Source organism: Gobius niger, assembly GCF_951799975.1.
Source record: "Gobius niger genome assembly, chromosome: 9".
In the NCBI taxonomy this organism is placed as follows: domain Eukaryota; kingdom Metazoa; phylum Chordata; class Actinopteri; order Gobiiformes; family Gobiidae; genus Gobius; species Gobius niger.
This window is the reverse complement of record NC_136860.1, coordinates 128,243-255,000: the sequence shown is the minus strand read 5'-3', so window position 1 is coordinate 255,000 and position 126,758 is coordinate 128,243. Positions and strand designations below refer to the sequence as shown.

General features: G+C 47.3%; 4 protein-coding genes across 5 annotated transcripts in view; 1 reads left to right on the top strand and 3 right to left on the bottom strand.

Annotated features, from left to right (window-relative positions):
• Positions 1 to 2,759, bottom strand: part of nmi (N-myc (and STAT) interactor) — a 19,504-nt gene extending 16,745 nt beyond the window's left edge. For both annotated transcript variants that reach the window (XM_079563314.1, XM_079563315.1), the window contains exons 1-3: positions 2,677 to 2,759; positions 2,165 to 2,218; positions 954 to 1,112 (exon numbers count right to left, since the gene is read on the bottom strand). In XM_079563314.1, coding sequence (XP_079419440.1) covers positions 954 to 1,112; positions 2,165 to 2,218; positions 2,677 to 2,715 — 252 coding nt within the window. In that variant the 5' untranslated portion in view covers positions 2,716 to 2,759. The remainder of the gene's footprint in view (positions 1 to 953; positions 1,113 to 2,164; positions 2,219 to 2,676) is intronic.
• Positions 2,760 to 5,137: 2,378 nt separating this feature from the next.
• Positions 5,138 to 22,511, bottom strand: ubxn4 (UBX domain protein 4). The gene is made up of 13 exons (XM_079562444.1): positions 22,358 to 22,511; positions 21,177 to 21,276; positions 14,573 to 14,601; positions 13,737 to 13,855; positions 13,421 to 13,505; positions 13,116 to 13,149; positions 12,291 to 12,339; positions 12,028 to 12,192; positions 9,823 to 9,950; positions 9,326 to 9,428; positions 7,976 to 8,107; positions 6,810 to 7,000; positions 5,138 to 5,365 (listed from the first exon to the last, which is right to left on the bottom strand). Exons 1-13 carry the CDS (start codon positions 22,437 to 22,439, stop codon positions 5,227 to 5,229), a joined length of 1,356 nt encoding a protein of 451 aa, XP_079418570.1. The 5' UTR covers positions 22,440 to 22,511; the 3' UTR covers positions 5,138 to 5,226.
• A 2,818-nt stretch (positions 22,512 to 25,329) lies between these two features.
• On the top strand, positions 25,330 to 45,223 carry LOC306968248 (lactase/phlorizin hydrolase-like; the record flags this gene model as incomplete). The annotated part of the gene is made up of 11 exons (XM_079563592.1): positions 25,330 to 25,478; positions 27,160 to 28,520; positions 28,632 to 28,900; positions 30,500 to 30,790; positions 34,571 to 34,769; positions 35,922 to 36,124; positions 36,723 to 36,829; positions 37,093 to 37,224; positions 43,389 to 43,612; positions 44,545 to 44,865; positions 45,041 to 45,223. The coding sequence occupies 11 exons, from the start codon at positions 25,330 to 25,332 to the stop codon at positions 45,217 to 45,219; spliced, it is 3,435 nt and encodes a 1,144-aa protein (XP_079419718.1). The 3' UTR covers positions 45,220 to 45,223.
• A 3,245-nt stretch (positions 45,224 to 48,468) lies between these two features.
• LOC306967689 (lactase/phlorizin hydrolase-like) lies at positions 48,469 to 80,799 on the bottom strand (the record flags this gene model as incomplete). Its single annotated transcript, XM_079562795.1, has 12 exons — positions 48,469 to 48,650; positions 48,898 to 49,236; positions 51,541 to 51,764; positions 52,987 to 53,118; positions 54,082 to 54,188; positions 54,482 to 54,684; positions 69,635 to 69,833; positions 69,896 to 70,186; positions 71,065 to 71,333; positions 73,377 to 74,737; positions 75,408 to 75,477; positions 80,784 to 80,799. 12 exons carry the CDS (start codon positions 80,797 to 80,799, stop codon positions 48,469 to 48,471), a joined length of 3,393 nt encoding a protein of 1,130 aa, XP_079418921.1.
• Positions 80,800 to 126,758: the final 45,959 nt, after the last annotated feature.

The following is a 126,758-nucleotide window of genomic DNA, read 5'->3' as shown; positions in this document are numbered from 1 at the left end:
TCATGTAGAAACAAACTCAGAGCTTTAGAAGATCTCATGTAGCAACAAACTCAGAGCTTTAGAAGATCTCATGTAGCAACAAACTCAGCTTTAGAAGATCTCATGTAGCATCAAACTCAGCTGTAGAAGATCTCATGTAGTAACAAACTCAGCTTTAGAAGATCTCATGTAGCAACAAACTCAGCTTTAGAAGATCTCATGTAGCAACAAACTCAGCTTTAGAAGATCTCATGTAGCAACAAACTCAGAGCTTTAGAAGATCTCATGTAGCAACAAACTCAGAGCTTTAGAAGATCTCATGTAGCAACAAACTCAGAGCTTTAGAAGATCTCATGTAGCAACAAACTCAGCTTTAGAAGATCTCATGTAGCAACAAACTCAGCCTTAGAAGATCTCATGTAGCAACAAACTCAGCTTTAGAAGATCTCATGTAGCAACAAACTCAGCTTTAGAAGATCTCATGTAGCAACAAACTCAGCTTTAGAAGATCTCATGTAGCAACAAACTCAGCTTTAGAAGATCTCATGTAGCAACAAACTCAGAGCTGTGGAAGATCTCATGTAGAAACAAACTCAGAGCTTTAGAAGATCTCATGTAGCAACAAACTCAGAGCTTTAGAAGATCTCATGTAGCAACAAACTCAGAGCTTTAGAAGATCTCATGTAGCAACAAACTCAGAGCTTTAGAAGATCTCATGTAGCAACAAACTCAGCTTTAGAAGATCTCATGTAGCAACAAACTCAGCTTTAGAAGATCTCATGTAGCAACAAACTCAGCTTTAGAAGATCTCATGTAGCAACAAACTCAGCTTTAGAAGATCTCATGTAGCAACAAACTCAGAGCTTTATGTGTTTGAGTGATCAACCAGATACTTTCAAAGTAACGCTGCCCAACACTGGTGGTAGTAGCAGTAGTAGTAGTAGTATTTGTAGTTTTAGTATTCGTAGTAGTACCTGTATTGTCCTGCTGCTCTGGAGAAGTTCTCTCTGAAGACCTTCTTGTTTCCTGATCAGCTCCATCATCAGATTGTTGCTTTTCTTCTTCTCTTGTTCCATATCCAGCTTCTCCAGGATCAGTCGAGATTTGGCGTCGTCTTTCGCCTCCACTTTACGCTGAAACGTTTCAGAAACAACTCGTGAACCCAGAGGCTCCTCCCACAGGCTCCTCCCAGAGGCTCCTCCTCCCAGAGGCTCCTCCCAGAGGCTCCTCCCAGAGGCTCCTCCAGAGGCTCCTCCCAGAGGCTCCTCCCAGAGGCTCCTCCCAGAGGCTCCTCCCAGGTCAGGGTTAGATGAAGTTTGTTCCTCCACATGTTCACTGAACACGTGTGAACTGCAGAGTGTAAGAACCTCTTCTGCTCAGACTTTAGTGTTTGTGAGCACGTTTACAGACAAACATGTCTGAGGCTGAACTTTGGTCTGTGTCACGTCTGTTAAACACACTTACAGGAACATCATCAAACATCTGCTCACTTACAGGAACATCATCAAACATCTGCTCACTCACAGGAACATCATCAAACATCTGCTCACTCACAGGAACATCATCAAACATCTGCTCACTCACAGGAACATCATCAAACATCTGCTCACTCACAGGAACATCATCAAACATCTGCTCACTCAGAAACCTTTGGATTTAGAGGCTGCTCTTTCCCCCAGATGTCAGAGGTTCTACAAGTGTATTGAGTGATCGTCTTCATATTGTAGAGTTTAGTTTATTAGGATATAACTTTACTGCAGGAGAAGCAGGAGGTCCACCTGATGAAGGTCTTTGAGCTTCACACAGATGGTCCTCCTCAGTAAAGGGTTAACATTAGTCCGGCAAATTTTGACAAAAGACAAGAAAAAACTATACTCTCTAATGCTGGATTCTCTGTCTTTACACTGAGTTCACCCCCGATTCGGCTTTACCCAAATCTAAAAGCTTCAAAACAGCGACAAAAACGTGACAGAAAAGTCCAAAAGTGACGTCACCGTGAGGAGAAAGGTCTGTTTGGATCGACTGTGTCGCCTCAGACGAGGCGTTACTCTGGGCTCGAGGCTGTGAGCTTTAGATTTGGGTAAAGCTGAACTGGAGGGAATGCGCTCGGTCAAGGCGGGGGTTAAGAGGTTAAACAAAGCCTTATTTTACGGCTGTGGAGTCAGAGTCATGATCATAAACTCACCTTCCACTGCTCCAGCTCCCTTTGGGCTTCAGCCACAGCAGCTGCAGCTCCGTCCTGCGCATGCGCCACAAAAACAACAACACAGAGAGAGAGAGAGAGAGAGAGAGAGAGAGAGAGAGAGGAGGAAGTGAGGGATTCACCTGCCACTCAACACTCAGAAAAACATGTTTAATACTGAATAAACATGTTTAATACTGAATAAACATGTTTAATACTGAATAAACATGTTTAATACTGAATAAACATGTTTAATACTGAATAAACATGTTTAATACTGAATAAACATGTGTAAATACAGTGCGATTTCCAGAAACAAAAACAGAATCACTGACGCGTAAATAAACACGTTTCCAAACGCGGGGTAAAAGTGACATAAACATAAGGACATTAAACGGTGGATTAATAATCGCAGCTCCGTCAGTTAAACATGAGAGTGAGACAGTTTTATTAAGGCCGGATAATCGCAGCTCCGTCAGTAATATAATATAAAACATGAGCTTAGATAGTTTTACCTCCTGGTGAACGTCCGCGTCGTGTCTCAGCTCAGACATGTCCAAACTCAGGGAGGTTTTAAAGAAGATCTGGATCTAAATAAACCGTGTTTGTGCTCGTGTTTGTGGAGGAGCCGCTGCTGTCGGAGCTTTTCCTGCTTTACCACAAACGGAAAGTGAAACTTATCTTTACGCGTGACGTCAGAGGAGAGAGAGGAGGGTTTACTTGAGGATTAAAACATGTTAAACACATGCTACATACATGTTAAACACATGCTACATACATGTTAAACACACGTGTGTCATGGTTAAACTGTTGTAAACATGTGAAATACTGGAGTCTGTCTCTGGTGCTGTTTGTGCTGCTCATGTTTGGACACAGGAGGCGCTGTGGGCTCGTGCGTAAAGGACACGCGCCTCATTATCCCTTTTTTAATTTATATACATTAAATCATATATACATATATATACATTATGTACATCTTATATTCTTAAACATTCATGTCCGATTCCTTCATCCTTGCTTTACTTAAAGAGCATTTTACAGGTGCCGTTCTGTAACTCTAAGACAGAGACATGAGAGAACAAAACACAAAATAATGATATAAAGCTAAACAAAAACAAACAAAACAACACCAGTTAAACAGGAATGAAAATTCTTCATATATGTTGATTAGGTTTATTGATTTGTGTTTGTTATACGTTTGGTAACATGTGGTTTTTAATCTCGATCAGGAGAACTTTGGGTTTGGATTGTGAGGCTTTGTGTATGTGATATTTCCCTAGTAGAATAAATAGGTCGACTATTGTTTCAGTGTTTTTCTTTTGGTGCATGAAACAGGTTATTATGTTTTCCAACTTGAAGGAGTTCGTAGTTGACCATTTTTGGGATAAATAGATTTCGGCATCGTTCCAGAATTTGGAGCTTGATGAACAGGAATAGGAGAGGTGGGCGTCTGACAGAAGCAACATTTTGAGTCTTTATCTGTGAATTTGGAGACAAGTTCATTGGTAGGATAAATACCTTTGCAGTATTTTGTAATGTACTTCTCTTATTTAGTTAATCATACAGAACTGAAAGGGCCCACACCTTATTTAATTAAAGTTGCTGTTTTCCTTAATGTCCCATTTGCAACAACAACAACGTCAATTATTGCTAAAATAAATAAAACTTGTTTTAATAACTGGGCCTAAACCTCTGTTGTACAGATTAAAGAGAGAAAACATCTGTGCCAGTCCATAAGTGCAAACTGAAGCATATTTCAGTTTGTTAAAGTACTTTTGATTCCACACTTAGATCATTGCCGTTCAGATAACGCCCCCTAGAGGTAGGAGACAGAAAAAGGAACTGAATTCTGTGATTTTATCATTTGCCCATTAAAGTTAAAGGAACATGAAACTTCCACTGAGATGTTCTTACCTGAACTTAGACGAGCTGATCCGTACCTGTCTTTGAGCTCAGTCTAACTTCACCATGTTTGGAGCCATAGAAATACACTGGGAGAGGCCAAATGCTAACAACATCTTTGGTCTTTGTGCGTGACCGAGCGCACACACAAAGACCAGACAGGTACACATCAACTCGTCTAAGCTCAGGTAAGAACAGATCTCAGTCTGGAAAAGCGGTGCCTGTTCCTTTAAACAGAAAGTTATGGCCATCGTTAGCTTTTTCTTTTATCGTGACGTTTCGTTCGTAACCCTAACCCTCGTGGCTCCTGCTGCGTCTGAAACGTCCTGTGATTATGAGAGTTTCCCTGATCGTTATTCACAAACCGGCCACACTCATCTGCTGCTCAAACTCCTTTCGTCTCCACCTTCAGACGCCTGAATGAGACGGTCATAGGAGAGAAGACGCTGGACTCTGAGACAGTTTTTGTTTCATGTGGATCAGTTACAGAGACAGAACCAGAGTCCGGAACAAAAACATCAGGAAAAAAGAGCTTTAGTTTAAAATAATGACTTTATTTAAGTTACAACAGAGGTTTAGGCTAGAAATCCTTCACAGACTCGTCTCATGCTGCACAGGACAGTGAACCGTCACACCAGGCTTTAGGCGACGTCTGTGCGGAGGAGAGCGGCAGAGGGAGGGGCCACAGGCGCAGAGGGAGGGGCCACAGGGGCAGAGGGAGGGGCCACAGGCTCAGAGGGAGGGGCCACAGGCTCAGACAAAGCTTTATTTACATTAAGAAACAAGAGAAGGACAAATATCAATGATACGTTTGACACTTCTGCTGTTTATGTTTAAGACAAATGTTCAGAGCCAGTTTGTTTTGAGACGTTTTAGTAACAGGGATTCTGGATCTGGGTTAGTTATTTCAGTTAAACGACACCGGCATCGAAACATCGAAGCATCGAAGCAGGAACCGTAAAGAGATATAAAGTTGTGAGTGAAAACATCGGTCCTTTGTGGCGTTGGGGTAAAGCGGCGTCTGACCCGGCCCGTTCCTCACGCCTGCATGAGCCTCTCCTCCTCCGCGTTTAAGCGTGTTCCTGACGGCGTGTTCTCGCAGCTCGTCCTGCATGAGCGTTACCGTGTTATTGCAGAGCTGACAGCAGGGGGCGCTCTCTCCTTCACATCTGCTGCGTGCTGTTTCCGTTCCACGTGTTGTTCTCGTCCTCGCTGTCCTCCTGAGTGCGCAGGCGGCAGATCTTCCCGTCTTTCTTGAAGTTACGCGGCTTCTTCTCCAGACTCTGCTTCGTCGTGTTTTCTCTGCGGAAACGACACAAACTCAGTGATTATTAGAACGGAAACACGGAAACAAAGCTTGTGTCACCGCCTAAAACTAGCACAGTATGAAGTGGTTACACAAGTGTTACTGCATGTGGCCAGTAGAGGGCGCTGTGAGTGTAGCTGTAAGCACATGTGAGGCACTCAGTGAAGAATGTGATCATATCACTACTTAAAGGGGGAGTTATTCTCTCTTTTCCAGCTTTCCATCCTGTTATTCTGTCACTCCCTCATTAAAAACATGGCTGAAGTGTTGCCTTGGCACATTCTCGTATTTCTGAGTAATCTGTAAAAACTCTGATGGCGGCCATTTTAGGGATAGGTTTGCCTGAGTCCTCCTAGGAACGCCCCCACCTCCTGGAGACGCCTCCGAGCTTTGGTCACCAGCCGAGTAACCAACCACTGCTCCTCAGCAGAACCCCCTCCCCACAGATGCCACAGACAGCGTGTGGAGGGGGCGTGTCTAAAGGCTCAGAGGTTCTTAAAGAGACAGAGGCCTATTTCAAGACATTCACTACAGCCATTTTGAGAGAGACATTTTATACAAGGCAGTTATTCTAATTTACTGCATTTACAGACCAACAGAAGGTTTGTCATCATTGTAGTGAGATATAGACTGGTGCTATGGGACTGACAAAAGCAGAACACCCCCTCTTTAAAGCAGAACACCCCCTCTTTAAAGCAGAACACCCCCTCTTTAAAGCAGAACACCCCCTCTTTAAAGCAGAACACGCCCTCTTTAAAGCAGAACAACCCCTCTTTAAAGCAGAACAACCCCTCTTTAAAGCAGAACACCCCCTCTTTAAAGCAGAACACCCCCTCTTTAAAGCAGAACACCCCCTCTTTAAAGCAGAACAACCCCTCTTTAAAGCAGAACACCCCCTCTTTAAAGCAGAACACGCCCTCTTTAAAGCAGAACACCCCCTCTTTAAAGCAGAACACCCCCTCTTTAAAGCAGAACACCCCCTCTTTAAAGCAGAACACCCCCTCTTTAAAGCAGAACACCCCCTCTTTAAAGCAGAACACCCCCTCTTTAATGTACGCAGTAGATCGTAGATGTACTGTGAAAATATCAGCGCTTACAAAGCAGCCACCGCTAAGGACTATTGCTATTTCCTGTTAGCATTGTGTTAGCTGCATCTCTAAGGACTATTGCTGTTTCCTCCGTTAGCATTGTGTTAGCTGCAGCGCTAAGGACTATTGCTGTTTCCTCCGTTAGCATTGTGTTAGCTGCAGCGCTAAGGACTATAGCTATTTCCTCCGTTAGCATTGTGTTAGCTGCAGCGCTACACGCTCTGATGCTCTGATCACAGAAACCTTCCCCGAACAGACGACAAAAGGGCAGAAAAAAAACACTTTCCACATTTTTTACCCCCATTTTATCCACAGTTTTCCCAGATCTCCCTCTGAATTTCTGAATTGTTACCTCGGAGCTGTTTCTCCGCTCGATGAGGACGACCCGCCTCCTCCTGAGCGGCTCGGAGCGGCGTCTGGACTCGAACCGAAGACCAACGAGCTGATCATCCTCCACACGGCCAGCAGGGGGTAGAAGAGAGTCCCCAGAAACGACCAGAGCGACGAGGACGAGGGCGCCAGAGCAGACGACGCTTTACAGGACTGTAGAAGAAGAGCACACTTTAATACTGCTATAATACTACTATAATACTACTATAATACTAATACTACAGAGCGACGAGGACGAGGGCGCCAGAGCAGACGACGCTTTACAGGACTGTAGAAGAAGAGTACACTTTAATACTACTATAGTACTGCTATAGTACTGCAATAATACTGCTATAATACTACAATAATACTAATACTACAGAGCGACGAGGACGAGGGCGCCAGAGCGGACGACGCTTTACAGGACTGTAGAAGAAGAGTACACTTTAATACTGCTACTATAGTACTGCTATAGTACTGCTATAATACTACTATAATACTACGATAATACTACGATAATACTACGATAATACTACGACAATACTATGATAATACTACGATAAAACTAATACTACACTAGTTTACACGACTGTAGAGGACGAGAACAAGTAAATACTACAATACTAATACTGCAGCCCAGAGGAGGCTCACACAACTGAAGTAACAGAGACACTTCAAATACTGCAGTACAACTACTACAGAGGTGTTTCAGACCAGATTTGTGTATTTTTCACAAATGTATGCAGAGAAAAGTTGTAAAGAAATGATTTATTCAGGACATTCATGTTTAGGAGGGAAATCTGCCACATAAATATATCAAATATGATGAGGTTTTTCAGCTAAAGCTCTGTCTGAGCTCTTTTCAAAGAACATGGGAGTCTCTCTCAGACTAACAGCTGATATAGTAAAATACCAAATATCGGCCCGATATATCGGCCGACCTCTAGTTCAGAGTCTTGTTTTGACACAGTTTGCTGAAAAACAAATGACTGTAGATTTGGTTTTAAATGTGATAAAACACAAGGGTTTAATTTAATACTGTGCTCCAAGGCCGCAGTAGCAGGAGTCACAGTAGTAGTAATATAGTAATAGTACTCATACTCAGCAGTAGCAGTATGTAGTATTAGTAGTATTAGTGCTTATACTCACAGGCAGGATAACGATGGAGGCGCTCGGAGCCAGCTCCAGCTCTGACAGAGTCCGGTCCAGGTCTTCGTTGGTGAACTCTCTGCGAGGAAACATGGTCGCCATGGTGAAGCTCCCGTAAACTCCGCCCACCTCCTGTAACCACGACATCAGTGACACCATCAGCATACCCCAGACTGAGACTTAACTTAAAACTAACCCCCAAAACCCCCCTTTCTCTGGGCTGAATCTGCACACATGTTTAATAGTGCTGTGTCTCAAGTCTTCAACCTAACCTGCTGAGGGGAGGGGCTACCTGCTCAGGGGAGGGGTTACCTCTGAGGGGAGGGGTTACCTCTGAGGGGAGGGGTTACCTCTGAGGGGAGGGGTTACCTCTGAGGGGTGGGGCTACCTGCTGAGGGGAGGGTTACCTCTGAGGGGAGGGGTTACCTGCTGAGGGGAGGGGTTACCTCTGAGGGGAGGGGCTACCTCTGAGGGGAGGGGTTACCTCTGAGGGGAGGGGTTACCTCTGAGGGGAGGGGCTACCTCTGAGGGGAGGGGTTACCTCTGAGGGGAGGGGTTACCTGCTGAGGGGAGGGGTTACCTCTGAGGGGAGGGGCTACCTCTGAGGGGAGGGGTTACCTCTGAGGGGAGGGGTTACCTCTGAGGGGAGGGGCTACCTCTGAGGGGTGGGGCTACCTCTGAGGGGAGGGGTTACCTCTGAGGGGAGGGGTTACCTCTGAGGGGTGGGGCTACCTGCTGAGGGGAGGGGTTACCTCTGAGGGGAGGGGTTACCTGCTGAGGGGAGGGGTTACCTCTGAGGGGAGGGGCTACCTCTGAGGGGAGGGGTTACCTCTGAGGGGAGGGGCTACCTCTGAGGGGAGGGGTTACCTCTGAGGGGAGGGGCTACCTGCTGAGGGGAGGGGCTACCTGCTGAGGGGAGGGGCCACCTGCTGAGGGGAGGGGTTACCTCTGAGGGGAGGGGTTACCTCTGAGGGGAGGGGCTACCTCTGAGGGGAGGGGTTACCTCTGAGGGGAGGGGTTACCTCTGAGGGGAGGGGCTACCTGCTGAGGGGAGGGGCTACCTGCTGAGGGGAGGGGCCACCTGCTGAGGGGAGGGGCTACCTGCTGAGGGGTGGGGTTACCTCTGAGGGGAGGGGTTACCTCTGAGGGGAGGGGTTACCTCTGAGGGGAGGGGTTACCTCTGAGGGGAGGGGTTACCTGCTGAAGGGAGGGGTTACCTCTGAGGGGAGGGGTTACCTCTGAGGGGAGGGGTTACCTCTGAGGGGAGGGGTTACCTCTGAGGGGAGGGGTTACCTCTGAGGGGAGGGGTTACCTCTGAGGGGAGGGGTTACCTCTGAGGGGAGGGGTTACCTGCTGAGCGAAGTGCCGCGCCTCCCTCAGTGGGCTCTGAGCGGGAAACTGTGAGGAGAAGGAGGAGCCGTCTGGAAGTCTGAACTGAAGCCGAGCCACAGTGCTGTGAGAGACACGAGGAAACTGAAAACAGATCTGACAATGATCAAAGACAATAATCACAGACAATCATCACCGCCAAAACAAAGTGTAAAGAGGAAGAGAATGAAGACGGAGTGTTTTCATGAACACAAAGAACTAGTCAGATGTTCCTCCTCTGTCTGAGCGATGCAGGTGTAGTTATGTGTAGAAACAGCAGAGTCAGGTGTAGTCAGGTGTAGTCAGGTGTAGTTACCTCCTCTGTCTGAGCGGTGCAGGTGTAGTTATGTGTAGAAACAGTAGAGTCAGGTGTAGTCAGGTGTAGTCAGGTGTAGTTACCTCCTCTGTCTGAGCGGTGCAGGTGTAGTTATGTGTAGAAACAGAGTCAGGTGTAGTCAGGTGTAGTCAGGTGTAGTTACCTCCTCTGTCTGAGCGCCGCCTCCCTCTTGGCCTCCTGCTCCTGCTGAACGGCCTGAAGTCGAGCCTCTTTAGCCGCGTTCTCCTCCTGAACTGTCCGAGCGTAACGCGCTGCTCGATCCGCTCGGTCCTACAACATTACACCAGAGTCAGTGTCTGCAGAGGTCAGACCATCAGCAGGAGAACCCCGTCCAGAACCCCCGTCCACAACCCCCGTCCACAACCCCCGTCCAGAACCCCCGTCCACAACCCCCGTCCACAACCCCCGTCCACAACCCCCGTCCAGAACCCCCGTCCAGAACCCCCGTCCACAACCCCCGTCCAGAACCCCCGTCCACAACCCCCGTCCAGAACCCCCGTCCACAACCCCCGTCCAGAACCCCCGTCCACAACCACTGTCCAGAACCCCCGTCCACAACCCCCGTCCACAACCCCGTCCAGAACCCCCGTCCAGAACCCCTGTCCACAACCCCCGTCCAGAACCCCCGTCCAGAACCCCTGTCCAGAACCCCTGTCCAGAACCCCTGTCCAGAACCACTGTCCAGAACCCCCGTCCAGAACCCCTGTCCAGAACCCCCGTCCAGAACCCCTGTCCAGAACCACCGTCCACAACCACTGTCCAGAACCCCCGTCCACAACCCCCGTCCACAACCCCGTCCAGAACCCCCGTCCAGAACCCCTGTCCACAACCCCCGTCCAGAACCCCCGTCCAGAACCCCTGTCCAGAACCCCTGTCCAGAACCCCTGTCCAGAACCACTGTCCAGAACCCCCGTCCAGAACCCCTGTCCAGAACCCCCGTCCAGAACCCCTGTCCAGAACCACCGTCCAGAACCACTGTCCAGAACCACTGTCCACAACCCCCGTCCACAACCCCCGTCCAGAACCACTGTCCACAACCCCCGTCCAGAACCCCCGTCCACAACCCCCGTCCACAACCCCCGTCCAGAACCACTGTCCACAACCCCCGTCCAGAACCCCCGTCCACAACCCCCGTCCAGAACCACTGTCCAGAACCCCCGTCCAGAACCCCTGTCCAGAACCCCCGTCCAGAACCACTGTCCACAACCCCCATCCAGAACCACTGTCCACAACCCCCGTCCACAACCCCCGTCCACAACCCCCGTCCAGAACCACTGTCCAGAACCCCCGTCCAGAACCCCTGTCCAGAACCCCTGTCCAGAACCACTGTCCAGAACCACTGTCCACAACCCCCGTCCAGAACCCCCGTCCAGAACCACTGTCCACAACCCCCGTCCACAACCCCTGTCCAGAACCCCCGTCCAGAACCACTGTCCAGAACCACTGTCCAGAACCCCCGTCCAGAACCACTGTCCAGAACCACTGTCCAGAACCCCCGTCCAGAACCACTGTCCACAACCCCCGTCCACAACCCCTGTCCAGAACCCCCGTCCAGAACCCCCGTCCAGAACCCCCGTCCAGAACCACTGTCCACAACCCCCGTCCACAACCCCTGTCCAGAACCCCCGTCCAGAACCACTGTCCAGAACCCCCGTCCAGAACCACTGTCCAGAACCACTGTCCACAACCCCCGTCCACAACCCCCGTCCAGAACCCCCGTCCAGAACCACCGTCCAGAACCACTGTCCACAACCCCCGTCCACAACCCCCGTCCAGAACCCCCGTCCAGAACCCCCGTCCAGAACCCCTGTCCAGAACCACTGTCCAGAACCCCTGTCCAGAACCCCTGTCCAGAACCACTGTCCAGAACCCCTGTCCAGAACCCCTGTCCAGAACCCCTGTCCAGAACCACTGTCCACAACCCCCGTCCACAACCCCCGTCCAGAACCACTGTCCAGAACCACTGTCCAGAACCACTGTCCAGAACCACTGTCCAGAACCACCGTCCAGAACCACCGTCCAGAACCACTGTCCAGAACCACTGTCCAGAACCACTGTCCAGAACCACCGTCCAGAACCACCGTCCAGAACCACTGTCCAGAACCCCCGTCCACAACGACTGTCCAGAACCACCGTCCAGAACCACTGTCCAGAACCCCTGTCCAGAACCACTGTCCAGAACCACTGTCCACAACCACTGTCCACAACCACTGTCCACAACCACCGTCCAGAACCACCGTCCACAACCCCCGTCCAGAACCACCGTCCAGAACCACTGTCCAGAACCACCGTCCAGAACCACTGTCCAGAACCCCTGTCCAGACTCTCTATTACATTAGCTTCTCACCAGGGCGATCTGCTGCCGGACTCGCTCTCGCGCCGCTCTCTCCTCCTCTTTCTCCTTCTGTCGTTCCTCCATTATCCTCTTGGTCTGGTCTTCCTCGTGTTTCCGTTTATAATCCTGCATCTCTTTGCCCAGTTTCCTCCGCTCCACTTCGCCCTTGGACTCGCTCTGAAACACGGAACAGTTCAGCTCTGGTCATGAGGACACGTGTGACACATGTGACAGATGTGTGACAGATGTGTGACAGATGTGACAGATGTTCCTACCTCTGGGCCTTTCTTCTTCTGTGCTGGTTTCTCCTCTGCAGGCGTCACACTGGAAGACACAAGAGAACTCTGAACTTCTACAGGATCTCCAGACTGTAGGGTTTTGAAGAACTAACTTCATGTCAGAGTTAAGACCAAATGGAAACGGCTGTTTGGAAGATCATTCACAGTATATGGAGTTTGTCTCCAGAAGCCGGGGCGCAGCTCTCCACTGAGGAGAGAACTTTAGATGAGCTGGATTTAACCACAGCTAAATGTTGTTAGAGCTGCAGCGTCTGCAGTGTTTACAACATACAGGCTAATGTTGCTAACTAGCCGCTAACTCGTGGCTAACAGTTCTGGCGATTCTTACGCCGTTTTATGCCCAGGGGTTTATTCATCTGAAAAACTAACCCAGCGACTAAAAAGTCCTCAGAAAATCCAAAATAAAGAGATACAGCATGTTTGTATTGAGTCAAAATGCAGCAGAACAATGAAAATGCTGAAGCTACTGAAGCTAAGTTACTATAAACACACGAGAAAATCCACACAGAGAAAAAAAGTAAAAACTAAAATGGCATCTGTACCATTAAAAGTGTTGCCTACTTTACTTCTACTTGTATGTAAATGAGTAAATTAACAGATTACAAACCAATCTGCTGTGAAAAAGTAAGTCTGTTGAAGAAAATGCCTTGTACTCGTATCGATATTCGGTATCGGCGAGTACTTAAATCAAAGTATTGGTTTTAGAAAAAGTGGTATCGGTTGATTACAGTGATGCAGTAAAGTCCAGTATAACGCTTTATAAACAGTCCGGTCTGGAGCTCAGACTGAAGAGGGGAGTACCTGGTTCCCTGTGAGGGGTCGCTCTGAGCTGGAGCTGAGGCCATAGAAGAAGAAGAAGAACTCGGCTCTGTGACAGAAACAGGACAGTCATTAAAGACGCCCCAAACACAAAGTTCATTTCTTAAGATTTGAAAACATTCCATCGAACAGAGGAAACTTTCAGCTTCCAGAAGTAAATCAAACTTGTGTCTCAGTAAAAGCGCAGCTGAATCAGTTTAAGATCAGTTTTACTGCAGTTTAGGGTGAGAGTTAACCCTAACCCAGTCTGAATCCATCTCAAACCACATCAGATACATGAAACAGACCTGTGGCGCCCCCTGTCTGCGGCGGTGAGGCTGCGGGCTGTGTCTGAGCGGGAACAGCGCCCCCTGCAGCCTGCTCCTGGTGCATCTGCAAACACAGAGAAACTCCGTCAGAATCATTCATGTTTGAAAAGGAAAAAACTCCAACACCAATACTAAAACATCTGCCATATTGAAGCATAAAACAGATACAGACTTTTACACTTTTACATTTGTATCATTTGTTGGAGGTGAAACAGCCAAGAAACTTCTTTTAACGACATTTTTAACCAATTTCTCAAACCCTGTATTTTTCATGGTGAAGTGAAATCAGAGTGACCTGTTTGACGGAGTTGATCTTCAGCACGAGCTCGTCGGCGGAGACGCTGGAGGCGATGACCTCCAGAGGAACGCCACTGTCCCCGATGAAGAAGCTGGACGGGACACACACCACGGGGTCTGAGGCGGGTCAAGGACTGAAGCCGGTTTAAAACAGAGCTAAAGGCCAGTCAACTGTGTCTGAACCTGGAAAATACACAACTGAAACACACCCTAACGCATCAGATACAACTGCAGAAACACTGTATGTGTAAGCTCTCAGTCGTCCAGGAGAGAGATGGGTCAGCTGCAAACGAGTCGGTCCAAAGAACCGGCTCTTTTAAGTGAACGTGAGAGCCGAGTCTCCCCCGAGAGAGAGAGAGAGAGAGAGAGAGAGAGGAGGTAAAGAACCTGCAGGTCTCTACAAACACTAATCCATAAATGTAATCAGGGCATATTAAAGAGGGTCACTGGGAAACACAACTAACTGTAAATAGAACATACATGAAACTAATACCAGCTGTAAAAGGTGTGTGTTGCTATAAAACAACTGAAGACAACAAAGACCACTGTAAACCATAGACATGAAGAACAGAAAATGTTCTATTCTCTCACTTCTTGCTTGATAATAGTTGTTGTTTTGAGCAGCAGCGGCTCATTTAACGAGCCGGTCTAAAATATAAACTGTACAAGTAACAAAATGAAGAGCCAAAAGAGCCTCTCTCTTTGGTACAAGAAGAAGACTCCTCTACAAGAAGAAGACTCCTCTACAAGTAGAAGACTCCTCTACAAGAAGAAGACTCCTGAAATATTCTTATTTCCATCTGACCCGACGTGGACACAGAAGGTAAAGGATACAGATCTGAGAGAACTGTCCACACGCCTCACTGTGAAGAGAGAGACACAGGTTTAACACATGAAGAGTTTGACCTCTGACCTCACCTGAACCCAGCACGTTTTCACAGTTTGGCATATTTGGATTTGCCTCGTTAACAAAGGAGGTAGTGTAGTGTGTTAGTGTCACCTCTGGGAGCTGAGTTTAATGAGGGTTTAGGAGGTAGTGTAGTGTGTGTAGTGTGTGTAGTGTCACCTCTGAGAGCTGAGTTTAATGAGGGTTTAGGAGGTAGTGTAGTGTGTGTAGTGTGTGTAGTGTCACCTCTGAGAGCTGAGTTTAATGAGGGTTTAGGAGGTAGTGTAGTGTGTGTAGTGTGTTAGTGTCACCTCTGAGAGCTGAGTTTAATGAGGGTTTAGGAGGTAGTGTAGTGTGTGTAGTGTGTGTAGTGTCACCTCTGAGAGCTGAGTTTAATGAGGGTTTAGGAGGTAGTGTAGTGTGTGTAGTGTGTGTAGTGTCACCTCTGAGAGCTGAGTTTAATGAGGGTTTAGGAGGTAGTGTAGTGTGTGTAGTGTGTGTAGTGTCACCTCTGAGAGCTGAGTTTAATGAGGGTTTAGGAGGTAGTGTAGTGTGTGTAGTGTGTGTAGTGTCACCTCTGAGAGCTGAGTTTAATGAGGGTTTAGGAGGTAGTGTAGTGTGTGTAGTGTGTGTAGTGTCACCTCTGAGAGCTGAGTTTAATGAGGGTTTAGGAGGTAGTGTAGTGTGTGTAGTGTGTGTAGTGTCACCTCTGAGAGCTGGGTTTAATGAGGGTTTAGGAGGTAGTGTAGTGTGTGTAGTGTGTGTAGTGTCACCTCTGAGAGCTGAGTTTAATGAGGGTTTAGGAGGTAGTGTAGTGTGTGTAGTGTGTGTAGTGTCACCTCTGAGAGCTGGGTTTAATGAGGGTTTAGGAGGTAGTGTAGTGTGTGTAGTGTGTTAGTGTCACCTCTGGGAGCTGAGTTTAATGAGGGTTTAGGAGGTAGTGTAGTGTGTGTAGTGTGTTAGTGTCACCTCTGGGAGCTGAGTTTAATGAGGGTTTAGGAGGTAGTGTAGTGTGTGTAGTGTGTTAGTGTCACCTCTGAGAGCTGAGTTTAATGAGGGTTTAGGAGGTAGTGTAGTGTGTGTAGTGTGTTAGTGTCACCTCTGGGAGCTGAGTTTAATGTGGTGGTTAGGAGGTAACGTGGGGGTTAGGAGGTAGTGTAGTGTGTGTAGTGTGTTAGTGTCACCTCTGGGAGCTGGGTTTACTGTGGTGGTTAGGAGGTAGTGTAGTGTGTGTAGTGTCACCTCTGAGAGCTGAGTTTAATGAGGGTTTAGGAGGTAGTGTAGTGTGTGTAGTGTGTGTAGTGTCACCTCTGAGAGCTGAGTTTAATGAGGGTTTAGGAGGTAGTGTAGTGTGTGTAGTGTGTGTAGTGTCACCTCTGGGAGCTGAGTTTAATGAGGGTTTAGGAGGTAGTGTAGTGTGTGTAGTGTGTGTAGTGTCACCTCTGAGAGCTGAGTTTAATGAGGGTTTAGGAGGTAGTGTAGTGTGTGTAGTGTGTTAGTGTCACCTCTGAGAGCTGAGTTTAATGAGGGTTTAGGAGGTAGTGTAGTGTGTGTAGTGTGTGTAGTGTCACCTCTGAGAGCTGAGTTTAATGAGGGTTTAGGAGGTAGTGTAGTGTGTGTAGTGTGTGTAGTGTCACCTCTGAGAGCTGAGTTTAATGAGGGTTTAGGAGGTAGTGTAGTGTGTGTAGTGTGTTAGTGTCACCTCTGAGAGCTGAGTTTAATGAGGGTTTAGGAGGTAGTGTAGTGTGTGTAGTGTGTTAGTGTCACCTCTGGGAGCTGAGTTTAATGAGGGTTTAGGAGGTAGTGTAGTGTGTGTAGTGTGTGTAGTGTCACCTCTGGGAGCTGAGTTTAATGAGGGTTTAGGAGGTAGTGTAGCGTGTGTAGTGTGTGTAGTGTCACCTCTGAGAGCTGAGTTTAATGAGGGTTTAGGAGGTAGTGTAGTGTGTGTAGTGTGTTAGTGTCACCTCTGAGAGCTGAGTTTAATGAGGGTTTAGGAGGTAGTGTAGTGTGTGTAGTGTGTGTAGTGTCACCTCTGAGAGCTGGGTTTAATGAGGGTTTAGGAGGTAGTGTAGTGTGTGTAGTGTGTGTAGTGTCACCTCTGAGAGCTGAGTTTAATGAGGGTTTAGGAGGTAGTGTAGTGTGTGTAGTGTGTTAGTGTCACCTCTGAGAGCTGAGTTTAATGAGGGTTTAGGAGGTAGTGTAGTGTGTGTAGTGTGTGTAGTGTCACCTCTGAGAGCTGAGTTTAATGAGGGTTTAGGAGGTAGTGTAGTGTGTGTAGTGTGTGTAGTGTCACCTCTGGGAGCTGAGTTTAATGAGGGTTTAGGAGGTAGTGTAGTGTGTGTAGTGTGTGTAGTGTCACCTCTGAGAGCTGAGTTTAATGAGGGTTTAGGAGGTAGTGTAGTGTGTGTAGTGTGTTAGTGTCACCTCTGGGAGCTGAGTTTAATGAGGGTTTAGGAGGTAGTGTAGCGTGTGTAGTGTGTTAGTGTCACCTCTGAGAGCTGAGTTTAATGAGGGTTTAGGAGGTAGTGTAGTGTGTGTAGTGTGTGTAGTGTCACCTCTGAGAGCTGAGTTTAATGAGGGTTTAGGAGGTAGTGTAGTGTGTGTAGTGTGTGTAGTGTCACCTCTGAGAGCTGAGTTTAATGAGGGTTTAGGAGGTAGTGTAGTGTGTGTAGTGTCACCTCTGAGAGCTGAGTTTAATGAGGGTTTAGGAGGTAGTGTAGTGTGTGTAGTGTGTTAGTGTCACCTCTGAGAGCTGAGTTTAATGAGGGTTTAGGAGGTAGTGTAGTGTGTGTAGTGTGTTAGTGTCACCTCTGGGAGCTGAGTTTAATGAGGGTTTAGGAGGTAGTGTAGTGTGTGTAGTGTGTTAGTGTCACCTCTGAGAGCTGAGTTTAATGAGGGTTTAGGAGGTAGTGTAGTGTGTGTAGTGTGTTAGTGTCACCTCTGAGAGCTGGGTTTAATGAGGGTTTAGGAGGTAGTGTAGTGTGTGTAGTGTGTGTAGTGTCACCTCTGAGAGCTGAGTTTAATGAGGGTTTAGGAGGTAGTGTAGTGTGTGTAGTGTGTTAGTGTCACCTCTGAGAGCTGAGTTTAATGAGGGTTTAGGAGGTAGTGTAGTGTGTGTAGTGTGTTAGTGTCACCTCTGAGAGCTGAGTTTAATGAGGGTTTAGGAGGTAGTGTAGCGTGTGTAGTGTGTGTAGTGTCACCTCTGAGAGCTGAGTTTAATGAGGGTTTAGGAGGTAGTGTAGTGTGTGTAGTGTGTGTAGTGTCACCTCTGAGAGCTGAGTTTAATGAGGGTTTAGGAGGTAGTGTAGTGTGTGTAGTGTGTGTAGTGTCACCTCTGAGAGCTGAGTTTAATGAGGGTTTAGGAGGTAGTGTAGTGTGTGTAGTGTGTGTAGTGTCACCTCTGAGAGCTGAGTTTAATGAGGGTTTAGGAGGTAGTGTAGTGTGTGTAGTGTGTTAGTGTCACCTCTGAGAGCTGGGTTTAATGAGGGTTTAGGAGGTAGTGTAGTGTGTGTAGTGTGTGTAGTGTCACCTCTGAGAGCTGAGTTTAATGAGGGTTTAGGAGGTAGTGTAGTGTGTGTAGTGTGTGTAGTGTCACCTCTGAGAGCTGGGTTTAATGAGGGTTTAGGAGGTAGTGTAGTGTGTGTAGTGTGTTAGTGTCACCTCTGAGAGCTGAGTTTAATGAGGGTTTAGGAGGTAGTGTAGTGTGTGTAGTGTGTGTAGTGTCACCTCTGGGAGCTGAGTTTAATGAGGGTTTAGGAGGTAGTGTAGCGTGTGTAGTGTGTGTAGTGTCACCTCTGAGAGCTGAGTTTAATGAGGGTTTAGGAGGTAGTGTAGCGTGTGTAGTGTGTGTAGTGTCACCTCTGAGAGCTGAGTTTAATGAGGGTTTAGGAGGTAGTGTAGCGTGTGTAGTGTGTGTAGTGTCACCTCTGAGAGCTGAGTTTAATGAGGGTTTAGGAGGTAGTGTAGTGTGTGTAGTGTGTGTAGTGTCACCTCTGAGAGCTGAGTTTAATGAGGGTTTAGGAGGTAGTGTAGTGTGTGTAGTGTGTTAGTGTCACCTCTGAGAGCTGAGTTTAATGAGGGTTTAGGAGGTAGTGTAGTGTGTGTAGTGTGTGTAGTGTCACCTCTGGGAGCTGAGTTTAATGAGGGTTTAGGAGGTAGTGTAGTGTGTGTAGTGTGTGTAGTGTCACCTCTGAGAGCTGAGTTTAATGAGGGTTTAGGAGGTAGTGTAGTGTGTGTAGTGTGTGTAGTGTCACCTCTGGGAGCTGAGTTTAATGAGGGTTTAGGAGGTAGTGTAGTGTGTGTAGTGTGTTAGTGTCACCTCTGAGAGCTGAGTTTAATGAGGGTTTAGGAGGTAGTGTAGTGTGTGTAGTGTGTTAGTGTCACCTCTGAGAGCTGAGTTTAATGAGGGTTTAGGAGGTAGTGTAGTGTGTGTAGTGTGTGTAGTGTCACCTCTGGGAGCTGAGTTTAATGAGGGTTTAGGAGGTAGTGTAGTGTGTGTAGTGTGTTAGTGTCACCTCTGAGAGCTGAGTTTAATGAGGGTTTAGGAGGTAGTGTAGTGTGTGTAGTGTGTGTAGTGTCACCTCTGAGAGCTGAGTTTAATGAGGGTTTAGGAGGTAGTGTAGTGTGTGTAGTGTGTGTAGTGTCACCTCTGGGAGCTGAGTTTAATGAGGGTTTAGGAGGTAGTGTAGTGTGTGTAGTGTGTTAGTGTCACCTCTGAGAGCTGAGTTTAATGAGGGTTTAGGAGGTAGTGTAGTGTGTGTAGTGTGTTAGTGTCACCTCTGAGAGCTGAGTTTAATGAGGGTTTAGGAGGTAGTGTAGTGTGTGTAGTGTGTGTAGTGTCACCTCTGAGAGCTGAGTTTAATGAGGGTTTAGGAGGTAGTGTAGTGTGTGTAGTGTGTGTAGTGTCACCTCTGAGAGCTGAGTTTAATGAGGGTTTAGGAGGTAGTGTAGTGTGTGTAGTGTGTTAGTGTCACCTCTGAGAGCTGAGTTTAATGAGGGTTTAGGAGGTAGTGTAGTGTGTGTAGTGTGTGTAGTGTCACCTCTGAGAGCTGAGTTTAATGAGGGTTTAGGAGGTAGTGTAGTGTGTGTAGTGTGTTAGTGTCACCTCTGAGAGCTGAGTTTAATGAGGGTTTAGGAGGTAGTGTAGTGTGTGTAGTGTGTTAGTGTCACCTCTGAGAGCTGAGTTTAATGAGGGTTTAGGAGGTAGTGTAGTGTGTGTAGTGTGTGTAGTGTCACCTCTGGGAGCTGAGTTTAATGAGGGTTTAGGAGGTAGTGTAGTGTGTGTAGTGTGTGTAGTGTCACCTCTGAGAGCTGAGTTTAATGAGGGTTTAGGAGGTAGTGTAGTGTGTGTAGTGTGTGTAGTGTCACCTCTGAGAGCTGAGTTTAATGAGGGTTTAGGAGGTAGTGTAGTGTGTGTAGTGTGTGTAGTGTCACCTCTGAGAGCTGAGTTTAATGAGGGTTTAGGAGGTAGTGTAGCGTGTGTAGTGTGTGTAGTGTCACCTCTGAGAGCTGAGTTTAATGAGGGTTTAGGAGGTAGTGTAGTGTGTGTAGTGTGTGTAGTGTCACCTCTGGGAGCTGAGTTTAATGAGGGTTTAGGAGGTAGTGTAGTGTGTGTAGTGTGTGTAGTGTCACCTCTGAGAGCTGAGTTTAATGAGGGTTTAGGAGGTAGTGTAGTGTGTGTAGTGTGTGTAGTGTCACCTCTGAGAGCTGAGTTTAATGAGGGTTTAGGAGGTAGTGTAGTGTGTGTAGTGTGTGTAGTGTCACCTCTGAGAGCTGAGTTTAATGAGGGTTTAGGAGGTAGTGTAGTGTGTGTAGTGTGTGTAGTGTCACCTCTGAGAGCTGAGTTTAATGAGGGTTTAGGAGGTAGTGTAGTGTGTGTAGTGTGTGTAGTGTCACCTCTGAGAGCTGAGTTTAATGAGGGTTTAGGAGGTAGTGTAGTGTGTGTAGTGTGTTAGTGTCACCTCTGAGAGCTGAGTTTAATGAGGGTTTAGGAGGTAGTGTAGTGTGTGTAGTGTGTTAGTGTCACCTCTGAGAGCTGAGTTTAATGAGGGTTTAGGAGGTAGTGTAGCGTGTGTAGTGTGTGTAGTGTCACCTCTGAGAGCTGAGTTTAATGAGGGTTTAGGAGGTAGTGTAGTGTGTGTAGTGTGTGTAGTGTCACCTCTGAGAGCTGAGTTTAATGAGGGTTTAGGAGGTAGTGTAGTGTGTGTAGTGTGTGTAGTGTCACCTCTGAGAGCTGAGTTTAATGAGGGTTTAGGAGGTAGTGTAGTGTGTGTAGTGTGTGTAGTGTCACCTCTGAGAGCTGAGTTTAATGAGGGTTTAGGAGGTAGTGTAGTGTGTGTAGTGTGTTAGTGTCACCTCTGAGAGCTGGGTTTAATGAGGGTTTAGGAGGTAGTGTAGTGTGTGTAGTGTGTGTAGTGTCACCTCTGAGAGCTGAGTTTAATGTGGTGGTTAGGAGGTAGTGTAGTGTGTGTAGTGTGTTAGTGTCACCTCTGGGAGCTGAGTTTAATGTGGGGGGTTAGGAGGTAGTGTAGTGTGTTAGTGTGTTAGTGTCACCTCTGAGAGCTGAGTTTAATGGCCACACAGCCCTGAGCCGCCTCAGACACTTGCGGGTCGTCCCAGGTCGACAGCAGCTCTGTGGACTGAGCATCGTCTCCTGAAACACAGCAGGACCAGAGTCTAAACCTGACCTTCTGACAGGACAACGCTCGGGGTCCCCCTGCACGAGGGTCGGGGTCCCCCTGCACGAGGGTCGGGGTCCCCCTGCACTCTCAGACGGGTCACGAGGGTCGGGGTCCCCCTGCACTCTCAGACGGGTCACGAGGGTCGGGGTCCCCCTGCACTCTCAGACGGGTCACGAGGGTCGGGGTCCCCCTGCACGAGGGTCGGGGTCCCCCTGCACTCTCAGACGGGTCACGAGGGTCGGGGTCCCCCTGCACTCTCAGACGGGTCACGAGGGTCGGGGTCCCCCTGCGCTCTCAGACGGGTCATGAGGGTCGGGGTCCCCAGATGATTTCAAGATGAGACAAAAGCGTTTCTGTTTTTAATACACGAGTGTAAAACAGCTCATCATTGTCCAATACGTTTGGATTTAATGCCAGTTTCAGTGTTATTTAACGACACTTCAGGCCTTCCCCAGTTGACACTTTATAGAATCTAAATCCCCGCAGAGACAGAGTCACATCCACAGGTGGATAAAGTGTGAGTGATGTAACGTTACGATGACGAGGCACAATCTCAGGTTTCATTTGCAGCAGCTCAAAGTGTAAATAAAGACAGTCACACTCCTTCAAACACGACATTGTAACTAAACACTGTGGTTTAAAGGTTTCCCAGATGTTCATCCGCCTCCACAGCTGCCTCAGGGTGAAAACACACGCGCTGTCAGCGAAGACACGAGAGAAATGAGAGAAAAGAGGCGGATTTACCGTTTGTTTTGGTGATGAAGCTAAAGCGCAGCTCGTTAGCCGCTGGAGCTAAAGCTAAACCTACCATTTAATCAGGATTTTAAACATTATTACTTTGATGACAGCTGCTGGGGACAGACAGAGGCACAGCTCAGAGTCTCGTTTCGTAAACTGCTGATCTGCGCGGCGTTTTCAAACAGAACAGTTTATAAAATCAGGGAAACAAATCAGTTTTCCGGCTGAGGCTAATGCTAATGCTAGCCCGTCCGCGCAGTTTCTCTGTCATAAAGATGATTTGTTGACCCTCTGCGGGCGGACAGTGACACTGACCTGTGATGACCACCACGAACACCAGGCTGCGCCGCTTCGCCTCGTTTATGGCGTCGGGAATCGAACCGTCGAACCAGTTCATGATGAGGAGCTAATGCTAATGCTAACGCCAGTCACGGTTTATCCTCCGTCAGTGATGAAGGCGTGTGGGAAGCACGGCGCCCCCTGCTGCTCTGGAGGCGGCACTGAAGACACGCGTTTATGTATTTAACCTCTTAACCTCCGCCTTAACCGAGGGCATTTTCTGCAGCTTTACCTAAATCTAAAAGCTTCTTTAAAAAGCGTCAAAATAGCGACAAAAACACGACTAAAAACAATTAAAATAAAATGAAACCTGACAAAAAACTTCACAAGACAAAAACGCTTCTAAAATGTGACATTAACGCAACAACTAAACGTAAGACTTAGTTATGTAGGTCTTAGCTTTCAAATGAGGCGTTTCTCTGGGCTGCGAGCTCCAGTCGAAGAGCTTTTAGATTTGGGTAAAGCCGAACTAGAGAAATGTGCAGGGTTAAGGCGGGGCTTAAAGAGGTTGAAGAAGACGATCTTCAGGACACTGGGGGCCACAGTCCTGCTTTATTCATAACGGTTCAAATAATACAAACTATACAAAGATCTTTTGACACAAAGTAAGTTTTCGTCGTAGTCGAGTTACACAGAGGCGGAAGATGAGCCGAACATTAAAAAACAGTAAAACAGTATAATGCACATGTTTACTCTTTACACACATTTGGGGAAGTTTCTAGTTGTTTTGCATCTTTAGAAAACATGGCTTTAAATATGTTGGTCGAGAGAAAAGTGATTTGTTTATTATGATGACGTTGTTATATGCACTGACCACCAGGGGGCACTGTTCAGGAAATAAGCAGGATGGCAGAAACGCCTGTGCTGTGATCGCCTCTTCCAAAAACATAACACAACGAATCAGAAGCTCCAGGTTCAAAGGTGAAACTGGCTCTAAACATCATAAAGTCTTATTCTTTACACTTAAGTGTTTCCTGTTAGCAAAATAATTATTATAATGATTTGTTTGAATACATTTAAAAGAATAAATGAAAAACTATAGAATAGACCAGTTTGTTTTACTTTGTTCTTATAGATCAGAGGCTCAATTTGCCACATTTTCTCTTTGGAAACAAGAATAAATCTGCCTAAACTTTAATCTGCTTTAATACTGAACAAAAAACCCAACATTTACAGCCAATTGTTCTAATTCTTTTTGTCTGGCAAAATCAAATCATGTAAAGATCAAACCTGTCGTAAACACAAATGATTACTTTCAACTCACCCACTCTCCCAGTTACAGTTACTCATGTACTCGAGTCACTTTTGGAAGTACTTGTACTCCTCGTTTTATCGTCTGGTACTTTCTGACATTTTCTTTACAAACGTCATGATTTAAACAGGATTTTAGGTTTAGTTTCATTCACTTTTTCACAGTTACTCATGTACTCGAGTAACATTTTCTCCAAGTACTTTTTTACCTGAGTCAATATTTTTGCGACTCTCACCTCTGTTACATGAGACTCGTGGATTCAGATCAAATGGAGAATAAATAATGATTACATAACTTTATTGTTTCACTGGGTCAAAGCTCTGGGTCTTTCGGCTCCAGGTTTGTCTGAGATTAAATCTAAAGATAAACTGAATTATGAAACGATAAAGTCCGTTATAAAAGTGAATAATAAAATGATGGTCCAGAGTGCGTGGCCTTATCCACCATCAGATATTCATTTATAACTTTCATGTTTCATAAAGGTTTACACGTGACATTCACCTGGACCGAGCCGGATCAGGGCAGATGATCTTTATCACAGAAACATCTGAACCCTGAGCTCCGGCAAACCAGCACCAAACTGTCTCACAGTTTAAAAACACTGTATGAACCATTCAATAATGACTGTGGAGCTGTGACGAAAAACATCTCCCTCTGAGCAGAGACTTCCCTCTCCCCAGACACCTCCTCCAGCTGTTCAGACCGACCTGAGGCCACACAACAGAGACATGTCCCTCCAGTGTGTCCTGGGTCTCCTCCAGTGTGTCCTGGGCCTCCTCCTCCAGTGTGTCCTGGGCCTCCTCCTCCAGCGTGTCCTGGGCCTCCTCCTCCAGTGTGTCCTGGGCCTCCTCCTCCAGCGTGTCCTGGGCCTCCTCCTCCAGCGTGTCCTGGGCCTCCTCCTCCAGCGTGTCCTGGGCCTCCTCCTCCAGCGTGTCCTGGGCCTCCTCCTCCAACAACAACAACGAATGAATAAGACCGACTTGCCCATATGTAACAATAACACTGGTAGTGCCACACGTATCTCGTCCTTTGGATCATTCCCCAGATCTCATGACCGTGTGGGGGGAGGAACCAGGATGGATGATGTTTGTGGGTGGATGTGGTGTCAGAGGGACCAGTCTCCCCCAGGGGAAACTGAAGCTACAAATGTAGTTTCCACCACCGAGTGTGGAGTGAATGTACAACTGTCTAAAGCGCTTTGTGACCATGTCTGTGAAAGGCACTATGTAAATAAAGATCTTCTTCTTCTGCCCATCACTGATGCAGGAACGAGTTACTTTACTCTTAATATTACGTTACTTATTGCTGCGTCTGGTGGAGCATCACACGTTCAGCCTGAAGACGAGTCAGGACAGAAACAGAGGAGACGTTTGTTTAAATGCACGTCCAGTAACACGAGTGTTGGTAAAACTGTTGAGGCGGAGCAGCTGATGAACGTGGGAGTAATCAGGAATCTGTAATCAGATTACTCTTTCACCTGTGGCAACACTGCTGACTGAGATACTCCTCTGTCCATCGACAGAAGGGAGAGAAGGTTCCAGACCTTTCAGTGTCAGAGCTCCCCTAAGGTTCTCCTCAGGTCGAGCAGAAGGAGCAGGTTCCTCTTTATGTGTTTGAATAAAACTGATGTTCCCCTTGATCCACAATAATAACTGCTCTTTTCATGCTTCATGCTTTAAGGACATAACCTGGCCTGATGGTTGTAGTGGAGATCCTCACGAGGACAGTGGAGATCCTCACGAGGACAATGGAGATCCTCACGAGGACAATGGAGATCCTCACGAGGACAGTGGAGATCCTCACCAGGACAGTGGAGATCCTCACGAGGACACGTTTTACGACGTCGTAAACGCTGGTGAAGATGAATCACCTGTGGTTTGTTTTGGAGTTTCGTAACTTCAAGATTAAATAAGAGTTTGTGTAACACGTCCAAAGTCTGTCTTTTCATCTCTGTCTATAAAACGCTGCACCTCACGCCTCACGAGGTCCAGACTCAGCCGGAGGATCTGAGGATGAAGGGTCTGCTCTCACTGTGGGCTCTGCTGCTCTGCTGTGGCGCCCCCTGCAGGAGTCAGGAGGAGCTGCAGGAGGAGCTGAGGACGTACAGAGCAGGAGTCAGGTCAGGAACTACAACTACTATTATACTACTATTACTATAACTACAAATACTACAACAACAACTGCTCCTACTACTACATCTACATCTACATCTGCTCCATCCGCCCAGAGACGCTCTCCACAGCTCAGGAACTATTACTATTACTATTACTGCTACTACTACAAATACTACAACAACTGCTCTGGGCGGCACGGTGGCGCAGCGCTTAGTGCTCTCGCTTCACAGCTAGAAGGTCCGGGTTCGATTCCCACCTGGGACGGGGCCTTTCTGTGTGGAGTTTGCATGTCTGTGCAGGTTTCCTCCGGTTTCCCCTACCACTAAAAACATGTACAATAGGCCAGGATGAATGATGTGTGTGAGTGAATGGTGGTGTCAGAGGGTCCGTTGGCGCAGACGTGTGTAGTCGCGAAAGCGCTTCTGTCAGTCTCCCCCAGGGGGCGCTGAAGCTACAAAGGTAGTTTACACCGAGTGTGGAGTGAATGTACAACTGTCTCATGTGAAGCGCTTTGTGACCATGTCTGTGAAAGGCCCTATATAAATAAAGATCTTCTTCTTCTTCTCTTACTACCACATCCACCCTGTGCACAGCTCAGGAACGCTCTCTTTGTCAGTTCAGTGATAATGGGGATGGTTCAGGACAGACCGTTGAGTTATACAGGTTTCCGGGCAGGACTGGGCGTCGCCAAACCAAACCAGTCCGGCATCGAAAAAATATCAAACATATCAAAAGCAGAAACTGAAATGATCCAGGGACAGGATTAAAGGGACTCAAATAAATGAAACGCATTTAAAGGAAATGGTCCTTAATGGAATAAATGAACATTGTTTTATGGTTCTGTCAAATATCTCAGTAAAGGTATCGGAAAAGGATCGTTCATGGCACAGTTCATGGCGACGCCCACATGAACGTCCGGGTGAACAGGCCAGAGTAACGCCTCATTTGAAAGACCTATAAAACTCATGTAAGATTTTTCCCTACATAACCCTAACCCTTATCGTTTATTTATATATATTATTATAGCTATGATTCATACACAAGGAAACTCGGTGCTGCGCTTCATCCTCCTTTATGTCTCGTTCTTGTCGGTTTTGGATTTGGGTAAAGCCAAAGTGGAGGAAATGTGCCCGGTTCAGGCGGGGTTCAGAGTTTAAAGGAACAGTGTTTTCCATCCTGAGATCTGTTCTTACCTGAGCTTAGACGAGTTGATGCGTACCTGTCTTTGTCGTGCCCTCACTAGTACATGTAGTTTACTCCTATGGCTCCAAACGGGGTGAAGTTAGAAGCTCCTCTGGTTAGTTTGTAGTATTCAAGTGTTGGACGCGTTATCTTTCCTTGACTTCAGTCGTTGTTGCCGCTGACGCTGAAACAGATGATTAAAGCCTCTGAATCATGTCTCTCTTTGTCAGGCTGGACGACTCGCCTCTGTCTCCTGGACTGAGCTTCAGCCCCGCCCTGAAGAACCTAAACGCCTCTGAGGTTCCGTCCAAATCCAAAGTGGTTTGGGAGAAGTTTTCCCCCTGGTCTGAGTTCCAGAGCAGAATGTATCACTACGGCACTTTCCCCAAAGACTTCCTGTGGGGCGTGTCGTCTTCGGCCTATCAGATCGAAGGAGGCTGGGAGGCCGACGGGAAAGGAGCCAGCATCTGGGACACTTTCACACACCAGACACCGAGCCCCATCCCGGAAAACGCCAGCGGGGACGTGGCGTGTGCCAGCTACAGCGGCGTGCAGCAGGACCTGGATCTGATCAAGGCTCTGGGAGTCAAGTCTTATCGCTTTTCCATCTCGTGGCCGAGGCTGTTTCCGAACGGCACCACCGCAGAGCCGGTCAACCCCAAAGGCCTGGACTATTACAACGCGCTGATCGACGGACTCGTGAGTCTGGGCGTGGCTCCGGTGGTCACTTTGTACCACTGGGATTTACCGCAGGCTCTGCAGGACGAGGGCGGCTGGGAAAACCACGACATCATCCAACTCTTTAACCAATACGCAGAGTTCTGCTTCAAGACGTTCGGCGACAGAGTCAAATTCTGGATCACCTTCAACGACCCCTTTACCGTGGCGTGGAAAGGCTACGGCAGCGGAGAGATGCCGCCCAATCGAAAGGCCGACCCGGGAACGGCTCCGTACCATGTGGGACGCATTCTGCTGAAGGCGCACGCCACGGTTTACCACACGTACCAGACGTACCGGCCCACGCAGAACGGCCTGGTCAGCATCGCTCTGAACGGGGACTGGTACGAGCCGCTGGACGTCAACGTGCCGCGAGAGCTGGAGGCGGCCGATCGGGCCATGCAGTTCAGGCTGGGATGGTTCGCGCACCCCATCTTTAAAAACGGAGACTATCCCGAGGCCATGAAGTTCCAGGTGGGAGCCAAGAGCGACCTGCAGCGCCTGAAAGAGTCCAGACTGCCCGCGCTCACGGACGACGAGAAGGCCTTGATCAGAGGAACCGCCGACGTCTTCTGCCTCAACCACCACACCACCAAGACGGCCTCGTTCTCCACGCAGCAGCTCACGCCGCACTCGTACCGATACGACTGGGACGTGGCGGAGCAGGAGCTCACGCACTTCCCCCAGACCGGCCTGAAGGGTCAGAGGGCCGTGTCCTGGGGCCTGAGGCGGGCGCTGAACTGGGTAAAGCTGGAGTACGGAGACCCGGAGGTTTACGTGACCGACAACGCCGTGAGCCTCACCAGAGCGTTCAGTACGGACGACTTCGACCGCGTGTTCTTCATGAAGGGCTACATCGACGAGGCGCTCAAAGGTCAGTCACCGCGTAGCACCAGAGATAGTTACCAAAACACTTACCAAAACACTTACCATGCTTTAGGTCTTTGGTGAGTTTGTCTGAACATAGACCCTTGTTCCTCCTCAGCTCAGAGCCTGGACGGGGTGCGGCTCCGGGGGTACCTGGGGGCCCCTCTCATGGACAGCTTCGAGTGGCTCCAGGGCTACACTGTGGGCTCGGGCCTGATCCACGTGGACTTCACAAACGCAGCGCTGCCTCGGAGCCTCAGATACTCGTCCCGGCTCTACCAGGACATCGTGAAGCAGAACGGTTTCCCTGCAGGAGAAGACGAGACGCTGCTGCACGGGCACTTCAGAGACGACATGATCTGGGGGACGTCCACCGCTGCTTTCCAGGTAAAACCCACCGGCTCCGTGACTGAAAGGCTTTGTGAGTGTTTGATTAACGTGGGACTCCCATAGAACAGCCCTACTGACCTTTACAGCCTGAGTTCTGCCCTGAAGGAGTGGATTCAACCCTAGAACACCGGGTGTGTTTCACATGTCTGTCATGTTCATGATGCTGAACTGAGTGTCCTGGGTCTCGGTCTTGGACATCTCTGATGGCCTGGGTGTTTCTCCTACAGCCTCATGTTTCCATATTGATGAAGGTTGGGGAGGGTTAGTGTATTTATTGATTTCTTTTCTCCCGTGTCTCTGGCCTCACAGTAAGTGAGTAATTTATATTTAGTTTCTCTCTCCTGAAGGACACTGAGCTTCACCACAGACGTCTCACACATCCAGGAAACTACTTTACGTCTTCATTATGTTATTTTTTAGGAATATTTTTGTTCCAAAATTGACATGACACAGTTTAATATAAAAGACTCACATGTGTCATGTTGTCATGTTTTGAGAGATTTTAATGAAGTTCTTAATATGGGGTGGATTATCTCGGGTAAGAATCACCCGGCGTTAGTGACGGGGTTATGGATTTGAGCGATCGTGTTCCAGTGTGGACAGAAAAGTCCAGGGAATTGAGCTTATTTTGGAGAATGTGATCATGAACCGTGTCAAAGCTTTACAGAGAGAGGTTTGTCTGACCGGGACGATAAACCCAGTACCTCCCGTCCCCAGTGGGATCAGTGAGCAGCCCTTTGGTGGAACTGTTGAATAAAGTCATGAGGTATAAACCCAGTACCTCCTGTCCCTCAGTGGGATCAGTGAGCAGCCCTTTGGTGGAACTGTTGAATAAAGTTCTGAGGTATAAACCCAGTACCTCCTGTCCCTCAGTGGGATCAGTGAGCAGCCCTTTGGTGGAACTGTTGAATAAAGTTCTGAGGTATAAACCCAGTACCTCCTGTCCCTCAGTGAGCGGCTCTTTGGTGGAACTGTTGAATAAAGTTCTGAGGTATAAACCCAGTACCTCCTGTCCCTCAGTGAGCGGCTCTTTGGTGGAACTGTTGAATAAAGTCATGAGGTATAAACCCAGTACCTCCTGTCCCTCAGTGAGCGGCCCTTTGGTGGAACTGTTGAATAAAGTCATGAGGTATAAACCCAGTGCCTCCTGTCCCTCAGTGAGCGGCTCTTTGGTGGAACTGTTGAATAAAGTTCTGAGGTATAAACCCGTACCTCCTGTCCCCAGTGGGATCAGTGAGCGGCCCTTTGGTGGAACTGTTGAATAAAGTCATGAGGTATAAACCCAGTACCTCCTGTCCCCAGTGGGATCAGTGAGCGGCTCTTTGGTGGAACTGTTGAATAAAGTCATGAGGTATAAACCCAGTACCTCCTGTCCCCAGTGGGATCAGTGAGCAGCTCTTTGGTGGAACTGTTGAATAAAGTCATGAGGTATAAACCCAGTACCTCCTGTCCCCAGTGGGATCAGTGAGCGGCTCTTTGGTGGAACTGTTGAATAAAGTCATGAGGTATAAACCCAGTACCTCCTGTCCCCAGTGAGCAGCTCTTTGGTGGAACTGTTGAGTAAAGTCATGAGGCATTAATCCGGTGTCTCTGCAGATCGAAGGCGGCTGGCGCTCGGACGGGAAAGGCCTGAGCATCTGGGACACGTTCTCTCACACTCCGGGGAAAGTGAAGAACGGGGACAGCGGAGACGTGGCGTGTGACAGTTATAACCGGGTGGACGAGGACGTGCGGCAGCTGCTGATGATCGGGGTCAAACACTATCGTTTCTCCGTCTCCTGGCCCCGCGTCCTGCCCGACGGCACCACGGCACACGTCAACGAGGCGGGCGTGGCCTATTACCAGCGGCTGGTGGACGCGCTGCTGCGGGCCGACATTCAGCCGCTCGTGAGTACGCCCTGAAGCTGGCTCTCAGTCGTCCAGGAAGTATGAGCTGAATGAGTTCAGGACGTTTAGACGAAGCCATAGTGATAGAAGCGAAACAGCAGAGGAGTCGGTGACAGAGCAAATCTACACCAGAACTGCAGGACAAAAACTTATCTATACATACTTATATATACATCATATATACAAATAAACCTAAACCTGCTGGTCATTTATTTTTCAATCCTTTCATTTTAGCTTCAGAAAACGAGTTACAAATCCTTTGCTTGAATCTTCTCTTTCTCTCTATGAACTCCATAGTAGCGTTCTGTCATTCACAAGCTGAAAAACGCAGCTTGTTTTATGAAAACCTCATATTTACGTCCTGAAAACGGTCTGCAAAGATGTTACAGACACGGTTCAAAGGGATCGTCTGTCAGTTTGCAAAGTGAGGCGAGAGAGAGATACATTTGAAAGAAAACATTTACATTCCTTCCCTCTTGGACCAGAACGCTCCTCCCCTTCTTCCTGATTGGACCTGACAGGCAGCGTCAAGGGAAAAGCTCATCTCATTGGTCGACAGGACGATACTAGACTCTGATTCTGGACTGGCAGAAAACATCGACTTTTGGGTCAAGACTGGCCCTCTAATAAATCAGTCATGTTCAATAGTCGAGGCTATTGGCAAAACAACAAGCCCTTGATCTAAAACAGCATAAACTACAAAACCTTACAGCACTCAAGCCTTTAATCCAGCCCTTTACAACTTTTACGTTTACAACATTTGTAAAAAAAATGACACATAATCTTAAACTGGGCGTTCCGTTATGATGAGGTTCCTCTTGTGACTGTGACACAAATAAACTTCATAAAACCGGCCAATAATCCGGCTGTAGCTTTAGGTGATGACACGGTGAACTCACCAGAGTGATGAAGGTGTGGAGTCCCCACAGACAGAAACACTGTAGATCCTTTCAGTGGAAACCAGAAGCTTTTACCAAACTGCAGCACTGACGACAAGAGGCGGGACCTGACAGTTCCCATCATGCACTTCTTTGCATACATTTGTCTAAAATGTATAAAAATTAGAGCTGTCAAACAATTAATTTTTTTAATCGCGATTAATCGCAGCTTTTGTATGCGATTAATCGCGATTAATCACAGTTTTTTATTTGCATGTGTCTAAAGAAAAGAGGGGCCAGTTTTAAGAAAAAGTTCTGTTTTTATTTTATATATTCTGAAAGTGCCAGGCAGACATTTTGAACAATTCTGCAATATTGCACAAGAAAGTGCTAATATAAACATAGGATAACTGTAAACATTTCCGTTCTGTACTGCTATTTAAGTACTTGCAATCACATCACACATAATACTATCTTGCTTCAACCAGTTACTCAAGCAAACAAGCTTATTAACATTTTCAGATGACAATGCTGATCTTTTCTTTTGCACAATGTGCCCAGCCAAAGAAAAAAGTCTTTCGCAAGGTACTGTGGAAGCAGGTGCACCCAAGTACTTCTGTGCAACTTGGGCCAGCTTACTGTAGGCACCACTATGTGCTGACCACCACTCCAAAGGACATGCATCCATGCTCACACAGGGCTCTGCTTTGCACCTCTCTAGTGTGTTGTCTGTGGCTGATCCCTCATCCTCACATTCTGACTCTGACCCCATGAGTAGAAGAGACATCTTTTTCTGTGGAGGTTCTTGCACAAAGTCATCTCTGGACCTTTGGGCAGCAGGTTCTCCTTCTTTCAGCATTTCACTCAGATTTTGCCAAACCTCTCCCCTGAGGTTCTTGAACCTGGGATCTAAAGCTGTTGCTAACTTTAACCAGGCCAGGTTCATGTTGTCTTTTCTTTTGTTGAGATCCTTTGTGAAAGCATTTTTGAAGCGGACTATGTAGGCTGGATCAACATCTGACACTTCCATGGTGCGCAGAAGATGGCAGAGCGCAGGCAGATGTGATGTACCTGTGGAGTAAAGCACAAGAACACACCATTAATTCAATTAGTGAATACCAGAAGAGGGAGAGAGAAAAAAAGGGGGAAAAAAACACCTCACCTGCATGGCTCAAGTAGTGTCTCCAGTTTGGCCAACTTGTCATATTCTGCGCTTGTTAACAGGGCCGAGCTGTGCTTCTGCTGTGCCAGGGTCGTTGTTAGTGGCTCTTTGTTGCGTTGGATTCGTTTGATCATTTCCAGAGCTGAATTCCACCGTGTCGGTACATCCTGGACAAGTGACTCTACGTTAAGCTCTTGGGCAGCTTGTTGTGCTCTCAGCTCTGATGTATTTGCAGGGCTGTGCTTAAAGTGTCCCACAATTTTGCGACACTTGGCTAAGGGCACGTCAAAGCCACCCTCTCGAAAAGCTACGGTGATCACTCGTTGTATAGCATGGGCTACGCAGGGGAGATGTTGATAAGGTAAAACTCTAGCAGCAGCTACCATGTTGGGAGCGCTGTCTGTGCCTAATGTGCAGACTTTGTCAGCAATATTCCAATCATTTGCAACTTGAAGGAATTGATCAGCGCAAGCAGTGGCAAAATGTCTTTCTTCTGTTTTTAACACGCCCAAAGCAAAGGACTGTAGCTTCCAATGTTCATCTATTAGATGAACAGTAACCCCAAGGTAATTGTGATTACTCACTGAGGTCCAGTGGTCTCCGGTAAGCGAAAGACAAGTGCTATCAGCCAGCAGTTGAACTTTAGCAGCTTTATTGACGTCGTACAGTTCGTGTATTCTCGTAGTAATAGTTGCCCTTGAAGGCAGTTTGTACGACGGGTCACCTGTTGCGATGTGCAAGACGCTTCGGAGCCCCTGGTCTTCAACAATACTTATTGGTCTACATTCTGTCGCGATCCATTTTGCAATTGATTTGGTTAACCTCTCTGCTGTAGATTTGTTGATATTGCCGCGGGTGCACTCCTCCAGCGTTGCTTGGCGAGCGCGGCTTGTTGTTGTTGTCGTCGTAGCATCTTTTCTTCTTTCCTTGCTAGCCTCAGCCTCATCAAACACATGTTTGGCTCGAAGGTGGTATCTCAAACGGTGATAAGAGAACTCATCTTTGCAATATGTACCCTGTTCTTGTCGAGAGTCCCATCAGGGCGTTTTTTGAAGCGAAATTTGCCATCGTCCATGCTTGTTGTACTCACTCACGTAGTGATTGACCTGATCACAGTCACAGTGACCTTATCACAACCTGCTCCGCCTTTCAGGTACACCTCCGCGCTAAATATACGGGATGGCATTAGACCGTCATACTTGGCAATGCGATTAATCCGCGTTAAAAAATAGCGAATTCGTCAATTAGAACGATTAATCGCATGCGTTAACGCGTTAAATTTGACAGCCCTAATAAAAATAGAGGCCTGAGGTTCTGTTGGTCCTGGAGCGAGTTACAATAAACTCTTTTCACTTAAATTGGGAAACATGATGGGCCCAGAGACTCATTGCTTGTCATTTTGCAAAATTATCTGGAACCATAACTCAAGAAAGTGCCCACGGAAAAAAAGTGTCAGATAAATGTAATTCATCCGAACAATGATCTGAGTCAGTAGAACTTGCAGTTCCTTTGTGGGCCGACGGGGCGCAGTACAGGACTGTTTACTCATCTGCTCCGACCGGCCCAAAAGTATGTCAGGAAAACTCCCGGTGCTCCCGATGGCCCGTCCAGCCTGATCTCAATACTGTGAGCAGATAAAGCAGGTGCTCAGAACGCAGCCCTGTGGGACGCCATGATGCTGAGCAGGTCATATTCTCAGATGTAGTATAGGTACTTGTAGTAAAAGTACCTGTGTCCTAGGTGACCCTGTACCACTGGGACCTGCCCCAGGCCCTGCAGGACGTCGGGGGCTGGGAGAACGTCACCATCGTGGACAGGTTTAAGGATTACTCCGACCTGATGTTCCGCCGCCTCGGGCCCAAAGTCAAGCGCTGGATCACCTTCAACGAGCCCTGGATCGTGGCCGTCCTGGGACACGGCTACGGGAACTTCGCCCCCGGTAAGATCCACCGGCAGGACGGGCTCAGCCTTCTGAGAAAGATCCTAAACAAAGACAGATCAGGAGAGGAGCAAAGTGTTAAACAGCCCTCATACAGAGATGCTAATCATAATGCTAACGGTAGCTTCATGTTACATGCTAACGACTTTATGTGAGTGAGTTCATATGTTTAGAGTTTGACAGAAACATTAATAAAAGTGTCGTCTGACCCGGGGACTAAGCCGTTCTGAATCTTCTGTCTGTGTGAACCCTTTTCACAGGAGTGTCGTCTGACCCGGGGACTAAGCCGTTCTGAATCTTCTGTCTGTGTGAACCCTTTTCACAGGAGTGTCGTCTGACCCGGGGACTAAGCCGTTCTGAATCTTCTGTCTGTGTGAACCCTTTTCACAGGAGTGTCGTCTGACCCGGGGACTAAGCCGTTCTGAATCTTCTGTCTGTGTGAACCCTTTTCACAGGAGTGTCGTCTGACCCGGGGACTAAGCCGTTCTGAATCTTCTGTCTGTGTGAACCCTTTTCACAGGAGTGTCGTCTGACCCGGGGACTAAGCCGTTCTGAATCTTCTGTCTGTGTGAACCCTTTTCACAGGAGTGTCGTCTGACCCGGGGACTAAGCCGTTCTGAATCTTCTCTGTGTGAACCCTTTTCACAGGAGTGTCGTCTGACCCGGGGACTAAGCCGTTCTGAATCTTCTCTGTGTGAACCCTTTTCACAGGAGTGTCGTCTAACCCGGGGACTAAGCCGTTCTGAATCTTCTCTGTGTGAACCCTTTTCACAGGAGTGTCGTCTGACCCGGGGACTAAGCCGTTCTGAATCTTCTCTGTGTGAACCCTTTTCACAGGAGTGTCGTCTGACCCGGGGACTAAGCCGTTCTGAATCTTCTCTGTGTGAACCCTTTTCACAGGAGTGTCGTCTGACCCGGGGACTAAGCCGTTCTGAATCTTCTCTGTGTGAACCCTTTTCACAGGAGTGTCGTCTGACCCGGGGACTAAGCCGTTCTGAATCTTCTCTGTGTGAACCCTTTTCACAGGAGTGTCGTCTGACCCGGGGACTAAGCCGTTCTGAATCTTCTCTGTGTGAACCCTTTTCACAGGAGTGTCGTCTGACCCGGGGACTAAGCCGTTCTGAATCTTCTCTGTGTGAACCCTTTTCACAGGAGTGTCGTCTGACCCGGGGACTAAGCCGTACATGGTGACTCATCACATCCTGAAGTCTCACGCTGAGGCCTGGCACCTTTACAATGACACGTACCGCCACGCTCAGCAAGGAGTCATCTCCATCACCATCAACTACGACTGGGCGGAGCCACGCAACCCCCACAAGGAGGAGGACGTGGAGGCCGCCAACCAGCACCGTCAGGTAACTCCTAACCCTCCTTACCTCTGAGGGAGTAACCAGCACCGTCAGGTGAGTCCTCCCCCTCCTTACCTCTGAGGGAGTAACCAGCACCGACAGGTCAGTGAGGGAGTAACCAGCACCGTCAGGTCAGTGAGGGAGTAACCAGCACCGACAGGTCAGTCTGAGGGAGTAACCAGCACCGACAGGTCAGTGAGGGAGTGACCAGCACCGACAGGTGAGTCTGAGTGAGGGAGTAACCAGCACCGACAGGTGAGTCTGAGTGAGGGAGTAACCAGCACCGACAGGTGAGTCTGAGTGAGGGAGTAACCGGCACCGACAGGTCAGTCTGAGGGAGTAACCGGCACCGACAGGTGAGTGAGGGAGTAACCAGCACCGACAGGTGAGTGAGGGAGTAACCAGCACCGACAGGTGAGTGAGGGAGTAACCAGCACCGACAGGTCAGTCTGAGGGAGTAACCGGCACCGACAGATCAGTGAGGGAGTAACCGGCACCGACAGGTGAGTGAGGGAGTAACCAGCACCGACAGGTCAGTCTGAGGGAGTAACCAGCACCGACAGGTGAGTCTGAGGGAGTAACCCTGTCTGTCCTCCACCTGCAGTTCTTCCTGGGCTGGTACGCTCACCCCATCTTCGTGGGAGATTACCCTGAGCTCATGAAGACCGTGGTGAGGGAGAGGAGTCTGGCTGCGGGACTGGAGACGTCCAGGTGAGAGTTGTTCTTCCTGTAGGGGGCGCTCTCTGTCTCAGTACCTGACAGAGCAACAGTGCTTTGTGCTCAGATATTAATGAAAAAATAAGTTTGTATGAAGTTGTAAAACTCAAGAGCAAACTGGAGAGTATTTCAGTAAAATGTGTACATTTATTTATTTACTATAAATGTTGCAATAACAAGTCTTACTGAGCTTCATATTGTATATATTGTATATATTGTATACATTGTATATATTGTATTTGTGGTCATATTGACAGGTTACCAGAGTTCACGGAGGCTGAAGTGCAGAGGATCAAAGGGACTCACGATTACTTTGGTCTGAACCACTACATGACGGTGCTGACCTTCCCCATCGACTACGGAGACGAGCAGAGCTACGACGCTGACAGGTACCACACAGAACTACTAACTACTACTAACTACTACTAACTACTACTAACTACTACTAACTACTACTAACTACTACTAACTACTACTAACTACTACTAACTACTAATAACTACTACTAACTACTACTACTACTACTCCTACAGGTGAGAGGGGGCGGGGTCAGAGAGGGGCGGTGCCAGTCCTTGATCTCTCGTGTTTTAGGGCTCGGTCAGAGGTGTAGCCTGCCATTAGGCAAGGCAGGCGGCTCTCTGGGGCCCCCAAGCCAGCAGGGGCCCCCAGAGAGCCGACAGATTTGACAGAAACGACCAAGAGAATACAGTCACGGCAGCAGCAGTGACAAGGTGCAACGACAATAGGCCGTCACATACCCCCTTAGAGGACCCCATGAGCGCAGCCCCTCCTTTACCTGCTTCTCAGGAGAAGGGGGAGGGAGGGAGAGGGAGGGCAGCGAGTTCAATAAGTTCCTGTAGTTGCATGCCCGACGAAGACCCGACGAAGACCCGACGAAGACCCGACGAAGAACTGACGAAGACCCGACGAAGACCCGACGAAGAACTGACGAAGACCCAACCAAGACCCGACGAAGACCCGACGAAGAACTGACGAAGACCCGATGAAGAACTGACGAAGACCCGACGAAAACCCGACGAAGACCCAACTAAGACCCGACGAAGAACTGACGAAGACCCGACGAAGAACTGACGAAGACCCAACCAAGACCCGACGAAGAACTGACGAAGACCCAACCAAGACCCGACGAAGACCCGACGAAGAACTGACGAAGACCCGACGAAGACCCAACTAAGACCCGACGAAGACCCGACGAAGACCCAACTAAGACCCGACGAAGACCCGACGAAGACCCGACGAAGACCCGACGAAGACCCAACTAAGACCCGACGAAGAACTGACGAAGACCCGACGAAGACCCGACGAAGACCCAACTAAGACCCGACGAAGACCCGACGAAGACCCAACTAAGACCCGACGAAGACCCGACGAAGACCCGACGAAGACCCAACTAAGACCCGACGAAGACCCGACGAAGACCCGACGAAGACCCAACTAAGACCCGACGAAGAACTGACGAAGACCCGACGAAGACCCGACGAAGACCCGACGAAGACCCGACGAAGAACTGAAGAAAACCTGACGAAGACCCGACGAAGACCCGACGAAGACCCGACGAAGACCCGACGAAGAACTGAAGAAAACCTGACGAAGACCCGACGAAGAACTGAAGAAAACCTGACGAAGACCCGACGAAGACCCGACGAAGAACTGACGAAGACCCAACGAAGACCCAACCAAGACCCGACGAAGAACTGACGAAGACCCAACGAAGACCCAACGAAGACCCGATGAAGACCCGACGAAGACCCGACGAAGAACTGAAGAAAACCTGACGAAGACCCAACGAAGACCCAACGAAAACCCGACGAAGAACTGACGAAGACCCAACGAAGACCCAACCAAGACCCGACGAAGAACTGACGAAGACCCAACGAAGACCCAACGAAGACCCGATGAAGACCCGACGAAGACCCGACGAAGAACTAAAGAAAACCTGACGAAGACCCAACGAAGACCCAACGAAAACCCGACGAAGAACTGACGAAGACCCGATGAAGAACTGACGAAGACCTGACGAAGACCCAACGAAGACCCGACAAAGACCCGACAAAGACCCGACAAAGACCCGACAAAGACCCGACAAAGACCCGACAAAGACCCGACGAAGAACTGACAAAGACCTGACTAAGAACTGACATAAACCTGATGAAGACCTGACGAAGACCACACTGGTCCAAATGTGTGGCATTAAAGAATGAAGGACTTTTATTCATACTATATACTGATGGTACACTGATGGTACACTGATGGTATACTGATGGTATACTGATGGTACACTGATGGTACACTGATGGTACACTGATGGTATACTGATGGTATACTGATGGTACACTGATGGTACACTGATGGTACACTGATGGTACACTGATGGTACACTGATGGTACACTGATGGTATACTGATGGTACACCGATGGTACACCGATGGTACACCGATGGTACACCGATGGTATACTGATGGTATACCGATGGTATACCGATGGTACACCGATGGTATACTGATGGTACACTGATGGTACACTGATGGTATACTGATGGTATACTGATGGTATACTGATGGTACACTGATGGTACACTGATGGTATACTGATGGTACACTGATGGTATACTGATGGTACACTGATGGTATACTGATGGTACACTGATGGTACACTGATGGTACACTGATGGTACACTGATGGTACACTGATGGTATACTGATGGTACACTGATGGTACACTGATGGTATACTGATGGTATACTGATGGTATACTGATGGTACACTGATGGTACACTGATGGTATACTGATGGTACACTGATGGTACACTGATGGTACACTGATGGTACACCGATGGTATACCGATGGTATACCGATGGTACACCGATGGTATACTGATGGTATACTGATGGTACACTGATGGTACACTGATGGTATGGTGATGGTACACTGATGGTATACCGATGGTATACCGATGGTACACCGATGGTATACTGATGGTATACTGATGGTACACTGATGGTACACTGATGGTATACTGATGGTATACTGATGGTACACTGATGGTATACTGATGGTATGGTGATGGTACACTGATGGTATACTGATGGTATACTGATGGTATACTGATGGTACACTGATGGTACACTGATGGTATGGTGATGGTACACTGATGGTATACTGATGGTATACTGATGGTATACTGATGGTACACTGATGGTACACTGATGGTATACTGATGGTATGGTGATGGTACACTGATGGTATACTGATGGTATACTGATGGTATACTGATGGTACACTGATGGTACACTGATGGTATGGTGATGGTACACTGATGGTATACTGATGGTATACTGATGGTATACTGATGGTACACTGATGGTACACTGATGGTATACTGATGGTATGGTGATGGTACACTGATGGTATACTGATGGTATACTGATGGTATACTGATGGTACACTGATGGTACACTGATGGTATGGTGATGGTACACTGATGGTATACTGATGGTATACTGATGGTACACTGATGGTACACTGATGGTATACTGATGGTACACTGATGGTACACTGATGGTACAGTGATGGTACACTGATGGTATACTGATGGTACACTGATGGTATACTGATGGTATACTGATGGTACACTGATGGTATACTGATGGTACACTGATGGTACACTGATGGTACACTGATGGTACACTGATGGTTTACTGATGGTACACTGATGGTACACTGATGGTACACTGATGGTACACTGATGGTACACTGATGGTATACTGATGGTACACTGATGGTATACTGATGGTATACTGATGGTATGGTGATGGTACACTGATGGTATACTGATGGTATACTGATGGTATGGTGATGGTATACTGATGGTATACTGATGGTATACTGATGGTATACTGATGGTACACTGATGGTACACTGATGGTATACTGATGGTATACTGATGGTACACTGATGGTACACTGATGGTACACTGATGGTATACTGATGGTATACTGATGGTACACTGATGGTACACTGATGGTTTACTGATGGTACACTGATGGTACACTGATGGTACACTGATGGTACACTGATGGTATACTGATGGTATACTGATGGTATGGTGATGGTACACTGATGGTACACTGATGGTATACTGATGGTACACTGATGGTACACTAATGGTATACTGATGGTATACTGATGGTACACTGATGGTATACTGATGGTATACTGATGGTATACTGATGGTACACTGATGGTACACTGATGGTATACTGATGGTACACTGATGGTATACTGATGGTACACTGATGGTACACTGATGGTACACTGATGGTACACTGATGGTACACTGATGGTATACTGATGGTACACTGATGGTATACTGATGGTATACTGATGGTATACTGATGGTATACTGATGGTACACTGATGGTATACTGATGGTATACTGATGGTATACTGATGGTACACTGATGGTATACTGATGGTATACTGATGGTATACTGATGGTACACTGATGGTGTACTGATGGTATACTGATGGTATACTGATGGTACACTGATGGTATACTGATGGTATACTGATGATATGGTGATGGTATACTGATGGTATGGTGATGGTACACTGATGGTACACTGATGGTATACTGATGGTATGGTGATGGTACACTGATGGTACACTGATGGTATACTGATGGTATGGTGATGGTACACTGATGGTATACTGATGGTACACTGATGGTACACTAATGGTATACTGATGGTATACTGATGGTATACTGATGGTACACTGATGGTATACTGATGGTACACTGATGGTACACTAATGGTATACTGATGGTATACTGATGGTATACTGATGGTATACTGATGGTACACTGATGGTACACTAATGGTATACTGTTGGTACACTAATGGTATACTGATGGTATACTGATGGTATACTGATGGTACACTGATGGTACACTGATGGTATACTGATGGTACACTGATGGTACACTGATGGTATACTGATGGTACACTAATGGTACACTGATGGTATACTGATGGTATACTGATGGTATACTGATGGTACACTGATGGTACACTGATGGTACACTGATGGTACACTGATGGTATACTGATGGTATACTGATGGTATACTGATGGTATACTGATGGTACACTGATGGTACACTAATGGTATACTGATGGTACACTAATGGTATACTGATGGTATACTGATGGTATACTGATGGTATACTGATGGTACACTGATGGTACACTGATGGTATACTGATGGTATACTGATGGTATACTGATGGTACACTGATGGTATACTGATGGTACACTGATGGTACACTGATGGTAAACTAATGGTATACTGATGGTATACTGATGGTACACTGATGGTATACTGATGGTATACTGATGGTATACTGATGGTACACTGATGGTATACTGATGGTATACTGATGGTATACTGATGGTATGGTGATGGTACACTGATGGTACACTGATGGTATACTGATGGTATGGTGATGGTACACTGATGGTACACTGATGGTATACTGATGGTACACTGATGGTATACTGATGGTATACTGATGGTATACTGATGGTACACTGATGGTACACTAATGGTATACTGATGGTATACTGATGGTACACTGATGGTATACTGATGGTACACTGATGGTATACTGATGGTACACTGATGGTATACTGATGGTACACTGATGGTACACTGATGGTATACTGATGGTATACTGATGGTACACTGATGGTATACTGATGGTATACTGATGGTACACTGATGGTATACTGATGGTACACTGATGGTACACTGATGGTATACTGATGGTACACTGATGGTACACTGATGATATGGTGATGGTACACTGATGGTACACTGATGGTATACTGATGGTACACTGATGGTATACTGATGGTATGGTGATGGTACACTGATGGTACACTGATGGTACACTGATGGTACACTAATGGTACACTGATGGTACACTGATGGTACACTAATGGTATACTGATGGTACACTGATGGTACACTGATGGTATACTGATGGTACACTGATGGTACACTGATGGTATACTGATGGTACACTGATGGTATACTGATGGTACACTGATGGTACACTAATGGTATACTGATGGTATACTGATGGTACACTAATGGTATACTGATGGTATACTGATGGTACACTGATGGTATACTGATGGTACACTGATGGTACACTGATGGTACACTGATGGTACACTAATGGTATACTGATGGTATACTGATGGTACACTAATGGTATACTGATGGTATACTGATGGTACACTGATGGTATACTGATGGTATACTGATGGTACACTGATGGTATACTGATGGTACACTGATGGTACACTGATGGTACACTGATGGTATACTGATGGTACACTGATGGTATACTGATGGTACACTGATGGTATACTGATGGTACACTGATGGTACACTGATGGTACACTGATGGTACACTGATGGTACACTGATGGTACACTGATGGTATGGTGACCTGTGTGTCGTAGGGGCACTGGGACACTGTACGACTGGACGTGGCTGGAGACGGGCTCTGATTGGCTCCGCATCACTCCAGTCGGGATGAGGAAACTCCTGAAGTTCATCAAAGACAATTATGGAAATCCTCCGATCATCATCACGGAGAACGGAGTCAGCGAGAGCGGCCCCGTGGACCTCAACGACACCGTCAGGCAGTACTACTACACCCAGTACATCAACCAAGTACTCAAAGGTACTACTACACCCAGTACATCAACCAAGTACTCAAAGGTACTACTTCTACACCCAGTTCATCAACCAAGTACTCAAAGGTAATACTTCTACACCCAGTTCATCAACCAAGTACTCAAAGGTACTACATCCACACCCAGTACATCAACCAAGTACTCAAAGGTACTACATCCACACCCAGTACATCAACCAAGTACTCAAAGTTACTACATCCACACCCAGTACATCAACCAAGTACTCAAAGGTACTACATCCACACCCAGTACATCAACCAAGTACTCAAAGGTACTACATCCACACCCAGTACATCAACTAAGTACTCAAAGGTAATACTTCTACACCCAGTTCATCAACCAAGTACTCAAAGGTACTACTACTACACCCAGTTCATCAACCAAGTACTCAAAGGTACTACTACTACACCCAGTTCATCAACCAAGTACTCAAAGGTAATACTACTACACCCAGTTCATCAACCAAGTACTCAAAGGTAATACTTCTACACCCAGTTCATCAGGTAATCCTCCCCCCCTCGGCCGGTGTTGTGCCTCACGATGGCGCCTCTATCCTCACGATGGCGCCTCTGTCCTCACGATGGCGCCTCTGTCCTCACGATGGAGCCTCTGTCCTCACGATGGCGCCTCTGTCCTCACGATGGAGCCTCTGTCCTCACGATGGCGCCTCTGTCCTCACGATGGCGCCTCTGTCCTCACGATGGAGCCTCTGTCCTCACGATGGAGCCTCTGTCCTCACGATGGCGCCTCTGTCCTCACGATGGAGCCTCTGTCCTCACGATGGCGCCTCTGTCCTCACGATGGCGCCTCTGTCCTCACGATGGAGCCTCTGTCCTCACGATGGAGCCTCTGTCCTCACGATGGAGCCTCTGTCCTCACGATGGCGCCTCTGTCCTCACGATGGAGCCTCTGTCCTCAGCTCGCCTCCTGGACGGCGTGGACGTGCGCGGCTACACCGCCTGGTCCGTCATGGATAACTTCGAGTGGGCGAACGGCTTCACCGAGCGCTTCGGTTTGTTCTACGTGAACCGCTCCGACCCGACCCTGCCCCGGACGCCCAAGGCCTCGGTCCAGACGTACAACAGGATCATCCGGTGCAACGGCTTCCCTGACCCTGCCTCCGGACACGAGTGTCTGACTCCGCCCCCGACCACCACGAAGCCTCCGCCCCCGACCACCACGAAGCCTCCGTCCTCGACCACCACGACGCCTCCGCCCCCGACCACCACGAAGCCTCCAGGTACCACTGCCTTTGAGTGAACTTTATAAAGTGGTTTAAAGCTGTAGTAGGGGGTTATGAATGTGATGTCCCTCCTCTCTGTGCAGTGACGGTGGCGCCCCCTCCTGGCCTTTGAGTGAACTTTATAAAGCTGTAGTAGTGGGTTATGAATGTGATGTTCCTCCTCTCTGTGCAGTGACGGTGGCGCCCCCTCCTGGCCTGCGTTTCCTGGGGATGCAGCTCAGCGCGGAGGAGGCGGAGGTGGGTCTCAACACGACCTTTGCCCTCCTGGTGGTCACGTGTGGCGCCGCCCTGCTGGCCGGAGTGGGATTCTACGTGTTCAGACGGAGACGGAACAAAAACACAGCCTTTTGAGCTCATGGAGAGAAACCAAAGCTGTGACAGGAGTTTGAGATGTTCCTCAGGTCTGCGTCAGGACCTGCAGATCCTCCTCTCTGAAGACACGGAGCCTTTTTGCAAAGGCAATGTTTAGATCGTTCTGATCCAAAGTTGTTCAGATCAGAAACATCCCTGGAGCTGTTCTTTGCCGTCATTTATTTCAGGGTTGTATTTATTTCTAAGGGTTTATATTTTTGCATTTTCCTCCATTTGAGCTGATGTTGGTGCAGATGTGAGGCCTCTGATCTTTTTTAACTCAAGACTAAATGAATCAGTTTTATATGTATTAATGTGTGTTTTCTGCCTCTTCCTGCACTTTTATGATTATCTTAATGTTATAATGGATTGTTTGCTATAATGTGCAAAACTAATAAATAAATGAATAAAGTTCATGTTTTGGCTGAACTGTGTAAATAATCCAGCTTGAATAAAATAGTTTTGTTTGTCCCGGTTGAAGAAGCCGAGCCCTGAGTGGGGCGTCCCATGAATCAGAATTAATCTAAATGCAGGTGCTCGTCATATAATTAGAACATCATGAAAAAGAGCTTTTACTTCTGTTATTCAACTTAAACTGTGGAACTAATATATGATATAGACTCATTACATACAAAGTGACATTTCTCTGACACTCGAGGCAAATCTGGCATCTTTCCTCCCTCTGATATTATTTCAATACGTGTGTGTTTGAGTGTGTAGTACCTTCTGTCCAGCCTCATGTCACGATAAAATCCCCTTTGAAACATGTTTGTAATCCAGCGCCTTGTTAAAAGCATTTGTGTTTTCATAAGTTTATTGAAGCGTGTGATTCCTCTGATCCGAATGCCTGGACTGGGAAAAGGCATTTCAAACCACAGCTGGCTTTTCCTCCTGTCAGACGTGTTTTCATTTCACTGGTGTCTTTATCATATAGAAGATGCTGCTTCAAATGAAGATTATTCCTGAATGTGTGTTTTTACTCCTCCTGCCTGGCGGTGCAGTGGCTTATGGGACGGCACATAGCTCCTTATCACTGGTTAGTTCGCATCAGAGGTCCATATGCTAAAGTGGCTATGATAGTTAGCATCAGAGGTCCCTATGCTAAAGTGGCTATGATAGTTAGCATCAGAGGTCCATATGCTAAAGTGGCTATGATAGTTAGCATCAGAGGTCCCTATGCTAAAGTGGCTATGATAGTTAGCATCAGAGGTCCCTATGCTAAAGTGGCTATGATAGTTAGCATCAGAGGTCCCTTTGCTAAAGTGGCTATGATAGTTAGCATCAGAGGTCCCTATGCTAAAGTGGCTATGATAGTTAGCATCAGAGGTCCCTATGCTAAAGTGGCTATGATAGTTAGCATCAGAGGTCACTATGCTAAAGTGGCTATGATAGTTAGCATCAGAGGTCCCTTTGCTAAAGTGGCTATGATAGTTAGCATCAGAGGTCCCTATGCTAAAGTGGCTATGATAGTTAGCATCAGAGGTCCCTATGCTAAAGTGGCTATGATAGTTAGCATCAGAGGTCCCTATGCTAAAGTGGCTATGATAGTTAGCATCAGAGGTCCCTATGCTAAAGTGGCTATGATAGTTAGCATCAGAGGTCCCTATGCTAAAGTGGCTATGATAGTTAGCATCAGAGGTCCCTTTGCTAAAGTGGCTATGATAGTTAGCATCAGAGGTCCCTATGCTAAAGTGGCTATGATAGTTAGCATCAGAGGTCCCTTTGCTAAAGTGGCTATGATAGTTAGCATCAGAGGTCCCTATGCTAAAGTGGCTATGATAGTTAGCATCAGAGGTCCCTATGCTAAAGTGGCTATGATAGTTAGCATCAGAGGTCCCTATGCTAAAGTGGCTATGATAGTTAGCATCAGAGGTCCCTATGCTAAAGTGGCTATGATAGTTAGCATCAGAGGTCCCTTTGCTAAAGTGGCTATGATAGTTAGCATCAGAGGTCCCTATGCTAAAGTGGCTATGATAGTTAGCATCAGAGGTCCCTTTGCTAAAGTGGCTATGATAGTTAGCATCAGAGGTCCCTATGCTAAAGTGGCTATGATAGTTAGCATCAGAGGTCCCTATGCTAAAGTGGCTATGATAGTTAGCATCAGAGGTCACTATGCTAAAGTGGCTATGATAGTTAGCATCAGAGGTCACTATGCTAAAGTGGCTATGATAGTTAGCATCAGAGGTCCCTATGCTAAAGTGGCTATGATAGTTAGCATCAGAGGTCCCTATGCTAAAGTGGCTATGATAGTTAGCATCAGAGGTCCCTATGCTAAAGTGGCTATGATAGTTAGCATCAGAGGTCCCTATGCTAAAGTGGCTATGATAGTTAGTACCAGAGGTCCCTATGCTAAAGTGGCTATGATAGTTAGCATCAGAGGTCCCTATGCTAAAGTGGCTATGATAGTTAGTACCAGAGGTCCCTATGCTAAAGTGGCTATGATAGTTAGCATCAGAGGTCCCTATGCTAAAGTGGCTATGATAGTTAGCATCAGAGGTCCCTATGCTAAAGTGGCTATGATAGTTAGCACCAGAGGTCCCTATGCTAAAGTGGCTATGATAGTTAGCATCAGAGGTCCCTATGCTAAAGTGGCTATGATAGTTAGCATCAGAAGTCCCTATGCTAAAGTGGCTATGATAGTTAGCATCAGAGGTCCCTATGCTAAAGTGGCTATGATAGTTAGTACCAGAGGTCCCTATGCTAAAGTGGCTATGATAGTTAGCATCAGAGGTCCCTATGCTAAAGTGGCTATGATAGTTAGCATCAGAAGTCCCTATGCTAAAGTGGCTATGATAGTTAGCATCAGAGGTCCCTATGCTAAAGTGGCTATAGCGTTTGAGCCTGAACCTTCGCTCGTTCATTTAGAGACTGCTGTGTTTGAACAGGACGAGGTCATGAACGTGTGGACCCCCAGACTCCCCCAACACACCTACACCCCGTGTCAGGATATCCCGACTCTCCTCCTCTGAACAGATGAAACCACAGATAATGTTGAATGTATGATTTCATAGCGTGACGGCAGAGCCATGAAACAGTGAGTTTACAGTCAAGAACATGACAGACTTTATTTGAAGCTCTGATATTATTTACATCCAGGAGTTTTATGGATCACACAGAATTCAGAATATTTGCACAGATAATATTTTTACCTCCCAAACATGACGTGACACAAGAGAAAATACAAAAAGTCAGATCAAACAGAAACGTCGCAATGATTCTGAGCAAAAACACAAATCATATTAATTCTTTTCAGAAGTCGCCCTTATTCCGCATGCTTCGCCGTTTGAATATGAAGAATCCTACTCCGGCCAGCAGGGCGGCGCCAAACGTCACCACCAGGAGGGCGAAGCTCGTGTTGAGTGCCACCTCCGCCTCCTCCGCACTGAGCTGCATCCCCAGGAAACGCAGGCCAGGAGGGGGCGCCACCGTCACTGCACAGAGAGGAGGGACATCACGTTCATAACCCACTACTACAGCTTCATTTGTGAATGAATAAGTGTGGGAAAGACCTGGGAGGGACACAGACATGTTGAAGGACATTTTACAAACTTTCCAAAACTTTTCCAAACTGTTGCTAAATGTTGGAGTTACTTCCTGGATAAATCTCAGGCTCAAAATGTCAGAGAATAAAGATGATAAAGAGGGTTTGGGCAGAAAAAGTAGGTAAGACAGTGGTACCTGGAGGCTTCGTGGTGGTCGGGGGCGGAGGCTTCGTGGTGCTCTGGGGCGGAGGCTTCGTGGTGCTCGGGGGCTTCGTGGTGCTCGGGGGCAGAGGCGTCGTGGTGGGAGTGGGCGGAGTCAGACACTCGTGTCCGGAGGCGGGGTCAGGGAAGCCGTTGCACCTGATGATCCTGTTGTACGTCTGGACGGAGACCCGGGGGATGCGCTTCAGTCCCGGGTCAGAGCGGTTCACGTAGAACAAACCGAAGCGGTCCTCGAAGCCTGTGGCCCACTCCAGGTTATCCATCAGCGTCCACGCCGTGTAGCCACGGATGTCCACGTCGTCCTCCAGGTACGCTGAGGGAGGAGGAACAACGGAGACAACAGCTGTAAAACAACCTGCACAGACTGAGACGTCCTCGGAACATGTCGTACAGAGGGACGACTTCACACAGTTTAACATCTGCACAAGTGAAAACAATCTTAAACAGAACGATACAAAACTGAGGCAAACGTCATGTTCAAAGGCCTTTATTGCAGCATGGCCGATTAAAACATTACCCACGCGTTTCAGCCGTAGTACCTTTGAGTACTTGGTTGATGTACTGGGTGTAGTAGTAGTACCTTTGAGTACTTGGTTGATGAACTGGGTGTAGTAGTAATACCTTTGACCACCTTTGTTGCTGGGGGAGAGACAATCCCTCTTCTGTCCGGACAACCCATCAGGAGTTTGGGGAGGGAGTATTCTGCAAAACTCTCTGACAAGCAGATGGGGAGGACCGTCATGAAACGGCTTTTGGACGGCCTGGCAAGGATCGACCAAAGCCAGCTCCCCGGGAAATACAAGCTTTGGTGCTACCAATTCAAACTCTACAGGAGACTGATGTGGCCCCTGAAGATGTGTGAGATCCCTCATCCACCGTGAGGAAGATGGATGGAAAAGCCAACACCTTCATCAGAAAGTGGCTGGGGCTACCACGATGTCTCTCTGATTCTGGCCTCTTTGGGAAGAACGCACTGCAATTGCCACTGCAGTCTCTAAGCGTGGGGTACATCGAGAGAAGACCAGGTTGGTTCTCGAGCTCAGGGAGTCCACCGACGAGTCAGTAAGGAATGCCAACGCCAAGGTTCCCACTGGCCGAAAGTGGAACGCAGAAGCTGAGGTGGGCCATGCGGTCTGCAGGTTGCAGCATCGAGAGATCGTGGGCAGAGTTCAGGCAGGAAGAGCAGGTCTAGGGTGGGGCGAGGCACCACGGTTTTGGTCCAAGGCTACCCGCAAGGAGAGGAAGGAGATGGTGGTGGCTGAAGTGACGCGGATGGAGGAAGAGCGCTATAAGATCAAGGCCGTCTCGCAAGGCCGGCAAGGAAGATGGACAACTTGGGAGGGAGTTGTCAACCGTAACATCAGTTGGTCTGACCTGTGGAAGATCCCGCAGGCGAGGCTCAGCTTCCTTATCCGTTCAACCTACGACACGCTTCCCTGTCCTCGTAACCTGCACCAGTGGTTTGGTAATGAGGAATGCTGCTCACTCTGTAATGCTCCCAATGCAAGCCTTCAACACATCCTGTCAGGCTGCAAGACTGCGCTCTCCCAGGGACGCTACAAGTGGCGCCATGACCAGGTCCTCAGGAAGCTCGCTGAGGTGCTGGGAATGTGCAGACAGGGTAGTAAACGGCTACCACCAGCAAAGAACCACACCAACTTTGTCAGGGAAGGGGGTGGGCAAAATTACACCAGGCCAAGGGAGAGACTGCGGCCTTTTGCCCCCAACCTGGAGTGGAACATGAGGGTTGACCTTAATAAGCAGCTCCAGTTCCCCACTGAGATCACCATCACATCTCTCCGCCCTGACATTGTGGTTTGGTCTCCGAAAGCAAAAGTGGTGCACCTCATTGGACTCACAGTTCCATCAGAGGGGGAGATCGAGGCTGCCTACGAGCGCAAGAAGGCCAAGTATTCCGAGCTGGCTGCAGAGTGCCGGGAGGCTGGCTGGAAGGCCGCCATCTACTCTGTTGAAGTTGGCTGCAGAGGCTTTGTGGGGCTGTCAATGACACGGCTCTTGAGGGACGCAGGAGTCACAGGTGGAATGCTGCGCAGGGCCACAAGTGAGCTTTCAGAAGAGGCGGAAAAAGGTAGCTTCTGGCTCTGGTTGAGAAGGAAGGATAGGAGTTGGGGAAAAAACATTTAACTCCAAGACAGCTGCAGGGGATAACATCCTACAGCTGCAGGGAGTGACAGGGAGACGTCCTTGTTACTGCTCCGCCACCATGAGACGTTCCAGGATTAAAGGGGCGAAACGTTGGTGATTGGGGGTTCCTGGCTGATGACCCTGCAGCTGACCCATGGGCACCGGAGGAGGTGCGACAGGCAGTAACGCCAAGCAGGAAATTACACCTACCTGCATACATCAACTCAATTGAGTACTTGGTTGATGTACTGGGTGTAGTAGTATTACCTTTGAGTACTTGGTTGATGTGCTGGGTGTAGTAGTATTACCTTTAAGTACTTGGTTGATGTACTGGGTGTAGTAGTATTACCTTTAAGTACTTGGTTGATGTACTGGGTGTAGTAGTATTACCTTTGAGTACTTGGTTGATGTGCTGGGTGTAGTAGTATTACCTTTCAGTACTTGGTTGATGTACTGGGTGTAGTAGTTGTACCTTTGAGTACTTGGTTGATGTACTGGGTGTAGTAGTACTGCCGGAGCGTGTCGTTGAGGTCGATCGGGCCCCTCTCACTGACTCCGTTCTCCGTGATGATGATCGGTGGATTTCCGTAATTCTCTTTGATGAAATTCAGGATTTTCCTGAAGCCGAAAGGCGACACTTTGAGCCACCCAGACCCCGAGTCCAGCCAGGTCCGGTCTGCGATGGTCCCGGCGCCCCTGGACACACCCGACAGTCAGCTCTGGATCAGTGTGAGTCTGTAAAGTGTGAGTCTGTGAAGTGTGAGTCTGTGAAGTGTGAGTCTGTAAAGTGAGTCTGTAAAGTGTGAGTCTGTGAAGTGTGAGTCTGTGAAGTGTGAGTCTGTAAAGTGTGAGTCTGTAAAGTGTGAGTCTGTAAAGTGTGAGTCTGTAAAGTGAGTCTGTAAAGTGTGAGTCTGTAAAGTGTGAGTCTGTAAAGTGTGAGTCTGTAAAGTGTGAGTCTGTAAAGTGTGAGTCTGTAAAGTGAGTCTGTAAAGTGAGTCTGTAAAGTGTGAGTCTGTAAAGTGAGTCTGTAAAGTGAGTCTGTAAAGTGTGAGTCTGTGAAGTGTGAGTCTGTAAAGTGTGAGTCTGTAAAGTGTGAGTCTGTAAAGTGAGTCTGTAAAGTGTGAGTCTGTGAAGTGTGAGTCTGTAAAGTGTGAGTCTGTAAAGTGAGTCTGTAAAGTGAGTCTGTAAAGTGTGAGTCTGTAAAGTGAGTCTGTAAAGTGTGAGTCTGTAAAGTGAGTCTGTAAAGTGAGTCTGTAAAGTGTGAGTCTGTAAAGTGTGAGTCTGTAAAGTGAGTCTGTAAAGTGTGAGTCTGTAAAGTGAGTCTGTAAAGTGTGGAGTCTGTAAAGTGAGTCTGTAAAGTGTGAGTCTGTAAAGTGTGAGTCTGTAAAGTGAGTCTGTAAAGTGTGAGTCTGTAAAGTGTGAGTCTGTGAAGTGTGAGTCTGTAAAGTGTGAGTCTGTAAAGTGTGGAGTCTGTAAAGTGTGAGTCTGTAAAGTGAGTCTGTAAAGTGAGTCTGTAAAGTGTGAGTCTGTAAAGTGAGTCTGTAAAGTGAGTCTGTAAAGTGTGAGTCTGTAAAGTGAGTCTGTAAAGTGTGAGTCTGTAAAGTGTGAGTCTGTAAAGTGAGTCTGTAAAGTGTGAGTCTGTAAAGTGTGAGTCTGTAAAGTGAGTCTGTAAAGTGTGAGTCTGTAAAGTGTGAGTCTGTAAAGTGTGAGTCTGTAAAGTGTGGAGTCTGTAAAGTGAGTCTGTAAAGTGAGTCTGTAAAGTGTGAGTCTGTAAAGTGAGTCTGTAAAGTGTGAGTCTGTAAAGTGAGTCTGTAAAGTGAGTCTGTAAAGTGTGAGTCTGTAAAGTGAGTCTGTAAAGTGTGAGTCTGTAAAGTGAGTCTGTAAAGTGTGAGTCTGTAAAGTGAGTCTGTAGTGAGACCTGTCGGCGTCGTAGTGCTGCAGGTTCTTGTAGTCCACAGGAAAGGCCAGCACTGTCGTGTAGTGGTTAAAGCAGAAACAGTCGTGAGTTCCTTTGATCCGGACGATCTCCTCCGGGGTGAACTCCGGGAGTCTGAGTCAGAGACAGAGAGACTGAGTCAGAGACAGAGAGACTGAGTCAGAGACAGAGAGACTGAGTCAGAGACAGAGAGACTGAGTCAGAGACAGAGAGACTGAGTCAGAGACAGAGAGACTGAGTCAGAGACAGAGAGACTGAGTCAGAGTCAGAGAGACTGAGTCAGAGACAGAGAGACTGAGTCAGAGACAGAGAGACTGAGTCAGAGACAGAGAGACTGAGTCAGAGACAGAGAGACTGAGTCAGAGACAGAGAGACTGAGTCAGAGACAGAGAGACTGAGTCAGAGACAGAGAGTCTGAGTCAGAGACAGAGAGACTGAGTCAGAGACAGAGAGACTGAGTCAGAGACAGAGAGACTGAGTCAGAGACAGAGAGACTGAGTCAGAGACAGAGAGTCTGAGTCAGAGACAGAGAGACTGAGTCAGAGACAGAGAGACTGAGTCAGAGACAGAGAGACTGAGTCAGAGACAGAGAGACTGAGTCAGAGACAGAGAGACTGAGTCAGAGACAGAGAGACTGAGTCAGAGACAGAGAGACTGAGTCAGAGACAGAGAGACTGAACAGGACTGTGGTCCATCTACCACCATTTTTTAAACACAATTCTTTCTCATTTTCCCAATTTGTTTTTGCATTGTTTCTATTTCTAATATTTCTCCCATTTCCCCCCATTTGTGCCCAGTTTTTTAACATGTTTCCATATTTTTGCCGCAACTTCGCCCATTTTATTAACCACATTCTTTCCCAATTGATCCCACATTTCCTGACTTTGGGGATGAATTTGATTTTGATTGATTTTCATAAACATTATTGTCTGGTTCTGGATGACACATGTTTCCGTGTAGGACAGAGGATCGTTAAGGTATTGGTATCGAAACCACTCTGAGATCAATTATCGTTAAAGTACTGTATAGTAAATATACTGTAGCGTCCCCAGCCCTGGTCCTGGTCCGGACTCTCACCTGGACTTGGGCAGACCCGCTGCCAGGCTGCGCTCCCTGATGATGGTCTTCATGGTGGGGCTGTAGTCTCCCACGAAAATGGGGTGAGCGAACCAGCCGATGTAGAACTGAGAGGGATTCAGAGAAGAAGGATTAAAGAGGAGAGGAAGAGTCTGGGGAGGAGGAGGTCCTGGATTCATCGTGTGGAAATCCTTCCTCTTTAAAGCTTTGATGAAGCTGTTTAACCTGATGTTCCCCATTTTAGAGCTGGGGTTAGAAGACAGTGGGAGGAGCTACCTGTATGACTCTGTTTGCTTGTAGGGGTTACCTGTATGACTCTGTGTGCTTGTAGAGGTTACCTGTATGACTCTGTGTGCTTGTAGGGGTTACCTGTATGACTCTGTGTGCTTGTAGAGGTTACCTGTATGACTCTGTGTGCTGCGTCCTTGTCCTCCTGCTTGTAGGGGTTGCGTGGCTCGGCCCAGTCCGAGTTGATGGTGATGCAGACGGTTCCTCCCTGTGTAGGGCGGTACGTCTCGTTGTAGAGGTGCCAGGCCTCAGCGTGGGCTTTGATCAGGTGATGACCCACGATGTAGGGGAGCGTCCCAGGCCGGAAAGAGATCCCTACAAAAACCAACAGTCAGATCTTCTACTGTTGGAGATGCTTCAGACGTGTCACTGCTGCTGCTGCTTTATTCACTTTCTAATCTCACGTGTGTTAAATAATGTTGCGTGTGTGACTAGATGAACGATCCAAAGCCTCACACGTGTTAAATAATGTTGCGTGTGTGACTAGATGAACGATCCAAAGCCTCACGTGTTAAATAATGTTGCGTGTGTGACTAGATGAACGATCCAAAGCCTCACACGTGTTAAATAATGTTGCGTGTGTGACTAGATGAACGATCCAAAGCCTCACGTGTTAAATAATGTTGCGTGTGTGACTAGATGAACGATCCAAAGCCTCACGTGTTAAAGAATGTTGCGTGTGTGACGAGATGAACGATCTAAAGCCTCACACGTGTTAAATAATGTTGCGTGTGTGACTAGATGAACGATCCAAAGCCACACGTGTTAAAGAATGTTGCGTGTGTGACGAGATGAACGATCCAAAGCCTCACGTGTTAAATAATGTTGCGTGTGTGACGAGATGAACGATCTAAAGCCTCACGTGTTAAATAATGTTGCGTGTGTGACTAGATGAACGATCCAAAGCCTCACGTGTTAAATAATGTTGCGTGTGTGACTAGATGAACGATCCAAAGCCTCACGTGTTAAATAATGTTGCGTGTGTGACTAGATGAACGATCCAAAGCCACACGTGTTAAAGAATGTTGCGTGTGTGACTAGATGAACGATCCAAAGCCTCACGTGTTAAATAATGTTGCGTGTGTGACTAGATGAACGATCCAAAGCCTCACACGTGTTAAATAATGTTGCGTGTGTGACTAGATGAACGATCCAAAGCCTCACGTGTTAAATAATGTTGCGTGTGTGACGAGATGAACGATCCAAAGCCTCACGTGTTAAATAATGTTGCGTGTGTGACTAGATGAACGATCCAAAGCCTCACGTGTTAAATAATGTTGCGTGTGTGACTAGATGAACGATCCAAAGCCTCACGTGTTAAATAATGTTGCGTGTGTGACGAGATGAACGATCCAAAGCCTCACGTGTTAAATAATGTTGCGTGTGTGACTAGATGAACGATCCAAAGCCTCACGTGTTAAAGAATGTTGCGTGTGTGACGAGATGAACGATCCAAAGCCTCACGTGTTAAAGAATGTTGCGTGTGTGACGAGATGAACGATCTAAAGCCTCACGTGTTAAAGAATGTTGCGTGTGTGACGAGATGAACGATCCAAAGCCTCACGTGTTAAATAATGTTGCGTGTGTGACGAGATGAACGATCCAAAGCCTCACGTGTTAAATAATGTTGCGTGTGTGACGAGATGAACGATCCAAAGCCTCACGTGTTAAATAATGTTGCGTGTGTGACTAGATGAACGATCCAAAGCCTCACGTGTTAAATAATGTTGCGTGTGTGACGAGATGAACGATCCAAAGCCTCACGTGTTAAATAATGTTGCGTGTGTGACGAGATGAACGATCCAAAGCCTCACGTGTTAAATAATGTTGCGTGTGTGACGAGATGAACGATCCAAAGCCTCACGTGTTAAATAATGTTGCGTGTGTGACTAGATGAACGATCCAAAGCCTCACGTGTTAAATAATGTTGCGTGTGTGACTAGATGAACGATCCAAAGCCTCACGTGTTAAATAATGTTGCGTGTGTGACTAGATGAACGATCCAAAGCCTCACGTGTTAAATAATGTTGCGTGTGTGACGAGATGAACGATCCAAAGCCTCACGTGTTAAATAATGTTGCGTGTGTGACTAGATGAACGATCTAAAGCCTCACGTGTTAAATAATGTTGCGTGTGTGACTAGATGAATGATCCGAAGCCTCACGTGTTAAATAATGTTGCGTGTGTGACGAGATGAACGATCCAAAGCCTCACGTGTTAAAGAATGTTGCGTGTGTGACGAGATGAACGATCCAAAGCCTCACGTGTTAAATAATGTTGCGTGTGTGACTAGATGAACGATCCAAAGCCTCACGTGTTAAATAATGTTGCGTGTGTGACTAGATGAACGATCCAAAGCCTCACGTGTTAAATAATGTTGCGTGTGTGACGAGATGAACGATCTAAAGCCTCACGTGTTAAATAATGTTGCGTGTGTGACTAGATGTACGATCCAAAGCCACACGTGTTAAATAATGTTGCGTGTGTGACGAGATGAACGATCTAAAGCCTCACGTGTTAAATAATGTTGCGTGTGTGACTAGATGAACGATCCAAAGCCTCACGTGTTAAAGAATGTTGCGTGTGTGACGAGATGAACGATCCAAAGCCTCACGTGTTAAAGAATGTTGCGTGTGTGACGAGATGAACGATCTAAAGCCTCACGTGTTAAATAATGTTGCGTGTGTGACTAGATGAACGATCCAAAGCCACACGTGTTAAAGAATGTTGCGTGTGTGACTAGATGAATGATCCGAAGCCTCACACGTGTTAAATAATGTTGCGTGTGTGACTAGATGAACGATCCGAAGCCTCACACGTGTTAAATAATGTTGCGTGTGTGACTAGATGAACGATCCAAAGCCTCACGTGTTAAATAATGTTGCGTGTGTGACGAGATGAACGATCCAAAGCCTCACGTGTTAAATAATGTTGCGTGTGTGACTAGATGAACGATCCAAAGCCTCACGTGTTAAATAATGTTGCGTGTGTGACTAGATGAACGATCCAAAGCCTCACGTGTTAAATAATGTTGCGTGTGTGACGGGATGAACGATCCAAAGCCTCACACGTGTTAAATAATGTTGCGTGTGTGACTAGATGAACGATCCGAAGCCTCACACGTGTTAAATAATGTTGCGTGTGTGACTAGATGAACGATCCAAAGCCTCACACGTGTTAAATAATGTTGCGTGTGTGACTAGATGAACGATCCAAAGCCTCACACGTGTTAAATAATGTTGCGTGTGTGACGAGATGAACGATCTAAAGCCTCACGTGTTAAATAATGTTGCGTGTGTGACTAGATGAACGATCCAAAGCCTCACGTGTTAAATAATGTTGCGTGTGTGACGAGATGAACGATCCAAAGCCACACGTGTTAAATAATGTTGCGTGTGTGACTAGATGAACGATCCAAAGCCTCACGTGTTAAATAATGTTGCGTGTGTGACGAGATGAACGATCCAAAGCCTCACGTGTTAAATAATGTTGCGTGTGTGACTAGATGAACGATCCAAAGCCTCACGTGTTAAATAATGTTGCGTGTGTGACGAGATGAACGATCCAAAGCCTCACACGTGTTAAATAATGTTGCGTGTGTGACTAGATGAACGATCCAAAGCCTCACGTGTTAAATAATGTTGCGTGTGTGACGAGATGAACGATCCAAAGCCTCACGTGTTAAATAATGTTGCGTGTGTGACTAGATGAACGATCCAAAGCCTCACGTGTTAAAGAATGTTGCGTGTGTGACGAGATGAACGATCTAAAGCCTCACGTGTTAAATAATGTTGCGTGTGTGACGAGATGAACGATCTAAAGCCTCACGTGTTAAATAATGTTGCGTGTGTGACTAGATGAACGATCCAAAGCCACACGTGTTAAAGAATGTTGCGTGTGTGACTAGATGAACGATCCGAAGCCTCACACGTGTTAAATAATGTTGCGTGTGTGACTAGATGAACGATCCGAAGCCTCAAATGTGTTAAATAATGTTGCGTGTGTGACGAGATGAACGATCCAAAGCCTCACGTGTTAAATAATGTTGCGTGTGTGACGAGATGAACGATCCAAAGCCTCACGTGTTAAATAATGTTGCGTGTGTGACTAGATGAACGATCCAAAGCCTCACGTGTTAAATAATGTTGCGTGTGTGACTAGATGAACGATCCAAAGCCTCACGTGTTAAATAATGTTGCGTGTGTGACGAGATGAACGATCCAAAGCCACACGTGTTAAATAATGTTGCGTGTGTGACTAGATGAACGATCCAAAGCCTCACGTGTTAAATAATGTTGCGTGTGTGACTAGATGAACGATCCAAAGCCTCACGTGTTAAAGAATGTTGTGTGTGTGACTAGATGAACGATCCAAAGCCTCACGTGTTAAAGAATGTTGCGTGTGTGACTAGATGAACGATCCAAAGCCTCACGTGTTAAATAATGTTGCGTGTGTGACGAGATGAATGATCCAAAGCCTCACGTGTTAAATAATGTTGCGTGTGTGACTAGATGAACGATCCAAAGCCTCACACGTGTTAAAGAATGTTGCGTGTGTGACTAGATGAACGATCCAAAGCCTCACGTGTTAAAGAATGTTGCGTGTGTGACTAGATGAACGATCCAAAGCCTCACGTGTTAAATAATGTTGCGTGTGTGACGAGATGAACGATCCAAAGCCTCACACGTGTTAAATAATGTTGCGTGTGTGACTAGATGAACGATCCGAAGCCTCACACGTGTTAAATAATGTTGCGTGTGTGACTAGATGAACGATCCGAAGCCTCACACGTGTTAAATAATGTTGCGTGTGTGACTAGATGAACGATCCAAAGCCTCACGTGTTAAATAATGTTGCGTGTGTGACGAGATGAACGATCCAAAGCCACACGTGTTAAATAATGTTGCGTGTGTGACTAGATGAACGATCCAAAGCCTCACGTGTTAAATAATGTTGCGTGTGTGACGAGATGAACGATCCAAAGCCTCACGTGTTAAATAATGTTGCGTGTGTGACTAGATGAACGATCCAAAGCCTCACGTGTTAAATAATGTTGCGTGTGTGACGAGATGAACGATCCAAAGCCTCACACGTGTTAAATAATGTTGCGTGTGTGACGAGATGAACGATCTAAAGCCTCACACGTGTTAAATAATGTTGCGTGTGTGACGAGATGAACGATCCAAAGCCTCACGTGTTAAAGAATGTTGCGTGTGTGACGAGATGAACGATCTAAAGCCTCACGTGTTAAATAATGTTGCGTGTGTGACTAGATGTACGATCCAAAGCCACACGTGTTAAATAATGTTGCGTGTGTGACTAGATGAACGATCCAAAGCCTCACACGTGTTAAATAATGTTGCGTGTGTGACGAGATGAACGATCCAAAGCCTCACACGTGTTAAATAATGTTGCGTGTGTGACGAGATGAACGATCCAAAGCCTCACGTGTTAAAGAATGTTGCGTGTGTGACGAGATGAACGATCTAAAGCCTCACGTGTTAAATAATGTTGCGTGTGTGACTAGATGTACGATCCAAAGCCACACGTGTTAAAGAATGTTGCGTGTGTGACGAGATGAACGATCTAAAGCCTCACGTGTTAAATAATGTTGCGTGTGTGACTAGATGAACGATCCAAAGCCACACGTGTTAAAGAATGTTGCGTGTGTGACTAGATGAACGATCCGAAGCCTCACGTGTTAAATAATGTTGCGTGTGTGACGAGATGAACGATCCAAAGCCTCACGTGTTAAATAATGTTGCGTGTGTGACTAGATGAACGATCCAAAGCCACACGTGTTAAAGAATGTTGCGTGTGTGACTAGATGAACGATCCGAAGCCTCACGTGTTAAATAATGTTGCGTGTGTGACTAGATGAACGATCCAAAGCCTCACACGTGTTAAATAATGTTGCGTGTGTGACGAGATGAACGATCTAAAGCCTCACACGTGTTAAATAATGTTGCGTGTGTGACGAGATGAACGATCCAAAGCCTCACGTGTTAAAGAATGTTGCGTGTGTGACGAGATGAACGATCTAAAGCCTCACGTGTTAAATAATGTTGCGTGTGTGACTAGATGTACGATCCAAAGCCACACGTGTTAAATAATGTTGCGTGTGTGACTAGATGAACGATCCAAAGCCTCACACGTGTTAAATAATGTTGCGTGTGTGACGAGATGAACGATCCAAAGCCTCACACGTGTTAAATAATGTTGCGTGTGTGACGAGATGAACGATCCAAAGCCTCACGTGTTAAAGAATGTTGCGTGTGTGACGAGATGAACGATCTAAAGCCTCACGTGTTAAATAATGTTGCGTGTGTGACTAGATGTACGATCCAAAGCCACACGTGTTAAAGAATGTTGCGTGTGTGACGAGATGAACGATCTAAAGCCTCACGTGTTAAATAATGTTGCGTGTGTGACTAGATGAACGATCCAAAGCCTCACGTGTTAAATAATGTTGCGTGTGTGACTAGATGAACGATCCGAAGCCTCAAATGTGTTAAATAATGTTGCGTGTGTGACGAGATGAACGATCCAAAGCCTCACGTGTTAAATAATGTTGCGTGTGTGACGAGATGAACGATCCAAAGCCTCACGTGTTAAATAATGTTGCGTGTGTGACTAGATGAACGATCCAAAGCCTCACGTGTTAAATAATGTTGCGTGTGTGACTAGATGAACGATCCAAAGCCTCACGTGTTAAATAATGTTGCGTGTGTGACTAGATGAACGATCCAAAGCCTCACGTGTTAAATAATGTTGCGTGTGTGACTAGATGAACGATCCAAAGCCTCACGTGTTAAATAATGTTGCGTGTGTGACGAGATGAACGATCCAAAGCCTCACACGTGTTAAATAATGTTGCGTGTGTGACTAGATGAACGATCCAAAGCCTCACGTGTTAAATAATGTTGCGTGTGTGACTAGATGAACGATCCAAAGCCTCACGTGTTAAAGAATGTTGCGTGTGTGACTAGATGAACGATCCAAAGCCTCACGTGTTAAATAATGTTGCGTGTGTGACGAGATGAATGATCCAAAGCCTCACGTGTTAAATAATGTTGCGTGTGTGACTAGATGAACGATCCAAAGCCTCACACGTGTTAAATAATGTTGCGTGTGTGACTAGATGTACGATCCAAAGCCTCACACGTGTTAAAGAATGTTGTGTGTGTGACTAGATGAACGATCCAAAGCCTCACACGTGTTAAATAATGTTGCGTGTGTGACTAGATGAACGATCCAAAGCCTCACGTGTTAAAGAATGTTGCGTGTGTGACTAGATGAACGATCCAAAGCCTCACGTGTTAAAGAATGTTGCGTGTGTGACTAGATGAACGATCCAAAGCCTCACACGTGTTAAATAATGTTGCGTGTGTGACGAGATGAACGATCCAAAGCCTCACACGTGTTAAATAATGTTGCGTGTGTGACTAGATGAACGATCCAAAGCCTCACGTGTTAAATAATGTTGCGTGTGTGACTAGATGAACGATCCAAAGCCTCACACGTGTTAAATAATGTTGCGTGTGTGACTAGATGAACGATCCAAAGCCTCACGTGTTAAATAATGTTGCGTGTGTGACTAGATGAACGATCCAAAGCCTCACACGTGTTAAATAATGTTGCGTGTGTGACGAGATGAACGATCCAAAGCCTCACGTGTTAAATAATGTTGCGTGTGTGACGAGATGAACGATCCAAAGCCTCACATGTTAAATAATGTTGCGTGTGTGACGAGATGAACGATCTAAAGCCTCACGTGTTAAATAATGTTGCGTGTGTGACTAGATGTACGATCCAAAGCCACACGTGTTAAAGAATGTTGCGTGTGTGACGAGATGAACGATCTAAAGCCTCACGTGTTAAATAATGTTGCGTGTGTGACTAGATGAACGATCCAAAGCCTCACGTGTTAAATAATGTTGCGTGTGTGACTAGATGAACGATCTAAAGCCTCACGTGTTAAATAATGTTGCGTGTGTGACTAGATGAACGATCCAAAGCCTCACGTGTTAAATAATGTTGCGTGTGTGACTAGATGAACGATCCAAAGCCTCACACGTGTTAAATAATGTTGCGTGTGTGACTAGATGAACGATCTAAAGCCTCACGTGTTAAATAATGTTGCGTGTGTGACTAGATGAACGATCCAAAGCCTCACGTGTTAAATAATGTTGCGTGTGTGACTAGATGAACGATCCAAAGCCTCACGTGTTAAATAATGTTGCGTGTGTGACTAGATGAACGATCCGAAGCCTCACACGTGTTAAATAATGTTGCGTGTGTGACTAGATGAACGATCCGAAGCCTCAAATGTGTTAAATAATGTTGCGTGTGTGACTAGATGAACGATCCAAAGCCTCACGTGTTAAATAATGTTGCGTGTGTGACGAGATGAACGATCCAAAGCCTCACGTGTTAAATAATGTTGCGTGTGTGACTAGATGAACGATCCAAAGCCTCACGTGTTAAATAATGTTGCGTGTGTGACTAGATGAACGATCCAAAGCCTCACGTGTTAAATAATGTTGCGTGTGTGACTAGATGAACGATCCAAAGCCTCACGTGTTAAATAATGTTGCGTGTGTGACGAGATGAACGATCCAAAGCCTCACGTGTTAAAAAATGTTGCGTGTGTGACTAGATGAACGATCCAAAGCCTCACGTGTTAAATAATGTTGCGTGTGTGACGAGATGAACGATCCAAAGCCTCACGTGTTAAATAATGTTGCGTGTGTGACTAGATGAACGATCCAAAGCCACACGTGTTAAATAATGTTGCGTGTGTGACTAGATGAACGATCCAAAGCCTCACGTGTTAAATAATGTTGCGTGTGTGACTAGATGAACGATCCAAAGCCTCACACGTGTTAAATAATGTTGCGTGTGTGACGAGATGAACGATCCAAAGCCTCACACGTGTTAAATAATGTTGCGTGTGTGACTAGATGAACGATCCAAAGCCTCACGTGTTAAATAATGTTGCGTGTGTGACTAGATGAACGATCCAAAGCCTCAAACGTGTTAAATAATGTTGCGTGTGTGACGGGATGAACGATCCAAAGCCTCACGTGTTAAATAATGTTGCGTGTGTGACTAGATGAACGATCCAAAGCCTCACGTGTTAAATAATGTTGCGTGTGTGACTAGACGAACGATCCAAAGCCTCACACGTGTTAAATAATGTTGCGTGTGTGACTAGATGAACGATCCAAAGCCTCACGTGTTAAATAATGTTGCGTGTGTGACTAGATGAACGATCCAAAGCCTCACACGTGTTAAATAATGTTGCGTGTGTGACTAGATGAACGATCCAAAGCCTCACGTGTTAAATAATGTTGCGTGTGTGACTAGATGAACGATCCAAAGCCTCACGTGTTAAATAATGTTGCGTGTGTGACTAGACGAACGATCCAAAGCCTCACACGTGTTAAATAATGTTGCGTGTGTGACTAGATGAACGATCCAAAGCCTCACGTGTTAAATAATGTTGCGTGTGTGACTAGATGAACGATCCAAAGCCTCACACGTGTTAAATAATGTTGCGTGTGTGACTAGATGAACGATCCAAAGCCTCACGTGTTAAATAATGTTGCGTGTGTGACGAGATGAACGATCCAAAGCCTCACGTGTTAAATAATGTTGCGTGTGTGACGAGATGAACGATCCAAAGCCACACACGTGTTAAATAATGTTGCGTGTGTGACTAGATGAACGATCCAAAGCCTCACGTGTTAAATAATGTTGCGTGTGTGACTAGATGAACGATCCAAAGCCTCACGTGTTAAATAATGTTGCGTGTGTGACGAGATGAACGATCTAAAGCCTCACGTGTTAAATAATGTTGCGTGTGTGACGAGATGAACGATCCAAAGCCTCACGCGTTAAATAATGTTGCGTGTGTGACGAGATGAACGATCCAAAGCCTCACACGTGTTAAATAATGTTGCGTGTGTGACTAGATGAACGATCCAAAGCCTCACATGTTAAAAAATGTTGCGTGTGTGACTAGACGAACGATCCAAAGCCACACACGTGTTAAATAATGTTGCGTGTGTGACTAGATGAACGATCCAAAGCCTCACGTGTTAAATAATGTTGCGTGTGTGACGAGATGAACGATCTAAAGCCTCACACGTGTTAAATAATGTTGCGTGTGTGACGAGATGAACGATCCAAAGCCTCACGTGTTAAATAATGTTGCGTGTGTGACTAGATGAACGATCCAAAGCCTCACGTGTTAAATAATGTTGCGTGTGTGACGAGATGAACGATCCAAAGCCTCACACGTGTTAAATAATGTTGCGTGTGTGACTAGATGAACGATCCAAAGCCTCACGTGTTAAATAATGTTGCGTGTGTGACGAGATGAACGATCCAAAGCCTCACGTGTTAAATAATGTTGCGTGTGTGACGAGATGAACGATCCAAAGCCTCACGTGTTAAATAATGTTGCGTGTGTGACTAGATGAACGATCTAAAGCCTCACGTGTTAAAGAATGTTGCGTGTGTGACTAGATGAACGATCCAAAGCCTCACGTGTTAAATAATGTTGCGTGTGTGACGAGATGAACGATCCAAAGCCACACGTGTTAAAGAATGTTGCGTGTGTGACGAGATGAACGATCCAAAGCCACACACGTGTTAAATAATGTTGCGTGTGTGACTAGATGAACGATCCAAAGCCTCACGTGTTAAATAATGTTGCGTGTGTGACTAGATGAACGATCCAAAGCCTCACGTGTTAAATAATGTTGCGTGTGTGACTAGATGAACGATCCAAAGCCTCACGTGTTAAATAATGTTGCGTGTGTGACTAGATGAACGATCCAAAGCCTCACGTGTTAAATAATGTTGCGTGTGTGACTAGATGAACGATCCAAAGCCTCACGTGTTAAATAATGTTGCGTGTGTGACTAGATGAACGATCTAAAGCCTCACGTGTTAAATAATGTTGCGTGTGTGACGAGATGAACGATCCAAAGCCTCACGTGTTAAATAATGTTGCGTGTGTGACTAGATGAACGATCCAAAGCCTCACGTGTTAAATAATGTTGCGTGTGTGACTAGATGAACGATCCAAAGCCTCACGTGTTAAATAATGTTGCGTGTGTGACTAGATGAACGATCTAAAGCCTCACGTGTTAAATAATGTTGCGTGTGTGACGAGATGAACGATCCAAAGCCTCACGCGTTAAATAATGTTGCGTGTGTGACTAGATGAACGATCCGAAGCCTCACGTGTTAAATAATGTTGCGTGTGTGACTAGATGAACGATCTAAAGCCTCACGTGTTAAATAATGTTGCGTGTGTGACTAGATGAACGATCCAAAGCCTCACGTGTTAAATAATGTTGCGTGTGTGACTAGATGAACGATCCAAAGCCTCACGTGTTAAATAATGTTGCGTGTGTGACGAGATGAACGATCCAAAGCCTCACGTGTTAAATAATGTTGCGTGTGTGACGAGATGAACGATCCAAAGCCTCACGCGTTAAATAATGTTGCGTGTGTGACGAGATGAACGATCCAAAGCCTCACGTGTTAAACAATGTTGCGTGTGTGACGAGATGAACGATCCAAAGCCTCACGTGTTAAATAATGTTGCGTGTGTGACTAGATGAACGATCCAAAGCCTCACACGTGTTAAATAATGTTGCGTGTGTGACTAGATGAACGATCCAAAGCCTCACGTGTTAAATAATGTTGCGTGTGTGACGAGATGAACGATCCAAAGCCTCACGTGTTAAATAATGTTGCGTGTGTGACGAGATGAACGATCCAAAGCCTCACACGTGTTAAATAATGTTGCGTGTGTGACTAGATGAACGATCCAAAGCCTCACGTGTTAAATAATGTTGCGTGTGTGACTAGATGAACGATCCAAAGCCTCACGTGTTAAATAATGTTGCGTGTGTGACTAGATGAACGATCCAAAGCCTCACACGTGTTAAATAATGTTGCGTGTGTGACTAGACGAATGATCCAAAGCCTCACACGTGTTAAATAATGTTGCGTGTGTGACTAGATGAACGATCCAAAGCCTCACGTGTTAAATAATGTTGCGTGTGTGACTAGACGAACGATCCAAAGCCTCACGTGTTAAATAATGTTGCGTGTGTGACGAGATGAACGATCCAAAGCCTCACACGTGTTAAATAATGTTGCGTGTGTGACTAGACGAACGATCCAAAGCCTCACGTGTTAAATAATGTTGCGTGTGTGACGAGATGAACGATCCAAAGCCTCACACGTGTTAAATAATGTTGCGTGTGTGACTAGACGAACGATCCAAAGCCTCACACGTGTTAAATAATGTTGCGTGTGTGACGAGATGAACGATCCAAAGCCTCACACGTGTTAAATAATGTTGCGTGTGTGACTAGACGAACGATCCAAAGCCTCACACGTGTTAAATAATGTTGCGTGTGTCACTAGATGAACGATCCAAAGCCTCACGTTTTAAATAATGTTGCGTGTGTGACTAGATGAACGATCCAAAGCCTCACACGTGTTAAATAATGTTGCGTGTGTGACTAGATGAACGATCCAAAGCCTCACGTGTTAAATAATGTTGCGTGTGTGACTAGATGAACGATCCAAAGCCTCACACGTGTTAAATAATGTTGCGTGTGTGACGAGATGAACGATCCAAAGCCTCACACGTGTTAAATAATGTTGCGTGTGTGACTAGATGAACGATCCAAAGCCTCACACGTGTTAAATAATGTTGCGTGTGTGACTAGATGAACGATCCAAAGCCTCACATGTTAAATAATGTTGCGTGTGTGACGAGATGAACGATCCAAAGCCTCACGTGTTGAATAATGTTGCGTGTGTGACGAGATGAACGATCCAAAGCCTCACGTGTTAAATAATGTTGCGTGTGTGACGAGATGAACGATCCAAAGCCTCACGTGTTAAATAATGTTGCGTGTGTGACTAGATGAACGATCCAAAGCCTCACACGTGTTAAATAATGTTGTGTGTGTGACTAGATGAACGATCCAAAGCCTCACACGTGTTAAATAATGTTGCGTGTGTGACTAGACGAACGATCCAAAGCCTCACGTGTTAAATAATGTTGCGTGTGTGACTAGATGAACGATCCAAAGCCTCACACGTGTTAAATAATGTTGCGTGTGTGACGAGATGAACGATCCAAAGCCTCAAGAGTTAAATAATGTTGCGTGTGTGACGAGATGAACGATCCAAAGCCTCACGTGTTAAATAATGTTGCGTGTGTGACTAGATGAACGATCCAAAGCCTCACGTGTTAAATAATGTTGCGTGTGTGACTAGATGAACGATCCAAAGCCTCACGTGTTAAATAATGTTGTGTGTGTGACGAGATGAACGATCCAAAGCCTCACGTGTTAAATAATGTTGCGTGTGTGACGAGATGAACGATCCAAAGCCTCACGTGTTAAATAATGTTGCGTGTGTGACTAGATGAACGATCCAAAGCCTCACGTGTTAAATAATGTTGCGTGTGTGACTAGATGAACGATCTAAAGCCTCACGTGTTAAATAATGTTGCGTGTGTGACTAGATGAACGATCCAAAGCCTCACGTGTTAAATAATGTTGCGTGTGTGACGAGATGAACGATCCAAAGCCTCACATGTTAAATAATGTTGCGTGTGTGACGAGATGAACGATCCAAAGCCTCACGTGTTAAATAATGTTGCGTGTGTGACTAGATGAACGATCCAAAGCCTCACGTGTTAAATAATGTTGCGTGTGTGACTAGATGAACGATCCAAAGCCTCACGTGTTAAAAAATGTTGCGTGTGTGACTAGATGAACGATCCAAAGCCTCACGTGTTAAATAATGTTGCGTGTGTGACGAGATGAACGATCCAAAGCCTCACGTGTTAAATAATGTTGCGTGTGTGACGAGATGAACGATCCAAAGCCTCACGTGTTAAATAATGTTGCGTGTGTGACGAGATGAATGATCTAAAGCCTCACACGTGTTAAATAATGTTGCGTGTGTGACTAGATGAATGATCTAAAGCCTCACACGTGTTAAATAATGTTGCGTGTGTGACTAGATGAACGATCCAAAGCCTCACGTGTTAAAGAATGTTGCGTGTGTGACTAGATGAACGATCCAAAGCCTCACACGTGTTAAATAATGTTGCGTGTGTGACTAGATGAACGATCCAAAGCCTCACGTGTTAAAGAATGTTGCGTGTGTGACTAGATGAGGGATCCAAAGCCTCACATGTGTTTAATAATGTTGCGTGTGTGACTAGATGAACGATCCAAAGCCTCACGTGTTAAAGAATGTTGCGTGATGATCTAAAGCCTCACGTGTTAAAGAATGTTGCGTGATGATCTAAAGCCTCACACGTGTTAAACAATGTTGCGTGATGATCCAAAGCCTCACACGTGTTAAAGAATGTTGCGTGATGATCTAAAGCCTCACACGTGTTAAATAATGTTGCGTGTGTGACTAGATGAACGATCCAAAGCCTCACACGTGTTAAATAATGTTGCGTGTGTGACTAGATGAACGATCCAAAGCCTCACGTGTTAAAGAATGTTGCGTGTGTGACTAGATGAACGATCCAAAGCCTCACACGTGTTAAATAATGTTGCGTGTGTGACTAGATGAACGATCCAAAGCCTCACGTGTTAAAGAATGTTGCGTGTGTGACTAGATGAGGGATCCAAAGCCTCACATGTGTTTAATAATGTTGCGTGTGTGACTAGATGAACGATCCAAAGCCTCACGTGTTAAAGAATGTTGCGTGATGATCTAAAGCCTCACGTGTTAAAGAATGTTGCGTGATGATCTAAAGCCTCACACGTGTTAAACAATGTTGCGTGATGATCCAAAGCCTCACACGTGTTAAAGAATGTTGCGTGATGATCTAAAGCCTCACACGTGTTAAATAATGTTGCGTGTGTGACTAGATGAACGATCTAAAGCCTCACACGTGTTAAATAATGTTGCGTGTGTGACTAGATGAACGATCTAAAGCCTCACACGTGTTAAAGAATGTTGCGTGATGATCTAAAGCCTCACGTGTTAAATAATGTTGCGTGATGATCCAAAGCCTCACGTGTTAAAGAATGTTGCGTGATGATCTAAAGCCTCACACGTGTTAAATAATGTTGCGTGATGATCCAAAGCCTCACGTGTTAAAGAATGTTGCGTGATGATCTAAAGCCTCACACGTGTTAAATAATGTTGCGTGATGATCCAAAGCCTCACGTGTTCCTGGCACTGCTCGTCTTACCGGGCGCGGCGGCTCCGTATCCGTGGCCCACGTTGGCGATGTTGTACGGCTCGTTGATGGTGATCCAGCGCTTGACTTTGGGCCCGAGGCGGCTGAACATCAGGTCTGCGTAGTCCCTGAACCGGTCCACGGTGGTGACGTTCTCCCAGCCCCCGACGTCCTGCAGGGCCTGGGGCAGGTCCCAGTGGTACAGGGTCACCTGGGACACACACACTTTCACTACAAGTCCAACAAACATGTATAACCTGACCTCGTACTCACGTGCGGCTGTATCCCGGCCTGCAACAGCGCCCCCACCAGCCTCTCGTAGTACTGCAGGCCCGGCTGGTTGATGTGTGCCGTTGTGCCGTCGGGCAGCACGCGGGCCCAGGAGATGGAGAAGCGGTAGGTGTTGACTCCCAGCTGTTTGAGGATCTCCACGTCGTCGTCCAGTTTGTGGTAGCTGTCGCAGGCCACGTCCCCCGTGGCGTCGTCGAAGACTCGCAGAGGAGTGTGAGCGAATTTATCCCAGATACTCAGGCCCTTCCCGTCCGAGCGCCAGCCGCCTTCGATCTGACCACAGGGAGGAACGCTGGTCATTCAATCATGTTAGTGACGTGATGGTCCAAAGGTTCACTCCATATAACTTCAGTGAAGGTTCTTGAGTCCTCGTCTGTACTCTGTAGTTCAAGTGTTGAACGTTTCTCCTCTTCATCCAAAAGGTTTCGTCAGTGACACTATGGTTCAGACTTTCTAAAGACCACAGGGAGGTTCAGCTCGGCTCAGTCCCGCCCATGTATGAACAGCTACTCTCACCTGTAGGTAAACAGCTTTAAGAGTCTTTGTAGTTCTAAGTCCTAGCGACCTAAGTCACACCTGAGTGTCGGTCTGAACGGCCCTAATCTCAGCTGGTCACTGATAATGACCTGCCTATTGATCTGTCCCAGGCCGAGCCACAAACAAAGCAAAGAAGAGAAAAGAGCTTTATATAAAAGAAAACAAACAAGTGCTACAGAAGAGGCTTTATCAACATCACAGGGGAAGCACAAACCCTCAGTCTGCTTTTCACCTCCACCTCAAAGCACCTGCCACTCTTCTGAGGACAGTGAGGGCAAGATTTTATCGAAAGAAAAGTTTTGGTTTGAACGAGGAGTGAAAGAATTAAAATCCCTCCATGAACAAGAATGGAGGATTTGTATTTCATCTCCACGGTGCAGACGCAGGGCTACATTCAGCCTCTCAGAGGTCAGTCATGGAGGTCACTGACAATTACCACATCTTTCAAAAGGTCCTAAAGACTGGTTGAAACCAGTCCTGTCCTGAACTCTGATGTTCAGGAGACGGTCCTGAACCTCAGAGTTCAGGACCGTCTCCTGAACCTCAGAGTTCAGCACCGTCTCCTGACCTCAGAGGTTCAGGAGACTGTCCTGAACCTCTGAGGTTCTCTGTACCTGGTAGGAGGCGGTGGCCGTGCTCCAGATCATGTCGTCTCTGAAGTGCCCGTGCAGCAGCGTCTCGTCTTCTCCTGCAGGGAAACCGTTCTGCTTCACGATGTCCTGGTAATATTTGGACGAGTATTTGTGGGTCCGAGGCAGCGTTGCGTTTGTGAAGTCCACGTGGATCAGGCCGGAGCCCACAGTGTAGCCCTGGAGCCACTCGAAGCTGTCCATGAGAGGGGCCCCCAGGTACCCCCGGAGCCGCACCCCGTCCAGGCTCTGAGCTGAGGAGGAACAAGGGTTTACCAGGTCATTAGATTATCATCAACATCCGACGACTTAGCACCAAACCACTGATATCCAACATTATATCATTTGAACCAATGTCTGTGTAAGAAAACACTGAGAATCAGTCTCTGGGTCAGTAACCCCCGAACCCTAACCCTGACCCTAACCCTCTGGGTCAGTAACCCCCGAACCCTAACCCCAAACCTAACCCTAAACACTGAGAATCAGTCTCTGGTCAGTCCAGAACCATCGGTAGAGTTTTTTGTTTATTTCCTGTCACTCTTGGGACGCGGAAGTCCCTCAATAACAATGTACGGGTGCTGCACGATGCTACAATGACTAAAAACATATGCACAGTAGGTGAGTTTTGTGATTCATAATCCTGTTCAAATATTGACCTGAATTTGCTTCTAACAGCAAAACAACATCACAACATGCCTGCCTTTGCCTTTGCCGGTGCCTTTGCCGGTGCCTTTTGCCGGTGCCTTTGACTCATTTCCTGAGTTTGGATTATTCTGGGTCAGGATTCTGCCTCTTTCTGACGATCAGTGTTGTTTTCATCAAGAAAGACGATAAGACTTTTTAATTTGGATTTTAATCTTGTTGGCTGGATTGTGAACTTCTTGTCACTCAGATCACAGTGTGTAAGAGTGAATGGGGTTGTGTCCTCTGACTGCAGAAGTGTGTATGGGAACAGGCATCTTCTGAAATTTGCAGATGACACAGTCATTGTGAGTCTTTTAACAAACAGCGAGAGCGCCCATGGACCTATCGCTGATGATTTTATTGATTGGTGTGAACAGTTTCATTTGTCTATCAATGTGTCAAAGACCAAGGACATGTTGATAGATTTCCGCAAGGCGCCCCCTAGTGGCACCAACACTGTGATCCAGGGAAAACCGGTTGAAGTAGTCTCCGAATACAAGTACCTCGGGACTATTATTGACAAGGACTTGCGCTTTGAGTCTAACACTGACGCCATCTGCAGAAAGGTGCAGCAAAGACTCTTCTTTTTAAGAAAAATGAATTCATTTAGAGTTTGTAATGTCCTCATGACGATCTTTTACCAGTCTTTTATTGAGTCAGTTTTAACATTTTGTTTTGTTTCTTGGTTTGGGGCTCTTTCTGTGACCAACAAAAATTGTTTGATGAAGTTGGTCAGAGTAGCAGGTAAAATCATTGGTGCACAGCAGACTCAGCTGCATGAACTTTACAGCCAGAGGGTTGTACGTAAAGCCCAATGGAGTGTCCGGACCATCCGCTTTTTAAGGAGTTTAACCTACTCCCCTCCGGACGCAGGCTAAGAATGCCCTGTACTCGAACTCGTCGGGCCAGGGCCTCTTTTATTCCAGAGGCTGTCGCGAAGGTAAATGATCATATGTTGCTCAGTGAAGCTGCTGCAAATTAGCCTTTACTTGATCTTATTCTTGTTGTGTGACTGATGATGCTGTGACTGTGTGATCTTTGTCCCAAGCACAACTGTTGTCTCACTGTGTTTTAATTGTTGTTTTTGCTTTATTATGTGTGGACTCCTGCTGCATAATAATTTCCTTCGGGACATTAATAAAGTTGAACCTTGAACCTTGAACCTTGATGTAACTTCATTGATCATTGACTGATTGATGCATCTTATTTTAATGACGATGACGTAACGATGACGAGATGTTTATGAGTTTACGTTAATGAGACGAGACGAAAATGGGAGAAAACTGCAAAGCTCTGGAACCGACAATAAACATTTTGTGGCTTTTTTTTAATGTAATATAAAGATGTATTTATTTTTTTACCCCAAGATACTTTGTAGTATAAAACAAATGAAATATTTTTGTATATTTCATAACCCCCCTCACTTCCAGGGCTCTGTAGGAAACACACCGCTACACGTGACACATGCTGCAGACTCCGCCCCTTTTTAATAATGGAGGAAAGTTTTGTGTTTCATCAGTGACACAATAATGTGGTTGTTCATCGTCAGACAAAAGACCGACATTTCTGAACATTTAGTAGAATCAAACATGAAATGATTGTCACAGACTGACCTTTGAGCGCCTCGTCGATGTAGGTTTTCAGGAAGAAGACTCTGGCAGAGTCGTCGTCGCTCACTTTCCGCTCCGTGGCCACTCCATTCTCCGTCACGTAAACCTCCGGGTCTCCGTACTCCAGCTTTACCCAGTTCAGCGCCCGCCTCAGGCCCCAGGACACGGCCCTCTGACCCTTCAGGCCGGTCTGGGGGAAGTGCGTGAGCTCCTGCTCCGCCACGTCCCAGTCGTATCGGTACGAGTGCGGCGTGAGCTGCTGCGTGGAGAACGAGGCCGTCTTGGTGGTGTGGTGGTTGAGGCAGAAGACGTCGGCGGTTCCTCTGATCAGCGCCTTCTCGTCGTCCGTGAGCGCGGGAAGTCTGGACTCTTTCAGGCGCTGCAGGTCGCTCTTGGCTGCCACCTGGAACTTCATGGCCTCGGGATAATCTCCGTTTTTAAAGATGGGGTGCGCGAACCATCCCAGCCTGAACTGCATGGCCCGATCGGCCGCCTCCAGCTCTCGCGGCACGTTGACGTCCAGCGGCTCGTACCAGTCCCCGTTCAGAGCGATGCTGACCAGGCCGTTCTGCGTGGGCCGGTACGTCTGGTACGTGTGGTAAACCGTGGCGTGCGCCTTCAGCAGAATGCGTCCCACATGGTACGGAGCCGTTCCCGGGTCGGCCTTTCGATTGGGCGGCATCTCTCCGCTGCCGTAGCCTTTCCACGCCACGGTAAAGGGGTCGTTGAAGGTGATCCAGAATTTGACTCTGTCGCCGAACGTCTTGAAGCAGAACTCTGCGTATTGGTTAAAGAGTTGGATGATGGCGTGGTTTTCCCAGCCGCCCTCGTCCTGCAGAGCCTGCGGTAAATCCCAGTGGTACAAAGTGACCACCGGAGCCACGCCCAGACTCACGAGTCCGTCGATCAGCGCGTTGTAATAGTCCAGGCCTTTGGGGTTGACCGGCTCTGCGGTGGTGCCGTTCGGAAACAGCCTCGGCCACGAGATGGAAAAGCGATAAGACTTGACTCCCAGAGCCTTGATCAGATCCAGGTCCTGCTGCACGCCGCTGTAGCTGGCACACGCCACGTCCCCGCTGGCGTTTTCCGGGATGGGGCTCGGTGTCTGGTGTGTGAAAGTGTCCCAGATGCTGGCTCCTTTCCCGTCGGCCTCCCAGCCTCCTTCGATCTGATAGGCCGAAGACGACACGCCCCACAGGAAGTCTTTGGGGAAAGTGCCGTAGTGATACATTCTGCTCTGGAACTCAGACCAGTGGGAAAACTTCTCCCAAACCTCTTTAGATTTGGACGGAACCTCAGAGGCGTTTAGGTTCTTCAGGGCGGGGCTGAAGCTCAGTCCAGGAGACAGAGGCGAGTCGTCCAGCCTGACAAAGAGAGACATGATTCAGAGTTAATCATCTGTTTCTCCTTCCACGAAAGCTGAAACGACCAACACTTTGTACGGCCCGACTGCTGTGGATATTTGGAGTCTGATACTCAGAAGACAGGGTTGGAAAGGCCAGTATCTCAAATAAAAGCTGATGTGATTAGAGATTTATTTTGATTGGTGTGGTTTGAAACCGTGGGCGATTGTGTAACTTCAGTCCTGCACAGCTTCAAGGCACACGAGAGTTCTCTTTTCTTTCACAATATCCACTTATTCAGATGTTCCAGCTCGTCCATTTAACGATAAACTGGAACATTTGAAACCATTTGTAAAAGACAAACACGAGCTCCAGGTTTACGTCATGATTCCTGTTGGACATGTTTGTACATGTTTAGCATATATAACTTCATATTACCAATATACAACCGATATGAAAGGCTCTTTATGCCACAGACATGATCTGATTACAGAATCCTCAAGTGTGACGAACTAGACCTTTTCTCCAGGTTCGGTTTTACCCAAATCTAAACGCTTTTCGACTGGAGCTCACAGCCTACAGGCCAGAGTGACGCCTCATTTGAGAGACCAACTAAACTCTTTTTCAAGAAGCTTTTGGATTTAGGTAAAGCCAAACTGGTTCAGGCGGAGGTAAAGAGGTTAAAGTTCACCTGATGTCGGAGTCGTCCAACATGGCCGCCGCGTCACACCCGACCAGGACCAGCTCCGACTTTGCCTGTGCTGTGGACACAAAGACCAGGACGTGACCTCAGAGCTGAGTCTTTACAGGAGCGTCAGGCCCCCCCCCTTATCCCGACCCCCCCAGAGCACGTGTTGCTCAGAGTTACTGCGTGGATGTCGAAGTGCTCCGAAGGTATTACTACGCCTCACAATATAGTCCCGCTTTCCTCCGCTTAGAAAGTCCACATGTTTAATGTAATGTTTAAGGAGACGAGGAGAGGCTAAATGCTAACGACATCTGTGGTCTGTGTGTGAAGGCCAGCATTTATTAAAGGGGAGGAGCTACAGACTGTGGACACTTTTAAACATCTTATATTTTAGACTTTTAAAAATCATGTTAAACATGTGTAAAATCCGAACATCACTGGCAGAAAGTGCAGCTAAAATCTTTCTTCATCGTCTGAGCTTTTCACACTGAATATTGCATTACTAAGTCTGACTCCTTTAAAACCCATTGAGTCGCTATAAAAGAAAGATAAAAATAAATAAAAACAATCATTTCATTATTGCTTAATACTTGAAATACTTGAAATATATAATATTCCAAATTTTGAACATTTTAGAACATTTAAAATGTCTTGTTTTGTTTATAAGATTCTGCAGAGGCCTTCAACTGTGTGGTCCCTCATGGACACAGACCGTGGACTCTGACGGCTCTGACGGCTCTGACGGCTCTGACGGCTCTGACGGCTCTGACTGTGGACTCTGACGGCTCTAACGGCTCTGACCGTGGACTCTGACGGCTCTGACCGTGGTCTTTAACGGCTCTGACCGTGGACTCTGACGGCTCTGACCGTGGTCTTTAACGGCTCTGACGACTCTGACCGTGGTCTCTGACGGCTCTGACGGCTCTGACGACTCTGACGGCTCTGACTGTGGACTCTGACGGCTCTAACGGCTCTGACCGTGGACTCTGACGGCTCTGACGGCTCTGACCGTGGACTCTGACGACTCTGACGGCTCTGACCGTGGACTCTGACGGCTCTGACGGCTCTGACGACTCTGACGGCTCTGACTGTGGACTCTGACGGCTCTAACGGCTCTGACCGTGGACTCTGACGGCTCTGACCGTGGTCTTTAACGGCTCTGACCGTGGACTCTGACGGCTCTGACCGTGGTCTTTAACGGCTCTGACGACTCTGACCGTGGTCTCTGACGGCTCTGACCGTGCTCTCTGACGGCTCTGACCGTGGACTCTGACGGCTCTGACGGCTCTGACGGCTCTGACGGCTCTGACGGCTCTAACGGCTCTGACGGCTCTGACGACTCTGACCGTGGTCTCTGACGGCTCTGACGGCTCTGACCGTGGTCTCTGACGGCTCTGACGGCTCTGACGGCTCTGACCGTGGACTCTGACGGCTCTGACGGCTCTGACGGCTCTGACCGTGGACTCTGACGGCTCTGACGGCTCTGACGGCTCTGACCGTGGTCTCTGACGGCTCTGACGGCTCTGACGGCTCTGACCGTGGACTCTGACGACTCTGACGGCTCTGACGGCTCTGACGGCTCTGACCGTGGTCTCTGACGGCTCTGACGGCTCTGACGGCTCTGACGGCTCTGACCGTGGACTCTGACGGCTCTGACGGCTCTGACGGCTCTGACCGTGGACTCTGACGGCTCTGACGGCTCTGACGGCTCTGACGGCTCTAACGGCTCTGACCGTGGTCTCTGACGGCTCTGACGGCTCTGACGGCTCTGACCGTGGTCTCTGACGGCTCTGACGGCTCTGACCGTGGACTCTGACGGCTCTGACGGCTCTGACGGCTCTGACCGTGGACTCTGACGGCTCTGACCGTGGACTCTGACGGCTCTGACGACTCTGACGACTCTGACGGCTCTGACGGCTCTGACCGTGGACTCTGACGACTCTGACGGCTCTGACGGCTCTGACGGCTCTGACCGTGGACTCTGACGACTCTGACGGCTCTGACGGCTCTGACCGTGGACTCTGACGGCTCTGACGGCTCTGACGGCTCTGACCGTGGACTCTGACGACTCTGACGACTCTGACGACTCTGACGGCTCTGACGGCTCTGACCGTGGACTCTGACGGCTCTGACCGTGGACTCTGACGGCTCTGACCGTGGACTCTGACGGCTCTGACGGCTCTGACGGCTCTGACGGCTCTGACGGCTCTGACGGCTCTGACCGTGGACTCTGACGACTCTGACGGCTCTGACGACTCTGACGGCTCTGACGACTCTGACCGTGGACTCTGACGACTCTGACGGCTCTGACGGCTCTGACCGTGGACTCTGACGACTCTGACGGCTCTGACGGCTCTGACCGTGGACTCTGACGACTCTGACGGCTCTGACGGCTCTGACCGTGGACTCTGACGGCTCTGACGGCTCTGACGGCTCTGACCGTGGACTCTGACGACTCTGACGACTCTGACGACTCTGACGGCTCTGACGGCTCTGACCGTGGACTCTGACGGCTCTGACCGTGGACTCTGACGGCTCTGACGGCTCTGACGGCTCTGACGGCTCTGACGGCTCTGACGGCTCTGACCGTGGACTCTGACGACTCTGACGGCTCTGACGACTCTGACGGCTCTGACGACTCTGACCGTGGACTCTGACGGCTCTGACCGTGGACTCTGACGACTCTGACCGTGGACTCTGACGGCTCTGACGGCTCTGACGGCTCTGACGGCTCTGACGACTCTGACGGCTCTGACGGCTCTGACGGCTCTGACGACTCTGACGACTCTGACGACTCTGACGGCTCTGACGGCTCTGACCGTGGACTCTGACGGCTCTGACGACTCTGACGACTCTGACGACTCTGACGGCTCTAACGGCTCTGACGGCTCTGACGGCTCTGACCGTGGACTCTGACGACTCTGACCGTGGACTCTGACGGCTCTGACGGCTCTGACGGCTCTGACGGCTCTGACGACTCTGACGGCTCTGACGGCTCTGACGGCTCTGACGGCTCTGACGGCTCTGACGACTCTGACGACTCTGACGGCTCTGACGGCTCTGACGACTCTGACGGCTCTGACGACTCTGACCGTGGACTCTGACGGCTCTGACGGCTCTGACGGCTCTAACGGCTCTGACGGCTCTGACGGCTCTGACGGCTCTGACGGCTCTGACGGCTCTGACGGCTCTGACGGCTCTGACGGCTCTGACGGCTCTGACCGTGGACTCTGACGGCTCTGACGACTCTGACGGCTCTGACGGCTCTGACGACTCTGACGACTCTGACGGCTCTGACCGTGGACTCTGACGGCTCTGACGGCTCTGACGGCTCTGACCGTGGACTCTGACGGCTCTGACGGCTCTGACGGCTCTGACGGCTCTGACGACTCTGACGGCTCTGACGACTCTGACGGCTCTGACGACTCTGACGGCTCTGACGGCTCTGACGGCTCTGACGACTCTGACGGCTCTGACGGCTCTGACGGCTCTGACCGTGGACTCTGACGGCTCTGACGGCTCTGACGGCTCTGACGGCTCTGACGGCTCTGACGGCTCTGACGACTCTGACGGCTCTGACGGCTCTGACCGTGGACTCTGACGGCTCTGACGGCTCTGACGGCTCTGACGGCTCTGACGGCTCTGACGGCTCTGACGACTCTGACGGCTCTGACGACTCTGACGGCTCTGACGACTCTGACGGCTCTGACGGCTCTGACGGCTCTGACGACTCTGACGGCTCTGACGACTCTGACGGCTCTGACGACTCTGACGGCTCTGACGGCTCTGACGGCTCTGACGACTCTGACGGCTCTGACGACTCTGACGGCTCTGACGGCTCTGACGGCTCTGACGGCTCTGACGGCTCTGACGGCTCTAACGGCTCTGACCGTGGACTCTGACGGCTCTGACGGCTCTGACGGCTCTGACGGCTCTGACGGCTCTGACGACTCTGACGGCTCTGACGACTCTGACGGCTCTGACTGTGGACTCTGACGGCTCTGACGGCTCTGACGGCTCTGACCGTGGACTCTGACGGCTCTGACGGCTCTGACGGCTCTGACCGTGGACTCTGACGGCTCTGACGGCTCTAACGGCTCTGACCGTGGACTCTGACGGCTCTGACGGCTCTGACGGCTCTGACGGCTCTGACGGCTCTGACGGCTCTAACGGCTCTGACCGTGGACTCTGACGGCTCTGACGGCTCTGACGGCTCTGACGGCTCTGACGGCTCTGACGACTCTGACGGCTCTGACGACTCTGACCGTGGACTCTGACGGCTCTGACCGTGGACTCTGACGGCTCTGACGGCTCTGACGGCTCTGACGACTCTGACGGCTCTGACTGTGGACTCTGACGGCTCTGACGGCTCTGACGGCTCTGACCGTGGACTCTGACGACTCTGACGGCTCTGACCGTGGACTCTGACGGCTCTGACGGCTCTGACGGCTCTGACGGCTCTGACGGCTCTGACGGCTCTAACGGCTCTGACCGTGGACTCTGACGGCTCTGACGGCTCTGACGGCTCTGACGGCTCTGACGGCTCTGACGACTCTGACGGCTCTGACGACTCTGACCGTGGACTCTGACGGCTCTGACCGTGGACTCTGACGGCTCTGACGGCTCTGACGGCTCTGACGACTCTGACGGCTCTGACTGTGGACTCTGACGGCTCTGACGGCTCTGACGGCTCTGACCGTGGACTCTGACGACTCTGACGGCTCTGACCGTGGACTCTGACGGCTCTGACGGCTCTGACGGCTCTGACGACTCTGACGGCTCTGACGACTCTGACGGCTCTGACCGTGGACTCTGACGACTCTGACGGCTCTGACGACTCTGACGGCTCTGACGACTCTGACGGCTCTGACCGTGGACTCTGACGGCTCTGACGGCTCTGACGGCTCTGACGGCTCTGACCGTGGACTCTGACGACTCTGACGGCTCTGACCGTGGACTCTGACGGCTCTGACGGCTCTGACGGCTCTGACGGCTCTGACCGTGGACTCTGACGACTCTGACGGCTCTGACCGTGGACTCTGACGGCTCTGACGGCTCTGACGGCTCTGACCGTGGACTCTGACGACTCTGACGGCTCTGACCGTGGACTCTGACGGCTCTGACGGCTCTGACGGCTCTGACGGCTCTGACGGCTCTGACGGCTCTGACGGCTCTGACGGCTCTGACCGTGGACTCTGACGGCTCTGACGGCTCTGACGGCTCTGACGGCTCTGACGGCTCTGACGGCTCTGACGGCTCTGACCGTGGACTCTGACGGCTCTGACGGCTCTGACGGCTCTGACGGCTCTGACGGCTCTGACGGCTCTGACCGTGGACTCTGACGGCTCTGACGGCTCTGACGGCTCTGACGGCTCTGACCGTGGCAGTGGAACATAACGACTTAATGACGTTGTTTGTGGAACAAACTGCTTGTTATCTTCAGGTTGAACTCCACACCTCTGAGGTTATCTGCACTTTACGAGCCGTATCAGCCGTCACTGTGTCAGAGTTAATCCCGGGTCAAACGCAGAGCTAAACCACCTCTGTAAACATCTGTAAACCTCAGTAATGTGTGAGAACCTCGCAGGATGTTTCCCAGGAGCTGCTGTGGCTCTGTGCAGCGGCTCGTCTGTAAACATCTGTAAACATCTGTAAACCTCAGTAATGTGTGAGAACCTCGCAGGATGTTTCCCAGGAGCGGCTCTGTGCAGCGGCTCGTCTCGGCGTCGTAGATGAGAACAGGGACGGCTCTGCTCACGTCCTGCACAAACACACTTCTCTGTAACAAACAGACTGAGGTGAGGATCACACTCAGAGGAAGATGTTCTAGACCTTGATCTTAGAGAGAGCGGCTCCGAACTCTTCCTCCTGCTCACAGTCCAGTCTCAGCGACAGGAAGTCCATCGGCTGCAAACAGAACCAGTCAGAGACAACAACACGACTAAAGAGTGATGAACAACAAACACCTGCCTCAGAACAAACATGTCTGAATCTGAACCACTGACCAAGGACAGAGAGACAAGGTCAGACATGAAGCTCCTCACGTCAGAGCAACAAATAACATAATGAAGATGTAAAGTAGTTTCCAGGATCTGTGAGACGTCTCTGGTGAAGAGAGAAACTACATATAAAGAACTCTGTGTTCCTCACTTACTGTGAGGCCAGAGACACAGGAGCAAAGAAATGAATAAATAAATAACCCTCCCCGACCTTCATCACTATGGAAACATGAGGCTGTAGGAGAAACACCCAGGCCATCAGAGATGTCCAAGACCGAGACCCAGGACACTCAGATACACTCAGGGTGAGAAACACCCGGTGATAGATTTCGAGGGTTCAGGTGGGGGTAAGAGGTGAAACACCTAATGAGTGAATTCATGATTTATTCTGATTCTATCTTTTAAAATGACTGAGAGAAATGTTGTGTGAAGCTGAATATCTTCTCCCAGACGTGTCTCGTGTCCGTGAGGTTCTGAGGCGGAGGTTCTCACCAGGTCAGAGAGGTCAGAGGTCAGAGTGGAGAGGTCAGACGACTTCAGGCCGAGGGACACGCGATGACCTGGACGAACGAGAGCAACAGTAGAAGAGGAAGATCTCACACTGACTACAGCCTCCTGCACTGACCTGCTTCTGGAAAGCTCCTCCTGAAGCTCTGCTGGACTCGTGTGAACAGTTCCCGGTCGCTCGGACTCTTCCCGTCCAGCAGAAACACCCAGGTGTGAGCCAGCGCCCCCAGGTCCTCAAACACAGAGTCCAGAGACGCCCAGGACGCCTGAAGGAACATCTGAGAGCCCGGCCTGGACCCCGGGACGAGGACGGCCCCGAGACCAGAGAGCCAGGACAGGTCCATGAGCACCACGGGCTGAAGACCGGCCCTGGACACGGCGGAGAGGAGGCTCTGCAGACAGGAGCGCTCTGGAGGACTGAGGAGAGAGGAGTTCATACAGGAGAGGACAGTTCATACAGGACAGTTCATACAGGAGAGAACAGTTCATACAGGAGAGAGGAGGCTCTGCAGACAGGAGCGCTCTGGAGGACTGAGGAGAGAACAGTTCATACAGGACAGTTCATACAGGACAGTTCATACAGGAGAGGACAGTTCATACAGGAGAGAACAGTTCATACAGGAGAGAACAGTTCATACAGGAGAGAACAGTTTAATACAGGAGAGGACAGTTCATACAGGAGAGAACAGTTCATACAGGAGAGAACAGTTCATACAGGAGAGAACAGTTTAATACAGGAGAGGACAGTTCATACAGGAGAGAGGAGTTCATACAGGAGAGGACAGTTCATACAGGACAGTTCATACAGGAGAGAGGAGGCTCTGCAGACAGGAGCGCTCTGGAGGACTGAGGAGAGAGAGGACGGTCTGACATCAGGGATGTTTCAGAGACTATATTATAAATGTGTATTTATTTAACCTTTGATTGACTCTGGAGAAACGCACAATTATTCCAGTGTTTGTTTTGTCCAAATGGAAATAAAGTCTAAGCCGGTCCAATAAAATCCTTGAGAATCCGCCTCAGTGAGTCGTGTCCTTTATGAGACGGTCATGTGACCTTAGTTCTTATGTTTGTGTTTCATGTGGTCCGGCCGTTTCAGAGACACGAACCAGAAACCAGAGTCCCGTTACCGTAGTTACCACAGTAGGATGTGACGGACGTCACAGTAAAGTACAGAGCCTCTCGTAAGTATTCATACACCTTGAACTTTTGCACATTTTGTCATGTTTACAACCATAAACATAAAGATTTTATTTTGATTTTTTTACTGAACGTTCACACACAAGTAACAGACAACTGTGAAGTGAAAGCAAAATGATACATGACTCCGTTATTTTCAAAAAATAGAAAAGTGAAAAGTGGGGCTTGCATAAGTATCATACAGCATTTTCTGAGTGCATTAAATTGCCTTTAAAACATTCCTAATGACTCCAGAATGTTCACTCCTTGGCCTAACGGTTAAATAGAGGCACCTGTGTGTGATCTACTCTCAGTATAATTACAGCTGTTCTTTCAGGCCCTCAGAGCTGTGGTCGGAGTGTGTTGGTCACTAAACAACATCATGAAGGTCCAGGAGCACCAGAGAGGTCAGGGATAAAGCTGTGGAGAAGTTTAAAGCAGCGTTAAGTTATACAAAGATTTCCCAAGATTTAAACATCTCCCGGAGCAACTGTTCAATCCATCATTCAGAAATGGAAAGAGTAAAGCACCACTGCAGACTTACCAAGACACGGCTGTTCACCTAAACTAACAAACTGAACAAGGAGACACTGGTCAGAAATACAACCAAGTGCCCCAAGATAACTCTGGAGGAGCTGTGAAGTCCTGCCGCTGAGCTGGGGGAATCTGTACATGGGACAACTATAAGTCGTATCTACACAAATCTGGCCTTCATGGACGAGTGGAAGAAGAAAGCCATTATTGAAAGGAGGCCATAAGAAATGCTGTTTGAAGTTTGCTGAAGTCATATGGAGGACACAGCTCCATGTGGAAGAAGGAGCTTTGGTCAGATGAGACAAACGTTATGTATGGAGCAAACCTGACACTGCTCATGGTCCTGAGTGCACCATCCCCAGTGTCAGATATACGGGGGGGAGCATCATGCTGTGGGGCTGTTTTTCCTCAGCGGGGACTGGGGAGACTGTAAGAATAGTTGTGAAGATGGATGGAGCCAAATACAGAGACATTTTGGAGGAAAACCTGCTGGAGTCACAAGAGAACTGAGGCTGGGGCGGAGATTCATCTTCAGCAGGACAATGACCCTAAACACAAAGATAAATCTACAATGGAATGGTTCAATAAAAACATATTAATGTGTTAGAATGGCCCAGTCAAAGTCCTGACCTAAATCCTATTGAAAATCTGTGGAAAGATCTGAAAACTGCTGTTCACAAACGCTCTCCTTCTAATGTGACAGAGCTGGAGTTGTTTTGTAAAGAGGAATGGGCTAAAATGTCAGTCTCTACATGAGCTAATCTTGTAGAGTCAAACCCCAGAAGACTTTCTGCTGTTATTGCAGCAAAAGGGGGTTCACAAAGTATTCATGCTGTATGATACTTATGCAAGTCCCACTTTACACTTTTCTATTTTTAGAAAAATAACAGAATCATGTATCATTTTGCTTTCACTTCACAGTCGTCTGTTACTTGTGTGTGAACGTTCAGTAAAAAAATCAAAATAGAATCTTTATGTTTAGGGTTGAAAACATGACAAAATGTGCAAAGGTTCAAGGTGTATGAATACTTTCGAGAGGCACTGTATCAGTAAAGTGTCAGTAAAGTATTAGTAAAGTATTAGTAAAGTATTTGTACTGACCTGAGCAGAGCGTCTCTGGACACTGTGACTCTGAAGTGACTGACTCCTCCTGCTCTCAGCTCCTGGAGGTTCTCCTGGAGGTTCTCCTGGAGCAGAGCGGGGCACTCAGGAGCCCCCCGAGGGCCCCCCAGCACCATGAAGTCACTCCTACAGGGGGCGCTACAGCACAGCAGCAGCAGAGCCCACAGGGAGAGCGGACGCCCCATCGTCAGGCCAGGACCACACCCAAACCGGACTAAACCTGACCTAAACTTGAGCTAAAACTGTATTTAAACGGTCTAAACTCTGGAGCAGGTCTGGAGCAGGTCTGAGGCAGGTCTGAGGCAGGTCTGAGGCAGGTCTGAGGCAGGTCTGAGGCAGGTCTGGAGCAGGTCTGAGGCAGGTCTGGAGCAGGTCTGAGGCAGGTCTGAGGCAGGTCTGAGGCAGGTCTGAGGCAGGTCTGAGGCAGGTCTGGAGCAGGTCTGAGGCAGGACTGGAGCAGGTCTGAGGCAGGTCTGAGGCAGGTCTGAGGCAGGTCTGAGGCAGGTTCAGAGCAGGACTGGAGCAGGTCTGAGGGAGACTGCCTGTGGGGGCAGATGGGTTTGACAGTTTTATCACTGACAGATAAAGACACAGACTTTGGACGCGTCTGACTGTAATTACGAAGATAATTATTTCAGAATGACCGAGCCGAGATCCTGTGGGACGTCCAGATCCAGACGGACAGAAGGTGATGAACCAACCGGACATTGTGGTGGTGACAAAGAGCAGAGGAAACATAGCAACGACTTCAACATCAGGAAAATGGAACAGGAGAAACTAGAGAAACACCAGGGGCTCAGAGAAGAGCTGGAGGAAACCTGGAGGGTGAAGCATCAGTGGAGCCACTCGGGGCAGTGACCCCCAAACTGGAGGAGCGGCTCCAGCAGATCCCAGGAAATACATCAGACATCTCGGTCCAGAAAAGTGCAGTTCTAGGAACAGCAAAGATACTGAACCCTCAAGCTCCCAGGCCGATGGTAGAGGACCCGAGCAGGAGGAAGAAGAGACGCCCGCGGAGGGGGGAGAGTTTATTTTTATTTTTATATATATATATATATACTTTGAAATCTTCCAAAAGGAAGCGCTGATGTTTACTTTGAATATATTGCTGCATACCTTTTTAAAAAGGTATGCAGCAAGAAAGCGTCTGGGCCAGATGGACTATCCCCATATCTAATCAAGAACTGTGCCCAGGAATTGTCAGAGGCGTGGAGCCCAGTTTTCCAGATGTCTGTGGACAAGTGCTCGGTGCCTAAAATCTGGAAGAAATCCACAATCGTACCTATTCCAAAGGTGTCTTGCCCAGCCTCCAACAAAGACTACAGGCCTGTGGCCTTAACTAGCGTGGTCATGAAATGCTTCGAAAAACTAATGGCCAATAGACTCAGATCTGAGGTCTCTGACCTACTAGACCCATTGCAATTCGCCTATAAACAAGGTCTCAGTACATCAGATGCAATACTCAGTCTGTCACACATCATTTGCAGACATCTAGAGACTCCAAACTCTTACGCAAGGGCCCTGTTTGCCAATTTCAGCTCGGCTTTTGATACTGTGCGCCCAGATCTACTTGCGGAGAAATTCAGAGACTTACAAGTGAATCCAGCCCTAGTGAAGTGGTTTCTGTCCTTTCTAACAAACAGAGAGCAACAGGTTAGAGTCAATGGCACCCTCTCGAAAGTGAAAAACTGTAGCACAGGGGTGCCGCAGGGTGCTGTGTGCTCTTCTATTTTGTTCACTGTTTACACAAATGACTGTCGAAGTTCTGCTCCAAATATCAAGACAATCAAATTCTCTGATGACACCGTGATTGTGAGCCTCCTGTACGCAGATCACTGCCCCTCCTCGTACTATGCAGAGATAGACTCCTTCATCTCCTGGTGTGAGGACCACCACCTGTCCCTGAATGCACTCAAAACAAAGGAGGTCATTTTTGACACTAGAACTATACAAAAACATGACCCGGTGGTGATTGGAGGTAAAGAAATTCAGCAGGTCAAATCCTTTAAGTATCTGGGTGTACACATTGATGACCTGCTCAGATGGGACGTGCACACTGAGCACTTGTGTTCCAAACTGTCCCAAAGACTCCACTTCTTAAGGAGGCTGCGTCTGTTTGGTGTGAGCACAGAAATGTTGATCCACTTCTACAATGCCATTCTTGAGAGTATTGTCCGGTACGGGATCGCAGCCTGGGACGGTCCTCTAACTGTGAAGAGCAAAACACAAACTGAGAGACTCGTCCTGAGGGAAGCTGACCAACACAAGAGAGTTTCCGTCCTTGAAAGAAACCTTTGAAAGCACTGTCCTCATCCAAGCTCAGAAAATCACTGAAAATCCATCACATTTTCTGAATGGTCAATATGAAATTCTTCCATCAGGAAGACGGTACAGAGCACACAGGTTCAAGAGCAACAGATACAAGCTCTCATTTCTCCCCAACTCTGTGTCTCTTCTAAATAAAATGAAGGATAAAGAGCAGGTGAAGAGGCGTCAGAACTAAGATGAACTTAATTGTTTTATTGTGATGCACTGGTTGCACTGACTTACTGAATTGTTTTATATGAATGGTTGTACTGTATGTGTGACAGCTGCGGGCAATGAGCCCAAGACAAATTTCCTCATTGAGGACAATAAAGTTTATCCATCCATCCATCCATCCATCCATCCATATTAACAAATACATATTTGGTTCTATTTTATGGAATCAGATTTGAGACAAAACTATTCAAATCACTTTTAAAGGAACTCAAATGAAATAAATAAATGATAATATACTTTTCGGGATTCCATAAGATCATTTTCATTCCAACATAAAAATAAACAAAAATAGAAAATGCTAAACATGAACAATAAAAAATGTTCAATAAAATATTGTTTCACATCAGTAAAAAAAAAGAAAAAGACGTTTAATTTTAATAGTAACATTTTACAGTTATTGACGTTTTTTCGTTTGTTCTTTCTCCGGGGCCGGGTGGCGGGGGCAGCAGTCTGACGACCCCGGCGGAGAGGAGGACCCAGGCGGGCTGGAGGTGAGCTCCACAGAGCCACAGAGGAAGAACATCAGCCAACCAGCTGTGGAAACATCAGATCGCACTGAAGAAGCAAAGAAGAAAACCAACAGGCACCAACGTCCACCTGAACCATCACCTGATCAAACATAATCAAACATCAATCACACGAAAAGGAAACACCGGGTGATGAACTGCAAAATACACATCAAACTGAATGGATCTCCTGAAGAAACTAAAGTGTTGTTCATCAGAGACATAGAGGAACTGAATAAATACGAATGAATGCACATACTCACACACTCATAATGACATCAGGCTCACACACTCATAATGACATCAGGCTCACACACTCATAATGACATCAGGCTCACACACTGCTGATGTTCCAGACTCTGGACCATCTCTGAACAAGACCAAACATGACCTTTCCTAACATCGAACAAAATTAATTGCAAATATTACACTGGAAATGAATAATTCTCAGTTATTCATTTCAATCGCAGAAGTATGTTTGCAAATATAAGTACAATCATGTCAGGATCCAGTCCTGGATTTGGAGATCTCTGTTTGTGTGTTTGGCTGCTCCCTTCTGTGCAGGCTGGCTCCTCCTTTCCTGGGCGGGATGTGGGCTTGGCCAGACTTTGGATGGCAGATGGCACATCTGTATCCATTCCACCTTCGTCAGCTGTATATATAAGCCTGGCTCTTCAATCCCTCGTCGCCAGTCCGTTGTTTCCACATCATTGTGCCTCGCTATTGCCTGCCTGCCTGCCTGCCTGCCTGCCTGCATACTTATCTGCCTGCATACCTAACCACTACAATTGAAGATTTTTCACTTACTTTTGGTGTGAAATAAATCACATTCATACTGTGTTCTGTTTTGGGTCCAGTGAAAGCCCTGACAGTACGGACTGGCCATGAATGACCCAGCGGACACAGAGCCCATGATTAGAGCCATTTCCGACCAGGGAGTGATTCTTGGACAGCACGACCAACTCCTCAGAGATCTGGTGGAAAAGCAGACATCCACAGCTGACCAGATTGCACAGCTGAATTCCATGTTCCGTGAGTTGGCTTTAAAATTAACCCAACCACCTTCTCCACCCTCTGACCGACAGCAGGCATCACATCCACAGTCTATGGATCCTCTCCAGCCCTCTCGTGAAGCTCATGTGCCCGATCCTGATCATTACAGAGGTGATGTGGGAAAGTGTGGGGGATTTTTGCTACAATGCTCTTTAGTTTTCAGTCAACGACCTAATACTTATGCCTCAGACTGCTCTAAGATTGCCTTTATTATGGGACTATTGCAGGGGAAGGCTCTTGATTGGGCTAGAGCTATGTTGCAAAACAATAATGACATGCGTATGGACTATCACTACTTTGTCAGTGAACTCAAGAAGGTTTTTGATCATCCAGTCCAGGGCAGAGAGGCTTCAAAACGTCTCCTATGTATAAATCAGGGTTCACTCAGTGTAGCTGAATACAGTGTTGAATTTAGAACATTGGCAGCTGAAGCTGGATGGGATGGCTCCGCTCTTCAGACAGTCTTTATTAATGGATTATCGGAACAACTCAAGGATGAGTTGGTGTTAAAGGATGATTCTACAGATATTGACTCTCTCATCTCCACAGCAAACAAGCTTGACAACCGCCTCCGGGAACGTGGCAGAGAGAGAAACATCCGGTCGTCAGCTTCAGTTCACACACCACCTGTGCCTCCTAATCCAGGCTTGGTTGTTACACCCAATTCCCCAGCTGCATCGTCAGGTCAGTCAGCTCAAGGTCTGTTGGTGGAAGAGCCCATGCAGCTAGGACGAGCTCATTTAACCCCCGCTGAACGTTTTCGCCGTATTAAGGCTGGGGAATGCATTTATTGTGGGAAGTTGGGCCATTTTCTTGCCACATTTCCTTCTTGGCCAAAAGACGGGGCTCACCAGTAAGTATGGGGGCGCTGGTGAGCCATTCATCCACTTTCTCTGTCCCCCAAAATAGAATGCAACTACCAGCTACCCTCTGTTTTAATGACTCGACGTTGCCATTATCTGCTTTAAAGCAGTACTAAGTAACGTGTTTACCTTAATAAATCCTTTCCGTAGTCCCCGTGGGGTTAATACAAGTGTTTATGGGACGATTGGAGGGTCTTTCATCGCCCCCTGGTGTCTCTGGCCAGAAAACCATGTTTGCAACTTCGCTGCCTCCGGCTCGGAGAAAGCGATACACACTAATGTAATCACGAAGAAGAAGCTAACAGGCTAACGGGCAAAGCTAACTGCGGCTAACGTCACTTTAAACAGTATTTACAGCCAAGTTTGAGTGAAAAAAAATATTTCCTTTGTATCATTGGATGCACAGTAACCCTCTCTCCCCTCACCTTTCCTGTCAGTGTAGTATTTACTCTCCAAGATAATTAATAAATTAAAAAATCGTAACTTGCTACTACACCTGCAGTTGCGCTTATGGCCTCTAGGGGGAAGAGTTACTTAGTACTGCTTTAATTGACTCCGGAGCAGACGGAAACTTTTTGGATCTTGGCTGAGCTAAACAAGCAGCTTTAGAAGTGGAACCTCTCGACATCCCTTTGGTTGCTAATGCGACGGACGACTACTTAAGGTAACACATCGCACCACACCAGTGACTCTGTTACTTTCTGGAAATCATACTAAACAGATACGGTTCCACCTCATCTCCACATTCTCCGTTAATACTTGGACTTCCATGGTTAAAACCACAGTTTGACTGGGTGAGGGGAAAAGTTATCAGTTGGAGCACTCTGTCATTGTGTTTGTTTGCAGTCCTACCTCCATCTGAAACCCCTGCACCTCTTGTTCCTCCTGACATGTCCAGCATCCCCAGTGAGTACCATGACTTACAAGATGTCTTCAATAAGGAGCGTGCATTGTCACTGCCGTATGACTGCGCTATTGACCTGCTTCCTGGCGCTCCATTGCCCTCTAGTCGTCTGTACAACTTGACACGTCCTGAACATCAGACCATGGAGCAATATATCAAGGACTCTTTAAACGCAGGTATCATTAGACCATCCTCCTCTCCTATCGGTGCAGGCTTCTTTTTTGTGTCTAAGAAAGATACCACACTACGCCCCTGTATAGACTATAGAGGATTAAACAACATCACAGTGAAAAATAAATACCCTTTGCCTTTGATTGATTCGGCATTCCAACCATTGCATAATGCCACTATTTTTTCTAAATTGGATCTGAGAACTGCTTACCACTTAGTCCATATTCGTGAGGGAGATGAGTGGAAAACAGGCTTCAATAACCTCTGGGTCATTTTGAGTATCTGGTGATGCCTTTTGGATTGACCAATGCCCCTGCAGTGTTCCAAGCACTTGTTAACGATGTCCTGAGAGATTACCTGAACAAGTGTGTTTTTTTTGTACATTGATGATATTTTGATTTTTTCCCGTTCACTCGAAGAGCATGTCCAACACGTTAGACAAGTTCTTCAGAGGTTGCTTGAGAATAAGCTTTTTGTAAAGGCAGAAAAGTGTGAATTTCACTAGTCATCGGTCAGTTTTTTGGGCTACATTATTGGCAGTGGGCAAGTGATGCCAGATCCAGCCAAGATACAGTCAGTGTCAGATTATCCTCAACCTGAGAATGTAAAACAGCTTCAAAGATTTCTGGAATTTGCAAATTTTTATCATCTGTTCATTTCCAACTACAGTCAAGTAGCCGCTCCGTTGACCCGTTTAACTTCTCCAAAAGTGTGATTTGTTTGGTCCTCAGAAGCAGAGCAGGCTTTTCAGAGTCTTAAAGGGCTATTCACCTCAGCGCCAGTCGTCATACATCCTGATCCATCGCTCCAGTTTATTGCGGAAGTTGACGCCTCAGATTCCGGAGTGGGAGCCGTTCTTTCTCAGCGAGCATCTGCGGATCAAAGGCTCCATCCCTGCGCCTTCTTTTCTCATCGTTTATCCCCTGCAGAGCATTGGGGACAGAACTCTTGGCGGCTAAAGTGTGCTTTAGAAGAGTGGCGACATTATTTGGAAGGTGCCGAGCATCCATTTGTAGTGTGGACGGACCACAAAAACCTTTCATACATAAGGTCAGTTTTTTGATCGGTTCAGTTTCACTATCACTTATCGTCCTGGTTCAAAAAATATTAAATCTGATGCTCTCTCCCGTCAGTTTAATTCTGCTGATTCTCCGGACCAAGTGGACACAATTGTTTCTTCTACCTGTGTGCTGGGGTCCTTTACATGGGAAATCGAATCTGTGGTGAGAGAGGCACAGAGGACTGAACCGGATCCAGGTAATCAGCCACATGACCGTTTATTTGTTCCTAAGTCTGTACGTTCACAGGTCATCCAGTGGGGGCACAATTCTCGGTTCTCTTGCCATCCTGGGATAGGTCGGACTATCACACTACTCCAACGCCATTTTTGGTGGCCTACTCTGGAGAGGGATGTCAGAGAATACACTTTGGCCTGTACAGTTTGTGCGAGAAGTAAATCCAACCAGTCGCCAGCAGGCTGTCTACGCCCACTTCCTGTCCCCGGTCGGCCTTGGTCACATATTGCCCTGGACTTTGTCACTGGACTACCTGTTTCTCATGGTAATTCTGTAATATTGACAATTATTGACAGATTCTCCAAATCAGTCCATTTTGTCGCCTTGCCGAAACTGCCTTCTGCTATGGAGACGGCTGACCTGCTGGTGAAACATGTTCGACTACATGGAATTCCTTGTGACGTGGTGTCAGATCGCGGGCCGCAGTTCGTTTCCAAGGTGTGGAGGAGTTTCTGTGAGGCTCTTGGCGCCAGGGTGAGTTTGTCATCTGGATTTCACCCTCAAACAAATGGTCAGTGTGAAAGGGCTAACCAAAACCTCGAGACCACCCTCCGATGTGTGGCTGCCAAGGACCCGACAAGCTGGAGTTCTCACCTGTCTCACTGTCTACTTCTGCCACTGGTTTGTCCCCATTTGAATGTGCCCTTGGACGTTTGCCTCCCATGTTCCCTGAACAGGAAAGGGAGTTGGCAGTTCCGTCAGTGACAGACCATCTCCAACGCTGCCGCGACATTTGGAAAACGGCTCGTGCTGCCTTCCTCCGTTCTGCTGAGAGGAACAAGAAGTATGCTGACCGTCACCGGGTCTCTGCACCAGCTTACCAGCCAGGTGAGAAAGTATGGCTTTCTTCGAGAGATATCCCTTTGAAAACAGAATCTAAAAAACCTGCTCCACGCTATATCGGACCTTTTGAAATTGAAAGGGTTCTCAATCCCACTGTGGTTTGCCTGAAGTTGCTGCCTTCTCTCAAGATTCACCCCAGTTTTCATGTGTCTCACCTAAAACCAGTCAACTCCAGTTCTCTGTGCCCTCCGACCGACCCCCCCCTCCTCCCGCCCAGGTCGTTGATGACTACCTGCCTATTCTGTCCGGAGTCTGTGGGATGTGCGTCGTCCTGGCTACCAGTACCTGGTCGATTGGGAGGGTTATGGGCCTGAGGAGCGTAGTTGGGTCTCTCGTTCTCTTGTGTTGGATCCTGCCCTGATCACGGAGTTCTATCGTGTAGCTGTATATATATATAAGCCTGGCTCTTCAATCCCTCGTCGCCAGTCCGTCGTTACCACATCATTGTGCCTCGCTATTGCCTGCCTGCCTGCATACTTATCTGCCTGCCTACCTAACCACTACAATTGAAGATTTTTCACTTACTTTTTGTGTGAAATAAATCATTCACATTCATACTGTGTTCTGTTTTGGGTCCAGTGAAAGCCGTGACAAATCAAACCGTTTGTGCTTCCATTCAGTATAATTGTAATATCAGAAACGCTCAGGTCAGAACAGATACAGTGGAAGAACCTTTAAAGGCATTTCTGTGAGGTTTCATCACGGGGTAAAAACACACGCCATAGCTTCCCTTTCACACAAGCTTTGGTTTGTTTTCCCTCTTTCATTAAGAAGGGGGAGTGGGAGGGGCTTAGGATGAGTTCAGTGTGTTAGTTTCAGCCGTTTTAAATCGATGAATCCAGCTTTGATCATAAACCGATCTGATCTTTCTTTAATGTCGTGCACACGTTTATTTGGTCACGTCTGGACTTTAGTCTGGGATAAATCAAAGACCTTCGTCCACACGCTGGAGCAGAAACATGATCCCGGATCCTCACGTCTCTGGCTCCTGCTCTCTCACCGAAAACAAGATCCTTCATCCAGACCAGGGGTTCCCAAACGTCCTTGGCTGGGCCCCATAAATGTACACGCCCCCAGTGAACAGTGACTGCCTCTTACACTTTAGGGAAGACGAACATTTTAGAATCGAGGTAACATGTGTTCAAACAGTTAGTTTTGAATATTTTATTTCACAAATGATTTTCTGCTTTAAACTCAAACATATTTTCTTTTATTTCATCCTGTAATCATCTGGAGACCCAGGCCCCACTTTGGGAACCACTGATCTGAGGAAACTCCTGGACGACTGAGAGCTCACGCAGACTTCGTTATGTGACGGTGGGATTTGATCATATTTATAACATGTGATATTTCTGTCATGTATATGCAGGAAACTCTTTTCATCTTTGCAAATAAAACAATCAGTTCATGTTACTCTGTTTTTATTTATGTTTCTAGGATTAAAGAAAAGGTTCCAGTTCAGCTTTACCCAAACCTAAAGCTCCTGGAGTTTGAAAAACCTTCTAAACTGATTTGAACCTTTTTTGTCACATTTTTGAAGCAGTTTTGTGACGTTTGAACTATTTTTTGTTGTTGTTGTTGAAGCTTTTAGATTTGGGTAAAGCCAGACTGGAGAGGCTCGGTTGAGGCGGAGGTTAAGAGGTTACAGACACTGTAATGCCTGCACAGACCCAGCAGAGGGCGCTGCTCCTCCACCTTTCACTTCTGTGACACTGAAACATGGCTCAGACTGAGGATACGGTCACATTACCGCCCCCTGCAGGTCACACGCTGAAGCACAGGCCTGGGCCACATCTGCTGTGAGAGCTCCAGATGTTCTTACTCCAGTAAAAATAACTGTTACTCTGAGTAAATATTGAAGCGGCTTCGTTTTGGTCGATCCTCGTTCTTCACATGTCGTTTTTTCTGTAAATGTCTCGAGTTCACACAACTTTTGTTTCACACTGATTGAAAATAAATCAGTTACTCTCAGTACTCGAGTAACATTTTCTCCAAGTACTTGTACTTGAGTAGAGTCATGTGTCAGTGAGGAGGAGCACGTGTGTGCTTTTAATAATAACAAGATAATGATAATAAAGCTTTACATTATTCTCACACTCCAGACTCGGTGGTGAGTTACTGTTGTAGCCACAGCTGCCCCGGGGGAGACTGATAGAAGTGATGCTGCCAGTCTGTGCCATCGGCCCCTCTGACCCCCCTCTGACCCCCCTCTGACTGCACTCTCCCCCTCCCTGCTCCAGGATCAGGAGAGAAACTTACATTTATCTGATGAATCACAACTGTTACTGAGGCACTTCATACTTCAGTAATATTCTAAAGAAGTATATGTACTTGTACTTTTACACACAGTACTTCAGTAATATTCTAAAGAAGTATATGTACTTGTACTTTTACACACAGTACTTCAGTAATATTCTAAAGAAGTATATGTACTTGTACTTTTACACACAGTACTTCAGTAATACTCTAATGAAGTATCTGTACTTGTACTTTTACACACAGTACTTCAGTTATGTTCTAAAGAAGTATCTGTACTTGTAGTAGTCCCTGGAGTTTAAATGATTCAGTTTCTTCTTTTATTTTTATTTAGTCACAGTTTAAGTCCCGCCTCTGAACCTCCTGAACGAAGCTTTGGCTTCACCCAAATCTAAAAGCTTCTTGGAAAAATGCGTCAAAATAACGACAACAATGAGACGAAAACAAGGATGAAAATGCAACAAAACAGAATCATCGATGATACACAGCAACAACGGTCTTAGCTTTCAAATGAGGCTTTCCTCTGGCCTGTAGGAGAGAGAGTCTGAGTGTGAGAGCAGACGGGTCACAGAGCAGGAGGAGGAGAGAGTCTGAGTGTGAGAGCAGACGGGTCACAGAGCAGGAGAGAGTCTGAGTGTGAGAGCAGACGGGTCACAGAGCAGGAGGAGGAGAGAGTCTGAGTGTGAGAGCAGACGGGTCACAGAGCAGGAGGAGGAGAGAGTCTGAGTGTGAGAGCAGACGGGTCACAGAGCAGGAGGAGGAGGAGAGAGTCTGAGTGTGAGAGCAGACGGGTCACAGAGCAGGAGGAGGAGGAGAGAGTCTGAGTGTGAGAGCAGACGGGTCACAGAGCAGGAGGAGAGAGTCTGAGTGTGAGAGCAGACGGGTCACAGAGCAGGAGGAGAGAGTCTGAGTGTGAGAGCAGACGGGTCACAGAGCAGGAGGAGGAGAGAGTCTGAGTGTGAGAGCAGACGGGTCACAGAGCAGGAGGAGAGAGTCTGAGTGTGAGAGCAGACGGGTCACAGAGCAGGAGGAGAGAGTCTGAGTGTGAGAGCAGACGGGTCACAGAGCAGGAGGAGGAGAGAGTCTGAGTGTGAGAGCAGACGGGTCACAGAGCAGGAGGAGAGAGTCTGAGTGTGAGAGCAGACGGGTCACAGAGCAGCAGGAGAGAGTCTGAGTGTGAGAGCAGACGGGTCACAGAGCAGGAGGAGGAGAGAGTCTGAGTGTGAGAGCAGACGGGTCACAGAGCAGGAGGAGAGAGTCTGAGTGTGAGAGCAGACGGGTCACAGAGCAGGAGGAGAGTCTGAGTGTGAGAGCAGACGGGTCACAGAGCAGGAGGAGGAGGAGAGAGTCTGAGTGTGAGAGCAGACGGGTCACAGAGCAGGAGGAGAGAGTCTGAGTGTGAGAGCAGACGGGTCACAGAGCAGGAGGAGAGAGTCTGAGTGTGAGAGCAGACGGGTCACAGAGCAGGAGGAGGAGAGAGTCTGAGTGTGAGAGCAGACGGGTCACAGAGCAGGAGGAGAGAGTCTGAGTGTGAGAGCAGACGGGTCACAGAGCAGGAGGAGAGAGTCTGAGTGTGAGAGCAGACGGGTCACAGAGCAGGAGGAGAGTCTGAGTGTGAGAGCAGACGGGTCACAGAGCAGGAGGAGAGAGTCTGAGTGTGAGAGCAGACGGGTCACAGAGCAGGAGAGAGTCTGAGTGTGAGAGCAGACGGGTCACAGAGCAGGAGGAGAGTCTGAGTGTGAGAGCAGACGGGTCACAGAGCAGGAGGAGAGAGTCTGAGTGTGAGAGCAGACGGGTCACAGAGCAGGAGGAGAGAGTCTGAGTGTGAGAGCAGACGGGTCACAGAGCAGGAGGAGAGAGTCTGAGTGTGAGAGCAGACGGGTCACAGAGCAGGAGGAGGAGAGAGTCTGAGTGTGAGAGCAGACGGGTCACAGAGCAGGAGGAGGAGAGAGTCTGAGTGTGAGAGCAGACGGGTCACAGAGCAGGAGGAGAGAGTCTGAGTGTGAGAGCAGACGGGTCACAGAGCAGGAGGAGAGTCTGAGTGTGAGAGCAGACGGGTCACAGAGCAGGAGGAGGAGGAGAGAGTCTGAGTGTGAGAGCAGACGGGTCACAGAGCAGGAGGAGAGAGTCTGAGTGTGAGAGCAGACGGGTCACAGAGCAGGAGGAGAGAGTCTGAGTGTGAGAGCAGACGGGTCACAGAGCAGGAGGAGGAGAGAGTCTGAGTGTGAGAGCAGACGGGTCACAGAGCAGGAGGAGAGAGTCTGAGTGTGAGAGCAGACGGGTCACAGAGCAGGAGGAGAGAGTCTGAGTGTGAGAGCAGACGGGTCACAGAGCAGGAGGAGGAGAGAGTCTGAGTGTGAGAGCAGACGGGTCACAGAGCAGGAGGAGAGAGTCTGAGTGTGAGAGCAGACGGGTCACAGAGCAGCAGGAGAGAGTCTGAGTGTGAGAGCAGACGGGTCACAGAGCAGGAGGAGGAGAGAGTCTGAGTGTGAGAGCAGACGGGTCACAGAGCAGGAGGAGAGAGTCTGAGTGTGAGAGCAGACGGGTCACAGAGCAGGAGGAGAGTCTGAGTGTGAGAGCAGACGGGTCACAGAGCAGGAGGAGGAGGAGAGAGTCTGAGTGTGAGAGCAGACGGGTCACAGAGCAGGAGGAGAGAGTCTGAGTGTGAGAGCAGACGGGTCACAGAGCAGGAGGAGAGAGTCTGAGTGTGAGAGCAGACGGGTCACAGAGCAGGAGGAGGAGAGAGTCTGAGTGTGAGAGCAGACGGGTCACAGAGCAGGAGGAGAGAGTCTGAGTGTGAGAGCAGACGGGTCACAGAGCAGGAGGAGAGAGTCTGAGTGTGAGAGCAGACGGGTCACAGAGCAGGAGGAGAGTCTGAGTGTGAGAGCAGACGGGTCACAGAGCAGGAGGAGAGAGTCTGAGTGTGAGAGCAGACGGGTCACAGAGCAGGAGAGAGTCTGAGTGTGAGAGCAGACGGGTCACAGAGCAGGAGGAGGAGAGAGTCTGAGTGTGAGAGCAGACGGGTCACAGAGCAGGAGGAGAGTCTGAGTGTGAGAGCAGACGGGTCACAGAGCAGGAGGAGAGAGTCTGAGTGTGAGAGCAGACGGGTCACAGAGCAGGAGGAGAGAGTCTGAGTGTGAGAGCAGACGGGTCACAGAGCAGGAGGAGAGAGTCTGAGTGTGAGAGCAGACGGGTCACAGAGCAGGAGAGAGTCTGAGTGTGAGAGCAGACGGGTCACAGAGCAGGAGGAGAGAGAGAGTCTGAGTGTGAGAGCAGACGGGTCACAGAGCAGGGGGCGGCCGCTCATGCGTGTGCGTGTTCGTGTGTGTGAGTGACATCAGCTCCACAAGCTTACTCCTCATCAGTCACTCTGCGTCTCAGTCAAATCAACAACTCTCCAACTCCTGCACCGGGACTAACCGGGACTAACCGGGACTAACCGGGACTAACCAGGACTAACCGGGATTAACCGGGATTAACCGGGACACGGGCCATGGAGGGACCCCACGAGGAGAGACCCGGGCCCGGGGAGGAGAGGCAGAGACATCGGGCTGTGGAGGAGCCCCGAGAAAAGAGACGCAAACAGGCACATCCACGACGCAAGCACGGTGAGAGCCGGGACGTGTCCTCTGCTTTTGTTTTATATTATTCACAATATAACTTTAGAAACAAGAGCTCAAAGGACCATGTGATAACAGGACATCCCACATGGGAACAAACCTAACCCTGCAGGGGGAAACACTGTCCCGACAGAAGGGAGAGGTCCTGGTTTAAAGTGAAAGGTCTGGTTTAAAGTGAAAGGTCTGGTTTAAAGTGAAAGGTCTGGTTTAAAGTGAAAGGTCTGGTTTAAAGTGAAAGGTTCTGGTTTAAAGTGAAAGGTCCTGGTTTAAAGTGAAAGGTCTGGTTTAAAGTGAAAGGTTCTGGTTTAAAGTGACAGGTCCTGGTTTAAAGTGAAAGGTCCTGGTTTAAAGTGAAAGGTCTGGTTTAAAGTGACAGGTCCTGGTTTAAAGTGAAAGGTCCTGGTTTAAAGTGAAAGGTCTGGTTTAAAGTGAAAGGTCTGGTTTAAAGTGAAAGGTTCTGGTTTAAAGTGAAAGGTCCTGGTTTAAAGTGACAGGTCCTGGTTTAAAGTGAAAGGTCTGGTTTAAAGTGAAAGGTCTGGTTTAAAGTGAAAGGTCTGGTTTAAAGTGAAAGGTCTGGTTTAAAGTGAAAGGTCTGGTTTAAAGTGAAAGGTTCTGGTTTAAAGTGACAGGTCCTGGTTTAAAGTGAAAGGTCTGGTTTAAAGTGAAAGGTTCTGGTTTAAAGGGAAAGGTCTGGTTTAAAGTGAAAGGTCTGGTTTAAAGTGAAAGGTCTGGTTTAAAGTGACAGGTCCTGGTTTAAAGTGAAAGGTCCTGGTTTAAAGTGAAAGGTCTGGTTTAAAGTGAAAGGTTCTGGTTTAAAGTGACAGGTCCTGGTTTAAAGTGAAAGGTCTGGTTTAAAGTGAAAGGTCTGGTTTAAAGTGAAAGGTCTGGTTTAAAGTGAAAGGTTCTGGTTTAAAGTGACAGGTCCTGGTTTAAAGTGAAAGGTCCTGGTTTAAAGTGAAAGGTCTGGTTTAAAGTGAAAGGTCTGGTTTAAAGTGAAAGGTCCTGGTTTAAAGTGAAAGGTCTGGTTTAAAGTGAAAGGTCCTGGTTTAAAGTGAAAGGTTCTGGTTTAAAGTGAAAGGTCTGGTTTAAAGTGAAAGGTCTGGTTTAAAGTGAAAGGTCTGGTTTAAAGTGAAAGGTCCTGGTTTAAAGTGAAAGGTCCTGGTTTAAAGTGAAAGGTTCTGGTTTAAAGTGAAAGGTCTGGTTTAAAGTGAAAGGTCCTGGTTTAAAGTGAAAGGTCTGGTTTAAAGTGAAAGGTCTGGTTTAAAGTGAAAGGTCTGGTTTAAAGTGAAAGGTCTGGTTTAAAGTGAAAGGTCTGGTTTAAAGTGAAAGGTTCTGGTTTAAAGTGACAGGTCCTGGTTTAAAGGGAAAGGTCTGGTTTAAAGTGAAAGGTCTGGTTTAAAGTGAAAGGTCTGGTTTAAAGTGACAGGTCCTGGTTTAAAGTGAAAGGTCCTGGTTTAAAGTGAAAGGTCTGGTTTAAAGTGAAAGGTTCTGGTTTAAAGTGACAGGTCCTGGTTTAAAGTGAAAGGTCTGGTTTAAAGTGAAAGGTCTGGTTTAAAGTGAAAGGTCTGGTTTAAAGTGAAAGGTTCTGGTTTAAAGTGAAAGGTCCTGGTTTAAAGTGAAAGGTCTGGTTTAAAGTGAAAGGTCTGGTTTAAAGTGAAAGGTCCTGGTTTAAAGTGAAAGGTCTGGTTTAAAGTGAAAGGTCCTGGTTTAAAGTGAAAGGTTCTGGTTTAAAGTGAAAGGTCTGGTTTAAAGTGACAGGTCCTGGTTTAAAGTGAAAGGTTCTGGTTTAAAGTGAAAGGTCTGGTTTAAAGTGACAGGTCCTGGTTTAAAGTGAAAGGTTCTGGTTTAAAGTGAAAGGTCTGGTTTAAAGTGAAAGGTCTGGTTTAAAGTGAAAGGTCTGGTTTAAAGTGAAAGGTCTGGTTTAAAGTGAAAGGTCTGGTTTAAAGTGAAAGGTCTGGTTTAAAGTGAAAGGTCTGGTTTAAAGTGAAAGGTCTGGTTTAAAGTGAAAGGTCTGGTTTAAAGTGAAAGGTTCTGGTTTAAAGTGAAAGGTCTGGTTTAAAGTGAAAGGTCCTGGTTTAAAGTGAAAGGTCCTGGTTTAAAGTGAAAGGTCTGGTTTAAAGTGACAGGTCCTGGTTTAAAGTGAAAGGTCTGGTTTAAAGTGACAGGTCCTGGTTTAAAGTGAAAGGTCTGGTTTAAAGTGAAAGGTCTGGTTTAAAGTGAAAGGTCCTGGTTTAAAGTGAAAGGTCTGGTTTAAAGTGACAGGTCCTGGTTTAAAGTGAAAGGTCTGGTTTAAAGTGAAAGGTCCTGGTTTAAAGTGAAAGGTCTGGTTTAAAGTGAAAGGTCCTGGTTTAAAGTGAAAGGTCCTGGTTTAAAGTGAAAGGTCTGGTTTAAAGTGACAGGTCCTGGTTTAAAGTGAAAGGTCTGGTTTAAAGTGACAGGTCCTGGTTTAAAGTGAAAGGTCTGGTTTAAAGTGAAAGGTCTGGTTTAAAGTGAAAGGTCCTGGTTTAAAGTGAAAGGTCTGGTTTAAAGTGAAAGGTCTGGTTTAAAGTGAAAGGTCTGGTTTAAAGTGAAAGGTCTGGTTTAAAGTGAAAGGTCTGGTTTAAAGTGAAAGGTTCTGGTTTAAAGTGAAAGGTCTGGTTTAAAGTGACAGGTCCTGGTTTAAAGTGAAAGGTCCTGGTTTAAAGTGAAAGGTCCTGGTTTAAAGTGAAAGGTCTGGTTTAAAGTGAAAGGTTCTGGTTTAAAGTGAAAGGTTCTGGTTTAAAGGGAAAGGTCTGGTTTAAAGTGAAAGGTCTGGTTTAAAGTGAAAGGTTCTGGTTTAAAGTGACAGGTCCTGGTTTAAAGTGAAAGGTCTGGTTTAAAGTGAAAGGTCTGGTTTAAAGTGAAAGGTTCTGGTTTAAAGTGACAGGTCCTGGTTTAAAGTGAAAGGTCCTGGTTTAAAGTGAAAGGTCTGGTTTAAAGTGAAAGGTTCTGGTTTAAAGTGACAGGTCCTGGTTTAAAGTGAAAGGTCTGGTTTAAAGTGAAAGGTTCTGGTTTAAAGGGAAAGGTCTGGTTTAAAGTGAAAGGTCCTGGTTTAAAGTGAAAGGTCTGGTTTAAAGTGAAAGGTCTGGTTTAAAGTGAAAGGTCTGGTTTAAAGTGAAAGGTCTGGTTTAAAGTGAAAGGTTCTGGTTTAAAGTGACAGGTCCTGGTTTAAAGTGAAAGGTCCTGGTTTAAAGTGAAAGGTCTGGTTTAAAGTGAAAGGTCTGGTTTAAAGTGAAAGGTCTGGTTTAAAGTGAAAGGTCTGGTTTAAAGTGAAAGGTCTGGTTTAAAGTGACAGGTCCTGGTTTAAAGTGAAAGGTCTGGTTTAAAGTGAAAGGTCTGGTTTAAAGTGAAAGGTCTGGTTTAAAGTGACAGGTCCTGGTTTAAAGTGAAAGGTCTGGTTTAAAGTGAAAGGTCTGGTTTAAAGGGAAAGGTCTGGTTTAAAGTGAAAGGTCTGGTTTAAAGTGAAAGGTCCTGGTTTAAAGTGAAAGGTTCTGGTTTAAAGTGACAGGTCCTGGTTTAAAGTGAAAGGTCTGGTTTAAAGTGAAAGGTCTGGTTTAAAGTGAAAGGTTCTGGTTTAAAGTGACAGGTCCTGGTTTAAAGTGAAAGGTCCTGGTTTAAAGTGAAAGGTCTGGTTTAAAGTGAAAGGTCTGGTTTAAAGTGAAAGGTCTGGTTTAAAGTGAAAGGTCTGGTTTAAAGTGAAAGGTCTGGTTTAAAGTGAAAGGTTCTGGTTTAAAGTGACAGGTCCTGGTTTAAAGTGAAAGGTCCTGGTTTAAAGTGAAAGGTCCTGGTTTAAAGTGAAAGGTCTGGTTTAAAGTGAAAGGTCTGGTTTAAAGTGAAAGGTCTGGTTTAAAGTGAAAGGTCTGGTTTAAAGGGAAAGGTCTGGTTTAAAGTGAAAGGTCCTGGTTTAAAGTGAAAGGTCTGGTTTAAAGTGAAAGGTCTGGTTTAAAGTGAAAGGTCCTGGTTTAAAGTGAAAGGTCTGGTTTAAAGTGACAGGTCCTGGTTTAAAGTGAAAGGTTCTGGTTTAAAGTGAAAGGTTCTGGTTTAAAGTGACAGGTCTGGTTTAAAGTGAAAGGTTCTGGTTTAAAGTGACAGGTCTGGTTTAAAGTGAAAGGTTCTGGTTTAAAGTGAAAGGTCTGGTTTAAAGTGAAAGGTCTGGTTTAAAGTGAAAGGTCTGGTTTAAAGTGAAAGGTTCTGGTTTAAAGTGAAAGGTCTGGTTTAAAGTGAAAGGTCTGGTTTAAAGTGAAAGGTCTGGTTTAAAGTGAAAGGTTCTGGTTTAAAGTGACAGGTCCTGGTTTAAAGTGAAAGGTCCTGGTTTAAAGTGAAAGGTCCTGGTTTAAAGTGAAAGGTCCTGGTTTAAAGTGAAAGGTCTGGTTTAAAGTGAAAGGTCTGGTTTAAAGTGAAAGGTCTGGTTTAAAGTGAAAGGTTCTGGTTTAAAGTGACAGGTCCTGGTTTAAAGTGAAAGGTCCTGGTTTAAAGTGAAAGGTCCTGGTTTAAAGTGAAAGGTCCTGGTTTAAAGTGAAAGGTCTGGTTTAAAGTGAAAGGTCTGGTTTAAAGTGAAAGGTCTGGTTTAAAGTGAAAGGTCTGGTTTAAAGTGAAAGGTCTGGTTTAAAGTGAAAGGTCCTGGTTTAAAGTGAAAGGTCTGGTTTAAAGTGAAAGGTCTGGTTTAAAGGGAACGGTCTGGTTTAAAGTGAAAGGTCTGGTTTAAAGTGAAAGGTCCTGGTTTAAAGTGAAAGGTCTGGTTTAAAGTGAAAGGTCTGGTTTAAAGGGAAAGGTCTGGTTTAAAGTGAAAGGTCTGGTTTAAAGTGAAAGGTCTGGTTTAAAGTGAAAGGTCTGGTTTAAAGTGAAAGGTCCTGGTTTAAAGTGAAAGGTCCTGGTTTAAAGTGAAAGGTCCTGGTTTAAAGTGAAAGGTCTGGTTTAAAGTGAAAGGTCCTGGTTTAAAGTGAAAGGTCTGGTTTAAAGTGAAAGGTCCTGGTTTAAAGTGAAAGGTCTGGTTTAAAGTGAAAGGTCTGGTTTAAAGTGAAAGGTCCTGGTTTAAAGTGAAAGGTCTGGTTTAAAGTGAAAGGTCTGGTTTAAAGTGAAAGGTCTGGTTTAAAGTGAAAGGTCTGGTTTAAAGTGAAAGGTCTGGTTTAAAGTGAAAGGTCTGGTTTAAAGTGAAAGGTCTGGTTTAAAGTGAAAGGTCTGGTTTAAAGTGACAGGTCCTGGTTTAAAGTGAAAGGTCCTGGTTTAAAGTGAAAGGTCTGGTTTAAAGTGAAAGGTTCTGGTTTAAAGTGAAAGGTTCTGGTTTAAAGTGAAAGGTCTGGTTTAAAGTGAAAGGTTCTGGTTTAAAGTGACAGGTCCTGGTTTAAAGTGACAGGTCCTGGTTTAAAGTGAAAGGTCCTGGTTTAAAGTGAAAGGTCTGGTTTAAAGTGACAGGTCCTGGTTTAAAGTGAAAGGTTCTGGTTTAAAGTGACAGGTCTGGTTTAAAGTGAAAGGTTCTGGTTTAAAGTGAAAGGTCTGGTTTAAAGTGAAAGGTCTGGTTTAAAATGAAAGGTCTGGTTTAAAGTGAAAGGTTCTGGTTTAAAGTGAAAGGTCTGGTTTAAAGTGAAAGGTCTGGTTTAAAGTGAAAGGTCTGGTTTAAAGTGAAAGGTTCTGGTTTAAAGTGACAGGTCCTGGTTTAAAGTGAAAGGTCCTGGTTTAAAGTGAAAGGTCCTGGTTTAAAGTGAAAGGTCCTGGTTTAAAGTGAAAGGTCTGGTTTAAAGTGAAAGGTCTGGTTTAAAGTGAAAGGTCTGGTTTAAAGTGAAAGGTTCTGGTTTAAAGTGACAGGTCCTGGTTTAAAGTGAAAGGTCCTGGTTTAAAGTGAAAGGTCCTGGTTTAAAGTGAAAGGTCCTGGTTTAAAGTGAAAGGTCTGGTTTAAAGTGAAAGGTTCTGGTTTAAAGTGACAGGTCCTGGTTTAAAGTGAAAGGTCCTGGTTTAAAGTGAAAGGTCTGGTTTAAAGTGAAAGGTCTGGTTTAAAGTCGTCCCGTTCGAGATGATCAGTAACGTGTGACTGAAGCGTCTGAAACAGTCGGTTTCATCTGTGGCTCTGGGAGCAGAGCAGCCGATGGCTCTGGTCTAAAGCACGGATTGGAACTGCTTTTTTAACTCATGTGAGGACAGAACGTGGTAAACAAAGAGCTTCAATCATTAAGAAAAACAGTGGTGACTCTTCTGGTGGGAACTCTGGAGAAGAAGAGTAGTTCGAGGGAAGTTTGAGGGAAGTACGAGATGAGGAAATCTCAGCTGAAATATAGGGACAAAATACAAGACAAGTACAGCAGTGGTGACCTCCATTAATCACCAAAAGTACTAATATCTCGGCTCTTATGGGCAGGCTGCGGTTTGACACTCTTGACATTTGAAAACGTGGTCAGCAGAGAATCTGTTCAGGAAACTGAACTCTTTAAATGTAAATTAAAGGATTCTCTGCAACTTTTTCTGCGGTTTCATAAAGAGCCTCTTTTTCATTTGTTTGCTGGTTCAAGGGTTTGTCTGTGAAAGATAAAAGATCTGCTCTAAAATCATTGAGTTAAATAGAGTCTCTGTAGGAGGAGCAGGAGCTAAAGAAGCTAAATGTATCTTCTCTATATGGGGGGGGGGGGGCTTGGTGTTGGGGAAGCTCAGCTTCATGTCCACGGTACAAGTCTGAACCTGTTCATATTGATAAACAATAAATAATATGTCCTACTTCTCATATAGTCACTACATCGTCCTCTATCGACCATTTACATAAAGTCAATATAATACAAAATATGCATACACTGCATATATTACATATATATATATATATATAAACTCTTCCTCACCCTCCGCGGGCCGTCTCTTCTTCCTCCTGCTCGGGTCCTCTACCATCGGCCTGGGAGCTTGAGGGTTCAGTATCTTTGCTGTTCCTAGAACTGCACTTTTCTGGACCGAGATGTCTGATGTATTTCCTGGGATCTGCTGGAGCCGCTCCTCCAGTTTGGGGGTCACTGCCCCGAGTGCCCCAACGACCACGGGCACCACTGATGCTTCACCCTCCAGGTTTTCTCCAGCTCTTCTCTGAGCGCCTGATATTTCTCTAGTTTCTCCTGTTCCTTTTTCCTGATGTTGAAGTCGCTTGGTATTGCTATGTCGACCACAGCGGCTCCTCTGCTCTTTGTCACCACCACAATGTCCGGTTGGTTCGCCATTACCATTTTGTCCGACTGGATCTGGACGTCCCACAGGATCTTGGCTCGGTCGTTCTCCACCACCTTTGGAGGTGTTTCCACTTTGACCTTGGGGTTTCCAGCCCATACTCTGCACAGATGTTCCTGTACACTATGTTCCTCTGCACAGATGTTCCTGTACACTATACCAGCCACTTGGTTATGGCTCCATGTAAGCTTTCCCTGCAGCATCTTACACCTGCAGTTATGTTCTTACACCCGCAGTTATGTTCTTACACCTGCAGTTATGTTCTTACACCTGCAGTTATGTTCTTACACCTGCAGTTATGTTCTTACACCTGCAGTTATGTTCTTACACCTGCAGTTATGTTCTTACACCTGCAGTTATGTGCTGGATTGTCTCATTGGCCTCTTTGCACAGTCTACACCTGGGGTCTTGTCTGGTGTGGTAGATCTGGGCCTCTATTGCTCTGGTGCTCAAGGCTCCTGTGCAGCCATGATGAGCCTCTGTGCTGTCCTTTAGTCCGGCTCTGTCTAGCCATTGGTAGGATTTCTGTATATCCTCCACTTCAGTTATGTTTGGGTGGTGCCTGCCGTGTAGGGGCTTCAGTTATGTTTGGGTGGTACCTGCCGTGTAGGGGCTTGTCCTCCCATGACGGGACCTCCAGCACCTCATCTTCTGTTCCCCATTGTCTGAGACATTCACTGAGCACGTCATCTGTCGGAGCCTTGTCCTTGATGTACTTATGGATCTTGGATGTTTCATCCTGGATAGTGGCTCTCACACTCACTAGTCCTCGGCCTCCTTCCTTACGGCGAGTTTACAGTCTCAGGGTGCTGGATTTGGGGTGGACCCTCCTTCCTTACGGCTAGCGTACAGTCTCAGGGTGCTGGATTTGGGGTGAACCCTCCGTGCATGGTTAGGAGCTTTCACGTCTTAACATCTGTGGTCTGTATCTCATCCTTTGGCAGCTTATTATTCCTGCAGGGTATCTGATTACTGGCAGGGCGGAGGGACTTGTTCTTGCCATTGAGCAGCTTCTTAGGACCTGCCTTACTCGTTGGAGGTATTTGGCCGAGGTTCGAGGTTGCCATTTGCTTGTGGGATTCCGAGGTACTTGTAACTGTCCTCAATGTCTGCTATTGTTCCTTCTGGGAGTGAGACCTTCTGTGTGGACGACCTTCCCTCTCTGAGTCACCATCCGACCACACTTCTCTAGTCCGAATGACATCCCAGTGTCTGCACTGTATATCTGGGTGGATCAGTGAGTCGATGTCTCGCTCATTCTTAGCTACAGCTTGATGTCATCCATGTAGAGGAGGTGACTGATGGTGGCCCCGTTCCTGAGTCGTATCCATAGCCAGTCTTGTTGATTATTTGGCTGAGGGGGTTCAGACCTATGCAGAACAGCAGTGGGGACAGGGCGTCTAGCATTCCATCAGAGCCCTGTTCTCGCATCTCTCCCATTTCCGCCTTGTTCCAGTCGCCCATTTTACATCGAGGTGCTCTGGTTCCCCAGCACCTGACGCAGACCTTGTTTGGCCGGGCGACGTCTGAGCCGACATAGACTGGGTCGTGATCACTGATTCATCACAGTTTGAAATAAAATGATGGAAAAGTTTGTAAAAAGATTGTTGGATCTTCTTTAACCTCTAATGCGTTTCAGTTTGTGTTTAGTCGTGTTTTAGTTATATCTTTGTCCTTTATTGCGTGTTTCTGAAGATGAAGTTATTATTTTAGTGGTAGTATTGCATTGCAGATTAACAACACTAACGTTTACAGCCGAAGTCTGTCTCAAAAGGGTTTTTCTAAAGAACTGAACTCTTGTCTCGACAGCGTCACCGTGTGACATCACTGAGGGGGCGGGGCCTGACAGCCACACCGATGATGTCACAGAGGGAGGAGGCGGGGCGTCTGGAGTCCCCTCCCCCAGAGCCGCACCCGGACTCAAACCTGAGACCAGCACCACAGCAGGTGAGTGTCCGCCTCCACCTGCCCCGGGGCGGCTGTGGCTGCAGGAGCTGACGTGTCTTCTCTCCAGGTTCGGACTCGGTTTTCTGCTTCGAGGACTTTTCCAACAGAAACGACATCGCGGTGGTTTACCCAGAATCCCCCGAGAAGCCAGGTCAGGGGCGGAGCTTCGTTATCTTGTTATTAGATCAGAGAGTCGTCTAAGAGAGTCGTCTCAGAATCGTCTCAGAGTCGTCTCAGAGTCGTCTCAGAGTCGTCTCAGAGTCGTCTCAGAATCGTCTCAGAGAGTCGTCTCAGAGTCGTCTCAGAATCGTCTCAGAGTCGTCTCAGAGTCGTCTCAGAGTCGTCTCAGAATCGTCTCAGAGTCGTCTCAGAGTCGTCTCAGAGTCGTCTCAGAGTCGTCTCAGAGTCGTCTCAGAGTCGTCTCAGAGTCGTCTCAGAGTCGTCTCAGAGTCGTCTCAGAGTCGTCTCAGAGTCGTCTCAGAGAGTCGTCTCAGAGTCGTCTCAGAGTCGTCTCAGAGAGTCGTCTCAGAGTCGTCTCAGAGTCGTTCATGTGGAGAACAAAAATAAAATATGATGCTGTTTAAGTGACTAGAACTATTCTAGAATTGAAGATTAAAAATTATTTAGACAAAATCCTAAAATTAAATGAACACTGCTGTGTATTAGCCACCCCAATGGAATAAGAGCGGTCCCAGAACTGACCCCTGGGGAACTCCACAGTCTGCCCTGCAGCTGGACAGATGTTTCTACAGTGAAATCTGTTTCTTTGTCCAGACGTGCTGCAGGACCTGGCTGGGTTCCTCTGGGGGCCGTCCTGTGGGAGGAGCTTCAGGAGTCTGTCTGAGCTGAAGGAGAACCAGGACCGGGGCCCCCACAGCCGACGGTCCCCCCCACAGCTCCGGCCCTGCTCAGACTGGACCTCAGACTGGGGCTCGGACTGGACCTCTGGATGGACCGCTCAGAACCAGGTCAGGGCTCAGCGGCCTCTGAAGGTCCATCACTTCACCGTCATTAAGGCGAATAAAGGAAGTATGTTCTCACAGGGAGATGATTTATGTTTTTATACAAATGTAAGGTGTGTTGTACATATGCTGCCTCTCACAAAGGAAATGACCATATAGGGATTACAGCGTCTTTCGTGCTACACGTGGATACCAAACATGTCAGTATTTGTGAATGAATAAGCGTGGGAAAGACTCTCTGACCGACACTAGAGCTGAAACACAAATAATACATAATAACATCATAAACCTGATGTCATGTGACCCACACCTGAACTCTAATTGGTCCTCTTTTTCCACAGTCTCCGCCCCTCAGTGATGTCACAGGAAACAGGAAGTCAGCGGCTGATGTCAACAGGAAGTTCAAATGTGACGAATGTGGAAAAGCTTTTAAATATAAACATCACCTGAAGGAGCATCTGCGCATCCACTCAGGTAGAGGGCGCTAGTGTGCATGTTTGCTCTCCACACTGCCTTACTGCTGTGCCACCCAGCTCAGTGGTGACTGTTTCCAAGTTGTGTTGATCCTGGTCAGATTCCAACTTTGCAGAAAACTTCAACTGTAGTCCTGATTCCTAAAAAAGGACCTCAGAGGAACTGAGTGGTTTCAGATCAGTTGCTCTCACTTCACCTGTGATCAAAACGTCGGACATTTTGTTTTTAACTGATCTTAAACATGACACACAGAAAAACGCGAAAAAAACAACAAAAAACGCGTTCTTCTGCCTTTAACAAGATGCAGCTCTACATCCTGATCAAAGCCACTGTTTTTAGATGTTCTCACAGACAGGATCCCCAGCGTCTCCAACACAGGCCCTCAGGGGTGTGTTCTGCCCCCTCTGCTGTTCATACATGGGTCACTCAGAAGAACAGGTTCTTGGTTACGTTTTCAGACGACACAGTCCTGGTGTCTTTACTTTCAGGATCTGAAATGAACCATGGCCCTGCGTTGACAAAGTTTGTCCGATGGTGCGACAGTAACTATCTGGATTTACATGGTTATTGGCGCTCCACGGCGCCCCCTCTGGGCAGCCTTGTCATTCACAGTGAAGTGGTTAAAGTGGTTGAAGTACAATAAACGTGGTCAGCCGAGAATCTGACTGTTCAGGAAACTGAACTCTTTTAATGTAAATAAAAGGATTCTCTGCTACTGTTACTGCTGTTTCATGAAGAGCCACTTTTCATTTTTCTGCTGTTACAATGGTTTGTCTGTGAAGATACAACCAAACTGCAAACATGTAAAGATCTGAGAGTCTCTCAGGGAGGAGCAGGAGCTAGAGAAGATACATGTCTCTCCTGGCTCTGTCTTCCGGACGTCGTTTATGCTTATGTCTCTCTGTCGCTGAACTGTTGAATTCTGAAGGGAGTGGGTTTATTAAGAAACACAGACCTTTTGAAATGTGCCCTATTTGTATTGGTTTGGGACTGTTGTGATTTTTCTACAAATGAACTGCTCAGACCTGTTCCTTGAAATCAAACAGTTTTTTTTTTTTTTTTACCTGGTTACGTTTTTGGTCTTGTTCTCACTGAGTTTAGTTTGATTTTAGAAACCACAGAACCCTGACTCTGACGTCTGTGTTTCAGGAGAGAAACCGTACGAATGCGCCAACTGTAAGAAGAGGTTTTCTCACTCCGGCTCCTACAGCTCCCACATCAGCAGCCGCAAGTGCAGCAGCGCTAACCCCTGTGCCACTGCTAACCCCTGTGCCACCACTAACCCCTGTGGCACCGCTAACTCCTGTGGCATCGCTAACCCCTGTGCCACCGCTAACCCCTGTGCTAACCCCTGTGCTAACCCCTGTGCTAACCCCTGTGCTAACCCCTGTGCTAACCCCTGTGCTAACCCCTGTGCCACCGCTAACCCCTGTGCCAAGGGTAACCCCTGTGGCACCGCTAACCCCTGTGCCACCGCTAACTCCTGTGCCACCGCTAACCCCTGTGGCACCGCTAACCCCTGTGCTAACCCCTGTGCTAACCCCTGTGCTAACCCCTGTGCTAACCCCTGTGGCACCGCTAACCCTTGTGCCAAGGGTAACCCCGCTAACCCCTGTGCCACCGCTAACTCCTGTGCCACCGCTAACCCCTGTGGCACCGCTAACCCCTGTGCTAACCCCTGTGCTAACCCCTGTGCTAACCCCTGTGCTAACCCCTGTGGCACCGCTAACCCTTGTGCCAAGGGTAACCCCGCTAACCCCTGTGGCATCGCTAACCCCTGTGGCACCGCTAACCCCTGTGCCACCACTAACCCCTGTGGCACCGCTAACCCCTGTGCCACCACTAACCCCTGTGGCACCGCTAACCCCTGTGCTAACCCCTGTGGCACCGCTAACCCCTGTGCTAACCCCTGTGGCACCGCTAACCCCTGTGGCACCGCTAACCCCTGTGCTAACCCCTGTGGCACCGCTAACCCCTGTGGCACCGCTAACCCCTGTGGCCCCGCATCAGATGCTAACCACTCTGCCGAGGACAGCCCCGCCCAAAGGGAGGTTTGTGAAATGACATTTTGTTCAAAGTTTCAGCTTTTAGTCCAGTTCACTCTGTTTAGATTTCCACTGAAAACTTTATGTTTTAAACAATGAGAACAACGATGTTTCCATTCGCTCTAAACTGTGCAGTTCTACCATTTTAGAGTAAATGGGGAGTTCTGGTCGTCGCTACGGTAACTCCATCAAACATATGTGGGCGGCACGCTAGCACAGCGGTTAGCATTCGTGCTTCACAGCTAGAAGGTCCTGGGTTCGATTCCCATCACAGGGCCTTTCTGTGTGGAGCATGTTCTCCCCGTGTCTGCGTAGGTTTCCTCCGGGTACTCCGGTTTCCCCTACCACTAAAACATGTACAATAGGCCAGGATGTATGAGTGTGTGTTAGAGAGTGCACATGGGGGACGACGGATGGAAATGAGCCCAGTCCAGTGTGGCTTATTCATGAACGTGCACTGACCAAATAAACCAATAAATAAAATAAAATATGACAAGAGTTTCATCGACTATTCTGATTGGACCAAATGGAATTTTCCAAACTACGTTTTTTTACAACCCATATAAATGCTATTATTGCACCTTTTTCATTCTTAGTCATCAGAGCAAATGGAAACATTGTTTTTTCTGTAATAAAGTTTTCAAAAGGGTAGTTTTGATTCTCTCCACAAAACTGCAAATTACATAATGAACTGCACCGCGTTCCACATTATTATGCAAATTGTATTTTTGTGTCAAAAAGGTAAAAAATATTTTTTTTAATGAAACTCATGGATGGTGTCGTGTCTCGGGCTCTTTGAATCACTGACATGAATCTCAGACCTGGGATGATTCGTTTCAGGTTAAGCCCAGTTAAGGGAAAAACTACTGAAAAAGGATGTTCCACTTTATTAAGCAGATCATCATTTTCAAACAATAGTTGACTTGGTCTAGTAAGTATTCATACACCTTGAACTTTTGCACATTTATCATCATGTTTACAACCCTAAACATAAAGATTTTATTTTGATTTTTTTACTGAACGTTCACACACAAGTAACAGACGACTGTGAAGTGAAAGCAAAATTATACATGATTCTGTTATTTTTCAAAAAATAGAAAAGTGAAAAGTGGGGCTTGCATAAGTATCATACAGCATTTTCTGAGTGCATTAAATTGCTTTTAAAACATTCCTAATGACTCCAGAATGTTCACTCCTTGGCCTAACGGTTAAATAGAGGCACCTGTGTGTAATCTACTCTCAGTATAATTACAGCTGTTCTTTCAGGCCCTCAGAGCTGTGGTCACTAAACAACATCATGAAGGTCAAGCAGCACCAGAGAGGTCAGGGATAAAGCTGTGGAGAAGTTTAAAGCAGCCTTAAGTTATACAAAGATTTCCCAAGATTTAAACATCTCCCGGAGCAACTGTTCAATCCATCATTCAGAAATGGAAAGAGTAAAGCACCACTGCAGACTTACCAAGACACGGCTGTTCACCTAAACTAACAAACTGAACAAGGAGACACTGGTCAGAAATACAACCAAGTGCCTCATGATAACTCTGGAGGAGCTGTGAAGTCCTGCCGCTGAGCTGGGGGAATCTGTATATATATATCTATAAGTCGTATCTACACAAATCTGGCCTTCATGGACGAGTGGAAGAAGAAAGCCATTATTGAAAGGAGGCCATAAGAAATCCTGTTTGAAGTTTGTAGAAGTCATATGGAGGACACAGCTCCATGTGGAAGAAGGAGCTTTGGTCAGATGAGACAAACGTTATGTATGGAGCAAACCTGACACTGCTCATGGTCCTGAGTGCACCATCCCCAGTGTCAGATATACGGGGGGGGAGCATCATGCTGTGGGGCTGCTTTTCCTCAGCGGGGACTGGGGAGACTGTAAGAATAGTTGTGAAGATGGATGGAGCCAAATACAGAGACATTTTGGAGGAAAACCTGCTGGAGTCACAAGAGAACTGAGGCTGGGGCGGAGATTCACCTTCAGCAGGACAATGACCCTAAACACAAAGATAAATCTACAATGGAATGGTTCAATAAAAACATATTAATGTGTTAGAATGGCCCAGTCAAAGTCCTGACCTAAATACTATTGAAAATCTGTGGAAAGATCTGAAAACTGCTGTTCACAAACGCTCTCCTTCTAATGTGACAGAGCTGGAGTTGTTTTGTAAAGAGGAATGGGCTAAAATGTCAGTCTCTACATGTGCTAATCTTGTAGAGTCAAACCCCAGAAGACTTTCTGCTGTTATTGCAGCAAAAGGGGGTTCACAAAGTATTCATGCTGTATGATACTTATGCACGCCCCACTTTACACTTTTCTATTTTTTGAAAAAATAACAGAATCATGTATCATTTTGCTTTCACTTCACAGTCGTCTGTTACTTGTGTGTGAACGTTCAGTAAAAAAATCAAAATAAAATCTTTATGTTTAGGGTTGTAAACATGACAAAATGTGCAAAAGTTCAAGGTGTATGAATACTTTCCAGAGGCACTGTATGAAAACCTTCGATATTTCATGAAAGATGAAGTGTAATCAATCATTGTACTGATAAGAGATTTGTGGATGATTCAGACACTCGGGTTTGTGCAGATAAAGGCACAATGAGGACGGTTTCTGCCAGACAAACACATCAGATGAATAGAACAGCGGCTACAAAGCAGCAGACAGGTATTTGAAGCTGCTGGTGCCTCTGGAGTCTCCCGAACATCAAGGTGTAGGACCCTCCAGAGGCTGCAGTTGTGCATAAACCTTCTATCCGGCCTCCCCTAAACTGTTCACTGAAGCTGATGAACAGAAACGGCTGCAGTGGCTCAGAAATACATGAGACTCATTTTCCAACAGTCTTGTTCACTGATGAGGCCGTGTGACCCTGGATGGTCAGATGGATGGAGGAGTGGATGGAGGTGAATGACCACAATGTCCCAACAAGGCTGTGACGTCAGTAAGGAGGGGGCGGAGTCAGTAAGGAGGGGGCGGAGTCAGAGTCATGGAGAGAGAGCTGGTCGGCCCCTTTAGGATCCCTGAAGGAGTGAAAATGACCACTTTCTTCTATGATACAAAAAGAACAAGATCCTCTTCATGCCTGACAACGCACCATGTCCTGCTGTAAAGAAAACCTCTGCATCACTGGCTGCTCTGGGCATAAAAGGAGAGAAACTCATGATGTGGACCCCCTCCTCCCCTGACCTCAGCCCTATTGAGAACCTTTGGAGCCTCAACAAAAACTTCTATGAGGGTGGGAGGCAGTTTTCATCCAAACGGCAGCTCTGGGAGGCTATTCTAACATCCTGCAAAGAAATCCAAGCAGAAACTGTCCAAAAACTCACAAGTTTAATGGATTTAAGATTGTGAAGCTGCTCAAAGAAGGTCCTATGGTACAATATAACTCGACCTGATGTTTTTGATTGAAATATCTTTTGATTTCAGTAAATATGACCTCCTAATGCTACACATTCAACAAATGACCATTTTCAGTTAATTACAAGCTTTAAAATGTATTGAAACGATGAGTTGTATAATAATTTGGAACAGCGCCGGCGTATTTTCCTAAAGGCAAAGTTCAGTCTGAGCTGCTCCATCAGAGTTTATAAACGTCTCTAAACATCTGAGCTGCTGTTTCCTTTTCTCCAGGCCACGCCCCCATATGAGAACACGCCCCCACCGAAGGCCACGCCCGCATCGCCAAAGGCCACGCCCCTGTCTGAGGAAGGACTGAACCCGGACCCGAAGTCGCTGTTTTCCCGCCGTGTGTTTGCTCCCGCCCCTCTGCACTGGCCCCTCCCCCCCAGAGCGCTGGCCCCACCCCCTCGCTCCCCCCTCAACTCCGCCTCACGCCCCCAGGACCTGCTGTGGTCCCTGGCCCTGGGTCTGAGTCCGCTGCTGCTGCCGTCCAGGATCCAGCAGGAGGCACTCAACCCAGACTGTCCCCTGGACCTGTCCCTGCCCAAGCCCCGCCCCCTGTCCCTGAACAGGCCCCGCCCCAGTCCAGGTCCGAGTCCAGCACAGTTCTTCCCCAGGTTCCTGAGTCCCGCTGTAGGGGGCGCTCTGCTGGAGGCCGGGTTCATGGACCTGCATCTCAGGACGAGTCAGGTCAGAGCTCAGGTCCTGAACATCTGCACCCCCCTCAAACCCAGAACACTGACCCAACACTCCCCCAACACTGACCCTCCCCTGAACCCAGAACACTGACCCAACACTCCCCCAACACTGACCCAACACTCCCCCAACACTGACCCAACACTCCCTCAACACTGACCCCCCCCTGAACCCAGAACATTTTCTCCAGTTTCCCAAATCTAAAAGCTTCTTGAACAAAGCATCAAAACAGCAACAAAACCACAATTAAAAAGTCATAGAAACACAATAAATAAAACGTCAAAAAGAAAGAAAAAAGAGCAACAGAAAAATGACAAAAACACAAAAAAATGTCGTATGCATCAGGTACAGGGGACCAAAAGCAATGAACAGAGTTGCCCTGGTGCTCTCTCTGCTGAACAAGAAACTCATCTACATATAAAAACATCAAAACAACACAACTTTCCAGCAATAAACTGCACAAAAACCTCAGCTCTCCTTAAGGCTGATGTTCATGAGCCTCACCGCCTGAGGATCAAGACTGTCAGTTTTGAGGCTCCGCAGACGGAGAAGAGGGAATGTGCAGGATGGCTCGGGTCGCCCAGGGTCTCACAGCGCTTATCGTACAAGTCCTTTATCTGAGGCAGAGGAGATCCAATAATCCGAGATGCGGTTATAACGGTCCTTTTCAGAAGGGTGTGGTCATGTGACGTTACCAAACCACACCAACAAACTTCCTGTCAAAACACTTTCAATCTGTCAAAAACAAGGAATGTCTCTTTTGACAATCCTTAAAACATGTCGTCTCTGCTGAGCTTTCTTAACTGCACAGCTGATGTGAAGAGACCAGGAGAGACTTTCACAAACATGAATGCCCAGAAACTTAACATTCCTCACAAGAAGTGCTGTTAACGTGGACCGTGTGTGAGGTGAGTTCTGCTTCCTGAAGTCTGTAATGAGCTCGTTAGTTTCTTCTACATTCAGGGCCAGATTGTTATGTTTGCTCTACGTGATCAGGGAACTCACTTCGTCCCTGTAGTGCAGCTCATTGTCAGAAATCAAACCTATGATCGTGGTATCGTCTGCAAATTTAAAAATGCTGTTTGTGGATGTCTTGCCACACAGTCATAAGTGCACAGACTGTACAGTAAGGGACTAAGACAGCATCCTTGTGGGGCCCCGATGTTTAAAACCACAGAAGATGAATAAGTGTTGCCCGCCCTCACAGTCTGTGCCGTCCTGTCAGGAAACCGTGTAGTTACAAGGACAGATGGAATAATAGAGTCACGCCCTCACAGTCTGTGCCGTCCTGTCAGGAAACCGTGTAGTTACAAGGATAGATGGAGTAATAGAGTCAACAGCACTGCTATAATCAACACATATCATCCTGACATATGTAAGGCTGTGTGTATGAAACAGCATCATCATCCCAGGGCTGGGCACAAACAAGGGGACAACGCAACAAAAAAAGTCTCAATCCGTTTTTTAGGTCTTAGCTTTCAAATAAGGTGTTGCACTGACTGTAAACTCCAGTCCAGAAGCTTTAGATTTGGGTAAAACTGAACTGGAGAAAATGTGCTCGGTTAAGACGAGGGGCGAGAGGTTAACGTGTTCATTTTCATGTCTGTTCTGAACGAACATGAATCCTTTGTGGTAATATAACTGACCGCTGACCGCTAACCCTAACCGCTAACCCTAACAGCTGACCGCTAACCGCTGACCGCTAACCGCTAACCCTAACAGCTGACCGCTAACCGCTAACCCTAACCGCTGACCGCTAACCGCTAACCGCTAACCCTAACCGCTGACCCTAACCGCTAACCCTAACCGCTGACCGCTAACCGCTAACCCTAACCGCTAACCCGAACCGCTAACCCTAACCGCTGACCGCTAACCGCTAACCGCTAACCCTAACCGCTGACCCTAACCGCTAACCCTAACCGCTAACCCTAACAGCTGACCGCTAACCCTAACCGCTGACCGCTAACCCTAACAGCTGACCGCTGACTGCTGACCGGTAACCGCTGACTGCTGACCGCTGACCGCTAACCGCTAACCCTAACCGCTAACCCTAACAGCTGACCGCTAACAGCTGACCGCTAACCGCTAACCCTAACAGCTGACCGCTAACCCTAACCCTAACCCTAACCGCTAACCCTAACAGCTGACCGCTAACCCTAACCGCTGACCGCTAACCCTAACCCTAACCCTAACCGCTAACCCTAACAGCTGACCGCTAACCCTAACCCTAACCGCTAACCCTAACCGCTAACCCTAACCGCTAACCCTAACCGCTAACCCTAACCGCTAACCCTAACCGCTAACCCTAACCCCCCCCTAATAAGGTGTTGCACTGACTGTAAACTCCAGTCCAGAAGCTTTAGATTTGGGTAAAACTGAACTGGAGAAAATGTGCTCGGTTAAGACGAGGGGCGAGAGGTTAACGTGTTCATTTTCATGTCTGTTCTGAACGAACATGAATCCTTTGTGGTAATATAACTGACCGCTAACCCTAACCGCTAACCCTAACAGCTGACCGCTAACCGCTGACCGCTAACCGCTAACCCTAACAGCTGACTGCTAACCGCTAACCCTAACCGCTGACCGCTAACCGCTAACCCTAACCGCTGACCCTAACCGCTAACCCTAACCGCTGACCGCTAACCGCTAACCCTAACCGCTAACCCTAACCGCTAACCCTAACCGCTGACCGCTAACCGCTAACCGCTAACCCTAACCGCTGACCCTAACCGCTAACCCTAACCGCTAACCCTAACCGCTGACCGCTAACCCTAACAGCTGACCGCTGACTGCTGACCGGTAACCGCTGACTGCTGACCGCTGACCGCTAACCGCTAACCCTAACCGCTAACCCTAACAGCTGACCGCTAACAGCTGACCGCTAACCGCTAACCCTAACAGCTGACCGCTAACCCTAACCCTAACCGCTAACCCTAACAGCTGACCGCTAACCCTAACCGCTGACCGCTAACCCTAACCCTAACCCTAACCGCTAACCCTAACAGCTGACCGCTAACCCTAACCCTAACCGCTAACCCTAACCGCTAACCCTAACCGCTAACCCTAACCGCTAACCCTAACCGCTAACCCTAACAGCTGACCGCTGACCGCTAACCCTAACAGCTGACCGCTAACCCTAACAGCTGACCGCTGACCGCTAACCCTAACAGCTGACCGCTAACCGCTAACCCTAACAGCTGACTGCTGACCGCTAACCCTAACCGCTAACCCTAACCGCTAACCCTAACCGCTAACCCTAACCGCTAACCCTAACAGCTGACCGCTAACCCTAACAGCTGACCGCTGACCGCTAACCCTAACAGCTGACCGCTAACCCTAACAGCTGACCGCTAACCCTAACAGCTGACCGCTAACCCTAACAGCTGACCGCTAACCCTAACAGCTGACCGCTGACCGCTGACCGCTGACTGCTGACCGGTAACCCTAACAGCTGACCGCTGACCGCTAACCCTAACAGCTGACCGCTAACCCTAACAGCTGACCGCTAACCCTAACAGCTGACCGCTAACCCTAACAGCTGACCGCTGACCGCTGACTGCTGACCGGTAACCCTAACAGCTGACCGCTGACTGCTGACCGGTAACCGCTGACTGCTGACCGCTGACCGCTAACCGCTAACCCTAACCCTAACCGCTAACCCTAACCGCTAACCCTAACCGCTGACCGCTAACCCTAACCGCTAACCCTAACCGCTAACCGCTAACCGCTAACCCTAACCGCTGACCCTAACCGCTAACCCTAACCGCTAACCCTAACAGCTGACCGCTAACCCTAACAGCTGACCGCTGACTGCTGACCGGTAACCGCTGACTGCTGACCGCTGACCGCTAACCGCTAACCCTAACCGCTAACCCTAACAGCTGACCGCTAACCGCTGACCGCTAACCGCTAACCCTAACAGCTGACCGCTAACCGCTAACCCTAACCGCTGACCGCTGACTGCTGACCGGTAACCGCTGACTGCTGACCGGTAACCGCTGACTGCTGACCGCTGACCGCTAACGGCTAACCCGAACCGCTAACCCTAACAGCTGACCGCTAACAGCTGACCGCTAACCGCTAACCCTAACAGCTGACCGCTAACCGCTAACCCTAACCCTAACCGCTAACCCTAACAGCTGACCGCTAACCCTAACCGCTGACCGCTAACCCTAACCCTAACCCTAACCGCTAACCGCTAACCCTAACAGCTGACCGCTAACCCTAACCCTAACCGCTAACCCTAACCGCTAACCCTAACCGCTAACCCTAACCGCTAACCCTAACAGCTGACCGCTGACCGCTAACCCTAACAGCTGACCGCTAACCCTAACAGCTGACCGCTGACCGCTAACCCTAACAGCTGACTGCTGACCGCTAACCCTAACCGCTAACCCTAACCGCTGACCGCTAACCGCTAACCGCTAACCCTAACCGCTGACCCTAACCGCTAACCCTAACCGCTAACCCTAACAGCTGACCGCTAACCCTAACCGCTGACCGCTAACCCTAACAGCTGACCGCTGACTGCTGACCGGTAACCGCTGACTGCTGACCGCTGACCGCTAACCGCTAACCCTAACCCTAACCGCTAACCCTAACCGCTAACCCTAACCGCTAACCCTAACCGCTAACCCTAACCGCTAACCGCTAACCCTAACAGCTGACCGCTAACCCTAACAGCTGACCGCTAACCCTAACAGCTGACCGCTGACTGCTGACCGGTAACCCTAACAGCTGACCGCTGACCGCTGACTGCTGACCGGTAACCCTAACAGCTGACCGCTGACTGCTGACCGGTAACAGCTGACCGCTAACCGCTAACCCTAACAGCTGACCGCTAACCGCTAACCCTAACCCTAACCGCTAACCCTAACAGCTGACCGCTAACCCTAACCGCTGACCGCTAACCCTAACCCTAACCCTAACCGCTAACCGCTAACCCTAACAGCTGACCGCTAACCCTAACCCTAACCGCTAACCCTAACCGCTAACCCTAACCGCTAACCCTAACCGCTAACCCTAACAGCTGACCGCTGACCGCTAACCCTAACAGCTGACCGCTAACCCTAACAGCTGACCGCTGACCGCTAACCCTAACAGCTGACTGCTGACCGCTAACCCTAACCGCTAACCCTAACCGCTGACCGCTAACCGCTAACCGCTAACCCTAACCGCTGACCCTAACCGCTAACCCTAACCGCTAACCCTAACAGCTGACCGCTAACCCTAACCGCTGACCGCTAACCCTAACAGCTGACCGCTGACTGCTGACCGGTAACCGCTGACTGCTGACCGCTGACCGCTAACCGCTAACCCTAACCCTAACCGCTAACCCTAACCGCTAACCCTAACCGCTAACCCTAACCGCTAACCCTAACCGCTAACCGCTAACCCTAACAGCTGACCGCTAACCCTAACAGCTGACCGCTAACCCTAACAGCTGACCGCTGACTGCTGACCGGTAACCCTAACAGCTGACCGCTGACCGCTGACTGCTGACCGGTAACCCTAACAGCTGACCGCTGACTGCTGACCGGTAACCGCTGACTGCTGACCGCTGACCGCTAACCGCTAACCCTAACCGCTAACCGCTAACCCTAACCGCTAACCCTAACCGCTAACCCTAACCGCTAACCCTAACCGCTAACCGCTGACCGCTAACCCTAACCGCTAACCCTAACCGCTAACCCTAACCCTAACCGCTAACCCTAACCGCTAACCGCTAACCCTAACCGCTGACCGCTAACCCTAACCGCTGACCGCTAACCCTAACCGCTGACCGCTAACCCTAACCGCTGACCGCTAACCGCTAACCCTAACCGCTGACCGCTAACCCTAACCGCTGACCGCTAACCGCTAACCGCTAACCGCTAACCTCTAACCCTAACCGCTGACCGCTAACCCTAACCCTAGCCGCTGACCGCTAACCGCTGACCGCTAACCCTAACCCTAACCGCTAACCGCTGACCGCTGACCCGCTGACCACTAACCGCTAACCGCTAACCCTAACCCTAACCGCTGACCGCTAACCGCTGACCGCTAACCGCTGACCGCTAACCCTAACCGCTGACCGCTAACCGCTAACCCTAACCCTAACCGCTGACCGCTAACCGCTAACCGCTGACCCTAACCGCTGACCGCTAACCGCTAACCGCTAACCCTAACCGCTAACCGCTGACCGCTGACCCGCTGACCCGCTGACCACTAACCGCTAACCGCTAACCCTAACCCTAACCGCTGACCGCTAACCCTAACCGCTGTCCGCTGACCGCGCAGCTCAACAACCAGGAAGCTGATGCTGCTCAAATATAAGTTACTTTAAATGATTCTATGGGCACAGACATTTGCCTGGTTAGTCTGGTTATATAGTGGTTAGTCTGGTTATATAGTGGTTAGTCTGGTTATATAGTGGTTAGCCTGGTTATATAGTGGTTAGTCTGTTTATATAGTGGTTAGCCTGGTTATATAGTGGTTAGTCTGGTTATATAGTGGTTAGCCTGGTTATATAGTGGTTAGTCTGGTTATATAGTCTGGTTAGTCTGGTTATATAGTGGTTAGTCTGGTTATGTAGTCTGGTTAGTCTGGTTATATAGTGGTTAGCCTGGTTATATAGTGGTTAGTCTGGTTATATAGTGGTTAGCCTGGTTATATAGTGGTTAGCCTGGTTATATAGTGGTTAGCCTGGTTATATAGTCTGGTTAGTCTGGTTATATAGTGGTTAGCCTGGTTATATAGTGGTTAGTCTGGTTATATAGTGGTTAGCCTGGTTATATAGTGGTTAGTCTGGTTATATAGTGGTTAGTCTGGTTATATAGTGGTTAGCCTGGTTATATAGTGGTTAGCCTGGTTATATAGTGGTTAGTCTGGTTATATAGTGGTTAGCCTGGTTATATAGTGGTTAGCCTGGTTATATAGTGGTTAGCCTGGTTATATAGTGGTTAGTCTGGTTATATAGTGGTTAGCCTGGTTATATAGTGGTTAGTCTGGTTATATAGTGGTTAGCCTGGTTATATAGTGGTTAGCCTGGTTATATAGTGGTTAGTCTGGTTATATAGTGGTTAGTCTGGTTATATAGTGGTTGGTCTGGTTATATAGTGGTTAGTCTGGTTATATAGTGGTTAGCCTGGTTATATAGTGGTTAGCCTGGTTATATAGTGGTTAGCCTGGTTATATAGTGGTTAGTCTGGTTATATAGTGGTTAGCCTGGTTATATAGTGGTTAGTCTGGTTATATAGTGGTTAGCCTGGTTATATAGTGGTTAGCCTGGTTATATAGTGGTTAGTCTGGTTATATAGTGGTTAGTCTGGTTATATAGTGGTTAGTCTGGTTATATAGAGGTTAGCCTGGTTATATAGTGGTTAGCCTGGTTATATAGTGGTTAGTCTGGTTATATAGTGGTTAGTCTGGTTATATAGTGGTTAGCCTGGTTATATAGTGGTTGGTCTGGTTATATAGTGGTTAGTCTGTTTATATAGTGGTTAGCCTGGTTATATAGTGGTTAGTCTGGTTATATAGTCTGGTTAGTCTGGTTATATAGTGGTTAGTCTGGTTATATAATCTGGTTAGTCTGGTTATATAGTGGTTAGCCTGGTTATATAGTGGTTAGTCTGGTTATATAGTGGTTAGCCTGGTTATATAGTGGTTAGCCTGGTTATATAGTCTGGTTAGTCTGGTTATATAGTGGTTAGTCTGGTTATATAGTGGTTAGTCTGGTTATATAGTGGTTAGTCTGGTTATATAGTGGTTAGCCTGGTTATATAGTGGTTAGTCTGGTTATATAGTGGTTAGCCTGGTTATATAGTGGTTAGTCTGGTTATATAGTGGTTAGTCTGGTTATATAGTGGTTAGCCTGGTTATATAGTGGTTAGCCTGGTTATATAGTGGTTAGCCTGGTTATATAGTGGTTAGTCTGGTTATATAGTGGTTAGCCTGGTTATATAGTGGTTGGTCTGGTTATATAGTGGTTAGTCTGTTTATATAGTGGTTAGCCTGGTTATATAGTGGTTAGTCTGGTTATATAGTCTGGTTAGTCTGGTTATATAGTGGTTAGTCTGGTTATATAGTCTGGTTAGTCTGGTTATATAGTGGTTAGCCTGGTTATATAGTGGTTAGTCTGGTTATATAGTGGTTAGTCTGGTTATATAGTGGTTAGCCTGGTTATATAGTGGTTAGTCTGGTTATATAGTGGTTAGTCTGGTTATATAGTGGTTAGTCTGGTTATATAGTGGTTAGTCTGGTTATATAGTGGTTAGTCTGGTTATATAGTGGTTAGCCTGGTTATATAGTGGTTAGTCTGGTTATATAGTGGTTAGTCTGGTTATATAGTGGTTAGTCTGGTTATATAGTGGTTAGTCTGGTTATATAGTGGTTAGTCTGGTTATATAGTGGTTAGCCTGGTTATATAGTGGTTAGCCTGGTTATATAGTGGTTAGTCTGGTTATATAGTGGTTAGTCTGGTTATATAGTGGTTAGTCTGGTTATATAGTGGTTAGTCTGGTTATATAGTGGTTAGTCTGGTTATATAGTGGTTAGTCTGGTTATATAGTGGTTAGTCTGGTTATATAGTGGTTAGCCTGGTTATATAGTGGTTAGTCTGGTTATATAGTCTGGTTAGTCTGGTTATATAGTGGTTAGTCTGGTTATGTAGTCTGGTTAGTCTGGTTATATAGTGGTTAGCCTGGTTATATAGTGGTTAGTCTGGTTATATAGTGGTTAGCCTGGTTATATAGTGGTTAGCCTGGTTATATAGTGGTTAGCCTGGTTATATAGTCTGGTTAGTCTGGTTATATAGTGGTTAGCCTGGTTATATAGTGGTTAGTCTGGTTATATAGTGGTTAGCCTGGTTATATAGTGGTTAGTCTGGTTATATAGTGGTTAGTCTGGTTATATAGTGGTTAGCCTGGTTATATAGTGGTTAGCCTGGTTATATAGTGGTTAGTCTGGTTATATAGTGGTTAGCCTGGTTATATAGTGGTTAGCCTGGTTATATAGTGGTTAGCCTGGTTATATAGTGGTTAGTCTGGTTATATAGTGGTTAGCCTGGTTATATAGTGGTTAGTCTGGTTATATAGTGGTTAGTCTGGTTATATAGTGGTTAGCCTGGTTATATAGTGGTTAGTCTGGTTATATAGTGGTTAGCCTGGTTATATAGTGGTTAGTCTGGTTATATAGTCTGGTTAGTCTGGTTATATAGTGGTTAGTCTGGTTATGTAGTCTGGTTAGTCTGGTTATATAGTGGTTAGCCTGGTTATATAGTGGTTAGTCTGGTTATATAGTGGTTAGCCTGGTTATATAGTGGTTAGCCTGGTTATATAGTGGTTAGTCTGGTTATATAGTCTGGTTAGTCTGGTTATATAGTGGTTAGCCTGGTTATATAGTGGTTAGTCTGGTTATATAGTGGTTAGTCTGGTTATATAGTGGTTAGCCTGGTTATATAGTGGTTAGTCTGGTTATATAGTGGTTAGTCTGGTTATATAGTGGTTAGTCTGGTTATATAGTGGTTAGTCTGGTTATATAGTGGTTAGCCTGGTTATATAGTGGTTAGTCTGGTTATATAGTGGTTAGCCTGGTTATATAGTGGTTAGTCTGGTTATATAGTCTGGTTAGTCTGGTTATATAGTGGTTAGTCTGGTTATGTAGTCTGGTTAGTCTGGTTATATAGTGGTTAGCCTGGTTATATAGTGGTTAGTCTGGTTATATAGTGGTTAGCCTGGTTATATAGTGGTTAGCCTGGTTATATAGTGGTTAGTCTGGTTATATAGTGGTTAGCCTGGTTATATAGTGGTTAGTCTGGTTATATAGTGGTTAGTCTGGTTATATAGTGGTTAGCCTGGTTATATAGTGGTTAGCCTGGTTATATAGTGGTTAGCCTGGTTATATAGTGGTTAGTCTGGTTATATAGTGGTTAGCCTGGTTATATAGTGGTTGGTCTGGTTATATAGTGGTTAGTCTGTTTATATAGTGGTTAGCCTGGTTATATAGTGGTTAGTCTGGTTATATAGTCTGGTTAGTCTGGTTATATAGTGGTTAGTCTGGTTATATAGTCTGGTTAGTCTGGTTATATAGTGGTTAGCCTGGTTATATAGTGGTTAGTCTGGTTATATAGTGGTTAGCCTGGTTATATAGTGGTTAGCCTGGTTATATAGTCTGGTTAGTCTGGTTATATAGTGGTTAGTCTGGTTATATAGTGGTTAGTCTGGTTATATAGTGGTTAGTCTGGTTATATAGTGGTTAGCCTGGTTATATAGTGGTTAGTCTGGTTATATAGTGGTTAGCCTGGTTATATAGTGGTTAGTCTGGTTATATAGTGGTTAGTCTGGTTATATAGTGGTTAGCCTGGTTATATAGTGGTTAGTCTGGTTATATAGTGGTTAGTCTGGTTATATAGTGGTTAGCCTGGTTATATAGTGGTTAGTCTGGTTATATAGTGGTTAGCCTGGTTATATAGTGGTTAGTCTGGTTATATAGTGGTTAGTCTGGTTATATAGTGGTTAGTCTGGTTATATAGTGGTTAGTCTGGTTATATAGTGGTTAGTCTGGTTATATAGTGGTTAGTCTGGTTATATAGTGGTTAGCCTGGTTATATAGTGGTTAGTCTGGTTATATAGTGGTTAGTCTGGTTATATAGTGGTTAGTCTGGTTATATAGTGGTTAGTCTGGTTATATAGTGGTTAGCCTGGTTATATAGTGGTTAGTCTGGTTATATAGTGGTTAGTCTGGTTATATAGTGGTTAGTCTGGTTATATAGTGGTTAGTCTGGTTATATAGTGGTTAGTCTGGTTATATAGTGGTTAGCCTGGTTATATAGTGGTTAGCCTGGTTATATAGTGGTTAGTCTGGTTATATAGTGGTTAGTCTGGTTATATAGTGGTTAGTCTGGTTATATAGTGGTTAGTCTGGTTATATAGTGGTTAGCCTGGTTATATAGTGGTTAGTCTGGTTATATAGTGGTTAGTCTGGTTATATAGTGGTTAGTCTGGTTATATAGTGGTTAGTCTGGTTATATAGTGGTTAGCCTGGTTATATAGTGGTTAGTCTGGTTATATAGTGGTTAGTCTGGTTATATAGTGGTTAGTCTGGTTATATAGTGGTTAGTCTGGTTATATAGTGGTTAGCCTGGTTATATAGTGGTTAGTCTGGTTATATAGTGGTTAGCCTGGTTATATAGTGGTTAGTCTGGTTATATAGTCTGGTTAGTCTGGTTATATAGTGGTTAGTCTGGT

What these genes read in the sequence shown, in the direction of transcription:
- ubxn4 (XM_079562444.1), bottom strand. Translation starts at nt 22,439, where the DNA reads ATGAACTGGTTCGACGGTTCGATTCCCGACGCCATAAACGAGGCGAAG. An exon ending in GTTCGTGGTGGTCATCACAG is followed by an intron (nt 21,277 to 22,357) that starts GTCAGTGTCACT and finishes GCTGTGTTTCAG; the next exon opens with GAGACGATGCTCAGTCCACA. An exon ending in GACCCCTCACAGGGAACCAG is followed by an intron (nt 12,340 to 13,115) that starts GTACTCCCCTCT and finishes TGTGTCTTCCAG; the next exon opens with TGTGACGCCTGCAGAGGAGA.